Source organism: Cibotium barometz, chromosome 25 (assembly GCF_041138505.1).
Source record: "Cibotium barometz isolate CiBa-2024 chromosome 25, ASM4113850v1, whole genome shotgun sequence".
In the NCBI taxonomy this organism is placed as follows: Eukaryota; Viridiplantae; Streptophyta; class Polypodiopsida; order Cyatheales; family Cibotiaceae; genus Cibotium; species Cibotium barometz.
In genome coordinates, this window is record NC_141070.1 from 53,757,269 (window position 1) to 53,901,447 (window position 144,179).

Here is a 144,179-nt window from a genome sequence, read left to right on the forward strand (position 1 = left end):
GGAAATGCTGGCTGAGGAGGCAAGCTTTTTAGATCCGGAAGTGACTATGTTTCTTCCTTGGATGCCCTGCTGGGATGACTATTACAGCAGATACTACTTTTACAACACAGAGACCTTTGAGACCACATGGGAGCCTCCCACGGGCTTTGAGAGTTATGTCTATGTATCTGCAGTGGAAAACAGCACAGCTCTGCAGGAAGGTGCAGAATATGATAGCCATGACAATTTGAATGATGGGCAAAATCTAGTTTCAAATACCATTGTAGTTAAAGAGACTATAGATGGTGGAGAATCTGTAGATGATGATTGCAAATTGGAAAGTTTAGTACATGTGCCATCAGGTTTAGATGTTGTGCCAGGTTCAATCAATGTAAAGGAACCTTTAGGCAATGGAGAACTTCTAGATTGTTCACAAGGTAAGCTTGATGATGGAGCTGCAGTTGAAGATGAGGATGTATCTCCAGTCTGTGAAGAATCAATGCACAGGAAAAATGAGAGCATTGATGGTGATGTTTATGTAAAGTTTGCAACTTGCAAGGATCGATTCCCTAATAGACGTACAAGGAAAGCTTCTAGTTTGCTGTTCAGGTTAGATTGTCAGCATACGAATATTGCTGCAGCTATGATGGACCACAATCCCAGTGTCTTAAAGTACTGGATTCAACGTTTCCATCTTTTTTCCAAGTTCAATGCAGGGGTGAAGCTTGATGAAGAAGGCTGGTTTTCAGTCACACCTGAAGCAATTGCAAAGCATCAAGCAGCACGCTGTAACTGTGGTGTAATCGTTGATGGGTTCACAGGTGTGGGTGGCAATGCCATTCAGTTTGCTCTTGCAGGCCATTATGTTGTTGCTATCGATAATGACCCAAAGAAGATTGAATATGCGCACCACAATGCAATGGTATATGGGGTTGCAGATCTTATTGATTTCATTGTAGGGGATTTCTTTGCTGTTTCCTCCTCTCTGCAGGCAGACGTCGTCTTCCTTTCGCCTCCATGGGGTGGACCAGAGTACCTGGATGTTAAAGTGTACGATATTCAGACCATGCTGCAGCCCAAGGATGGGATTTCCTTATTTAAGGTGGCTCAAGCAGTAGCACCCAACATCGTTTTCTTCTTGCCGCGCAATGTAAACATGAATCAACTTGCAGAACTCTCAAAAATGTCAAAACCACCTTGTTCCTGTGAAGTTGAAAGAAACTTCTTGAATGGGAAGCTGAAAGCAGTAACTGCCTACTTCGGCGAATTTGCATGTGTGAAGGCTACAATTTGGCAGCCTAGTTCAGAAAACTAGGAGACACTTTCCAGATGTAAAACCATGCAGCGAGAGTTGCATCTGATGAATGTGCCTCCTCACTTTTTATGTTCTTTTTTAAGGGAGTGATCACATTTCTCTTTTTAATATAGAGGAGAAGAAAGGAAACAGTGCAAAGATATGCATGGCATGTGTACCTGCATCAGGCAGTAGGCAAGCCAATGTGTCTGCTGAGATGAGTTATGTTAATTGATTAGGCATGTCTCATCGCTTTTCAGGCCCAGTCTTTTGTCTTATTTCAACCTAGGCGATGGAGGAGCTTGGGTTCACTATGGTGGGTGGTTTCTTAACTTAGTTACAGTGTTACAGAAGCACTTACTAGTCATATTGGTTGCTCAGAATTTCACAAAACTTAGTTGCAAGGGGCTGTGATGATATTGTTTAACTTGGTGTTTATCTAGTCAAATACCCCCAGCCAAGGGTGTTGAAATTAGGGTGAGAGCAGCCTTGATAAGCAAAGAGTGAGTAAATGCTAATCAAAACATAGTTAAGAATAAACACATAATTAGGGGCTAATCAAGGATGTTTTTTATTGAGCATTTGAGCTCTTAAATAGGCATTGATATATGAATTGAGCTGAGGACTCGTGTGCTTGAATCAAGGATAGCACTCCTATGATGTAGCCTAGACTTTCTCTCCATAAAGTCTATAATCTCTCTACCTATCCATAGATCAAGGATGGTGACTTTTACCCTCCTACCAACTAGTGACACGCATAAGTCACCTTTGAACCTTAGTCCCATATAACCCCTAAGGTACTAGATATGGAGATGTGATGATATTCCGATACCTCCCCTCAACAGATATCCATGGCAATGATGATGATATGATGTCTATGCTAGTCATTAGGTTGATCTAGTTATTGTTTACAATGATGGTGTCCATTTATGATGATAAATGCTAGTGCCCATGTAGGATCTAGTTAAGATTACAATGCATTCATTTGTGCTTAGGAATGAGAGCTGATAAACAGGAGGGGCTGGTTTCTAGATGGTCTAGAATGCTAATTCATTGGCAACATAGTTGGCCTCACAAGTGACCTCTTCTTCTTTATTTGAATCTTCTCTTGCAAGATAGGCCTTTTGAGCCTTGTTCTTGTAAAAACGATCTTTCTTTGTATGATTTGTTTTTCCACGGAAATCACATGATTTCTTTTGAAACTCCTTGGTGGTTCCTTTGAAAGAACCATTCTTCTTGAATGAACCACTTTTGTTGAAGTAGGCCTCCTTTTTGAAGTAGTGTCCTTGTCTTTGCTTAATCTTCTTTTCTTTTTCAAGCAGAGAAGCCTTCACATCCACTAGTGTTGGAGAAGGTACGTTGGAGAGTGTGGTAATTATGTTACCATACTGCAAGATTTTAAGAAGCACTGCAATAGCTTATCTTCTTCAAATGTCTTCTTGATCCTTGCAAGTTGGGTTGAGATGCTCTTCATGTAGTTTAAGTGAGTGGATAAAGAGTCTTCCACATTCATTTTGAGCTCAAAGAATTTTATGAGAAGATAAATTTTTGAGTTCTTAGCTTGTGCTCAAAACAAAATATCAAGTGTTTTCCAAGCCTCATTCGAAGTGTCATTCCCATCTATGTGATGAATAAGATTATCACTTAAACCAAATGCAATAATTGCAAGTGCCTTTTCATCCTTTTCTACCCATGTGGCCTCACCATCCCTTGTACTAGGTTTATTCTCCTTTCCATTAGTAACATTCCATAAACCCTTTCTCATCAGATTGAACTTGATTTTAGAAGTTATGACCTTCCAACTAAGCAAGCTTCATTGAGGTAGCCATGAGGGAAGGTCTTGCTTCTCAGATTTTTTAGAGTAAGCAGTGTCTAGTCTCTTTACAAATGACTTTGATTTGCTTTGAAACAACTTCAATTGATGCTAATGATCTTAATTAGTGCAAATCTCTCCTTAATAACTATTCAAAAAATAGCTTGAATTGGAGGATGCATTTGATGCATCAAATGAAGGGGGTTTTGGGAAATAATGTGATAGCATGCAGTTTCAAAATCCCAAAGATAAACTTGAATAGTCAAAGCTTTAGATTAACTCATAGGATTAGAGTTAATCATTAGATTAGTGATTGTGAGCAGAAAATTAAAAAAAACTTGGATCTCACTAACCATTGATCAATTCTCTTCCGAAATTGGTGTGTGTACTCCACATAAGATTGGTCAACATCCCCTCCAAGCAATGCAAACATAGATGCTTCTAGGCACCGATTTCATTGGTGTGTGTACTCCACATAAGATTGGTCAACCTCCCCTCTAAGCAATGCAAACATAGATGCTTCTAGGCATCAGTTGCTATAGTTGTTTGTTTTCTTCCAAATTTGGTGAGCACCTTGCTTATGCACCCAATTAGGGAACCCTAAGAGGGTTTTTCTTTAGCTAAAGTAGAAACACCCATTTTACATTTTTTGTGCTTGTGGGCTGTGCCTCTTGCAGAGCAAAATTGAGCAAGATGTTAGATTTATAGGGCAAGCCCTTTTAGCTCCTAAGGGGGTCCTAAAGACTATGTTTTGATTTAAAAGGTTTTGGATTTGATGAAGTATGGAGGGAGAATCAAAGACTCCTATGGTTGTTGGTTTTTCTGAGAAAAACTCCTTATGGCTGTGCTGATTAGGAGTACTAGTTGCTACACTAATCAACAACGAAACCCTAGGAGACCTAACCTAAGCTTTGATACCATGTTGAAATTAGGGTGAGATTGATGGTTAAGCATTAAGATGAGCATAAGCAAAGAGTGAGTAAATGTTAATCAAAATATAGCTAAGAATAAACACATAATGAGGGGCTAATCAACAACGTTTTTCATTAAGCATTTTGAGCCTCTTAAATAGGCATTGATACATGAATTGAGATGAGGACCCGTGTGCTTGAATCAAGGATAGCACTCATATGATGTAGCCTAGACCTTCTCTCCATAAAGCATATAGTCTCTCTACCTCTTCACAGATTAAGGATGGTGACTTTTACCCCTCTACCAACTAGTCACATGCATAAGTGACCTTTGAACCTTAGCCCCATACAACCCGTAAGGTACGAGATATGGATATGTGGTGATATTCCAATAAAGGGTCCCAAGGGTCATCCTTGGTCTCTCTTCTTCTCTTTAATTAACCTGCCCTCTCTTGGCATGCCTTGCATTTATTCGCAATCCCTACGTGTGGCACCTCACATTCGAAATACTCTCCCCCACTTGGTTTCTTTTACATGGTATCGCATAGCCTACTCTTGATTTTCAGCAACACACATGCCACACAGGTTATTATATCTCCTATCATGATCTTTACATCCTTATGCGTCCACATGTCATGATCTTGACCTTTTTCTTTTTGGTTCTAGTTTTCTAAGAAACTAGAATGCTTTGGCAGTTGTGCCTATGATTTCTCACGTGTATTTAAAATGCATAGTATGAGGTATAACTTGCTGATCGATCAAGCTCTTTGTTTTGCTCTAGCTCTTCTCAAGGGAAGGGTCACCTTGTTGAATGGTGGCATTGATGCAAACCTAAATAGGGGGAGCATTGATTCGTCAATTATTTATTGTTAACATTGCTATGTAGATATAAGCATGAGTTATAGAAATGACATAGCATTGAACCTAGCTTGTGATCTTTGAAGAAACAAAGCTGATGCTCTAGCTTGCTTAAAGGTGGCATTGATGTGGGCCTAAGTATACAGATCAATAATTGGTCAATCCCTCTATCTATGGCAACGGAATCACATTGAGGGTAGAGCGACTCACTTGGGGCCTCATATCACAATGTCCTCACTTGGGTAGTTGTTTCAGCTTGATTAGAACAATTCTTAAGTAGGAAAGGTGAATGATTCCACCAGGTGTATTTCCTTCATAATTCTCATAAGTAGGTCACATTGAGCATCGCCTCCGAGCTCAACAGTATGTCTTGACTCTATTGAAATGTACAATGTAAAATAAATGGGTTATTTGGTTGAGTATGTGAATGCACCCTAGAGGTGCAAGATATTGTGGTAAGATAAGAATGCCACATGTGATATTGTATGGTGTGTGAGTGTTGACCAAAAGAGTGAAAAAGGGAGTGTCACATGGATGATGATGTGTAAAGTGGGATAAGGCTAGAAGGCCTATATCATTGTATGGTTCATTGTGAATGCAATAGAGATCTTATGTTGAGTGTGCAATCTCTTTCTCTCTCTCTACCCATGGAGTTTTTAGTGTGGTATAACCCACCTTAATCTTATGCTTAATCTTGTGTCTATCACCACGATCAATCCCATATTAGGATTGTTAACATGGTATCAGAGCCTAACTCATGCTAAGAGCTGAGTGGCAAGCAAGAGAAGCACAGGAAGCGGTACGAGGGTAAGAGCTTCATCTACTCTTCTTCCTTTGTATTGGCTACTACACCCTTATCGAGAGCTCTTCAGGAGGTACCGGCAACAAACGAATTCCGAGTAAGGAGCTTTCTTCATGGGATAAGAACTTAAGGGAAACTATATAATCTATTGGACCCAATTTTTTGGGCCGAAAACACGTTTCGGGCACGTTTAGACCTCCGTTTTTCAATTCACAGGTATTCACGACGACAGGCACTGCGACTAAGTTTTGATTCTTTACAGAATTCTATTTTTGGTATTACAGGAAGGGCGATTGGTTGTGCAGACACTGTGTATACTGCAAAGAGGTCTTACAATTCCCATTGGGTGTATGTATGTGAATTGAATTCACTACTTATGACAGTTTGGATGCCTCACTTGGGGGCCAATTTTGCTTTGCATGGACGTAAAACTCTATGGATGGGCTTATGCAACCAACAACCATGGAAAAGCTTATTGAAGCTTTGAAAAGCCTCTAGAATGAAGAAAGAGGTTTTGAAAAGCCTCATGAAAAAGTGCAACTTGCAGTGGAAGGGAAGGTTTTTGAAGCCTTCTAGCAACTCAACGAAGGAGTTGCTAGCAACTCAGGGAAGGAGTTGCTATCCTCAAATGGAAGAGCTTAGAAAGATCTAAAGTTAGCCAACATGCATTGAGAGCACACAATACACAATGGGAGTGCAATGACAACAAATAACAAATGGCACTAGGACAGTGATATTGAGGCAATCTCAGGTGGAAGTTGAAGCAAGAGGAAGTAGAAAATGGCGAAGAAGATGAAAAGGCATCATCCTATTGGATTGCAGAGAAGGAGAGGGAGGCTACTACAGTCTAAGACGACCAAAGAAAAGGTAATAAGAGTCAGTCAAGGTGCAGTAGATGGTAGCATTGAAGGTAGAGCCCGTGGCATTTCTACTAGCCACACGCCCACTGGGAAGTCCGCAAACTCACAGAAAGCACTGTGCCACACAGAGGCAATTAGCTCATGGTTGACAAAGAAACAATGGAGATGGCCAAGTAGAATACTTCTGCAACAATGCTTATGTAACAGGTTGTATATAGAGAAGAAAAGCTCTTGTATGAAGGGAAGCGCCCTGAAAATCACAAGCTTTTTCGAAGCAAAAAGGAAAGCTTTAAAAAAAAAGTGGTTCAAGTTGAGGCTGTTTGTGTGCAGAAGGAGCTTACTGCTGAATTTGATGGTGTAACCTCAAGTAGCGAGCAAGCTACCGCGATGGAAGGAGAAACCAGCTGGTTTCGCGCAAGCAGAAAGGAAGTGATAATGTTCTTTTGTTTTTTTTTTTTTTAATTGTGGTGGTTGTTTAAACCCTAAGAGATAAGGGTATGTAATTTGTAATGTGAAGGGACCCAAGCTAAGCCCCTGTTCACATGGACCTTGTGGAAGTTTCTATGTGGCAAGTCACATTGGTATGAAGACACTCAACGAGAGAGAAACGGAATGGCTGGGCAAGCTAGAAATGTTTCCATGCAAGACACACGAATTGTAATTTTTTATTCTCTTCATAGTCCTAAAAAATCAGGCAAATATTCACCTCACGAACCCATGGCATTTTTTAACATATTGGATGGGTGCCCTACACTTGCATTGATGCCTAAAAAGGATTGTATTTTTTTCTCTTACCCAAATTTTATGAGGGTCCCCTGCCCGAGCCTGTGGGTGCTCGAAAAGGATGTAATTATGGTGTGCGTTGAGTTGTGCACGCATAGACGTCGCACTTCATGGGTTGGTTTCCACCCGAACATTTATGTTCAAATTAGACTCAATGGTTCGGATGTGAGCAAGTACGCTCAAAATGGACTTCATGTCTAGGATGGTAGACACATGCACACACACTTGTTGAAGACTCCAATTTGCATTGAGGGGGAGTGTTGAGATTGGCAATGCCAAATTGATGGGGCTGAGAGGTGAGTTGGTCAAATCGAGAGATTGTATGCACACACCCAAGTTTACATTGAGGAGGGGTGTTGAAATGTGCAATGTAAAATGAATGGGTTATTTGGTTGAGTATGCGAACGCACCCTAGAGGTGCAAGATATTGTGGTAAGATAAGAATGCCACATGTGCTATTGTATGGTATGTGTGTTTACCAAAAGAGTGGAAAAGGGAGTGCCACATGGATGATGATGTGTAAAGTGGGATAAGGCTAGAAGGCCTATATCATTGTATGGTTCAGGCCTATATCATTGTATGGTTCATTTGTGAATGCTAGAGATCTTGTGTTGAGTGTGTAATCTCTCTCTCTCTCTCTCTCTACCCATGGAGTTTTTAGTGTGGTATAACCCACCTTAATCTTATGCTTAATCTTGTGTCTATCACTATAATCACCTTAATCTTGGGATGACACTGCTCATCCAATTGCCCATGTTGGAGATGTGCCATTATCTATGCAGGATGGTAAGGTGAAGTACCTTACAGATATACTTCATGTTTCGAACATTACAAAGAATCTAGTTTCTGTTGGCCAAATGATTGAGCAGGGTTTGCAGATCCGGTGTTTAACTCTGATAGTTGTTATGTAGAAGACTTTAAAGATAAGTGCAGGTTGGTTGCAAAAGGCAACAGAGTTGGAAGAATGTTTACACTGAATGTAAATATGCCTGAAGTGAGCGCTGCAATGTTTGTAAATGGTTTAGGAGTTGTTGCAAATACAAACATTTGGCATAAAAGAATTGGGCATGTAAATGTGCAAAGAATGAAGTCTATGTAGACTAAAGAAATTATGACAGGGCTGCCTAAGTTTAAGGCTGATGGTATGCAGAAAGTATGTGAAAGCATGTCAATTTAGAAAGCAAACAAAGCATGTATTTCCACATGATAGAAATGTGAGTAGGAATGTATTAGATGTTGTGCATTCAGATGTATGGAGTCCTGCAAAAACTACGTCCATGGGTGGCTACTACAGGTATTATGTAACATTCATTTTTGACCACACGAGAGAAGTGTGGGTGTATTTCATGAAGGAGAAGTGAAGTTTTCACTCATTTTCAAAATTTTAGAGTGATGGCTGAAAAGAAAATAGGGAAGCATGTGAAGTGCCTAAGGTCAAATGGAGGGGGAAAGTACTTCTCCAATGAGTTCTTTGATTTCTTGCGAAAGAATGGCATTCAGAGAATCTACATGTAGATACACTCTGCAACAAAATGGAGTTGCTGAACAGAAAAGCAAGCACATTCCTGATATTGCACAAGCATTGATCATGGTAGAGAAGAATATGCCGCATAGCTATTGGGCTGAGGTTGTGTCTACAGCAGTTTATATCATGAATAGGACTCCTACTGCAACCATACATGATGTAACACCAGAGGAGAAGTTTACTGGCAAGAAACCTGATTCGCCTCGCTTGAAAGTTTTTTGATATATTACATATATTCTTATTCGTGATTCTTTAATTAAGCTATTCATCCCGGGTTTATCTCATTCTAATAACACAATTTTTATTTTGTTTTGGAAAGTTCTCGGTGACTATGGAGGCTTGTCCATGGAAACCTCTTTACCATCACCATTGTGTAGAGGGAACCACAAATTTCTGATGCACCCTTACTCAGCAAGTCTTATTATCCAACTAGTGATCCAACTACATATGCAGATGAGGATGATCACACGTAGATTTTAAGAATGACCAAAGAAATGAGGAGTGTTTGGGTAGGGGGAGTCTTCCCATCAAACCTAGAGCATAGAACTTTGAGGCCAAGAGAGTCGAGGCCTTCACTTGAGGAAATCACGTTGAGACTAGGAAGCTCTATGGTGAGGAGGAGAATTCTCATTCTACTCCGCCAATGACACTACCCCAAGAATCAAAGCCAAAGTCTGGATTTCCCTCACATTAGACCTTGTAAGGGATGAATATTTATGGTTTGAGAATCGTTGGTGATAAATTTCATCTTTAGAAAGAACCAGGAAATTCCAGTCGAACTAGTACCAATTCATTTAGGACACGAAACTGTGAGAGTTGAGAGCCAATAATATAGATCCATAAGTGTACAAATAACTTTTGGAATACCAGTATTATGTGGATACCCAATGATGCCACATTCATTTTTTGTACCTCTTGAGAAACCCACAAAAATATCTTTTGAGGCACTAGCCTATGGCCCTATCCTCAAGTATCTCCTAGAGTTGAAACCATGCACATGGCCACACCAATGGCAATAGCAAATTCAATCAAAACAAGGCTAGAACTCGTAAAGCCCATGAAATGAGAAAAATTACAAATGTCACTCAGCGGTAGTTAGACCCATAAGGGGGGCGAGAGAGAAAGTAGAGTATAGACATCCCAAGATAAGATCCTCTCTCATAGCCAAGCTAATTTTCAAGTTCGATGGAATGGGAGATCCCTAAAGCCTTTTTGGTTGGTTTTAAGCAAATCTGTAAAGTAGAAAGGGTGACGATCCACAAACTAACATAGATGCTTTCGTCTTCCGTTGAAAAGAAACGCTTTGCTCTAGTTTTAAATTCTAAAAGATTCCTAGTGAGAAATTGTGGATGATCTCGAACTAGCGTTTACAACGGGGTTCTCTAAAACATGTATCACGCAACACAATTATATCAATTTATGCAGTTTGAACACAAAACTGAGAGAGATTGCATCAATCATCTCAAAGAACTTGAACAACATGTGCCCTATTGAGGAAAAATAGAGCCAAACTAGGCTAATTATATTGTTCTTGGAAGGATATATGATGTGTTATATAACCATAGATTTGATGGTAACTTTACGGGCATATTGTCCTCTTGATATAGATCCTCTCAATACATGATGAAGCAACTTGTATACCAGTTGATGGTATGGTATTAGAGAGTGTCCTAGACCTAAGACAATCGTATTCCAGGGTTAACTAAAGACTGCATGCATTCTCAAGAATATATCCAATAAGGTTAAACTCATTAATGATTTACACTAACACGTCAGGGAACTTCAAAAACTAAGTAGTGCTTTGACAATTTCCATGTGGTCATGCATTATAGCTCATGCAATTAATCGAACAGTAAAAATTAAAGAGAGTGGGCATGGAAGAATTACACCTGAAATTGGAGATCTCCTTGATTTGATGAGACAGCTTGCAATTTGATGTAGATATATTTTGATGAACGTTGCGGCAGTCTCAGGACTTGGAAGCGAACCCACCTAAAACTTTTCAATCTGTACAATCAATTAACAAGCACTATACCTCGAGAAGCGTATCAGTGTGAAAAAGTAAAGACTCGTTTAAGGACTCCAAACTAGAAACAACTTGAAAACATTAACCTACCTAAACTACCAGTCACCACACTACTATTGAGGATATGGTAAGAGGATGTTGTAGAGTCCTGGCTCTAGCCCTAAGGCTATGCTTCTATCCGCATCATCCAAATAAATGAAGTCAGCCTCAGTAGTGCCATGTGTTTCATCCGTCCATTCATCGTCGTCAGATATATCGTTTTCGTTTTCCTATCCACATAAACTCATCAAGAATGTAACCATGCGAGGATAGTCATCTTGTGGAAAAGGAAAGTCTTGGGCTATCGGGGATATGTCCTCTATGGAGTAGGGGTCAGTCATGGTCAATAGGCGTATTAGCCTTTCTAATTCCTCAACATTTTCCTCTCTGGCTAGTACATCTGTATGATCCAATTCGGTTTTAATTACAGGATAGCACATGTGAAATATCTGAGAAAGGTACAGATGATACCTCTCACCAAAGCTAGGAGTGGATGAAGTGTGCGATGATCGTGCATCTGCCATATCTGTAAACACAGATATAGCATCAGTAGGTTTATGACAGGTCAATCTAGTTCCTGATTGTATACGGATATTTCTCCTCTTAATGTGCTCTTGCTCTTTTTACTATTTTTTATTTTTCTTTTCTTTTCTTTTTTATGTATGAAGCTATATATATACAACCCCTTGAATTTGGCAATTACATGGTCAGGGGAGAAGGTTAGGGAGGAAGCATTAGAATGTCGAGCGTGAGTATATGCTCCCACAAGGTTTTACAGGTGATGTAGAGGGATTTAGCTTATGCTTAGGGACCCAAATCTGGTCATTCCCTTCGTAGTACCCTTGGGCTACTAATAATTTTTTAAGAATCCATCGTGATATTACATTGCCCTTTCTCGGGTGGGTAGCTGCTTTTCTTCTACAAGGCTTCTTGTCTGAACGAGATTGAGCAGGGAAAGTAGCTGTTAACAAAGCTTTTGGGACCCATTTGTATGTACTCTTTGGCATAGTAAGCGGAGCCTTGGAGACCACACTGCATGTTTCCACTTTTGGCGTTGAAGCGTTAGAGGGGTGGCAAACAATCAAAGATGGTTTTGCCACTTGACTTTGTGATTTTTTGTTATCTAGCATTTTGTCCAGAGTTGATGACTTAGGTGCCGAATTTTGAGCGGTCAGTTCTTGCGTTGTAACTCGCCTGGTTGCCCAATCAATATTGCACTTGGTGGCTAACATCCATTTGCGCCCTAAGTTTACAGTCCCCTCCATTATACCAGCAGGCATAACCAAAAAGCTTTGAATTACGGTCCCCTTATCATAGGCAACCGGAGTGTAGAATTCCTGAGATAGGGGTTTTCTTCTTGTTGTTGATTCCTTTAACTTGGATAGCACTCTTGGTGAATAAAGGTGGTTTTCCAAGTTGACACCACATGCCATATGATAGCAAATTGTGTTGAGCTCCTGTATCCAATAATGCATTATATAGCACCTCCCCGTAAGGACTCTGTAACTCAATTGGGTATCTTAGAGGCGGGTCAGATTCTAGTGAATCCTCCTCTGCCTCCTCAAAAAATGCTTGCGTAATCTCCAAGTTGGCTTCTTGTTGTCGCCTAGCACGCTGTTGACGTTCTTTGGCTTCAATTCTTGCTTGTATCTTCTTAAGCTCAGCTTGTTCTTTAGCTGCCTTCTTCTGATGGATTGCATGTAACTCCTCTTGGCTCAGGGGGTCATAGTATCTTTTGAATTTACTCCCATTGAGAAATCCAATAGTTTCAACTCCGTTGAGAGTCTCCACTCGAATGGTACCTTGCGGGGTAATTTCACATACTCTATACGGTCCCTTACCAGCACATTTGAGCTTCTTCTTTTCGTTATGCACTCCATACATTAGGACTTTATCCCCAACCTTGATGTCCTTGTCTTTCAGGTGGCGATCAAACCATTTTTTCCTTCTATCCTTCTCCACAAGGGCATTATACACAGCCAATTATCTTTCTTCGTTTAGCTGCTTAAGGATATACAGACGCTCTATTAAGGGATTACCATCCCAACCCTCTTGAGTAGCAACACGAAGACTAGGAATGACGAATTTCCACGGCATGACTGCTTCTTGGCCGTATACCATCTTGAATGGTTACAGTTAATAGCCACTTTGTACGCAGTACGATAGGCCCATAAAGCTGCCGTAAGCTTTAGATCCCAATCCGTGCGATGAGCTTCAACTATTTTTGTCAAAACAGAGATTAAGGTCTTATTGGTACTCTCGGCTTGGCCATTTGCTTGCGGATAATAAGGGGTAGATTTATGATGGAATATCATGAAATTTGTTGTGAGCTCTTTAATCACTTCATTTATAAAATGCGTAGCATTATCGCTCACAAGTTCAAAAGGACAACCGAAGCGTGTGATTATATTTTCAAAGAGGAACTTGGTTGTTGTCCTCGCATCTGCCTTACGTGTCGCTTTTGCTTCAGCCCATTTGGTCATATAGTCAGTGGCCACAATAATATAGCGAGATTGTGTGTTGCGGCGGCCGCTGGGCTAATTGGACCTACAAAGTCTAAACCCCACTTTTCAAATGGTTGGTTTACTTTGATTGGATGTAGGGGCATCTGATCTTTCCGCTGGGGTTTCTTGTATCGTTGGCATTCATCATAACCCTTCACAAAAAGTGATGCATCTTGAAACATAGTGGGCCACCAATACCCTGATTGTAAGATCTTTCGCGCAGTTAAGTCTCCTGAGAAGTGACCACCGGCTACGCCCATATGTGCCTCTTGCAAAATGTATGGTAGATACTCATCCTCTCGGTCACAACGCCTAAGAACGTCATCCTTTTCTCTTTTATAAAGAGTCCCGGCTATCAGGCAATAGGGTTCGCATTTCTTGATCAGCTTTCGAGCTAGATCTTTACGAAGCTCCTTGGGTGGAAAGCCATTAACCAAAAAGTTAACAATCTTCTCACTCCATTCAGGCATTGTCTCCACCATGAACAAGGAAGTATAAGGTAAGTCATGATCAACTCTCGTAGGAGCCTCACCATTAGTAGGTATGCGAGACAAATGATCAGCCATGACATGTTTTTTGCCAGGTCTCACAACAACAGTGAAATCAAACTCAAGAAGAATCAATAGCCATCGTGTGATTCTTCTTGTGGAGCATGGTTTGTTTACCAGATACAACAATTCTTGATGATCCACATAGAAAACAAACTTAGTGGCAAGGACGTAATAACGAAATTTCCTTACTGCATATATCATTGCCAACCCTTCTTGCTCCATAGTGGTGTAGTTCATCTCAGCATCGTTCAACTGGCGACTGGCAAAGCTAATGGGGTAGTCTAGTTTGTGTTCTCCAGGTTGAGTTAACACAAACCCAATAGCAAAGTTTGATGCATCAATATTCACATGGAAGATTAAATCCCAGTTAGGCATTCGTAAGATTGGAGCACTCGCCAAGGCCTTCTTTAGTAGCTCATATGCACGGTCACAATCTTTGGTCCAATTAAACTCGATGAGAAGCTTATACAATGGTCGAGCTACCTCGGCGAAGAATAGAATAAACCTTCGATAATAACCAACATGGCCCATAAAGCGTTGGACTCCCTTATAGTTGGTGGTTGGGGGAAATTCCAGAATGACCTTGATTTTACTCTCGTCAGTGGAAATCCCATTTTTGGATACTATATGCCCTAAGATAACTCCGTGTTTAACCCAAAATTGGCATTTGAAAGGATTCAAAAAGATGCGATATAATCTACACCTTTCAAATATTTTTCGTAAACACATCAACAAGTGCTCGTCTCCCAAGAGGAATGAACACAAAGATCATCTAAGAAAGCTTCACAAAAGTCCCTTAGATATTCCTTAAAGGCTGTGTTTATCAATCGTTGGAATATTGCAGGTGCATTGGTCAAGCCAAAAGCCATGACGCGAAAGGCAAACACTCCAAACTCCGTGAGATAAATGCTGTTTTAGCTTGGTCCTCTACTGCAACTGCAATTGTGATCTGATTGTAACCCAAGTACCCATCTAAAAAGTTATATGCCTCCTTGCCTGCAACTCTTTCAAGCACATGTTCAGAATACGGCAAGGGGTAATGATCCCTTATGGTGGTTGCATTAACCTTTTTGAGATCAACGCACACTCTGAGTTTCCCATTCTTCTTTGGTATACGATGACTATCGGAGAAACCCATTCTGAGTGCTCAATAGGGTATATGAATCCACATTTTACAAGCTTTTCAATTTCCTCTTGTACAATCTTTGCGTACTTAGGATTCATTGGGTAGGGACGTTGCTGGACTGGTTTAGCAGTGCTAATCATTGGAATCGTGTGTTGCACCACCGAGGGTGGAACACCCTTCATATCATGATATGTCCAAGAAAATATGTCTTTGAATTCCTTAAGAAGCTTCTTGAGTGTAGCTTCCTCCGTCTGGGTGAGGTCGTGAGCAATAAAAACTGGGTTAGACTCCTCACCTGGATTTGGTAGTTCTATCTCCTTAGGTCATCGTAGACACTGCTACTCCCATTGGTAGGCGTTCGTTGGGCTTTTGTATAGATGACTTTACGTTCCCCTGTGGTAAATGATTTGAAATGCTCGAGTGCGGGGTGTAAGTCTACCGGTTCCTGTTGTGCCAGGTTTCGGATGAACTGCAGGAGGTCACCGTCCTAGGCCTTGAGTACCTTGCTTCCACACTTGGGTGAATATTTGATTCATCCCTTCCATCAGGCTCAGAGTCAGTTTCTTCTTGAGATTCAGACGACTCAGAGTTGCATTGGTCAGAGTCTTTGCTACTGTCAGTGTCAAGGGAGTTTCGCCACTTTCTCGCCATCAGGAGTCAAGTGCATAATACCTATCATGTTTATTGGTACTAACAGTGGCATATCTTTCCCCTCAGGTGTTACCCAACTTGTGCCTCTATTTCTCCATGTGTCTATGGTTGCCGCTAGGTGTACCCAATCCACGTTATCTGACTCAGTCATACCCGGTAGGACATCCATATAAGGAGAATCTTTCCCATCATCAGTCTCTTTTTTACATGTATAGCAATACCTTAATGGGGCGGAGTGAATAGTGGTATCCGATTGATTATCGATGATAACCTTGCTTCCTAAAGGATGTGCCCGACCATTCTCAAGATCAACTCGAATGACAGAGTTCTGGAATTGTAGGTAGACATGGTTTTTTGGCTAGTCATGCACCATTTGTGCTTCCCTCATGAAAGGACGTCCTAACATCATTTGATATGACATAGGATGCTTGGTGAGATCCATTACAATGAAGGTATGTCTTAACTTGTACCCCAAAACCTTGATCTTAAGGTCCCTTAACATTCCAATAGGTTTAGCTATGGTTCCGTTTGCCATCTTAACCACTATGTTTGTGACTTCGAGGTGAGGTCTTCCCATAGTCACAATGCTCACTCCAGCACCACCATCAAGGATTCCCTTTAGAGTTAATCCCTTGGTAGTAATGGGGAGGGTTGCATTAGATTCGTCACCTTCAAAGTACTGTCCCAACTTGTTAACAAGTATTTCCACGACCGAGTCTTCATCTAGGTTGGGTTGTAGATCCCAATGTTCCCCTTCATCTTGAAGCGTGTCAGGTCTATCCATATTTGCAAATTGTGGTAACCCCGCCTTTAGTTCTCCATTGAGAAATGCCCGAAGAGCTAAGAATAGCTCAGGATCTCCGTATAACTTGGATATGATCGTGTTTCTAATTTCAGAGGACATGAAATCCATTAGCTTGGACACATTCAATGGTACTTTTCGAGATATCGGCCCCTGGTGAAGATGGAATCACTTCCTCTTCGATGGGGTCAGGCATTCCCTCACTAAACATTCTTTCAAGCAAGAAGGGTGGTTGCCCACTTCCTGATGTCCTATCCTCACTTTCTTCCCGAATGATACTAGGTATAGCTAATGGTCTATGGCTCCTGTGAGGCTGAACTTGTGTAGGAAACACTGTGTCTGGAATTTTGATTCTTCTAGGGTCTGGCTCCAGTTCTCTTTGTGTTTCTTCCACCAAACCCCTTAAGTGTTGCACTTGTTCAATCTCCTCAACTGGGTTTGGGTAAGTTCTAATCTTTTTCTTGAGGGTTTTTGGCCCACATGGCTTGTCTTGGGGAGTCTCAGTCAGTTTGGGTGGCCGAGAGGGCATTAGCTGACTTGGTTGTGGGCCGAGGAAGTTTCCTTTTGTTTCCCCTGATTTATGTATTCGCTTGATTTCCCTTCGTTGAGCTCCCGAGTGGGGTACTCCCTTAAGGTAGTGGCTTTGGTCCCCATGGTTTCTATTGAATCAGAATCATCTTCAGGATCATTCATATACACGGGGTCGTCTCCTGTTCCTATGTTAGTCTTTGAACTAGGCTTGGAGCTCGTGGCATTAAGCGATCTCTTCCTCCTCGTGCCTGGTTGGTGACCTCAACCAAATTCAATGGCGTAATCTTGGGTGCACTAGGATTATGTGGACATTGAGCAATCAAATGATCTATGCCACAATGATTACATGTATGTACCGGCATTCTCGATGTGCTACCTTGATTTGGTTGCATTTGAGTAGCGATCTTCTGTAGCCTATTAGGGCACTCCGCTACATGATGCGGTCCACCACAATCGTAGCATTGAAGAGATGGTCTCCTCGCAGAAGTATTAAGGTTTTGCCCTCTTGTTGTGGCGAGAGCAGTCGCTTGATATACAGGATTGACTTGCCTGAAATGATCCTCCATATAGTACTAGGGAGTCAAACGTATCAATCCCATATGAAGCAGTGGGGTCTATCTCCTCTTCATAATCCCCACATGCACTATGTGACTCACAACCTATCTGGTTTATAGGGGTAATCCTTGGATGTGGAGGTTGTGGTCCTAGCACTGGCGGTGGTAACGGCACAGACTGGACTATATTCGGGTTCCTTGGAACTATATGCTGTGAGACGGTTGCTCGACAGGTGGTGCAGGCATCAACGCGGGTACTTGAGGTGTGTTTGACCAGGCTAGTGGTGCTTGATTTGCCAACATACGCTTAAGTACTAGGCAATCCTTAGATTGATGGCCATACTTACCACATGCATTGCAATTCCCATTGAATTTGACTTTGAATGTGGGACATTCACTCGTGCTATGTGGTCCTAAGCAAACCGAACACCATTGTTGCTCTCTTCTTGGGTACATATGGCTATTTTGAGGAGCTCGATTACCCCTAAAGTATTCTTGGTGGAGAGCCTTAGTAAGGTCGGTCACAAACATTTCGGATATCTTGGGCTCCTTGGCAATAGGTTTTACCGTCATTGGCTCGTGCCCAGATACTTGCGAACTAACAGATTTTGTCTCCGAAGACACCTTTTTACCTGCAATCATCAAGTTGTCTTCTAACTGGATTGCATTGGCAGTGACTACTTCCCACGTTGTAAGACCTCTAATGACTAGCCATTGTATATGTCCTCGTGGCACAATCCTCGGATGAATCTATCGAGCAGTTGGTTGTTATTGAAGCGCTCATTGGGAGTGCAGCGAGAATTTAGATGCTTTAATCGACTAATAAAGTCTCTCACTGACTCCCCTTCCTCGCGTTCAGCTTTTTGGAGTTGAGATGATACTCCCCAAAGCACACCCTCACGTATGTATTCTTTCAAGAACAATCTCTTAAGAGTGGGATAGTGAGTACGCTCTTCAACCCTTAAAGTTCGATACCAATCTCTGGCTTTTCCACTCAAGGTTAAGCTAAGGCTTTACACTTATGTAGCTCATTGTGCTCTTCCAAGGAATCACACACGTGTTCAAAAACTTCAATGTGCTTCCTAACATCTTCGTTCCATTGAAGTTCTGAGTGAGCTTGGCCACTTGTACCGCCTTGCTTCTAGGTTCTCTCTCAGGCATGCCCCGCATGTTTTCCGCAATAGATCGTCCGATTGTCTGAGCAAACGCTGCAAGATCACCTAGGTGAGCAGGCATAGCTGGTGGAGGCATAGCCTAGTTGATAGGAGTTGGCGTTTGTCTAGGTATGTATGCAGCTGGCGTAGAATATGATATGTGACTAGGCCTAGCTCCTCTTGGATAAGGGTTGTGATAAGGCGATCGTGGAGCATACGCCATTGGCATACTAAGAGGCATAGGAGCTACATGAGCATGAGTAGCGATAGGTACATATGGTCGATAGGCACTGGCACGCACTGTTGTAGGTACTGTGTAGCAGTGTCGTACTAACTACAGTGGTAACAGGTGCGCTTTCTGTCATGCTCATCATCGGAGTAGGCATTGTGGATTCCCTAATGGAAAGTTGAGCCAAGGTTGGAAAGCTAAAGTTACTGCTAGTGGGCTCAACCTGCATTGAGACTCCAAGCGAAACAACATACGAAAGGTCTATGGAACTCACCGAGGGAGTCTCCAATTGTGACAGGGTTGGTTGTTTGGCTTGTCCGTATCCAAAAATTTCATAAGGCCAGTGGAAACTAGGCTCACTCCCCTATTTTGCCTCTCAAATTAGATAATTCTATGAATAACCTCACATATCATTTGTTGTTGCTTCTCTAGATTAGTGGCACTAGATGTAGATCGTATGACTTCTAACCAACCTACATGGTATGTGTAACCCGTGTATAGGTCAGTCAGAGTCTCCGTGTGTAGATCATATTTTCAATTTTCATTGAGAAATATCCCATCTAGACTTGGAGTGCCATGGTATGTGTAACCCGTGTATAGGTCAGTCAGAGTCTCCGTGTGTAGATCATATTTTCAATTTTCATTGAGAAATATCCCATCTAGACGGTTCTCTTGAAGTGGACGCAATGTCACTTCTTATGGATTGACTTCTAGGGACCTCTACTTTAGGAAGCACATCAGAAGGTGGTAGCTCCGTAGGGCCTTCATTAAACGAAGTGGGTAGAATATCCACATGGACACTCTTTGGGAAGGTAGGGTCTACATGAGATGTGAATGGCGAATCTACTACCCCTCCTTCTTCGTTTACTTCGCTTGTCGCATGTTCAGAGCGTGTAGCTCTACTAAAGGTCTCTATTAGATGACTAAACATACTAGATCCGGGTTGTGGAGCCCAAACTAGCATGTTTTGGCTTGCCTCCTCAGGGTTCTTGGTAGGGTGCCCTTCCATGGCTTTTGAGTCAGAGGACGAGTCACTATCCGCCATTCGTGGATCTTGGGTTGCACTTCCTGGGGTTCCAACTGAAGGCCAAGATGCTAACATGGAGGGATGGTGTGAGGGGTGGTTGCAAGATCAGGGTGCCCAGTTTTGTGCACTCAGGCACCCTGTAAACAGTAAAAAAACAGGCATTTGTTTACCTTTAGTGGCTAATCTCTCCTAGTAAATGAAGGAATTTCGTTTCAAGTTCTTTTATTGGAACATCATATTCAAAGTTGGAAATATAGCTGCATAATTTGATTAAGCATTAGATTGTCAAAAGTCCTCATTTTCTTAGGTACAAAGTCAATGTATACACCCTGTCCCAAATTTGAACTGATTTCATAAAATGCTAATATCTTTTACATATAAACTCATATGAGATTCCCACTTTGTACCTTATATCTTCGCATAATATGGAGCTTAACTTGATTTTTTGAGAAAATTTTCAGATATTTGTCTATTTTCTTTAAATATTTCAAGGTCTTTAAAGTGTTATAATATACGCCACTTTTTGTACCCACAATAGCTACCACTTAAAATCCTCAATCTTGTAGATCAAAAGAGTGGGTAGGTATTGAGACATTAGTAGAATGTGGTGGTTAGTAAAAATTGCAAATCCAATGGTTGGATTTTTAATGATCTCTTTTTCAAAATTCTTCCAGACTATCAGAAGGCCTGCAAATATTAATAATCTAATTAGTAAAATTACATTTTTGATGTGAATCATATAAAACCTATAGGGACTAGTGTGCTTGTAATGGTGCATCTATGGAAAAATAAATTGGATCACTCTAAGTATGGAAAGATCATTTTTTATCATTTCATCATATTTTTGATTAATTTTGATTAATTAGACTAATTTATATTAATTTAAGTTATATTGGGTTAGTTTAAGGGCAATCGTATTTTCTATTATTTGCTTGATCTTATTTTAAGTACCTTGCCTCCCAAAACTTGCTCTCCAAGCATTGTCCCAGTCCAGCATAAACTGGATAAAACTGGACACCCTGATCTTGCAACAACCCTGAGCCTGCATAAACTGAAACGCTTTCTAGTGGCTTAGACTCTCGCACCCGACCAGAGCGTAGATGCATGTGACCTGGGTATCCTACAGGCGTTGGTAACTACCCTTGAAGCCCACCCAAGTGGTTTCTCGGGTGTTTCGCACCCCGTTTTTACTTGTTTTTGTATTGTTTTCAACCTGTTTTTTACCCCCTTACTTATGGTCGAACCTGGACTAGGACGTGTGATAGCTCGAGATGAGCGTATCGTTTAAAGATTCCTAATGTGCTTTACAGCACAGTGTTCGCCTATCCGGAGCTCCTGTGGTCCTCAAAACAGTCTATTTGCTTGTGGGAGAAGGGTGAAGGCTTTATCCCACATGCTCACTCCACTCCTTGGGGGGTGGGCTACATATAGAGCTCCACTTCCCTTAAGCTCTCACTTGAAAGAAAGCTATGGAGGTTCACTCTCCTATATATATATATCAAAAGACCGGGGCCGGGGTCGAGCTCAATTGGGGGTTTTTTCTTTTCAAATTTTTTTTCTCCAAATTAAAAATATCTTTCCTCACCACGTTTCATTTTTCGTTTTTTTTTTCTTCATTTTTTTTTAATTTCAAATTTAATTTTACCTTTTCTTTTTTGTTTTTTGTTTTTTGTTTTTTGTTTTTTATTTTTATTTTTTATTTTTTTATTTTTCCAAAAAAAGTTTTCTAGGGTTTATTTTCTAAGGTTTGGACTTGGCCGTGGTGCGGCTCGCACACAGCGCAGACCTACGGATTCACAAATCCCCCTCATCCGCAAAAAACCAAAAAATAGAGCGCGGAACAAGAAAATGACCAGGGAAACCAGAATTACAGAAACAAATTACAGAACACGAAAACATCAACAACATACACACAGTCGCCTTTCCTATAGTATAAATTTCACTTCACGCAGAAGCCCGAGCTGCAAACTGGAGCTTGGTGCAAAAAAGCTAAGAAAGGCATTCAATTATGGATGGGTGAGTACTTGTCTGGTTTTACCAATTCTAGTGGTTGGGCGCGGTGGCTAACCCATTGGCTAGATGGGGTGGAATCAGTAGAGTTTTAATAATAAAATTGATTAATAGGATTACGTTTAGAACTCGAATAGTTAAATAAAAGCCTGAAGACTTCTCTAATGAATAGATCAACGACTATGCCTGATTCAATTAGGAAAAAAGTGTTGATCCCTTCAAGTTAAGTCTGTAATAGTTTCCCTTCTATCTGGTTTATTCAAATGAAGGTTAGTTCAGTATCTTGACTTCGTTAGAAAAATTCGTTAAGAAAATAAAAATGGTAGAATCGTCCCTGTTTTTCGGGCATGGAAAATTTTCCCGGTTTCGGTTTTCGGAATGACCACCAGCTTAGTCTCATGCCTAGACATTCGAGGGGCGAGGCGCCAAGTGGGAAACCCTACCCCGCGCATGAGGAAGCTGCTTCCGCTACCAGCTACCGGGAATCCGGTGTGCAGAGGGGACAGTGGGATCCCACAATTGGTATCACAGCGCTGTTGTAAATTTACGTAACAATAACAAAAATTGCTTAAAATTTTAAAGTAAATATGGGAAATAATATTTTTGCTTGTTAATATTATGTTGAATTAACTTCAAAAATTGAAAACTCATAAATTGAATTGAAAATTTATAGATGGATACCCTGAATCTATCTGGCATTCCTAAACTCTCCTAGAGTCAGGATATGATAGCCTTTGCATTCGAGCACCTCATCAACTCTGCTACGACCCGAGTAAGCAGAGTGAGACTTGCATGTCATTTTGAGAGTCTTTACTTTCCTGATCCTGTAGAGCGACGTCGGTATATGTGGTTCTTTGGAGGACGATGTATTAATATCAGTTCCAATCAGCGTCAGAGGCTCAGGCAAAATATTTTCTTAGCCATGATTTTGATAAGGCTAGGGTTTGTTGTTCAGCATGTACAACTCTTTAATCATTCACCCAAGAACTTCAGAATTTTAAAATATTTCCTTAGCCATGGTTCTGATAAGGCTAGGGTTTATTCAGCATGTACAACTCTTTAATCATTCACCCAGGAACTTCAGAATTTCATGCCGAGTTTTTAGGCTTCTTAGCCACTTTATCCCTGATGCAGTCAATTTGCAAAGATATAAAAGCTGGCCAGGATAGACAGAAATAGTATGCAGATAAGAAGAGGACAAACAGAAAATTCGAAGAAGTAGATATGGTCTTCATTCGAGTATGCCCCAAAAGAAGTTCTCTATTTGTTGGGAAGTACAAGAAGTTATCCCCCAAATATTGTGGGCCACATCTGATTACAAAGAAAGTAGGTGACTTAGCCTACGAGCTTCTTCTGCCTCCTCATCTCAAAGTACATAATGTATTTCATGTCAACCTTCTTAAAAAGTATGTACCAAGCCCGAGTCATGTGCTTGATGATGATGAAATCTTAACTTCTTCAACCCAAGGGCAGATGGAACTCCAACCTAAAGAAACCCTTGATGTTCGAGAGAAGGTTCTCATGAATAGAATTCTGAGAGAATTATTTGGTTAAATGGAAGTTCTATCCTTTTGAAGATGCCACCTGGGAGAAAGAAGCCGAACTGTTGCGGGATTACACCCAGTTTGCGAGATGAGGACATCTCGCGTTTTTCAAGTGGGAGAGAATGTAAGATTCTTCCCAGCCTCTCAAGAAGTCCAGTATCTTCCCCTGTAATCAAATCCCTCTTCAGAAATATAAAAGACCTTGTTTCTACCTATTTTGGCCTAGAGAGAGAAAATCTTCTAGAGAGAGATGATTTAGTTTTTAAATATTTTTGGATGGAAAAATATCTCATCTTATTAAAATAAATTCCCCCAAAACAAAAGTTCAAAAAGAATTTCAGAAGGTGCATTAGAAACAAATTATAATCTGTTCAAAAGGCCTTATCCTAAGGGTCCAGATTTTTTGAAAATTTTAAATTAAGGTTCCTATGGACCAATAAGATTAATCCAAATGTAGGGAGGAATGTAGGGAGGAGATAAATTGGAAAATAAAAGAAACCCCCCCCCCCCCCAAAAGTGAGTAAATACTCACATAAGATGAAGAGTGGACTAAGGACTAAAGGAAATACTTTAAAAAATGAATTTTTGACACCTCAGAGTGGGGAATTAAACTTTTCATATTGTTTCTCTTTAAAAAGTGGAATTTGATTAGTTTAGAATGCTTTAAACCATTTGGGATAATTTCTAAGTAACTTGAGAATGAAAAAATTTAAAAAATTGTCAGCCATACAAAGGAGGTAATGGTAAAATTTTCTTAAATTTTGTGAAATAAGTTTTATCTTTTATTATTCAAAAAAGTAATTCCCACTATTTGTGTATTCTAAAAGTGTTATTTTCATTCTAAGCATAGAAAAATGCATATTAGAAATATTTCTATTATAAAAGTGTTATTTCCATTAGAATTAATTTCTATGCATAGAAAGATGCATATTGGAGAATTTTTTTTATTCTAAAAGTGTTACTTTCATCAAAATTTATTTTTATGCATAAATAGATGCATAAAAGAATTTTTTATTTATAAAAGTCTTACTTTCATCAAAATTGATTTTAATGTATAAATAGATGCATATAAGAATTTTTTTATTATAAAAGTGTTACTTTCATCAAAATTAATTCTTTTATGCATAATAGATGCATAAAGATTTTTTTTAATTCTAAAAGTGTTACTTTCATCAAAATTGATTTTTATGCATAGATAGATGCATTAAAAAAATTATTATAAAAGCATCCGATGTTACCCATGTTGATCCTCGCCTTCCCCAAGTATCCATGGTGGCCATCATTTGAATCCAATTTAAATCCTCACCTTCATCTATAACCTTTGATATTTGGATGGTCCTTGGCTTATATCAGTGTCCTTCTTACATGTGAAGCAATATTGTAATGGAACGGAATCGATGGTGGTATCTAATTAATTGCCGAAAAGTCCACCACTTTCCATAGGATGTACATGACTAGTCACAAGGTCTACTCTAAGGATTGAATCATCGAACTACAAGTAGACATGGTTCCTTGCCCAATCATGGACCATTTTAGCTTCATGCATAAATGGTCTTCCTAGGATCATCTCATAAGAGTTGGGTTGTTTGGATAAATCCATCACAATGAAGGTATGCTTCACCCGATGTTTAAAAAACTTGATTCTAAGTTCTCATAACATCCTAATTGGTTTGGCAATTGTTCAATTTCTTGACAACAATGTCAGACACTTCAAGACAAGGTTTACCCATATTTTTCCAACACTTCTTGGTGACTAAACTCACTCCTCCCACACCACCATCTAGGACTCCCATTACTATGATTCCCTTGGTAGTGGACGGAGATGGTTGCATTAGTCTCATCACTCTCAAAGTATTGTCCCAGTTTGTTCAATGGTATTTTGACCACAGACTTGGTGTTGTCCTCATCCATTTGAGGCTCTAGTGTAGTCTCATAGAAAGGATGTCATTTATGCATGTCTATAATTAAGGTCCCCATTAAGAAGAGCTTTCAATGTAGCAAAGAGTTCAGGGTCTCCAAACAGATATGTAGTGATTGTGGTCTCAAATTTTGAAGCCATGAAATCCATCAACTTAGGGATATTCAATAGAGTAACCATCACCTCTCTACCATATGAGGGTGCTCGTCTCGTGAGATTGGAACCTCCACCTCTTGAATGGGTTCAAGGTTCTCATACTCAAATATTCTCCTAAAAGAGTTTAGAATCCATGCTTAGGATAGGTGAGTTCTCATTGACCTCAAGGATGACACTAGCCATATCTAATGGTTTGTGGGTTGTGCAATAGGCTTTAGGTTGTTTGGATGAACAGTGTGAGAGATGTTTACTTGTTTTAGTCTTGCTTCAAACTCCTCTTGAGTATGTGTGACCATATTCCTAAGCTTATGAAGTTGTTCCAATTCTCTTATAGGGTCACCAAATTTCTCTTTGTTTGGTTTCTTATTGGCTTGCATACTTTCCTTTTTAGTCCCCTTGGTTTTTATTTGAGTGTCTTTTGTTTGCTTAGAACCATCCTATGTGTCCACTGAATTGGAATCCTCATCAATATCATTCATGTAGACTAGTTTTCCAGGTGTTCCCAAGTTCACCCGTTTCGTTTTCCAAGTTTTACCCCCTTTTATAGATTTCTTTCTTCTATGGCCTCTCTTCTTTTTGGAGATCCTGCTACTAAAGTAGCCTAGTTTTCTATTTTGTTTTCAATAATAGGTGTGTTTTGAGCCATGAGTCTCATTATTGTATTCACAGATGGGTTAAGGTTTCTCAAAATTAATCTCTAAATTTGATCACCCACTCTAATCATATTGAGAGGTGTGATAATAAGACCATTCTGCTGATTTGCAACTACAACTTTCATTGATAAATTTTTGATCCAATGATCTATGCCACAATAGTTAATAAAGTTCTACAAGTTGGTTCCCCTCTACCTAGCTTCATGTTTTTTTTAGTGATAAGAGAATACATTCTAGCCAATGCTTTCAACAAAAAGATTGAAGAATCCAAATCTATGATCACAATAAGGACCCAAGATCTTTTCTTTGATTAATTAATTAAATCGCTAGAGGAAAATTTATAAAACATTTTAAGTGTTGTGGCTTTTGAATTATCAATTTTTTGGAATCTTGTGACCTTCGAAGTGAGAGTTTTAGAAATATGTGTACGTGCCGGCTCTTTCCTCATGTTAACCACATATGGTTAACACATTCCTATGACAACTATGTCCATACATTTATGTAATGGGCACCCGCACTATATTAGAAATCCCATAATTTGATGAAAGAAACACCCTAAAGATGCTCCCAAGTCTTAAGCTTCAAAGGACAGACAAGAGGATCTCGGTCAGTTGGCCAAACCATTAAAAAAAGCCTTGTAACTATGTTTTGAACGCCTAAGGTCATTTACTCTCGAGCGGCCTAGTGGAGAAAAGGCTTGGAACTATAAAAGCCAATTTCTCTTGTTTGTAACTTATTCTCCCATTTATGCAATAGAAGTGGAGTGTTCTCTCTCCCTCTCTCTTGCAACTCTAATCTAGCATATATGGTGTGCTTAGGGTTAGGATTTGGGTGTAATTAATACTGATTTCTCGTTCCCTCTTGCTTCTTCTCTCCCTCTTGCCTGAGTGATTTGGGTGTAATTAATACTGATTTCTCGTTCCCTCTTGCTTCTTCTCTCCCTCTTGCTTGAGTGATTAGGCTATCATTGTGATCGTCTTCCGTGAAGATCCCACATGATCTTCATGGAGAGGTTGCACCATTCTAGGATTAGCAAATGCCTCAGTGTAACAATAAGTGCAAGAGGATCGTGTGGAGATGAGTGGCTATGGTGGAGCTCTTGAGCATAGCTCGAGCTTGGCGGATCGATAAATTCCACTTAACATCTTTGGCACCGCTGCAGGGAGCGCCGATCCTCTTCTTATCGAAGCCTTCCTTGATTCGAAGCCAACGGAGTCTCCATTGCCCGGTGTCAAGTAAGTAACTATGGCATTCAGTTTTTAGTTTGTTTGATTTGTTTTATTGAACTTTTTTTTGTTTTTATTTTGATTTTATGTATAGCTTATGGTTAGGAGTAGGATTAGCAAGAGTTTAAGCAAAAAAAACTAGAGATTAAAGTGATTAGAGAGCTCAAAACAAGAGGGGTTTTGCTTAAACCTAGAGTATTTTTTTGCTAATTTTTAGCTTTCAATCATATTTTTTGTTAGATTTGTGTACATAGGTAGCTTAGGAATGCAAGAGAGAACCCTAATCAACCAAAAAACACAAACAATCCCTTAATTTTTAACTAATCTACTGGTTAGTCTGATTAGTGAGCTTAAAGAGAGCTAAAAACCAAAACATTGAGCCTAATTGCTTGCAATTGGACTAATTGGAGTGGCATCAGTGTTCTAAACACTTGCCTTGACCTAAATCCATGCCTAGACCACTCCCATTACTTCATAATTAGTGAGAATTAGTACTAATTAGGTCTCATTTATATATTTTTTTTCTCTTTTGAGTGGATTAATTAGAGACTTAATTAGAAAGATTAATAGGGGACAATAACATCGTTAGGTTAGCCTAAACATTGCTAATCCACCTATCAAATATCCATCTCAAAACTCCTCACCACCATGAGAGAGTAATTAGAGAGCAAAGAAGAGGATGAAAGGGTGATTAGCAATGAGATTAGGAAAGATTAATTTTTAGCTAAGTTAGAGTATCTCTAGATTAGTTGAAAACCACTAATCTAGAGTTAACCTCTAACTTTAGCATCTTCCCACCTACTTGTCATGAAAGAGGGAATCTTAGTTGTCCCTCACCAATTCAAATCTCCACTCAACCGAAATTCAAAATCACGTGGCATGTGGACGTAGCCGAAAAATGAAAAAAATTTTACCCACAACCTAAGCTATGTCCGGTTACACCTAAGCCATGGCCGTTCACTCTCCCCAAAAAAAAACTTTTAAAAAAAAACTTAGCCATGGCCATTCACACCTAAACCACGATCGTTCACTCCTAAGTCCATGACCGTTTACTCCTAAACATTGTTGAGAAATGTGGTGCCAAAGAGCACAAGAAAGAGGACGGGAGTGAGTTAAGTAAGCCAAGAAAGTGCAAAGCCTAGCATAAAGCCACATGAGCAAAGGGATTTATCCCACATCGATGTACAAGCCCAAGGGTCTACCTCCTCATATAAAATGGGGCCATTTCAAGCAATGAATCATATGACTTGCACATATCTCAAGCCTCTTTATGAGTACAAGTCTTAATCTTGCAACCTTATTATGCTTGAGTCTATTACACATACTCATCATCATGAGTTCACTTAGGTATCATCCACCTTAGATGAGTCATGTTAATTGTGTTGTCATTAGTATTAGATTAGTTAATGATTAGATCAATGTCTTGATATTTGGAGAGCTTAATCCATAGTTTTAACATGGTATCAAAGCCTAGGTCTAACTCTCAAGTTTAGTTCACTTTGTTTAAAAATTGATTTGTAATATTAAGAGGTAATTAGGAAACTCATTAGCTTTTTCAAAAATTGGGGTTTTCTTCTCTCCTCCTTCTTTTCCACATTAAGGCTGCCCGTTTTCATATCATTATAGCTTAGAGAGATTCAACAATAGAAGAAGAGATACAAGGGTGCAACAAGATTGCAAAGGGTGATTAGTAACCTAAGAGAAAGAGAGAGAGGCTCAAATAAAGCTAATCCATGCCAGGCTCGTAAGCCCAGAGCACAAAGAGCTTGTTGATCTGCAGGAATAGCATTATCATAGCAACGAAGCAAAGCTTGTGTCGGGTTACAACCACCAAACAGCAGCATATCGCATATAGCAACAATAGCCACGAACATCGCAGCAAGAAACAGTCGCACCTGCAGCTATGCCATTATGTTAGAAAAAAAACCACAGGCGTCGTTGTACGTAACCTATACGAGGAGAATCCTCGAAGCAAAGCAAAGCAGCACGTCTTGGGCGAGCAGAGCACACATAGTCAATGGCAACACAATAGCCTTTAGTCAAATCACCAGAAGCAAGGAGAAGAGTCTACAATAAACAATCAAGAAGCACCATCACCGTTGCGAAGCGATAAGGTTGAAAAACCTTTCAAAATGATAAGATTTATTTATTTTTTAATCCAATGGCAAAGTTACAAAACCTTATCTTCTTAAAATCTTCCTTCTAAAAGGTTTTTCACATGAAAAAGAAATCCTTCATGCTAATCATGTTGACACCAAGCAACATGTGTACATTAATGGCATCGTTTGCAAAAAGTTTTTACAAAGACATCATTAACAAGTCGTTTTTGCAAAAATTTATAAGCTTTATAAAAGTGACCAAATGAGCACGCTAATGCATGTACATGTGAAAAAAGATGAATACAGCCCTTGTAAAAACACTGCAAGCAAATGAGTATGCAAGCATAGGTGTGCACAAGAAAAGACCAAAGAGTCAACAAGAAGAAGAAGGCATCATCGACAACAAGAAGAATAAGAAGTGGAGTCAAGGTCATAGCAACCAAAAGGCTACCATGACATCGACATCAACAAGAAGCAAGCTCCAAAAATATCACCTAAAACATTGTATGTCCTACCCTCTGGTACCGATGATGTAGCCAAGGTAGAAATAGCCAAAATTTGTAACCCTACTCTCACAAGAGACTTCTAGACCTCAAATATAGGTCAAGTCTCTATCAAAGGTGGGACCTCACTCTTAAAAATGACCTCAAGGTCTCAAAGATAGGTCACCATCAAGGAGGGTGAAAATATGCTGTAAAAACCTTGTATTCGACCACCTTGAGTAGCCCAAAGATTTGGCACCAAGGGGCTGTTAATCCAATTCTAGGACTAACAAGAGCTACCGCCATTATCTTACATCAAGGAGTCATAGTAGATACACCAAAGGGTCATACATTCATTGTATGAAGCAATAGTGTCCAAAGCTACAACTTGGATGGGCGCCCGTAATGGTGTAATGGAGTATTTATGGCAATTTCCGCTTCAAGAGCGTGCGGTAGCAAAATAGGATGAAGTCCTAAGTGATGTACTTCATGGATATATTATGAGAGTAGTCATTGTAATAGCATTAGGCCTCTTACGAGCCTAAAGTGCCCGCCCAGCCACAGTTTAAGTGAGTGTGAGCACTTATGGCCATATATACGACACTTTGTCTTGTTAACCATCTTGTTTGGGCACCCGCAATAAAAAATAATCCCACGTGAAGTCCGGTTCACGCATGAAGAGTGTTTCACAGCGTGAAACAAAGTTCACGCGGCATAAAAAAATAAATAAATAAATTTCCACATGAAGTCCAGTATACGCGTGAAAAGTTTTTCACAGCGTGAAACAAAAGTTCACATGGCAAAAAAAAAAATTTGAAATTTAATTTCCATAGAAAGTCCGGTTCACACGTGAAAAGTTTCCATAGAAAGTCCGGTTCACACGTGAAAAGTTTTTCACGACGTGGAATAGAAGTTCACGCGACCAAAAGAAAATCAAAATTTAATTTCCACGTGAAGTCCGGTTCAAGCGTGAAAAGTTTTTTACGACGTGAAAGAGTTTACGTAGCACAAAAAAAAAGACTCTAGAAACCACCCATGTTTGGAGGCCCGTATCTCCTAAATCGTATATCCGATGAAGGCGCTCTAGGGCTCATCCGAAAGCTGATATCGAGCTCTTCGACTTTGGACAGGTCGTCCGAAGTCAAAATCGATCATTTTGGCCTCCAACCAGCAGCCTCAAAATTCAACCCGAAAATCGAGGTTTAAAAAAATAGTCCAAAAACCACGAAAAAATTGCAAAAAAACAATGCGAAAACAATCATGAGCCATATTCGGGCTACTTTTTGAGGGTCTAAACAACAAAATCATAAACAAATCACGGAAACAAAGTTGTGGTACTCCAAAAATGCTACAGTTCCCTCATACTACAGAGTTTTTCAAAATTCCTTTTGGATCACCCTAAAAAATGTACTGCGAAACAGGGGAAAAAATTCTCAGAAAAATTTTTCATCTCTTGAGACAGTGATGGAAAATAGGTTTTAGGACCTCCTTTTCCATCAAGGTAGTTCTTCCTATATGCTTTTTTCAGAAAAGTATCTCAGCTCATTCGTGCGTATAGCGCCTAAGCTAATTAGGATAAATGAACACCCGTTTGATCCAACGAAGGGTACACCAAGCCTCTTGAGACTGTAATGGACTGTGGGAAAGTATAAAAAGCCAAAAAAAAAACTATGATTGCTCATTAAGGAGCATTTAGGCACTCTGACATGGCCATAATAAAGGAATTGCCTACAATTACACAAGGACTGAACCCAATGGCTGACATCTTCGAGCCATTGAGATCTATGGTGCCAATTCACCTCCCAATTCCATTGACCATGCCTATAACAAACGTCACTTCGATTCCACCAGGCTTTGGCCCCTTGCCTAACATTCCTGCAAATTCTATAAGTACCAACCCTTTCCTAGATGCCCACACCTTGGACATACTGACTAGTCTAGGAAGGGGGGTGGCCCAAGGACTCAGTCAGTCTCTTCTTCCAATAAGAGCACTCACATACTACCTCAATGACTTACAAAAATACGGCCATAAGAATTTCTAAAATTATGGGTAAATATGATGGAACAACAGACCCTATTCATTCAAAAGTTTGAATAGAGATGTGAAGCCTTTGGAAATCCCAACTACCCAACTAAGGTACATGTGTTGAACTTATGCTTAGAGGAAAAAGCTAGTCGATGGTTCATCGCATTGATGCCGGCGATCAAGAGCAACTTCAAAACTTTGAAATCAGCCTTTATACATGGCTTTTTCATACAAGGTGATCGGTGGAGTGCAACAACAGAACTCTATTAAATTGAATGCCAACCAAATGAATCCATTAGAGATTTTATCCTTCGAATAAAACTCTTGGACTCACGTTGTGTCATGCGAAAAATTAAATGATGTTCAATTGAGGAGATGTTTCATGATGGGCTTAAACAATAACAGCTTACATAACTTGATCATTGTATCCAATCCGAAAACATTCGATCAATGTTGCAAAGAAGCAATACGTTTAGATGACAACATGCTAGAAGATGATCATGCTACGAGATGTTACTCATCTAAACCAAATGAAGCAATGGCAAAAGAAAGATCGATCTCGAAATTGACATTTGTAGAATTTTATGCAACCTTGCTTAAAACCTTACAGCCAACATCTCAAAGAGAGGATGAAAACCTTCGAAACCAGGTATCCTTAATGCCTATAAAAGGGATGCCTTGTGTTAAATTCAATCACTATGACCATCCCAATCCTCATTGTGCATACAAGGCACCTGTTTTTCTATACTGCATCTATTGTAAAACTTTTGACCATAATACTAAAAAGTGTCCTGCTTCATCCACGATGGACTCAAAACCTCCTGTGCACAAAACAGAAATAGTCCAAAGGGTAGAAACTACTCATGAGGCAGTTAATCGAACACTTCAGTGTTTTTATTATTGTGGACCTCACAAGGCAACAGACTACATTATTTGGAATACTTCCATGCCCATAGTCACTGACACCTTGCGACCAATTTGTGAACAGTGTGGCATTGATCACATGTTCCAAGATTTCCCAAGACGAGTGCTTCAATGCAACTTGTCTCACAAAATACAACTCTTAACATCTTAAGTATGCAAAACGGGCAATTGTCCACAGTGTCCTTGAATGTGCTTACATGCTTACAAGCCAAGGCATGACAAACAATCAAGAAGAATGTAAAAGATAATACCTCAACATGGGTAGAAGAACATGCTTCAAAATAGAACCCAAAAGAGAAAACAAGACCTTCTAAACCCAAGAAAAATAAAGAACAACAAACTGTCAAAACCAAGGTCGAATTAAAAGATAGGGAAAATGATTCTGTGCGGACAGAAACCCAAAACGGGACATAAACACATGATAGAGCCAAAAGCTATACATGATGCAGAAGCATCCACATCAAATACTACCACACAAACTTCACTCAAAAGCTAAGGAAGAACAAGAATACTCCACAACACCATCCACAAAAGCCTATGCGAGTTCCTCAAAGAACTCCACCAATGCAACAAGTGTGGGTAGAAGGAAGCCTCAACACGAAGCACATCGGCCACCAAATTACAGTGTTCATCAAAGATGCGTACCTGTGCCTGTGCTTCAACAACAAGGATACTATGATGGTAATTCCATCATATGGTTGCCAAATCAAAAAATGTGAAGAAAACCTCACCTCCAACTTCAACCTCAATAACTTCACCTAAAGCTTGATAATAATAGAAGCCCAAGCAAAAGGAAGCAAACAAAACTACTCTCATGCATTTAGCACCAACACAAGAGCTTGTTTGTTCAAGCAGACAATCAATAGTCTTCCCTACTGCCTCGACATCATTTCAGCAAAAAATTCAAAATCAAATACGGGGACTTAAGAGCACATCAAGAACAAAATAACAATGCTATTGTCACCCCTTTGGAAATGATAAATGATCCATCCTAAGCATGTTCACGTCATGACTTTCACGTCTGCAGTTTCACATATGCACTTTCACGTCTTGGATCTTCACGTCATGACTTTCACGTTTGCTCTTTCATGTCTTGGACTTTCACGACTACTCTTTCATGTCATATGTTTCACGTCTTAGTCCCACGTCTGATAATTCATGTCTACACTTTCACGTCTTGGATCTTCACGTCATGACTTTCATGTCTACAGTTTCACGTCTGCTGTTTCACGTCTTGGACTTCACGACTGCTCTTTCACGTCTCACTGTTTCACATCTTAGCAGTTCACGTATAAAAATAAAAAATAAAAAATAAATGAGGTCAAAATTTACAAAATCAAGGAGTTCCATCTCATGGCTTAAGCACCTACACTTTCACGATTTAAGTCTTATAATAGATTAAGTCATATCACACAATAGCCACTATATAATTGTTAAGCTTATTGCTTCCTATTATTTTGACTAAATTAATGTAGTAGCTACTTCATGAGTACATATACATACTCATGCACTGGAGAACATTTGCACCAAAGCCTCACCATCGACAACTTCCAAGTACATTCTGGATAGGGGGGGCATGGTAGGCGAAAGCCTGGCTAATGGTACAATCCATCGCCTAGAATTTTCCTTCAAATTACACACCTCTCTAAACGATAACACCATCTTCACAAATCAATGATCTTCAATCCTTAGTGAAGATATCTATATTAGCCTCGCAAGTCAACATAATTCTTTCAATCCTCACCATCAACAAGTCGCTACTTCAACACAGATAAGAGTCTATATGACTCCATTCTTGTACTTCATGTAAATCAGCTTCACAAGAGCACTTAAATATGTATAAAAACATAAAAAACACATGGGCAGAAGAAGATAGGATCAGGTCCTACTCAACAACATTTGACAAGAATCCTGCCACACAAAGGGACATCATCACAAGCCAAATACTTCAAATGATGAATTTCGCTTCGATGAATCAAATGAGGAACTGAGAATCACCATCTCATTTTGATGATAAAGTCTATATTCCTCCGGATCCTTCTCTCTTCTCTCCCATTATTAACATCTCTTAGTATCCCCACTAACAAAAACCACATGTAACCTTGCCGATGATTGTTGCCAAAAACAAAGTGAGCCAAAAAAAAATTACGCTCACACAAATATAAAAATGTAATCACACAAATATAAAAAGACGCTCACACAAATATAAAAATGTAATCAGTCGCAAAAATCTCCCACCCCCTTAGGAATTCCCAATACACCACTAATCTCTTCATTCATTAACTAGCTTTTCTTATTCCTTCCGGAGGAACACAGGCCATTGAACATCATTCAACATCAAAGCCATCAACAAAGCTTGTTCATTCTCCTTCAACATGATCATGAAGACGCGATCGTCATTAGGAAGGAGGGAATGTTAATCCAATTCTAGGATTAACAAGAGCTACCGCCATTATCATACATCAAGGAGTCATAGTAGATACACCAAAGGGTCGTACATTCATGATATGAAGCAATAGTGTCCAAAGCTACAACTTGGACGGGCGCCCGTAATGGTGTGACGAAGTATTTATGGCAATTCCCGCTTCAAAAATAGGATGAAGTCCTAAGTGATGTACTTCATATTATGAGAGTAGAAATTGTAATAGCATTAGGCCTCTTATGAGCCTAAAGTGCCTGGTCGGCCATAATTTAAGTGAGTGCGAACACTTATGGCCATGTATATAAGTGAATTTCTCTCATAATACAACATACTCTTCCATTGTGCAATTGAGTCTTGCTCTTGCTAATCTCTCTCCCTAATGCATGCTAGTGAGTGTGTGTGAGTGAAGTGAGGTGAGAGGAGGGACAAGGACCCGTAGTGCAACGCGGCGGTGTGACAACACTCACCGGGAGACGCGGTGGAATTGCTTGTCAAGGAGTTGTAGAGCTTGGAGACCTCGAGGGTTACGAGCTCGGTCATTGGAAAGATCCTCCACGACAGTTGTGGTTCACCAGGTAATCTCTTTTTGGATGTGTTTCAAGGAGGGTTAAGGTGAGCCTTAACAGGGGGGATGTTAAGAAATGTGGTGCCAAAGAGCACAAGGAAGAGCAAGGGAGTGAGTTGAGTAAGCCAAGAAAGTGCAAAGCTTAGCATAAATCCACATGAGCAAAGGGATTTATCCCACATTGATGTACAATCCCAAGGGTGTACCTCCTCATATAAAGGGGGGCCATTTTAGCAATGAATCATATGACTTGCACACATCTCAAGCCTCTTTATGAGTACAAATCTTAATCTTGTAACCTAATTGTACTTGAGTCTATTACACATACTCATCCATCATGAGTTCAGTTAGGTATCATCTACCTTAGATTAGTCATGTTAATTGTGTTATCACTAGTATAAAATTAGTTAATGATTAGGTCAATGTCTTGATATTTGGACAGCTTGATCCATAGTTTTAACGAGTGTATGGGCGTACGCTCCCGAAAAAAAAACAAAAAAAACTTAGCCATGGCCGTTCACACCTAAGCCATGGTCGTTCACTTCTAAGCTACGGTTGTTCATTCCTTAGCATTCGGGCGTACGCTCCGAAAAAACAAATCTTAAAAAAAACACCACAGCCGTTCACACCTAAGCCATGGTCGTTCATTCCTAAGCCAAAGATGTTCACTCTTAAACCTACGACCGTTTTATAAGCGCATGGGCGTAGGGGTGCGTTCAGGTGCAAGGAAAAAGAGAGCCAAATCTTTTATTTCGGATCCATGCACACACTGTTGAGGTTTTTTTAAGCCTCAATGCACACCATGGACACCTTTCGGACATGGTTGCATGCCCCAAGTGCCCTCGCTCCATTGGATGGCACCTTGGCCATGGTACATTCACGTGTGGTTACAATGCTAAATGGGTTGTTGCAAGATCAGGGTGTCCAGTTTTGTCCAGTTTATGCTGAACTCGGACAATGCTTGGTGATAAAATTTGAGAGGGCAAGGTACTTCAAATGAGATCAAGCAACTAATAGAAAATACACATGCACTCAAAATAACCCAATATAACTTAAATTAATACAAATTAGTCTAATGAATCAAAATTATGATGAAATGATCAAAATTTCCATACTTAGAGTGATCCAATGTTTTTTCCATAAATGCACCATTACAAGTACACTAGTCCCTATAGGTTTTCGATGATTTACATCAAAAATGTAATTTTACTAATTAGATTATTGATATTTGCAGGCCTTCTGATAGCCTGGAAGAATTTTAAAAAAGAGATCATTAAAAATCTAACCATTGGATTTGTAATTTTGACTAACCATCACATTCTACTAATATCTCACTATCTACCACTCTTTTGATCTACAAGATTGACCATTCTAAGTGGTAGTTATTGTGGGTGCAAAAAGTGACATATATTATAACACTTTAAAGACCTTGAAGTATTTAAATAAAATAGATAAATAGCTTAAAATTTTCTCGAAAAATCAAATTAAGCTCTATATTATGTGAAGATGAGAGGTCCAAAGTGGGAATCTCATATGAGTTTATATGTAAAAGATATTAGCATTTTATGGAATTAGTTCAAATTTGGGACAAGGTGTATACATTGACTTTGTACCTAAGGAAATGAGGACTTTTGGCTATCTAATGCTTAATTAGATTATGCAACTGTATTCCCAACTTTGCATGTGATGTTTCATAAACAGAACTTGAAAGGAAACTCCTTCGTTAGAGCTAGGGGAGATTGGCTACTAAAGGTAAACAAGTGCCTGTTTTTTTATTGTTTACAAGATGCCTGAGTGGACAAAACTGGGTACCCTGTTCTTGCAACCACCCAAACACGTTTAGCCGCCGTGAGGACAAAACAATTTATGATGAGCCTTCATCTAGTGGTGCACCTCCGTACATGCAACTCGACGTGAATAGACACCCCGAGCACATACACATGCCTCCCTCTATAACCATGGGCCTATTCCCACCCACATACGACCTCGCCTTGATCCCCAAAGTGACATTGCAAGCTTAGCACAAGCTATAAGAAGGGGAGTGGCACAACAATTACACCCACAAACATCACATACATAACCAATGTGGATGAAAATCTTTAAAATTATGCTAAAATTCCACGGAGTTAGAGACTTCGTACCCCACCAACAGGTCTTTAACCAAATATGTCAAGCCTTTGAAATTTTCGATAATGCAACAAAGTTCCATCTCTTTAGACTCATCCTTGAAGGCAAGGCGGTGTAATGGTTGCAATCCTCAGATCCTCAACACAAAGGCACTTTCAAAGTAGTGAGAGAGGCCTTCACTCTTAGATTTGCACCCTACAGGTCCAATCGAGCCCTGTTATCCAATTGTTCCAACTAGAACAAAAACTAAAGGAAACCTTACACGACTACATAGCACACATTAAGTACCTCGATTCGCGTTGCGAAGAAAGGGAAAAAGTAAGTGACAACCATTTTCTCTTAGATTTGCACAATCCAAAGCTTCATAACCATATGTTAGTGAAGGACCCCTCAACCTTTGATCAAGCCTGCAACAAATGGGCGATCTTTCTCGATGACGACATGCGAGAAAGCCATTCCACACAATTGGCCACCGAGCCAATGATAGCCCAAAGCTCATTTGTCACATTACCCTCATCTTCTCTCAGGCACCACGCATTAAGAATGGCACCACCCCCAACCAACCACTCACACATAACGCCACCACGATCTTCTATAGTGCCCATATTTCCATTCCAACCATTGCCTCTCAAGGCAAACCCCATTGATCATGGAAAGATCCAAACATGGTCCATTGCTAAGCCCATGGAGCCTATACGATTCGGCACCCTTGAGGCACCCATAACACATCATCTTTCTTTGCATGTGCCCATCTTTCCATTCCACCTGTTTCCTCTCAAGGTAAACCCCATTGATCATGAAAAGATCCAAATATAGTCCATTGCCAAGCCCATGTGCTCCGGTATCCCGGACGCACCCATAACACATCATCTTCCTTTGCCTATGCCTCACATGGACCCTAAACCAATTGTGCACACCATTGGTGCACCTGCAAAAGGAAACCACCCCTTAAGTGTTTCCTCTACTAGGGACCCCATAGAGTGGATGAATGCCCTCAGAAGAAAAGCCTACCATTGACTCCACAATGTCATGAGTGTGGAATCAGCCCCATCAGCCATTACTTCAAGGAATTCCCTTTGCAATTAGTTTCTCACTCCATAGTCAAAGGCATGCCATCCCTTAATGTGTTGGGCATTTAACATGGGAAGATATCCACTGTCCCATTGAATGTCATCACACGATTGTGGGCCAAACTCAAGAAGGCCAATAAACCAAAGGAGTCCAACACCTTAACTACCGAATGTGCAATATCCAAAAAGAAACAACCCTCTAAGCACATTGGCAAAGGCAAAGATCAGGTTGCCATGAGAAGTGACTCAACAAAGACCACATCCTCCTCCTTCGGCAGTGATGATAGTGCCACAATGTTCCTCTCCCAAAAGCAGCCCCCACTGAATTGAGCTAAATTACTAAAGAAACTGGCCATGTGTCCAAACCCCATCATGGAGAAGCAACGTCTTCAATAGGCCCAATCATTGGTATGAGACTGCCAAGCTCAAGTAGAAGACCACCAATACACATGTCCTATCCATCGATACCTGAGGACACAATAATAATCCCCCATCAATCTATTTACTTGATGTCCGGGAGAAGAACCTGAGCTTCTGCACAGCAGGAACAGAAGGAGCCCAAGCTTATGCTCAAGGCTGAGGAAGATCCGTTTACTAACATGATGTTAACAAACAAAGATCTTTCCCCACCTGTGCGTGCTAACCCTCCATTGTCTATTCCACAGGTTGCCAAGACCAAATCCCACATTCACATCGAAGAAATTGATGTCCACAGTGACACAATGTCCATTGTTGACGGAGACTCACAAGGTGCCCATACAAAATTTGTTGAGGTATTTTACCCTCATATGGCATCCAAGTCTCGACCTCAACACCTATCAAATAAGGACCAAATTGAACTTCCATATACCATTGCTAATCCAACCTATGAACTAGATCCTGAACATGAGGATGCTCCTCATCAACATGACCTTGTTGGCTTATCAGCCTTTCTTTCCTCCCAAATCCAAATGCCCATTAGAACCTTGTTAAAAGGGAATCCGAATTTATGGAAATGGTTGGGACCACAAATTGCATTCCGAGTTTGCGACCTAGGAGTGCATCAAGGATAGCTAGGATTTTCATCCAGTCGTCGTTGGTCAGCTTTGTTGTCATTGATAAAAGCGACTATGGATGGCTTCGGCATGCCATCAAGGATTTGATGACAAGCTTCACAAACAAGGAGATCGTTAGTCATGGCTGTGATCATAGAATCTTTGGTGAAGGGAGCTCTCATCATGGGATGTGTCTTTCATGTATGTAAATTCACTTTAAGCGTTTGATCCCCTTTGTATGTGTCTTTCATGTATGTAAATTCACTTTAAGCGTTTGATCCCCTTTGTGGAGGTAGACATGATTAGTGTCCCCGTCTCATGGACCAGTCGTGTCAGTCTTATGAAGGGCCTTCCCAAGATGCTGTCATAACTATCATGACGAAAGCCCATGACTACAAATGTGTGTCTGAAGGTCATGTCATTGACTTTAATCTTGAGGTCCTTCACGAGGCCAAGGGGTTGTGTAGATGCCTCGTCTGCAAGTCTTATAATGAATTTGGTGGGATTAAGGGGTGGTTGTCCCCAATTTTTCAAGTAGGTCCTTGTGAGGATGCTCACACCAGCACCCCCATCCATGATGGCTCTGATCACATGTCCATCATAGGAAATGGGTAGGGTTGTGTTTGTGTCATCACTTTCAAAGTAGTGACCCAGCATATTTACTCGAATTGTCGGTGCGCCTTTAGGTTGTGGGTTTTCCTCATGGAGTATTTTAGGATGATGAGGCTCAAATTCATCCGAGGAATCTGAGTTATCCCTCTCCTCTGTGGAAGCCTGTAGTTTTTCGTTCCATTCAATCCCTGGGTCCATAACGCCCCATGTACAATCAACTCAACTAACAACACAACTACCCTCAAGCTTCCCAAGGGCAAGGTAACGATGATCCTCTGGGACGGGGATTGCACCGTCTCTAATCCTCTGAAACCACCAACTGCTTCCACAGAGGGTACTCTTTCACTGACAAGAACTGGTAAGTCTTCCACCACCCCCCTGAACTACTACTAGAACTAAACCCACCAAGAATATGAATTTGACTCCCAATTGAGAATGTTCTACAACAATGGCAAGCCCACATATATCCTATGGTCCACACTAATCTCATATTCTTGGAGGCATGGAAAATTCTTGGAAAACCCACACTTACACCTCAAAATACTTACATTCAAATTTCACATGAAATGCATCTAAGGAGTGTCAGGTATTTCATTCCTAAAATATCTATCGAAAATAACCAGTTGGAGCGAAGATTTCATGTCATATATGGAGGAGCACTCCAAGGCCGGATTATAATTGGAAAAGAGTGGAGTGATGCCACTCACTACCAAATCAATTGGCGAGAAGAAACGGCACCATGAAAGTCAACGGCAAAAAAGCCACAGTACTCTTGTGTCCACAAGAGGAAATCATACACATAGCCTCTCCCTCGACTGCCCTCCATATTCAAGTCCCAGCCTCATCACCAATAGTCTCCCCTGTTACCACACCCCGTGCCTCACCAAAGCTAAACGCAATCCAACACCAACAATTAAGCCTTGTCATCATCGACAATCACCCTTAACTCAACATCCTCGATCATCCACACTGTAAGCGCCCTGACCTCTTACCATGATCATGACAATCACTAGTGCATGCCCAAGAATCTTCTTGCAGCTCAAGGATTCTACGATGGCTACACGTAACTCTGGATCCCAAAATGGCCATCTCAGAAATCCAAGAGCAAAAAGAAGACCAAGCGGCAAACAACCCCCCCAAGCCAAACCTTCAACGTTAGCTAGTCCCCGAGCGCATGCTTAGAGCACAAGGCTACTATGACGGCAACGCTTGCCTCTGGCTACCCAAGAGCAAAAAGAAAACCAAGTGGCAAACAACCCCCCCTAAGCCAAACCTTCAACGTTAGCTAGTCCCCGAGCGCGTTAGAGCACAAGGCTACTATGACGACAACACTTGCCTCTGGCTACCCAAGAATGCAACTTGTGCTCATCCACCACCATAACAAATTCCCAAGGAGCGATGACAAACAGCCCAACGGTTAAAGGTTAGGCAACCCCAAGCATAGCAAAGCCAACAACGATGGGTGCCTACCAACGTGCTCAAAGCTCAAGGCTTCCATGAAGGCAACACACAACACCTAAGGCTCCTAAAGCCACAATCAAAAGCTTGTCCTCAACATTGATGGCCTACTCGTAGCTCAAAGCCCCATTGACAAAAAACCAAGAAGCCTCATCAACCACAAGCCCTCGTCACTCGACAACGATGGGTACCCAAACAATTCTTAGAAGCCCAAGGCTTCAGTGATGGAAACTCTATCATTTGGGTCCCTTAAAATAACCCTTTAAAGTTGGCCCATACCACACAAACCAAGATAGTCCCTATCCAATTGACGTAGATGGTTTGGTGAACAACGAGGAAGCAAGTCTCCTTTTCATCAACTCAATCCTACGGACTTGCCCACACACAAACCATACGCACTCAAAAGCTTAATTCGCCCAATCCTTTCAACGATGACAAGAGCCTCATCCACAAAGCTCCAACCCACCTCTCAACTTCATCACCAAACCAAGGGGTAGTGCCACAAATGTTAGAGCTTATACAGCCACTCAAAGACAACCTCAAGCGAATGCTCACAAATCTAGCCAAATGGGCTAATCAATACAAAACCCTCTTTTGGGGTGCTGACCAATAAACACACGTGAGTCCTCACCCACAAGGAGGACCCCAAAAAAAGAAAAAAGAAAAAAGGAGTCTCTGGGTGATTAGGAATATCTAGGTGATTAGGACCACGAGCACACCTTTTGCCCTCATCCATGCATAACACCTGCCATTCTTACTAAGCTCTGTCAGATGCGCACACAAAGCTTCACATTGACAGCCATCAGGGTACATCTCTAGATGGGGGGGACCACGAAGAGCGCAAGCCTAGTCAATGGTACAACCCATCACTTGGATCTTCTTAATAACCTCTGCTTTGCCCATATAACTGTGCTTCATGCCTCATTAATCCTACCCACCACGACTTCTTCTCATGCTCGACACCTATGGATCCTTGCCAGCAACTACCACTCTTATCAAAATAGGATCCTTGTCCCATGCGCTACAATAACATAAGAAGACAAACCACTAAAAAACAAAGAGAGAAAACCGACCCCCAATAACTCAACACCAACGGGAGCCAAGATGCCCATTAAGGTGTCTTTGATGAAGATGCTATAGCTATTATACATCTCCATCAAAATACAAGATATCGAAGCGCAACAAGTATCCATGTGAGTTAGACAAACCACTAAAAAACAAAGAGAGAAAACCGACCCCCAATAAATCAACACCCACGGGAGCCAAGATGCCCATTAAGGTGTCTTGATGAAGATGCTATAGCTATTATACATTGCCATCAAAATACAACATCTTAGAGTGTAAGCAGTATCCATGCAAGTACCTCCTTGTCCCTCTAGAATTCCCCCCCTCACCACTTGCTTAATAACACCATTATTTTACTAACCCCTCATTAACACCACCACCTACCACTTGGATATTGGTCATTAAGTATTCTATGCTAGTCTACTCATTCAAGTACTCTGACTCCTCTCATGAGGTCGTAACACCGCAAAAGGCGACAAAAAAGTAAAACAACAAATACAAAATAAAGAGTACTACTAGGTTCATACAAGAAAGCAAATTCATAAGAGCCCATATGACTAGATGGATACTTAATCACCAACCTCTTTCCATCTCACTAACTCCCCTATCCCCTCTCATTTTCGAAGAGACTAGATGGATACTTAATCACCAACCTCTTTCCATCTCACTAACTCCCCGATCCCCTCACCAACCTCTTTCCATCTCACTAACTCCCCTATCCCCTCTCATTTTCGAAGAGACTAGATGGATACTTAATCACCAACCTCTTTCCATCTCACTAACTCCCCGATCCCCTCTCATTTTCGAAGAGACTAGAGGACCAACCAAGTGCGACACTTCCTAGTGTGCCTCGACAACTTCTTACCAATCATGAGGATGCGATCAAGTTTAGGAAGGGGAGTATGTTAACCACATACGGTTAACACATTCCTATGACAACTATGTCCACACACTTATGTAATGGACACTCGCACTATATTGGAAAACCCATCATTCGATGAGGGAAATGCCCTAAAGACGCTCCCAAGTCTTAAACTTCAAAGGACACACAAGGGTATCTCAGTCAGTCAGCCAAACCACCATAAAGAAAAGCCTTGTAACTATGTTTTGGACACCTCGAGTCACTAACTCTCATGCAGCCTCCTGGAAAAAGGCTTGGAACTATAAAAGCCAATTTCTCATTTATGTAATAGAAGTCTCTCTCTCTCTCTTGCAACTCTAATATAGCATGTGTGGTGTGCTTAGAGTTAGGGTTTAGTCGTTCGTTCCCTCTTGCTTCTTCTCTTCATCTTGCTTGAGTGATTAGGCTATCACTTCGATCATCTTTCGCCCACATGATCTTTGCGAGAGAGGTTGCACCACCCACAGGATTAGCAACCGCCTCGGTGTGACGAGTGTGGGAGGATCATGGCGAGGAGTGGCTATGATGGAGCTCTCGAGCATAGCTCCAGCTCGACAACTTCCCAATGACATGTTAGGGTGAGCTTAACACCTCTGGATTTGGTGGCTGTGCCTGCCAAGTGTGTGCTTTGTTTTGCATGTGCTTAGCCATTTTTTTGCATGTTGTGGCCTTGCTGATCGACACTCTCCGATTCCCATGGCCAACTTCCAGGCCAGTGTTTACCTTTATGACGGCAGCAGACATGGATTTGACACGGTGTCATGTGGCATGGGTCGATAGCGTCATCTTATGTGCATTATCTATGGCAACCTTCTAGTGTATGGCATGCGGCCTTTTGTACCCTCCCTTTTGCATGTGGCAGCCTTGCTGGCCGTCACTTTGTGATTCCCATGGCAAATTTCTCGCCCATGGGATCCTGCTCTTCGGATTTGCTGACCTTCCAGGGTATGGCATGTTGATGATTTATGGTAGCCTTTTGGTTCTGGTGTTTTGTGCTCTTTCATGGCCATCGGGACCTTATGGCCAATTCCACGAGCGACTTCTCTATATCATTGCGTTTACACCGATCTTGATGTTATTGTGCATGGACCACCATCCTTGTACGGGATGGACATCACGTGCTCGCATCAGCCACATAGGTCCATGCCTCTTATTTCTTATTCGAGTTGGTCCCTCTAGGGGATTATTTATAAAGATCGTCCTCTCCTATTTTTCCATTTGCTTGTAAGCATGCCACCGAAAAGGCTCCCTCTCCGTGATGTCACTAATTTTGCGCCTAGTCCTCTATCACCTTGTCTTCTTTGTCATGAAGCAAAGCTAACTTAGTCTACTATTCAAAGAAATGCAGCTCGAAATTTGTCAATCTGTAAGGATACTCATCCCCCATGAAGGTCCCAACTGCATTCATAATATATTCTTTGTGGGGTGAAAAAGAAAAGCAAGATCACTAGGTTTGTTTCTTGTAACCTTTAATGAGGATAGTATTTTTTATCTATTACATTTGCTATACGCTTCTCTATTTGCAACAAACACAACTGTAGGATCTTTTGACACTCCTGATACAAAAGGCAGTATCGGATCCTTCTATCAACAAACTACCCGAAATTCTATGCTCCAAAGAAGACGAAGCTTTTTGAAGCCTCCATGATAGTGGGGGATTAGAAATGGTGATATAGACATATCTAACTGGGAACTTCTTGAAGAGTTTGTTCATATGGAGTGTCTCAAAGGAAATGTTTGCATTAGAGAAGGGTGGAACACTAAACCATCTTAATTTCCAAATGGTGGTTTCTCTCATGGCACCCTCTCTAATAAGTATTGGGAAACTGGAAAAAAGGTACATGCAATGGGACTTCTTCAAACCTCAAGGAAGATTGGTCATGTGTAGAGGATTGCGTTAAATCCCCATGCACACTTTTGAAGGTATGTTTGCTTACTGCATGAAGGATATTCACAAAAGCCATTTCAAGCTCTTCTACCACAACATTTCATGTGAAGAAATAACTTGTGTGGCCGGCACCTATATGCTCTTTATGGTCAAGGAGATCTAAAGAACAAGGTATGTCTATCAGAGGGGCCAATTTGTTCGAGTGCGCATACATCTTCATGGAGAATTACGTACCGAATAAATTCGGTGCAATACTTGAAAACACTCTCCTTCAAATGATACGCACTGGGAAGTATCACCCTACTACATCCTGGATAATACCTAAAATAGGGAATGGTATGGTAGAAAGTGAGCTTCGTCTCAAAATCCCACACTTGACACAATGCACTAACATCGAAAGCATTTTCTACACGGACATACCAGCAACAAGATATTTCTTTGGAAGCAATACAAAAGAAGAAAACCATGGAAGTGATCATGACAATGATGAACACGATGAGCCAAGTAATCGTCAAAATCCAATTGTGGTTGATGCTGAGGGGCATCTTGGAGAAGAAGACTACAGCAACACTTTCACTTGTCTGTTTCGAAAAAAATAGAGATGCTTGCTTTCTTTAGATTGGTTTTTTGGTAAGCAGTATGATGTGATTTCGTTGTTTGTTGATTGTTTTTATCTACAATGCTTCATCGCTTGCTTTATATATAGAGTCTTTACTTTTGGGCTCGTTTCAAGTACTATAATGTGCAAATCAATATATATACTCCTTACAGAACTGGATTTGCATCTTGTTTTTATGGGAATTTGTAGATTGAAAAAGAAAGCACGTATCTCATGATGTCACTTTTCAATTTTTGTATCGTGACCTTTCTACTGTAAGTTTAGGATGTTTTGTCACATGAGTGCACATTGATAAATACTAGTTGGGAACCCATGCTTCGCACATCTTTTGAGGCTTCCAAAATCAAATTCTACCCAAACCTCCTCCTCCCCTTCCCGAACCTCCAAATTCTTGTCACGTGGTAGCTTTGTGAAACTTTTCCTTAAGATAATATAGAGATGCACACCAGAAAAGAGTGTATGAGTTTTGGGTGATGATTTCAAAAAAAAAAGGAAGAACCCGGCAAGATGATTAGAGCGAAAACCCACATCTGTGTGATCACGGGACCAAAAAACTAGACTTGGCTGCTGCCCATGGGAAGGCGCTTGTAGAGTGCCTCTGGCCATTTTGGTGTGAAATCTGCTGGGTTTTACGCTCCATTTGTTTGCTTCGTATTACATGTAAGTAGACTTCCCCAGAACTGCTGGTACTAGTTAGTCTGTCATGGCTGCGGGTAGGCATCGTATCTGCAAGGCGGTGCTGCTGGGGCGAGCGGCTCTGTGCAGAGGTACCCTAGAGAGCAAGGAGCTAGCGAAGGGGATTAGGGCGTTCTCCAGCGGCGGAGGCGGCGGCAGCGGTAGCAGAGACAAGGGCGATGCCGAATTCGAGTCTCTATTCGGAGAACCACCACCATCGCCACCGCCACCAGGAGTGGCTTCATCGCCATCGTCGTGGGATTTTATCAAGGACCTCAACATCGCTTCTACGCGTCCCAGAAGCTCGTCGGCTCAGAGCTCCTCCTCCCGTCCCTCCTTTCGCAAGCTGGGAGACAGTGCCTCCGGTTTGGACTTTATGTCACAGGCGCTAGACAGTCCCGTCAGTGACAGTCCGAGGGAGCCTTCGGAGCAGGAACCTGGAGAGGAGAGCATCTTGCACTCTGCCTCCTGGAAGCTGCTCAGAGACAGCTTCCAAAAGGTCTCCATGCAGTCCCATCGGGAGACCATAGGCATCAGGTCCCTTGATGACGCATTAGGGTTAGACTCTGGTACACTTTTCAGCTCCCAGGAGCCATGGTCCAAGTCCGTTGATTCCCGCACCCTTGCTGAAGTAGGAGGGAATTTTTATTCCACCTCGGATCACACCCCAGCGGAGGATATCAAGACCTACACGTATGAAGAACTTGGTGAGAAGCTTCAGCAAATGCGTCCGCCCAAGGAGCAGCTACTCTTCAGTGCAACAGGATTGTCATTTGGGGAGCTGCGCGTCCGCCTTCAGAAGATCGAGCAAATGGAAAGTGAGGCTCATGAGGAGAAAGATGCATTGAGTGACTATAAAGAACTGAAAGAGGGCTTGAATCACCTCAGGCCTCTCAATTCTCCCAAGTCATTTGCTGCAAGGAAACAACTATCATGTAAGCTTGCAAACATTTGTTCAATTTGTCCCTTTCTAGTGCGGATTAATTCCTTATTGTTCAAAGCAATTCAGGAGAGGTAAAAAAATGATCTGGTGGAGCCTTAGTTAGCATTGGCTTCTTTCTTTGCATTCTAACATGCACTTCTTTCTTTGCATAGATTTTACTTGGAATTTGGTAGTAGTTGTTTGCCATAACTTTTTTCAATGGTAGGATTGAATTCACGTCTGCAGCTTTGAAGATCCTTTTCCCAATCTGTAGGGCATGATCCTTTCAGGTCTGTACTTATAGAGTGTTGCCCTATCTCTAGGTATATATTGTTTTCTGTTTCTTGGAATATGACCGGCTCTTTCATGATTAGTCCAAGCTCAGAGCACTATTCCTTGGCAAAGGGGTAGAGAAAAGAACTTAGAACTCATAGTGGAAGAAAGATTATGCCTAAGAACAAAAGAATTCATAGCTGGATTCAAAGCGTGTGCACCTTGGTCAAGGTATGGGAAGTTGGCTGCCATGGGAGTTCTCGTAATAGAAAGATTAAAGAAGCGTGAAGGCCGATGAAGTGTTGTGTGGGTGGTTTAAGGACCACACACATGCGCAAATGTGCAGAGCACACATATCACGTCAATTGGGCTAGAAACCTCATGAAGGCCCACATCTAGGACACTACTTCACTAGTGAACCTAGCACAAGTATTGCACCTCTTACAAGAGACACCAATCATCTCAAGCCAAGACAAGAGCCTGGGAGGGCAAAAGGACGAAAGGACCAAATGTACGAGAGATCAGAGCAAAACAGCACAACAACGGAGTTGAAGCATGGTCGATGACGAAGGCTCGCGTCGATGTGAGGCAAAGCAGCTCAAAAGGTAGTCGGTGTCGAAGGCTCGCGTCGGTGGATGCAGAGGCACTCCGAGGTGGTAGTGGAAGCGGAAGATGAGGTGATGCAGGCTTTGGTGACAAGGGTGCTGCTGTACTTGAGGTGGTAGATGAAGAGGAGAGAGGGCTGCTGTCCTGAGTTGTGGTGGTGGTGCAAGCTCTGATACCATGTGACGTGAAAAGGACGAAAGGACCAAATATATGAGAGATCAGAGCAAATCAGCACAATATGCAATGAGTGATTGTATATATGATAAAATCCAGTACAAGAGCTTAGTGTGAGACTCCGAAGGAACAGAGAGGGCTGCTATCCCGTGATAATGCAGAGGGTGGAGAAGGCCACAATCCAAGGTAGATGGTAGGCTTCTGTCCTGAAGAAATGAACAGAGGGCTGCCGTCCCGATGTCGAGGTCAAGGAGCAGAGAGGGCTGCTGTCCTGGTGATGATGAATGAGGGCGGAGAGGGCCGCGATCCCGAGGTAGTGGATGCTGAAGTAAACCTGTTGGAAAGCTCTATTGTAGCAGAGAGGGCTGCTGTCCCATGTGCTGTAGATAAAACGCTGATGTATTGTAGGTGAGAAGCTACTGCAGATCTGCTCCTGAGGAATGCTTAAGTGCAATAGACGAGGGCTGCTGTAGAACAGTAGCTGAAGGAAAAAACGCTGATGATATGCTGATGTAGGCACTGATGTAAACACAGATGTAAACTCTGATGTACACGCTGATGTAAGCGATGATGATAATCGGCCTGTAGCAGTTGCAGGAGAGGATGGGCAGCCAGAAGATGAAGGAGCACCGGCTGCAGCAAGACTCCGATATGTGTACTTGTTGCTCTGGTGACAAGGGTGCTGTGTACTTGAGGGGTGGGAGCAGAGATGGCTGCTGTCCCAAGTGGTACAAGCTCTGGTGACAGGTGCTGCGTACTTGAAGTGGTGTCGATGGTGAAGATAAGCAGAGAGTGGGCTGCCGTCCCGATGGTATGATGTAGCAAAGAGGGGGATGTTGTCCCGATGGTGAGAGCTGAGGGAAAACGCTGATGATAAGCTGATGTAAATGCTGATGATGTGCTGATGTAAGCGCTGGTGAATGCTGATGTAAAATGCTGATGATGTGCTGATGAATGCTGATGTAAACGCTGATGTAGGCACTAAATGTAGCAGAGAGGGCTGCTGTCCCATGGTGTGGCCTGTAGCAGAGAGTGGGCTGCTGTCCCGTGATGTGGCCAGATGAGAAAACGGTGAGGTATTGTCCTTCAAGCGGGGATGATGAAGCTATGTGATGTGGAGCCCGACTACAACCAGTTGGCCTTTGATGTGCTGAAGTGTTATGTCCACGATCAGCAAGGTAAGTGGGAATCTTATTTGCGTTTAGTTCAAGTTGTTTTGAATGTTTCTTTTTCTTCAGCTATTGGCAGGACTCCATATGAGGCAGCATTTGGAAGACCTTTCCAGTCATTATTGACTAGGACCTCGTCTTCAGTACTTGAAGCGAACACAGTAACAGAGTCTTACCAAGAGATGTTAGAGTCAGTAAAAGACAGATTGGCTAAAGCGCAAGAGGCCTACACTCGACAGGCCAATATAAAGACCGAAGGGATATGAAGTTTTCGGAAGGGGATTGGGTTTATCTTCAGATTATGAAGCAAAGGTTGAAACAGGTGGGCAAGCGATGCCCAAAGTTGTCTTTCAGGAGCTTCGGACCTTTTCCTATCAGGAAGAAGATTAATGAGGTGTCTATGCAATTAAAGTTACCTCCGAGTTGGACTATGCACGATGTGTTTCACGTTAGTTGGTTAAAGCCATATGCAGGTCCAATCCCTGCAAAAGTCAAAGACGAAGCAGAACCAGATATTGTTGATGAAGTAGAAGTTATGGTTCGAGAACAGATCCTTCTACAGCGTTTCAAGCATGGCTCAAGCCGAAGACGAAGACGAAGACAGTTCCTCATGAAGTTTCAGGACCGAGGGACCCACGAAACGGTATGGCTTGACAAAGAGTATTTTGAAGACTATCCGGCGTTATTGACGGATTATTTGGAGGCTATGCAGCTTCCGTCAAGTTAAGCAGAAGGGGATGTCACGTGCATCCCGCACTTGGATGCCACGTAGACATATCTGTACAGAAGGTGCAGGACCTAGGATGGTAAACTGGTCCCATGTGAGCCCAGTCCGGGACGAGTCAGCCAGGGATCCATCTTAGTCGTCCGAGGTCAGGTGTGCATTGTCCTGCACAGGAGTCCAAGGTCAGGTGTGCACTGTCCTGCACATGAAACAGTGCCAGTCCGCACTGTGAGTCTCCCTCTGGAATGATGTCGTGTATCTGGTATGGTACCGGATGCCAAATCATTGAGTAGGTAGTTAGGGTTTGCTTTTAGGAAAAGGGGCCAGTCCATAGGACTACCCCAAGTCCTTGTGTGGGCATGGGGACAGGGTAAACCACCCCCATGAGGGCCAGGAAGGCCTTGGCTGTACCCACCAGCCATGGGAGGGCCATAGGAGTGCTTTAGGATAGTCCCAGGGTTTTCAAGGATAACCAACTGGTTATCCAGCCCTAGGGGACTGTAGGGCAAGTATGGAGGCAGCCCAGCCTTCAAAACAGTGGGCAGTCACTGCCCTAGCCCTTTGTGCTCATGCGCCTAATGCCCAGCCAGATATGAAAGCATGCGCAGCATTTATTGGCATTATATGCTGATTTTTTCAGTCATGGACTGATTTATGACAGCCGACTGCAGTGTAGCTGGCTGACTGGTCATCCTGGAGTAGTATAAATAGGAGAGCCACAATTCATTTGTGTTATCTCATAATTCACCAAGTGCTCAAGCAAACAAGGACCAGGCTAGCCAAGAAGTTGCTAACGCAAAGGGGTGAAGGATTGCAGGTCAAGGGCAAAGATTTCTCAGCCAAGAAAGGTCAAGATTTCTGTATTTTCTTTTCAGATTTACATCATTTTAATAAAAATACACCATCCGTGGTGGGGTCTCTATAGAGGGTATTTGGGACCCAATACTGTGTATAACTTTTGTACTTCTATATTATATGGATGTGACACATATGTAAGTGTTGACTTGCATTTTGTGGCTACCACACATTTGGTGTTTTGGCCTACCACGGGTAGCAGGGTACCAGTGGGAATCAGTGTATAGACAAGAGATGCGACAGGGCACTTCCAGAGGCTCAGGTGGGATCGCTATACTATTCAGATGAGCACTACACTAGCGTATCAGGGTGGGGTCGAGAGACCTAGAGGCACGCTAAATGTGGATTAGCCTACAGCTCTTAGAGGTGAGAACAGTTTACTTGGCAATATGCTACTTCCCGCCGAAGGGGTCGAGAACCTTCCACACTTCCCAACTTGTAGCCTTATGGTGAATACTATATTAATAATACAATTAAAATCCATGTGAGCATGAAGGCCCACTTTTATTTTCCACATCACTAGCCTATCTACCATACCAAAGTATTTATCAAGCATACTTGTGGCATTTACAATGTGTGCACCCTAAATCAAGTAAAACCATTAAATTTGAAGATAGAATGCTGTTATCAGGGTAGCCGCCAAGCCGCTGCATCACCACGCTGTTATTCCATTGTGGGCGCCGAAATCTTCTTGGACAAGCTTTCACCTTATTACCATTGAGAAACCATTAAAATATGTACAAAATAAAAAATGAAAGATATCAATTTTTCATGTCACATCTTTTCCTCCCTCCCCAGCAGATCCTTTATGCTTGTCTTGGGGGTCTGCTAGCCATGGTGCTCGAGGGTAAAATATCTTTAGTCGGTACTCATTGGCACGTCCAGGAACCTCCTGGCCACTTGTATTCTGCAGAAGATAGGTGTTATTTTTGAACTTTTGCTTTATCGTGAAGGGGTCCTCCCAGCGTCGAAGAAGCTTCTTATCTAGCGGTTTCTCCACACGGCCATTATATCTCGTGACTAAGCTTCCTTTCTTGAGTTCAGGCTTCTTCTTCTTCTTCATGAGAGTGTCATGCCTTGTCTTGTGTCATTGTTGTGCAACCTCCAGATTTTGAAGTGCCTGAAGTCGTCTCTCATTCAAGGTCTCCAGTTGTACTAGGCGTTGGACATGTATTTCTTCTTCATTATTCAAGCGTGTAAAAGATGTGCGAAGGCTTGTGATTTCTAATTCTATTGGCAAAATAGCCTCCATTCCATGAACTAACTGAAAAGGTGTGAAACCAAGAGAGAGTTTGTGAGTTGTCCTATAGGCCATAGGACCTCTGGCAAATGCACATCCCACTTTCTCTTCATAGTATCCACTAGCTTAGACAAAGATCCACAAAGTAGTCCATTAGTTTTTTCTACTAAACCGTTACATTGGGATAATAGGGAGTTGACATAGCATGCTTTATTTTTAATTTCTGTACCAAAAGCTTCAATCAAGTCATTCCTGAAAGACCTCTCCCCATCCGTAAGGATTTCTAATGGGCACCCAAATCGGGCACATGTATTCCCTGAGAAAGGATGCCACAGCCACTGCTTTATTATTGACCATGGCCTTTCTTTCAGCCCACCTTGTTGCATAATCTGTGGCGACCAATATGTAATACTTTCCATGTGAGGAACGAGGAAGTGGGCCCACAAAATCTAATCCCCATCTTTTAAATGGACCATATTTTGGGATAGGGTTTAAGGGTCCGGGAACCAATTGCTTATGCCTATATGCATGGCATACTTCACAGCTTCTGCACCACTCATAGGCATCCTTGCTGAGTTGAGGCCAATAATAACCTGTGTTCAGGATCCTCCGAGTTGTGCTGGTTGAGACAAAGTGACTTGAACTTTCATGACATAATTCCATAATCCTTTTAGATTCTTCCAGGCTCACTACTCTCCTAAGAATCTTATCCTTACCTTGCTTGTAAAGAACATCTCCTAGAATTGTGTAAGGATGAGCTTTCCTTGTAAGCCTTTGCTTCTGTTGAGGATTCAATCCAGGAGGGAAGTATCCTGTATCTAAATAGTGTTAAATATCTTGGAGCTCAGGCCAACCTGTATCCATTAATGCAAGAATAGCTACTTTGAAAGAAGTCAAAGTTTTAGTAGCCAATTCATTAGCCTTTTGATTATTCTTCTTGTTAACATGCACAAATTTACAAAACTCAAAAGCTTCTTTTAACTCCATTGCCTTTTTATACAATTCTTGGAGATTAGGACTCCTTGCCTTATATTCTCCTTTCATTTGTCGGATGATCAATTGCGAATCTCCTTTAATCTCTACCTCTTTAATTCCATCTTTTATGCAATCTTCTAATCCTCAAATTAATGCATTGTACTCAGCCACATTATTTGATATAGCCTTTGGAAATTCCCTATCCTTGGCCCATACCTCTTTTCCTTCTGGATCATATAAAACTATCCCCCCAGCCCCACATTGCCTGGAAGAGCTAAAGGCTCCGTCAAAATGCATAGTGAAAGCAGTTGGTGGTGTCTCCAAATCTTCAACAGTCCCAAACAGCCTATATCTCAACCTTAGATTTGTAGCCTTCCTACATTCCATTGGGAAGAGTGCATAGGCTTGAGATCGGTCATCATTGGTGCTTCTACAGCCGTTGACAGATCAGCCCGACTCTTGGTCTTTCAGAGATCTTGCATTTGGCTTATCTACAGTCCAAAGTCATTCCCTTCAAAGATAATAAAGCAAATACTCCTAGCAATAAGAGGGGGCCCTTCAGTGGGTAATTTGGGTCCCAATTTGGTGTACAGTTCTATCTCTCTCTTTCTCTAATCTCTTAAAGTTTGAAGTGGTAAAAGTGGATTGCTAAAGACTCATGAAACACAGGATAAAGAAGGCGGTGTGAGACTTGTGTGACAGGATCCTTAATTACGCATAATTCTCCTGCATGTTACATTTGTAAACCTTAGTTCTTTAAAAAATTTTAAAACCTCTAATTGTGGAATACCTGGAATTTTATGCAGATGAAGAGTTGGCATTCATGAATACTGTAGGTACGAGAACAGGTTCTCGTGTTAAGATTGAGTATACACCTCCTCAAGATGAACTCTTGACTAAGGTACCAATTATGACCCTTGCTTTAATTACCTTCTTCTCTTGTTTAGCCTACTTAAAGGATAGGAGGTGCGTAGGCAAATGTTGCATTCATGGTTTCTGTAATGAAGTTTATGATTTCTAGTTTAACTGATATTACAATCAATTGTTTTGATCTTTACTCCTATATGTGTGATGAAAATTATGGCTTTCGATGATTATTCATGATTTACAGATACATGGTGGGGAATTTTAGGTTGAGCCATTCTTTATGGTGGCCCTTGCATGAGTGGCTATCGTGCTAGGTTTCTCTTTAGAGTTGGGAGCTCGAACCCTGCCAACTAACATTTATCACGCTAGGTTTCACTTCTGCAGGCTTACTGAGGATGTATTTATCCAGTATCCGGGCTACCTGAGTGTACACATGTCCTATGCCATGCTGATTGTGATTGGCAAGATAGGGGTTTCATCCCACCGCCTCAGAGTGGAGATACGAAGAGCTGAGCGCATCTTCAGAGTAGGGGAGCTCATACGGAGACCCAAGAAGGAGAGGACTTACCGATTATGTTGGAGAGGAGCATTACGTATGTCGCTGCCTAGTATACTATGAGATTTGCAGGAGGTTTCACTGTTTGTTCCATGAGGAATTCAGCCCACACTCCAGCGGACCAGCGTTGCCTAGGGCTCTTCTTGCTCGACCTCCGGAGACTTGAGGGACACTTTCTTGAGAGAGCTTCGCTCCCAACCACCCCAACCCTCCATAGCTCCAGTTAATGGCCCAAACCTCTCTCTGCATAGGCAGTGGAATCTCCCCCTGATCTCATTATACATCAGGCACTGACAAATATAACGCTTCTCAAACTCTACTCCTCCATGGCACAATCTACAAAGTTTGCTCTCTCTAGGGATCCCTATTGCTCTACCAACCTCAATCTTGAGCCTATGGGATGACACCCTGAGCTGACCCAAGTGCTATCTTCATGGCATGTGACATGAAATCATCGAGGTACGGTACCCTGGTCTCTGTATGGATCCATCATCTGTAACCCTCAAAAAATGGTCACTGTAGTACTGCATCTTGGGTGGTAGGGGCTCCCTTGGGGTAATCCATGTATCTCGTATGTGTAACTGTAGCAAGTCATATCGAATTGCTTGTTTCCTATCCACATGTGTGAGCTTGTTGCAGGGGGAGTTTGGGTCATACTGAAATGGAGGTAGTCGGCTCATCTGTAGTCCATGTGTGGTGAACCATGTGAGGACAGAAGCATAGCAAGATGGATGCACTTCTCTCTCCACTATCACCCGAGAATGGTAACCATGATGAATCCATGGCTAGTATCCTCTGAATGTATGTAAGTTTGGAATAAGGCCTCTACCAGCATAGGTGCTTTAGCAAACTTTGCTCCAATGATTTGGTGAGGGACAGATGGTTTGCTACGTATCAATGTGGACAGCATGAAGCTCTATGGACGCTCTCTGCACTGCATGGTTCCCAGAATGAGGATGCATACACATCATCGCTGGAGTCACTAGTGTGTCAAAAACCCAGCCTTTTGTCCTAGGCTCTGTAACTCGCCTGGGAAGCGCGGGAGTGGGCGTGCATCACTTGACCATGAGCATAATTAAACATTTCGGCATTTAATCACAGCCATTAAACAATCCAGAACGCTGAAAATAGAAGTTTCATATATAACACCGCATAGATGCCGGAATGGGCTGACCCCCCCCCCCCCCCCCTTGGAGTATTTCATTATCCAAGGAGAAATATAACATGTAAAAGCTTTGAGGGCCTTACTCTCCCCATGGGAGATGTCGGATTATCCATATACAATCAGAAACCATGGCTATCCAACATGTCCTTCCATAGGTGCACAAACATGTATAACAGCCCACATGGCTCTTCCATACATGCATAAACTTGTATTACAGCCCATACGGCTCTTCCACAAGCACATAAACCTGTAAACCAGCCCATGTGGCTCATCCATGAACTCATAAACTTGTATAACAACGTGTATGTCTCATCCATGAGTGCCAAAACCTATAAACCAGCCCATGTGGCTCATCTATGAGCGCATAAACTAGTATAACAGTGTGTATATCGCATAGAACCAGAAATTTCAGCAAGCTTTAGGACTGTCATGCTGAAAAACAGCCATCCAGGGTGTGTAAGAGGGTGTAGAGTAGTGAAAATCATCTTCCCCAAGCTGGATATGGCTATGGTGGGCTTAGAAATGAAGAGAAATGGAGAAAAATCAGAGTTTTCAACCTCCAAAAACCTGCTTGAAGCTCAAACTCGCCCAAGAGATAACTCTCTCATGTTCAAATAAGCCATGTGTAGAGCTGAATTGACAAGTGTGAGGACACTTGTCTCACTTTTATCCTTATCTGCCACATGTCCCAAATCTGAAGGCGAAAAATTCTACAATCTTCAGCCAAGATGATAGCTTATTTCACAATGGCGCTTTGGCAATACTCGATCTTTGTCGAATTCCAGAGGTAATGACGCGAACGGAAATTCCATCGGAGATTGCTAAAAATAGCAACTTTTCCTAAAATTTAGGAGATATCTCTTTGTGTTCTACCACATGAGAAATACATGTAAGCACAACGTAGAAACCTATTTTATTGCTCGATGTCTCCCAAATCCTCAAGAGTTCGCTATATACATACTTTCTACTTGACACTTGAGCTCCAAAGCCCATTTCTGTGTCCAAGAAACCGTCTCGAGTGCCTGGACCATGCTACGAACACTTGGTCCTTTATACTGGATAATCCTCGATTCCCGAAGCTTGTACATTATTGATCTTTTGGGCATCCAAAGCCCATGCACACACATGAATTCTGGAGATGCTTAAAATGGTGACATTCCTCCTGGCTTCCTAAAAGTTGTCCTCAACTTTAAAGCTTCAAACCATATATCAAGAACCATGTCCCATCAAGTGGGCAAGAATTCCATGGAAGATATGCTAGACACAATCACAAGAGCTAACTGTGTCTCAATAACCAATATCAATGAGATAATCATATGTCAATGAAAATCGCCAACCAGGTTGTAAGACACTCAAATAAGTGCCATGCACAAGAAACTAGTGCCTCGCACAGAAACATGTGCTATGTACACAAAGTGGTGCCATTCAAGAGTACAAACCACGGTGACAGAAAAGCTGGTTCTCCATAGTTCTGGCAATCCCTTCTCTCAATTCCAACGGCCCCCATGTTCTCCCATATAATCCCAACTCTGATCAACGAGCTTGGTGTGGAAACAATGGAACACTCACTCCACAATCCCAACACAAATCCACGTGTATGGTGGAGTGTTCATTGAATTGCCCTCTCATAATCCCAACACGAATCCGTATGCATGATGAGATGAACAATGAACCTCTTGGCCTCCGTAAGGGGAGATAGTGATTCCAATATGGCTAAAAAAATCCATGTCCGAAATAAATGGGCGAGACAAAACAGTCCAATAAGTCTAGATATCATAATCATGTCCCAAGTAAATGGGCGAGACAAATGAGTCCATAAGTCCAGATATCTTAATCATGTCTCTCTGTCCATACTCCAAGTCGAATCCAACTCCAAGAAGCAGTTACTCGTTCCCCAATCCCCAGTGTCACATCAAACGCAGGGTACTCTCCACTTGTTGGGGATTAGGGTTTCAGAGAAACAAAGACACACACACACACACACACACAAAGATGGTACCCAACATCAAGCTCTCAAGAGAAAGAAAGAAAGAAAGTTATATTAACGTCCACGGGAGGCCGAATCCGACCTATGGGACAGATCAGGTACATCCATTTACATTCCACTCTGGGTATCAATGCCAAAGAGAGAGAGAGATAGGGATTGCTACTCAAAGTAGATAGATACAAAATGTGTGGAGCAAGGGAGTTGACTCCACAATATCATAATATAATAAAATAAGTGTGGTGTCCTTTCACACCTAATAAAAACCGAAAGGGAGAAAAGTGTCCTTGGTTAGTCCATGTTCATATGTGGCACTACTCATAGCATATGTGCTAATAAACCCCCTTGTAGTGGCAATGTGAACCTGTACAAGGTCGATAGCAGATCACTCTCGATAGGAGAGAAAGCCTAAAGCTTTGCGGAAAGCTTCAAACTTCTCTGGAGACAACGCCTTCGTGAACAGATCTGCAATATTGTCCTGTGTAGAGCAGTAAGATGATGTGATCTCCCTTGCATGAATCCTCTCTTTGACATTGTGATAATGAATCTCTATGTGCTTAGTGCGTGCATGAAACACTGGGTTTTGTGCCACGGCTATAGCACTTTGACTGTCAGTGAGTATGGTGGTGGGTGTCTGTTGACGCTCACGAAGATCGGTCATTAATCTCCTTAGCCATATACAATCTACTGTGGCATGTAGATGTGGCAACAATGGGCTGCTTTTTACTCAGCCATGATATGCATGAATGCCTCAAAAAGAAACAATTCCCACTAGTGGACCGCCCTGTATCATAGTCACCAGCCCAGTAATCACTGTAAGCATGTAACTGCAAGCTGCCCCCCTTGGGATATACCAACGCAAGATCCAGGGAGCCTTGAAGATAGCGGAAGATCCACTTCACTGCTTGCCAATGCTTTGTACCTGGGCTGTGCATAAATTTGCTACACTGGAAAACCCCAAACTGAATATCTAGGCGTGTGCCTCATAAATATATGAGGCAGCCCATTGCTTGGCTGTAAACACTCATATCAAAAGGCTCTCCAACATCATACATGCTCAATTTCTTGGCCTCATTCTTTGCTTGATACATGGTTTCAAGTACATCCCAAGCTCGCCGTGAGGTCCTGCAAGACCGAATATGGAGTATGATTGATCGCTTTACTAACAAAGCAATCAAAGCCATCACTTGGGCATCTCGAGTATCCCATCTTTTCTGCTCCTGTGAGGGACTTTGGCCACAAGAAGGTTTCAGACCATGAAACTCCAGAGGGAGTAATTACTGCCATCCAATTTGTTCTCTTCGGACAAAACCCCAAATATGTCGGTCGTATTTCAAGCCATTTGCTCAAATCTCTTCATCAAGAGATATGCAAACACGTGCAACCAAATATGTTGTAAAAAGCACCTGCAAGAAAAATCCAAAATGCACCGGAGTGCAATGCCAAGAAACCACAATGTTGAATGTATAAATTTTTTGCCCCAAATTTTAGGTTGCTATGCTGAAAATCCCCTAATTTTTGAGCACCAATGGGCTAATTTATGTGTCAATTGCACATAATTGACAAAAGCCCCATAAATCTGTGTACCAATGAGCTTCAATTTTGCGATTAAGCAATGATTTTACGAAAGTCCCAATTTTCTCTATGTCATGTAAATGCAATCGTGCAATTTTTGAAAAATTTCCAAATTTTGAAAAATCCCTAATTTTTTCATGAATCCTGCACCCTAATGCTGCCCTGCACTGTTGCCTGCACTTGAATCTTGCAATGAAGCAATAAATTCACAAAGTCCCTTGATTTGAACAAAAAAAAAACAGTTACCTGATTTTGAGAGGTTGCTGCAGGCAAGATGGTGTAGCTGGTTGTTGACGTGACGGGAGTAGCGTTGAAGGGCAGCAGATGGCGAGCTCCTCAGGCTAGCTGTAGAAAGTATGTGCAAACGATAGGTACCTCAGGCGGGAGCTTTTGTGTGCAGACAGACTGTTCTGTGGATTGCAGCAAGTAGGAGCTTCTATACACAGAAGCTTGAGCTGGTTCGCCTGTCTAAAGACAAAAGCAGCAAGCGGACGGGATGGCCCATGGTGCTAGAGGGGACAATGACGGGACTTGTTATGACCCTGTGTTTTTCCCTCTGGATAACAAGCAGGGGGCACGGGCACGGGCACGGGATGGACACGTGTGAACAAGCATCAAGTTTGAATGTGAAAAGGAAACCTATAAGTGTGGCCAGCCCAAGTGTGAAAGGGGACAAAAAGGATTTTTAAAGTTACAAGGTTTTTAAACCTTTGATTGCTAAAAATATTATTATTATATTTTGAAAAGCATGCGTTTATTCCAACCTTTGCTTTCTGGCATTTTTTTTTGAAAAACGCATCGTTTCTTTAAAGAGGGCGAAGGGTGGCGAGCCGTGTGGTGATCACCGTGTGGGAAGGTGGTCGGATGGTACGCAGGCACATCCCCTGGAGCGCTGCTGCGCATGAGTTGCTGCTGCCACTACCATCTGCTGCTGCTGTCGCCTGATGTGCTGCTACCGCCGCTAGGTACAGCTACCACCGCCGCTACTGCTGTTGATGCTGTTGCCGCTGCTGCAACCACCACTGGGTGGTGTTACTACTGCTGCCACTGGTTTTGCTGCTGGGCGCTGTCAGGCAGGCTGTGAGTAGCTCTAGGCACCAGATGGGTTGTTGCGAGCAACTGGACACCAAACAGGCTGCCAGCAACCATCAACCAGACAGGTGGGCAGCCAGGCAAACGTCAGCCAGTCGGACAGTGAGTTGGACGCCAGGTGTGGGAAAGCGGTGCAGAGGATGGGAACAGAGTAGTGAATTTGGCCAGGTACTGGTGGACGTGAAGCAGGTTACTTGTATGTGACAGCCAGGCGGGTTTTCTTGCGTCATGGAGCAGACGCTGAGGCATCTCCACAGCCAGACTGGATAGGTTTAGACTAGCATGATAGAAGTAGGTCTATGGGTTTATGGCATCGTTATTGGATGGTGCATATATGTGGATTTATTTGTCATGGAAACAGGACATTGGTCTTTCGAGAAGAAACAGGACTTTGGTATCGAGGAAACAGGCCTATGGTTTATGGGATATAGGTCTTTGGTTTATCGGATACGGTTTCGTGTGGAAAGCATGTCTCTGGATTCATGTGAACAGGTTCTAGTTTTCTTGAGGTTACATGCAAGCTATGACTCTAAGAAGGACATATGGTTTGGTACAACCCTATTGCTATTTGGGAAAGGGTTGTGGGATCCATGATTGAGATGGAGAAGACCTTTTCAAGTAGGGAGGTGTTGTACAGGTGTGCCTTCTCTATGGAATGCTTTACTGTAGTAACGAGAGATTTTATTTGGAAAGTCCTGGGTGAAAAGCTAAAAGGGATCCTATTGGTAAAGGATTCGACAAGTTGTACTATGTACTCATATTTGATCAAGTAAAGAAATACCGCAAGGGGCGCCGTTGCGTTTTGCGGCCAATCGGTGTCCTTGTACTATTTGCAGGAGCATTCTAGCTCCCTTGTTTGTTTTACTTTTCCAGGTTCCCATGGGTGATGAAGTGTTTTGTGTGCGAGTGTTTGTTTCACTGCCCGTCAAGTTTTTGAAGGCCGGTTTCAAGACTTGCTGTTGGAGGCGACCAAGACGTAGGTGTAGGCGACGGGAGCGAGACTGGCGCACAGGAAAGCGCTGGACGGAGCCGCGATAGGCGGTGATGGCCACATCATGGACCAAGCGATGATGGCCACGGATGGACGGGCGACAGAAAACCGACCTATTTTTGGGCAAAAACCGAGCTTTGCCACGTAAGCCCAAAAGCGGGCTGAGCTACACATTGGGCCGCCTCACGAGCTTTGAGCGCCGTCGACGGGCGGGGCAGTGTTGGAGCCCTCGTCACTAGCTCCGCCCTCTGTAGAAGCTGAAAAGGGCGGTAGACGCCAATGAGGCAGAGGTCGGGCAGTAGGGCCGCGGAGCAAGGCGCCGGATGGAAGGGCGTGATCGTCGGGCAGACTGCGTAGGTGACGGAAAAATGCACGAACTTTGACGGAACCCGGGCGCCAAAAATTGCATAGCAAGAGGGGAGCAGCCCAGCTCTGATACCATTGTTGGGGATTAGGGTTTCAGAGAAACAAAGACACACACATACACACAAAGATGGTACACAGGAGCAAGCTCTCAAGAGAGTGAGAGAGATAGTGATTGCTACTCAAAGTAGATAGATACAAGATGTGTGGAGCAAGGGAGTACTCCACAATATCATAATACAATAAAATAAGTGTGGTGTCCTTTCACACCTAATATCCAAGGGGAAAAACCCAAAGGGAGAAAAGTGCCCTTGGTTAGCCCATGTTCATATGTGGCACTACTCATAGCATATGTGCTAATACCACTGGCTTCCATGCTTACACATGCAAAGACTAGGCCAAGAAATAGAAGACCGATTGACTGTGCACGCGGATGTTGAACGTCAACTGGATCTGAGCGCAGATGTCAAGTCCCCAGCATACCAAATTCTAGTCTACTAACACTTGGCGTAGACATAGTCCCCTGCCAACAAGGTGTCAATCCACATGACCCTTGACATAGACATAAGTCCCTTGCCAAGCAGGTGTCAGTCCACATGACCCTTGACGTAGACATAAGTCCCCTAGGCGTCATGTCCACTCTACCACTTGCACTCCATGTTGGTACTCTGACCACACCTTCGAGGAGAGGTGGGCTCAAGTGTGTAACATAAAATAAGAATCACTCACAGGCATAGACGTGATTCCTGGTGCTCCATAAACATTTCGGCTACACATAGTTTATAGGCATTTAGGCCACCAATAGTTTTACAGGCATTTCGGTCGCCAATAGAAATCGTTGATCCGTGAGATAACCATGAGTTTCATAAGTCCAATGCATCCCAAATAAAGGGAGCCAAAAGCATAATCCATCCCAATAAAGGGAGCCATGAAAAGAATTCATTCCATTAAAGGGAGCCATAAGTCCATAAAGCCATCAAACTGAAGAATGCAAAAGATGACCATATATATAAATAACCATGTCATATATTGCAATCATCGAGCATCGTACTCACAACAGAGATGATCTCTAGATTCTAGGCTTCTCAGCCGTGAAAAGCATTTTTCTTGAAACACGTTCAAGAAAAACATACAACACTTCTCCTTGCATTTACACACGAGGGTTAGGTGTTTAAAACATGAAGAATCAAAAAGTAATAGCTTTGTAACCTCAAAGAATACTTAGCTCTTCTTCTTTGTCGAAAACATCATGAAGCTATGAGACAAATAGAACTCCATTATCGCTTGCTTTGAGCTTGAGAAGCAACTTCCATAATACAAAGATAGAAGATAGACGCATCTCCACAGACTCCAAGAAACCATAATGTTCACTTCCAATTATGCCTGGTACTGCTATGTATAATCCTACCAATGGCTGTAGTATGCACCTTAATAAGATCGTTCTCACATAAGAATGAGAGAGAGCCTTATGCTATGATACCAATGTAACTAACCGGGAAGCGTGGGAGGGGCCGTGCATTACTTGACCATGAGCATAATTAAACATTTTGGCATTTAATCACAGCCATTAAACAATCCACAAAGCTGAAAATAGAAGTTGCACATATAACACCGCATAGAGGCCGGAATGGGCCCACTCTGTCCCCCTCCCCCCCCCCCCCTTGGAGTATTTCATTATCCAAGGAGAAATATAACATGTACAAGCTTTGAGGGCCTTACTCTCCCAATGGGAGATGCCGGATTATCCATATACAATCATAAACCATGGCTATCCAGCATGTCCTTCCATAGGTGCACAAACATGTATAACAGCCCACATGGCTCTTCCATATGTGCATAAACTTGTATGACAGCCCATATGGCTCTTCCACAAGCACTTAAACCTGTAAACCAGCCCATGTGGCTCCTCCATGAACTCATAAACTTGTATAACAGCCTGTATGTCGCATCCATGAGCGCCAAAACTTGTAAGCCAGCCCATGTGGCTCATCCATGAGCACATAAACTAGTATAACAGCGTGTATATCGCATAAAACTAGAAATTTCAGCAAGCTTTAGGACTGTTCTGCTGAAAAACAGTTGGGGTGTGTAAGAGGGTGTAGAGTACTGAAAATCATCTTCCCCAAGTTGGATATGGCTATGGTGGGCTTAGAAATAAAGAGAAATGGAGAAAATTCAGAGTTTTCAGTCTCCAAAAACCTGCTTGAAGCTCAAACTCGCCCAAGAGATAACTCTCTCATGGTCAAATAAGCAAGAAAATGCTACAATGCCATGTGTAGAGCTGAATTGACAAGTGTGAGGACACTCGTCTCACTTTTATTCTCTTATCTGCCACATGTTCCAAATGTGAAGGCCAAAAATTCCGCAATCTTCAGCCCAGATGATAGCTTATTTCACAATGGCGCTTTGGCAATACTCGATCTTTGTCGAATTCAAGAGGTAATGATGTGAACGGAAATTCCACCAGAGATAATCCCCCATTTCTGAAGCTTTTGTTCCTCTCCCATCGCATGGAGATTCATCCTCTTAGACATAAGTTCTTTTTTGGGCACTTGTCGGGATTCCAAGACATGTGGGATGGTTGTCTTTTCTGCATAGGCACCCTCGGTACGAGCCAAGTATGCACGTGCTGCATCCCTCGGTTGCATGTGCAACTCTTGAGCAATCATTGCCATTGCATGATCCATATAAGATTCTTTCTTGGCGTTCAAACGGTCATGTATAAATGGATCCTCGCGGCGATAGAGATTCAATTCTTCTTGTTGTGCATGGAGGAGAGCCTGCATACGAGTAAGTTCAGCCCTCAAGACTATGGACTCTTCTTCTTGCATCTTCTCTTTGCCGCGGGACGGCTGTCCCACATATTCATGTTCCCTATTGTGCACCACATGAGTTTGCTCATCTTGTAAAGCATTGGAGGCATGCATTTCATTGTCCCTGCTTCTTGTATTAGCATCTCCAACATTCATTGTATGGTTGCCCATAATGTTCTAAGTGTAGAGATAGCTAGTGTTCACGGTGATCGTCTCTCACGATAGAAGTGAAAGAGAACCGTATGCTCTGATACCAATGTAACTTGGTTGAACACAATGCTAATCAATACACTTAAATACACTAAGATTTGAAGGACACTTGCTCAAATACAAGAAGTAAATTGCTGAATTTACAAGAGGCACACAATGAGACGGAACGGCCGACCCCTCCCTTGAGTAAATTGTATTACTATTGGAGAAAGTACTCATCCAAAATGTCATCAACAAACAAGTACTCATCCAAAATGTCATCATTGACCATGTTCTCTCACAACCTCATGGTTCAACTTGAGAAAGGAAGGCTGAAATTAGGGTTTTCAGCAAAAAGACCAGAAATTACAGCAAAAATGAGAGCTGTTTTGCTGAATTTCAGTCATTGGGAGTGAGTAGGAGAGTGATTAGCACTTGGAAACACTCTTGGAAGCTTGGAAAACACCCTAGCAAGTTGGGTATGGCTATGGAGAGCTTGGAAATGGAGAGAAATGGTGGAAAAACAGAGTTTTCAGCCTCCAAAAATCCTCATGAAGAGAAAACACGAATTTCTCTTAATAAGTAAGTGAATTGGGGTCCAATCAGGTGAAGGGACATGGGGAGATGCCCATTTATGAGTAAAAAGAGAGGATCAGGTCCTGGACATTGAGTCTTGTCCGCCTCGGGACTTCAGTGAGTGTGAACTTGGAAGCGGTCATAATTTATAAGTGACTTTTGGGCGCCCAAACTTTAATGAAGTGGGAACGCACTCACTTATAAATATTGGCCAAGTCCTAAGGGCTATTTGAGCCTAGATTGGGTATACTTACCACCTGTTCACATGCCACACAACCATGTCAGCAGACAATTTCACACGCACGGTTCACGGGCGGGCGTCCCCTTACCCGGAACTACACATTGGTCAAGCAAGCATGAAAACAGCACGCAATTTCAATTGCAAGCAAGCACATAAAGATGCTATGCAATGCAGCATTGGCATGAGCAATTTCCGTTCATGAAACCGTATAAGACCAGGCGTTTCTAGGCAAGTATATGCGATACTAGACCCAGTGGAAAGCCAATCCTCCAGGCGTTTCCGGGCATGTACACAAAGGCACAAGTCCCAGCGGAAAGCCAAGTCCTCTAGATATTCCGGACATGATAACATCAAGTCCCAGCAGAATATCATATCCAACTGTACAGCATGACACATGTCAATCACATGCATAGGCACATTCCATAAGCTATGGACACCAATCCAATATGTACATAGTGTGAAAGCAAGAGTGAACCATTCGGATGGCCAAATGGTGACAATATCTGGTACAAAATATAGTGTGGGGGAAAAGAGGCAATATATACTGGTTGGGGTTGCTAGTCGACCACTGTAAAATAAGCCGTTAGTCCCATGGAAAGGACCCACGACTAGGTATGTCTAGTCGGCCAGCAATAACCACCTTGGTCAGCTAGCAAAGACTGGTCGGCTAGCACATAGGTAGCCTCTCTTGGTCGGCCAGCCTGGCCTAGGTGGCCAGCCCAAGTCGGCCACCTCTTGGCTAGCCACAAACTACAGCTGACAACATAAAAACTACAACACCGTCACGTGGAGTAAAATTGGGACAATTTGGACAATGAGGAAAAATGGAGAAAACTCTCATACGGGTGGGTAGACCCATAACAATGATCCTAACTCCCTACTGAGTAATATGGTACAGACAGGAGATGACTGCTAACACCCCCTCTTAGCTCTTGGATGTGGAACTAATCCCAGGGCCCACCTCTTGCATGAGAGTGGGCATGAGGTGAGGTTTTGCATGAATGTCACGCCCGAGAAGAGACGGGAACTTCTTGACAAGCTTAGCGTCTACGAGGCGGTCGAAGCGACAAGAAGGACACCATGAGTGGCCGTGGATCCCGCGACGATGGGGAGAGGAACTCAAGCCTCTACAATGGAGTCATGTGGTGGATCGGGATCATGCACACCATCACCTTCACCATCAAGTCGGAATGTTACTCCATCCACGACGCCGGCACCCTCCATCTCCACGGCCTCTCAACCATTAGGTGGCCCACGACGACAATCTACACTTAGGGAGAATTGGAACCCCAAGTTGAAGGAGGAGGTGGATATGACGGTGGCCCGCTTCTTCTTCCATGACCACATTGCCTCTCAAGCGGCTAGGTAAGTGCAATCGATCATTGCCAATTCATCATTCATGTTTTCATCATCCTAGTCCCCTTCTCATTAGTAAATTACTTTCTTGAATAGATCGGAATACTTCAAGGTCATGGTTAAGAAGATTGGGGAGTATGGCTCAACCTATACGCCCCCCTCATCCGAGAGCTTGTGCACTACATTGCTCGAGAAGAAGAAGCGCATTGTAGAGCAAGCGGCCGACAACACAAAGCGGCAATGGGAGAGGAACGGAGTCTCCCTCATTGTGGATGGATGGAGTGACACCCGCAAGAGGAGTATTCATGGCGTGGTTGCATATTCCCGCAGAGAGATGTACTTCATCTCATCTCATGATGCATCCGGCACTGGGAAGAGCGCGGATGTGCTTGCGGCAGAGTAGGCTACCACCATGGAGATCGTTGGCCCTGAGCATGTAGTGGGCTTTGTTGTGGATGGGGAGCCTTCCAATAGGGCGGCAGGAGCTATTCTCCAAGGTATGTATGGACATGTCACGGTGTCCTTTTGTATGGCTCATTGCCTAAACAACCTCCTCAAGGACATCGAGGCATAACCATGGATCAGCCCGCTCATTGAGGAGGCCAACACCATGGTCTCAGACTTCGGCATGAGTTCAACAATAGGTTCTGTGTCTCTCTCCTCAAATATTCCGACACCTGGTTTGCCCACAACTTTCTCATGTTGGGCCGGTTGAAGGATTGTAGCGGTGCTTTGAGGGGGCTTTTCCTTAGCGACGAGTTTGTCGCCATGCAAGAGTCCCGTACAAACACTGGCCAAGAGTGTAGGCTACGGGCGGATGACACCTCTTGGTGGGAGCGTGTGAAGACCACAGATGCTATGGTGAGGCCCATAGTCCACCTATTGAGGATTGTAGACGCTAGGCAACCATGCATAGGCAAGGCCTACGAGGCCATGGATCGCATGATAGAGAAGTTGAAAGACTTCGTGCCTGACGAAGACAGATACGAGGAGATCCATGCCTTGTGTCTAGGAAGGTGGAATTCCTACTACTCTCCATTGCATGCAACAGCTTATGTGGTGGACCCAGAATTCCAAGGCAACAAGCAGGAGAGCGACCGAGAGGTGAGCGCTGGATGGAGGATCATCTTGGATCGTCTTGTGCCTGATGCATCGGTTAGGCGCAAGATCAAGGATCAGCTTTCGATGTACAGGTCATTTCATGGCTCCTATGGCTATCATGATGCACAGGTTGACCGCTCCAAAGTTGGTGCTGCTCTATGGTGGGAGGACTTTGTTTTGGATGGACCGGAGCTGTAGCAGCTTGCCATCCGTATACTTAGCCAGGCCGTCAGCTCCTCTTGCTTGGAGCAACTTTGGAGTACCTACAGCAACATTGCCTCTAGGAAGAGGAACCTACTCGGGGTAGAGCGTGCCAATGACCTTGTGTCATGTGCACAGTGTGTATCTACCGTGTGCGACACGCACGCAAGACTAGTTTCGAGGCTTGGGGAAGCTTGGAACTAGGCAGGCTGATTGACGAGCTGAGTTAGGGATAAACTAACGGGCGGGCACCCAAGTATGGACGGACGGGCACCCAAGTGTGGGCGCCCGATGACCGGCCAAGAGCCTATTAAAGGGTGGCCAAGGTTAGTTATTAGGATATAGAGAGTCTCGCGAGTTTGTGAGAGCTCTATGGTCTTGGAGCCTGGATCTAGTGCAGACGTGCATCTGCTTTACGTAGCCGAGGCCGGCAGCAGTCTCGAGGCCCGCGAGGGCAGCTTCGTGGCGGTATGGGACGTCGCGAGGAGGAGATTGGTCGGTACGTCATCCTAGTTAGCTCAGCTCGTGGCTCGGTGGGGACAGCCAAGATTGTGGGCTCGCCCACGGTTGTCATGGTTGGGAGGTGAGTCAGGCCTGCACCCCGTTGTTGTTTGTTTGTTCGCTTGTTTGCAGGATTCGAGTTTCGAACCAAGATCGATCACGAGGAGATCCGTGGGGAGTTGAGAGTGGTATCAGAGCATACCTCGTGAACGAGCAAGTCGGTAGGTAGAGAAGATGAGGTCGAAGAAAGGTATGTGTTAAAAAGCTTGCTGTTTTTTCTGTGCATACTGCTGTTTTCAGATTTAGTATGTGTTTTTCTTCATCAAAGACACCCATGTTGATGGGAGATGGTAGTTTAGAAGGGTCGTTGCTTTGCAAGGAAGAGGAGAGTCGTTCGTGCAGTCATACGCATGAGCAAGTCGGGTGAGAAGCAGAAGACAGAAAAAGCACGATGCTTTTCTGGTTCGATTGAGAGAGAGAGAGAGCGTTTGTGAGGAGGCGGCGTTGACGGCTTTGTGCGTTGGCAAGTTTTGCAGGCGGTGGCTACCGGCGGCTGAAGGCGCTTAAGGCTAGCCAAGCAGCCAGGCCAGGCGGCCGCCCAGGCCACGTGGCCTTGTGGCCAGGCTTGCGCTGTCATGTGCATCACAGATGCCATGGACATTTCTAGGGCTAGATCCAGAAGAGGCAAGCAGATAAAGACTAGGAACCAGATAGAGTCAGACTGTGGAGCACAAGATGCAGTAGTGGACAGGTTGGACTTGGAGAAGCACCAAGGAGCTGTCGGCTGAACCAGGAAGCAAGGCGCATGAAGGCCAGACAAGAATAACCAGTCGGCTGATGTAAATGGCATTTAATTCATTTATAACTGGCCGACCAGCAGTCGGCCAGTTTCCAGCAGTCCTAGAAGTCCAAGAGCAAGTATAAAAGGCCAAGGGTGCTCCTCATTTTAGTCATTCCACCCACTAGGGGTGTGAGTCAATAGGAGGTCCCATAGGGGACAGAATTTAGGGTTAGGAACCTTTTTATGAAGGCAGCCCATGGCTGCAAAGATCTGTACCTTTTTTGTACATAGTATATACTGAAATTCCAGCACTTCTCACTCTCTCTCTCTACTCTCTCTCTACCTGCGTTTTTGCATCATGGTGCGTTTTTGCATCAGGAGGTCTTCAAGAGTGTTTAGGGCTGAAAGAAGACTACCCAGAGCTTCCGCGTGTTACATTGGTATCAGAGCATCAGGCTCAGCAAAGCTAAACACTGATTCAGTCCCATATGATGGTGTACAGGTCCAAGGTACAGGAAAGTACACGGATTCGAAGCCCAAGGCGGGAACACAGATCGGGAAGAACTCCCAGGAGGTTTGTTGGTGGTGTTCCACAGTGCCAGATGGGGATGGCAGTTCCGTGAGCCAGATGGGTTCTAAGGGAACGGTCCCAAGGGAGGTTGATCCTCCAAGGGTGATGTGAGAGTGCCAGACTCAGTTCCGGGAACGATAAACCAAGACGGTGTTTAGAGCCAGGGCAGGAATGGATTGTGGACTAGAGGAAGACCAGATGCATAGATCTTCATCAGAGACAGAGTGGTTTGGAGAACAGATCGGATTTTCAGAGAAAAAGGTTTGCCAGGGATGGATGATGACAGAGGGACTTCGGAACAGGATTGGGATGATGACAGTCATCCAAGAGCAGGTTGGATTCCCGTCATCAAGTTTAGCAGAGGGGGATGTCATGTGCATCACAGATGCCATGGACATTTCTAGGGCTAGATCCAGAAGAGGCAAGCAGATAAAGACTAGGAACCAGATAGAGTCAGACTGTGGAGCACAAGATGCAGTAGTGGACAGGTTGGACTTGGAGAAGCACCAAGGAGCTGTCGGCTGAACCAGGAAGCAAGGCGCATGAAGGCCAGACAAGAATAACCAGTCGGCTGATGTAAATGGCATTTAATTCATTTATAACTGGCCGACCAGCAGTCGGCCAGTTTCCAGCAGTCCTAGAAGTCCAAGAGCAAGTATAAAAGGCCAAGGGTGCTCCTCATTTTAGTCATTCCACCCACTAGGGGTGTGAGTCAATAGGAGGTCCCATAGGGGACAGAATTTAGGGTTAGGAACCTTTTTATGAAGGCAGCCCATGGCTGCAAAGATCTGTACCTTTTTTGTACATAGTATATACTGAAATTCCAGCACTTCTCACTCTCTCTCTCTCTACTCTCTCTCTACCTGCGTTTTTGCATCATGGTGCGTTTTTGCATCAGGAGGTCTTCAAGAGTGTTTAGGGCTGAAAGAAGACTACCTTGAGCTTCCGAGGCAATGGAATCGGAGTTGGACCGCCAACTCCAAGAATTGTTGCAAGCTGGCTTCATCCGCCCCAGCGTGTCGCCGTTTGCAGCACCGATCTTATTTGTCAAGAAGAAAGATGGGTCTTCTCGGTTGTGTGTCGATTATCGTGCACTCAACAAGCTAACTATCAAGAGCAGATTCCCGATGCCTCGAATTGACTATATTCTCGAGAGGCTGAATGGAGCTAAGGTGTTCTCTAAATTGGATTTAAAGAGTGGGTACCACCAGGTTCGGATTGTTGAGGGGGACATCCCCAAGACAGCTTTCCGTACAGAACGGGCCCACTATGAATTTGTGGTCATGCCATTTGGATTGACGAACGCCCAGCTACATTTAACCGCATGATGATGCGTATTTTCAGGGAGTTGATTGGAGTGTGTGTGTTCATATTTCTGGACGACATACTCATACAGCTACAGTTGAGCAGCATGACATTGATGTGGAGAAAGTCCTTAAGTTGCTGGAAAGCAACGAGCTCTATATCAATGAAAAGAAGTCAGAATTTTATCTGTTCCAGGTACATTACTTGGGATATATAATTAGTGCCGAAGGCATTCGACTTGATCCGGCTAAAGTGGCCGAGATTGTTAACTGGGAAGTACCTCAGACTGCTTATGACATTAGATCATTTGTGGGTATATGCCAGGCATATTCCACCCACATTGACAAGTTTTCTGATCTCTCGGCAGACCTCACCGATCTGCTAAAGGGAGTGAAAACAAGGAGGCAAAAGATTCGAATGACTCCACGAGCGTTGGAGGCATTCCAGAACCTCAAGGTGGCTTTGTCAGAAGCGCCTTGTTTAGCCCTTGCCTCGTGGGACGAACCATTTCAGGTGATCACCGATGCGAGTAACATCGCAATTGGAGGTGTATTGCAACAGAATGGTCATCCAGTAGCTTACATGTCTCGTAAGTTACTGCCCGCCGAAAAGAATTACTCAGTCTACGATCGTGAACTCCTAGCAGTCATTCAGGCCTTGAAACATTGGAAACATTTCCTGTATGGCCGTGACTTCGAGGTTCGCACTGACCATCAGGCATTGCGCTGGATTCAGACGATGCCAAGTGCACAGTGGAGTGATCGACAACACCGCTGGAGTCAGATATTCCAGCAGTTCGGTGGCATGATTGAGTACCTTCCAGGAAAGGCCAATCCAGTGGCCGATGCTTTGAGCAGGAAGGGACAGGTATCTACGATTCAGACCACTAGACTAGACCTTGTTGGTACAGGACTAGAAGACATGAAGCACACGTACGCGGATTCCGAGGAATTCGGTACACAGTGGGAACAGGCATTGGATGCCACAGGACCATGCCATTTTCTGATACGCGATGGTTGGCTTTACTACAAAGGCCGACTGTGTGTCATGAAATCATTCTGGGCAGCTCTTCTCCATGATGCCCATGACGCCATTACAGGTGGTCATAGGGGCATGAATTCGACTCTGGAGAAATTAGAACGGCAATACTATTGGCCAAAGATGAGGCGTGATGTGTTTACATATGTACAACGCTGTGACATTTGTCAAAAGGTGAAAGCTCCTCGTGGAAAGAAGATAGGGTTGTTACAGCCTTTGCCAATTCCTGAGGGTCCTTTCCAAGACATTTCGATGGACTTTGTCACAAATCTGCCTCCCAGTCCGAGTAAGCGTAATACACAGTGTTTGACTATTGTTGACAGGTTCAGCAAATTTGTGATGCTTATTCCTTGTAGGGCCAATGTGACCGCCGAGGATGTTGCCCAGCTATTTATTCGGCATTGGTACCCGATTGGTGGAATTCCTAGGACCATCGTGTCAGACCGAGATGCCAAGTTTACCAGTCATTTTTGGAGGGCATTGTTTGATAATTTTGGTACTAAGTTGAATTTTTCCAGTGCATTCCACCCACAGACAGATGGCCAGACAGAGATATACAACCAGTTGGCCTTTGATGTGCTGAAGTGTTATGTCCACGATCAGCAAGGTAAGTGGGAATCATTTTTGCCTTTAGTTCAAGCTGTTTTGAATGACTCTTTTTCTTCAGCTATTGGCAGGACTCCATATGAGGCAGCGTTTGGAAGGCCTTTCCAATCGTTGTTAACCAGGACGTCGTCTTCAGTACCGGAGGCGAACAGAGTGACGGAGTCTTACCAGGAGATCGTAGAGTCCGTTAAAGACAGATTGGCTAAAGCGCAAGAGGCCTACACTCGACAGGCCAATAAAGACCGAAGGGACATGAAGTTTTCGGAAGGAGATTGGGTATATCTTCGGATTATGAAGCAAAGATTAAAGCAGGTGGGCAAGCGATGCCCAAAGTTGTCTTTCAGGAGCTTCGGACCATTCCCCATCCGGAAAAAGATTAATGAGGTGTCTATGCAATTAAAGCTACCTCCGAGTTGGACTATGCACGATGTATTTCATGTCAGTTGGTTGAAGCCATATGCAGGTCCACCCCCTTCAGAGGTCAAAGACGAAGCGGAACCAGACATTATAGATGAAGCAGAGGTAATGGTTCCAGAACAGATCCTTCTGCACCGTTTCAAGCATGGCTCAGGCCGAAGACTACGACAGTTTCTCACGAAGTTTCAAGAGCGAGGAACTCATGAAGCGGTATGGCTCGACAAGGACTTTTTCGAGGACTATCCGGCTTTATTGACGGATTATTTGGAGGCTATGCAGCTTCCGTCAAGTTAAGCAGAAGGGGATGTCACGTGCATCCCGCACTTGGATGCCACGTAGACATTTCTGTACAGAAGGTGCAGGACCTGGGATGGTGAACTGGTCCCATGTGAGCCCAGTCCGGGACGAGTCAGCCAGGGATCCATCTCAGTCGTCCGAGGTCAGGTGTGCATTGTCCTGCACATGAGTCCAAGGTCAGGTGTGCATTGCCCTGCACATGAAGCAGTGCCAGTCCGCGCTGTGAGTCTCCCTCTGGAATGATGTCAGATGTGCTGAGTATCTGGTTTGCAACTGGATGCCAGGCCTCTGTAGGCATGTAGGTTGCATGTAGAGATGGGGCCAGCCCATAGGGCTACCCCAGTGTAAGGATTTGCATTGTGCATACTTAGTATGGGCATGGGGGAGGTATAGAACCACCCCCAAGGGGCCAGGAGGGCCCAAGGTATTGCCCACCAGCCAAGGCAAGGGCTGGAGGGGTTGTCGGCCAGCTCCAGAGCTCCTGGACAGGCAGCCGACAGAGACTAAAACCCTAACAGCAGGCGGCCAGGTGTGGGGGGGCAGTCCCACACCCATGCGCAGCATGCCCAGCAGCCAGGGTGCTGCCCAGAACATGTGCGCAGGCTGGACAGCCATCAAACAAGTGTGAAAACACTTTATTGAGTGTGAAAGCATTTAATGATGAAATTCAGTCGTGGGCTGTCCTGAAGCCAGCCGACTGCATGAAGGGAGGGGTATAAATACCCCAGCCCATAATCCCATTATTCATCTCATAATTCACCAAGAGCCTCAAGCATTCAAGGGCCAGGACAGCCAAGGGTTTGCTAAAGCTAAGGGGTGAAGGACTGAAGGTCAAGGGCAGGTTTTCCAGCCAAGAAAAGGTCAAGTACTTTGTATTTGTTTTAGATTTACATCATTCTAATAAAGCAAATACACCATCCGTGGTGGGGGCCCTACAGAGGGTAATTGGGACCCAATACTGTGTCCTTCTCCATCTCCCCCTTCTCTCTCTATTTTCTGCACATCGTCTTTCAGTTTTGTGCGTTAATTCCGTCGCGAAAAGAGTGCTGTTTTCTGAGTTTTGAAGTACCGATCCTTCTCCGAAGCTTCCGCATATTACATGCGCAGCGAGCCCAGGCGGCGCTAGGCCAGGCCGGCAGGCGCCCAGGGCTACGCTGCCGTGCTACCCAGGCCCACGCAGGCTGGTGCGAAGGTACTGGCGACAGCAGCAGTGACGGTCGAAAAGCAAGGTTGACGGCAGCACTCGACGCCTGCAGACAGCACGCCGGCAGCGCTAATCCTGGAGGAAAAAAAAAGCAAGGAAAGTACGTTTTTTTAAAAAAAAAAAGTGTAAATTTTTTTTAAGTTTTAAAAGATCCCTCCTCCAAGGTATCAAAGTGTTTATTTTTTTAAAGAGTATAGAATATATATATCCATATATATATATATATATATATATATATATAGATATATATATATATATATATAGATATATATATATATATATATATAGATATATATATATATCTATATAGATATATATATATATCTATATATATATATATATATATCTATATATATATATATATATATATATATATATTTATTCGAGAAAAAAAAAACACAAAAGCAAAGCAAAAGCTAAGCCTAGCTTTTGGAGATTTCTAGCTTTTGGGGCTATCTTTATAAACCCCCTCAAGTGGGCTTCTTGCCACACATCTCTTAAGTTTTCAAGCTCTCAAGCTCTCAAGTTCCCTTGCAGTTTTCTTGTGCAAAGATCGAATTTTCTCTCCACTTACCCTCTTCACGATGTCGACCCAAGAATCGGAGTTGGAGCCCCTTGTGGAACGCAAAGGCTTGCCCGCTATACGGAAGGTATCGATGCCGATCTTTTTGACAATTTTGTGTCAAAATCAGATTTCCAAGAGTTCAAAGTAGCTATCGGGACTGCTTTATTTCAAGATGGTAGACCGGTTGCTTTTGAAAGTAAAAAGCTAGACGACACTGAATCTCGTTGGCCAACCGTTGAGAAGGAGCTTTATGCTGTGATTCATGCTCTCAAGGTTTGGAGATATTATTTATATGGCTCCAAGTTTGTGGTATTGACTGATCATCAGTTAATCAAGTATGTGTGTGATGCGGATGATTTGAGAGACAGGAAAGCTCGTTGGGCAGAGTTAATGCAAGATTTTGATTTTGAGATCCGTTATCGAAAAGGGTCCATGAATAGTATTGCAGATGCACTTAGTCCGATTAGAGAGGTGAATACTTTGTCGTTCACCGAGATTTCTACTAACTTATTTCAGTCATTGAGAGGGCTTTGCAGGACTGATAGTTATTTTGGTCCATTTTGGCAGAAGATCCAGGATGGGAGCTCATTGATTGACCAAGACTCGATGACTGAGCAGTCTACTATTCAGGCTGCAGGAGGCCAGTGGATGATTCGGAATGGTTTACTATTCCGTAATGACAAAATTTGTGTACCACAGATCCCGGACATGAGGTCCAAGATTCTTAAGGAGTGTCACGACGCCCCTTCTGCTGGACACCCTGGGGTACACAGGACGTTATCGTTAGTGAAACACACTTTTTATTGACCAAAGATGAAAGGGTATATAGAAGATTATGTTCTCAAGTGTCAAATTTGTCAGGCAAATAAAGCTGAACGCTTTAGACAGGCTGGGTTGTTGCATCCTTTGCAAATCTCAGGTAATAAATAGGAAAGTATTTCCATGGATTTTATTACCGGATTGCCAAGAACACATCAAGGCCACGATTCTATTTGGGTTGTGGTAGATCGCTTGACAAAAATGGCTAGATTTTTACCGACCCGGAAGACTATTACAGCTACGCAATTAGCACGGCAGTTTATCGAGCAATTGTTTAGACTGTACGGGTTACCGCAGGACATAGTCAGTGATAGGGACTCTAAGTTTACGAGTGATTTTTGGAAACTTGTTTTTGAGAAGTTGGAAACAACTTTGAATTTGAGTTTCTCAGATCATTCTCAATCTGATGGCCAGACTGAAAGAGTGAATCAGATTTTGGAGGATATGCTTCGAGCATATGTATCCAAAAGACAGAGTTCATGGGAGGATTATCTTCCTATGTTAGAATTTGCATATAACAGTACTAAGCATACGAGTACAGGTTTTAGTCATTTCATGCTTATGTATGGTTTTTAACCTGTTATATACACTATAACCGGTACAAAATATGGTGTGGGGGGCAAGAGGCAATATATACTGGCTGGGGCTACTGGTTGGCCTCTGTAAAACAGGCCGACAGCCCCATGGAAAAGACCCACAACTAGGTATGCCTAGTCGGCCAGCAGCAACCACCCTGGTCGTCCAGCAAAGGCTGGTCGGCCAGCACACAGGTGGCCTCTCCTGGTCATAACTTGTGGAGAGCCATCTTGGGAGATTAACTTTGTGAAGAGCAAGAGCATCATCATCAATCTCTCCCCCACAACACTGCCCTGCTGTGCCGTCGTGCCGGTTGCTCCACCTGAAGACCGTTGCTGCTCCGCCGTCAGCCGCCCCTACAGTGTCCAGTTCCGTCATTGCTCCACTGTGTGCTGCCCCTGCAGCGCCCAGTACCGCCGTTGCTCCGCCATGCACCACCCCTGCAGCGCCCTGTCTGCCGGTTTACAGCACCCCACCCCTGGCAGCGCCGCTTTGTCCGCCCTGTCCGCCTGCTTGCGCTGAGTGTGTGCTTGCTCCGCCAGCTTAGCCACCGCGGCCATATATAGCGCCACTTGTAGCACCGCCTCCGCCTTGCAGCGCCCAACTCTACCACTTTGCAGCGCCTGCGCCGCCATAGTTGTGCCCGTGCCTCCTTGTGAACAATGCCTTGAGCTGTCAGCTGCTCCCAGTTCCTCCTAAAACCTCAGCAAAGAGAAACTACTATTCAGGGCCTCATATCTTTCACCTCGGACTTTACTTTTCCGAGGTTATTTTTCCAGATTGGGCATTGATGTTCCCTAGGATATCTGTGAGGTTCAAAGATTTGATTCAGACCTTGGACATTGGTAGTACCCGGTGTAAGACTCCTGTGGGTCTTCCTAGTGGCGTACTCAGGCATCAGAGATCTTGTGTCTCGACATCGACACCAGCCCGACCTTGTCATTGACCTATTTGTTTGATATTGTATTCATTTGCTTGTATTGGTCTTGTCTTGGAAAAGCCCGTGGATTGCTCCGGAAATAAATTGTTGAAAAGGGGATGGGGCATGTTCCCTGCTCAGTGTGGTGTACTGTGTAAAACCCCTATACCCTTCTCTCTCTATCTATGTCTCTCGGACACGTGGTCGATTTTGTCTCTGCATGCTCCATTGGGTTTATAGTTAATCCTTAACTAGTAACATGCTAGCTCACCTCCCAACCTTAGGATCAATACTTCGATCCACCCTCGAGGCAGGGCTAGGGCTCCAGCACAATTCCATAGGCCTGTGGCTAACTCCGGTGTCCCATACCATTGAAGCCCACAAGTAGGCCTTCGACATACCAACCTACGTACTCACCATCTGCACGGCATGCGCATGTCTGCTCTCCTAGTCCAAGCTAGACCGTTAGTGTCACCATTTGGCTTGTTACCCACCTTCGATGAGTGTTTTGGGGGAAGCCCACACACCTAATGAAACCAAGGTGAGAATGGGGGTTTTCCACGGAAGAAGGGAGATGCTAAAGAATAAAAGCATTTCTCTGAAGGTGTAAGGTGTTCACACCGATATTTGAGGGTTGGGCACTTAACAAGGGATTTTTGGGGCTTGAGTTAACACAAAAAGGGTTCATGGGCATCATGCATGGACATGTGAGCAAGCTTTTGGGGGCTACAAGAACAATAAAAGCTGGGTGCCCACTTTTGAGAGATTTATTATTTTTATAGCATGGATACTAAAAATCGCCGAGTTTTATCACTTATAGCATCTTTTGCTAAAGAAAGCAAAAGTTTGAATATTTTTAGCAAGCAAAGCCACTTTTGGAAGGAAAAAGCATGGGTCATTTTTGGAGCTGGGCTGAGGCGTTGAAAAGAGGAGGGGCTGCTCTCTTGTTTTGGCACGCGCAGGGGATCCAGGCCGACAGCAGCAAGATTTTCTCTCTCCTTCTCTCTCCTTTGAGTAGACCATACATCATTTCTTCTTCTTCTTCTTCTTCTACAAGGATACAGATAGAACATAGGAAAACATGCATGCCGAGAGTCCTACAGGCCCGGAAAGAGGGCAAGAGAGCATTCTATCGCGATGGCCGTGTCAACATCGATGGCAAGGCCACCGATTAGAGCCAGGCGGCCTATAGGACATCGGCTATGGAGGATCAAGATTCACAGATACACAGCAGTTTGGAACTGCAATGGAGCACTTTGGACACATCCTGGGAGGATGGAGGAGGTTATGGAGGGACGGGACATCATACTACTTACAGAGACGCACCAGAGCCCAGAGAGGGGGCTACCCAAAGTAGAGGGCTATCAGTGGGAGTACTATAGCGGTACTCTTCAAGCGAGAGCTACAAGAGCGCCTACAGGTGGTAGCACGTGACCAAGAGGCTAGATACATGTGGATTAGACTGCAGCTCTCAGCAAACAGGGTGTTATACATTGCTCTATGCTACTTCTCTCCTAGAGGATCGAGATATGCCATGACAACAAAGGAGGAGAGTAGAGGGGAGGAGGAGGACACAGGGCCATTGGGAGAGTCACCATACGCAGCCCTTTCAAATGAGATCAGACACTACTCCAACCTGGGGGAAGTCCTCCTTATGGGGGACTTCAATGCACGGACACAGAGCCGACAGTGCGACATTTATGATTTCGAGCACCCCAAGGTGATGCACACACTAGAGGTGGAGGACACGGGAGCTTACAGGGTGTCAGAGGACATGGGGCCGGATAACACCAGATATGGTCATCACTTACTTGAGGTGGGAGCGCGACACCATCTCGTTATTTATAACAGGATGAGACAGTGGCAGGATTGAGGAGCACTGACATGCTTTCTAGATCGGGGGGGTAGCACAGTGGACTACATCACGGGGTCCATGGAGACCACACATGCAGTGACATCTTTCACCATCCCCCCGTGTCCTATTGGTGCGGATCACACGTTCCTCTTACTGTCACTGGCGAGCTCCACACCAGCACCCACACAGCCCACATAGGCATCGCATACAACTTTCTACTTCACCCATGACTTGGCAGACATATATGAGCGTCATGTTTATGACGGGCTATTGCAGATGGATCCCCTGTCACCTCTAGACACACTCACCACTCAGCTGTCATCTCTACTACATACGGCCGCCACCCGTTGCTTCCCCCCATCACACACACATTGCACACACAGATAGATTTGGGAGTATGCCCTAGAATTGGTGGTATGATGATGAGTGCAGAGAGGTATATAGACACCTCCGTGCCCAGAGAGCACTAGGGACCATTACACAGACACAGGTGAGCCGACAGATGAGGATCCTCACACGCCGTAAGAGGTGTGCATATGAGGAGGCACAATACTAGGATATATACCACCTACTCATGAGCAGAGATGCAGCCACTGCATGGCGCAAGATGAGAGAGCCTCGCCCTCGTACCTCGATTGAGGATCCACACACATGGCGCACACATGCAAAGAGCCTCTACCATATCCCTCAGCAGCCGCCCATACCACAGCCACAAGAATCCTGGCCTACCACCTCTACTTTCTTTACCGCCTCGATGGTAGAGAGAGCTATCCGCCAGTTACAGCATGGGAGATCGGCTGACCACACAGGTATACAGAGTGAGCATCTTATTTATGCAGCTGACACACTGGGACCCTTTGTTGCTCACCTCTTTAAAAGGGCACTAGTGGAGGGCCTACCAAGTGAGTGGACTATGCACACCATCGTGCCTCTCCTCAAAGCGGGAGACATGCTAGACCCCAGTAACTACAGGACTATCATGATTGGTCATACATTGGCCAAACTTTATGGTGCATTGCTCTAGGCAGAGTTGAGCTCATATGCAGAAAAGGAGGGACTGCGAGCACCAGGGCAGGCTGGATTCCGACGAGCTTTCTCCACTATTGACCATATATTCACTTTGAGATGTCTGATTGACTAGGCTAGGGCGCGGGAGAAGAGATTATACTGGTGCTTTGTGGATTTCCGTAAAGCATTTGACACGGTGCCACGAGAGAGACTCTTCCAGCGCTTACAGTCATTGGGGATCCCATCAGAGATGGTTTGGGGCATCTATGCTTTATATGAGCAGGTCCTCGGGTGCATACGATGCCCCGGGGGGCTATCTGATGTTATTGCTAGCACCATAGGTGTGAAGCAAGGATGCCCACTCTCTCCTACACTATTTGGCTATACATTGATGAAGTGGTTGACTTCATTGGTCACGGTGGTGAGACGGGGTAGACATCTCAGGTACCACAGTTCACATTATGCTATATGCAGATGATATTATTCTGGTCTCTGAGTCGCGGGTGGGACTACAGCACCATCTCCATGCACTCGATGACTTGTGCACACAGAGGGGGCTTACAGTGAACCTTGGGAAAACCAAGGCCATGATTTTTCACACCTCAGGGCCGGTTCGACGACAGGCCATCTTCACACTAGCAAGAGGACAGGTAGAGGTGGTAGACTCATATGTGTACTTGGGGATTACATTTACACTCTGCCAGGAAGATTTACTATGGCACAGGCAGCCAGGGATAGACTCACACGAGGGTATGCAGCTCTGGCCATGCTAGAGAGACAGTGTCACCAGGCACACTTCTAGGAGCCCCGCACGAAGGGGTGGTTGTTTGACACACTAGTCATCCCTGCTTTGATGTATGCTGCAGCAGTATGGGCACCTGGGCTCGCCACCTCCACATGGTCTCAGATAGAGAGGCCTTAGATTCTCATGCTCTCACGGATGATCCGCAACAAACCCTCCGTCCCACATGACATTGTACGGACGGAGTTTGCTGCACCTCCTATGCTAATAGAGGCCCTCTTCCAGACGATCTGTGTCATGGCCCTGTGAAAATGGAGCAGGACAAGTGTGGGCATGGTGGTTGCAGAGTCAGAATATTTTATGATTCACATGGGGGGGTGCCCGGACAGTGTTTAAGATGTGTGGACATCCCTAGGTGTGAAGGGGGAACATTAAAACATTAACTTTTAATGTTTATTGAAGTTTTGCCCCTAGGCCTTAGTGGCCCTAGGAACTTATTAAGTTGGGGCCCTAGGGATTAACTTGGAAAGGAGTTTTCTCTCTCTTCACTCTCTCTCCTCCCTTTTTGGGGAGTCGTGTAGCAAAAGTGGAGAAAGCCCTCATGCGCTTGTATCCTATCGTGGAAGAGCTCAAGGAGGAGGAGGCGGCTGCTGAAGATCAGCTTTGTTGCTGTTTTTCTGAGAGAACCAGCCGTACAGCACTGTACGGCCAGTACTGGACACTCTCTCTCTTTCTCCTCTGTTGCTGGCGGCACACAGGACAGCTGCTGGTGGCTGCGCAGAAGACCAGTACAGGCTGTACAGCCTGTTTTCCAGCCCAAACTCTACTGTACGACTGCCGTACAGTGTACGGGCAGTCGGGTACAGCAAGTACAGGTGCAGGCGGCGCTTTTCTGGGTGCTGGACAGACCTGTGTATGCTGATTCAAGCTGGTACAGAAGTGGACAGCAGGCTGTTTATGCTAGTACAACGCCTGGCACGAATCCCGAGGCGGTACAGACGGGTACTGTGCTGATTTTCAGATCTGTACTTTACAAGGACAGCATAGGAGTGAGCATCAGGAGGAAGATACAGGCAAGTGCAAGCACATGTGTGAAGCAGGATTGTGGGTTCAAGTGCCTGCAGGCACAGATTGGTGCTGTTGCTTCCTCCAGTGTTGTTTCACGAGCTGAACTTGGTAAGCCTTGACTCTGTTCATCTATCTCTCTTTCTATTGCTTGATGTCTGCTACAGGTATGTGTTATCTGGCTCCTTGTGAGAGGAGGAGTATGGCAGATTGACAAGGGATTAAGACAGGGATTGAACAGCACATGTATGTTGAGCTGAGAAAATGTATCAAGCTCTTGAGTTATGCCAGATGTATGCCCATGGCTGGCCTGCTTTGTGAACTTGGCTGATCAGAGGGAGGCACAGTGTGTTGCTTGAGGACACAGATCTGTGTGCATAGATCCTCTGTGCTGAGAAGGATTTGTGGGCAGTCAGATTGGACTACAGGTGTAAACTCTTGGCTGGTTTTTTTGTGTTGTACTCAGCCATACATATTATTTTAATGGAATAAAGAAATACCGCAAGGGGCGCCAAGCTTTGGGGCCAACAGGTGTCGTTGTGTTTTCAGATTTGGGCACTCTAGCTCCAATCTGTGTTTTGTTTCTCATCTAGACTACAAGTGGACGGGTGGTTGCTCCTACCGCACTCTGGTTTTCTATCAGAGGCCGGTTTCATATTTTGATGCATCACCAGAATGCAATCGAGGACGCTTGCCATCTTTCAAGAGGGGGGTATGTCATGGCCCTGTGAAAATGGAGCAGGACAAGTGTGGGCATGGTGGTTGCAGAGTCAGAATATTTTATGATTCACATGGGGGGGTGCCCGGACAGTGTTTAAGATGTGTGGACATCCCTAGGTGTGAAGGGGGAACATTAAAACATTAACTTTTAATGTTTATTGAAGTTTTGCCCCTAGGCCTTAGTGGCCCTAGGAACTTATTAAGTTGGGGCCCTAGGGATTAACTTGGAAAGGAGTTTTCTCTCTCTTCACTCTCTCTCCTCCCTTTTTGGGGAGTCGTGTAGCAAAAGTGGAGAAAGCCCTCATGCGCTTGTATCCTATCGTGGAAGAGCTCAAGGAGGAGGAGGCGGCTGCTGAAGATCAGCTTTGTTGCTGTTTTTCTGAGAGAACCAGCCGTACAGCACTGTACGGCCAGTACTGGACACTCTCTCTCTTTCTCCTCTGTTGCTGGCGGCACACAGGACAGCTGCTGGTGGCTGCGCAGAAGACCAGTACAGGCTGTACAGCCTGTTTTCCAGCCCAAACTCTACTGTACGACTGCCGTACAGTGTACGGGCAGTCGGGTACAGCAAGTACAGGTGCAGGCGGCGCTTTTCTGGGTGCTGGACAGACCTGTGTATGCTGATTCAAGCTGGTACAGAAGTGGACAGCAGGCTGTTTATGCTAGTACAACGCCTGGCACGAATCCCGAGGCGGTACAGACGGGTACTGTGCTGATTTTCAGATCTGTACTTTACAAGGACAGCATAGGAGTGAGCATCAGGAGGAAGATACAGGCAAGTGCAAGCACATGTGTGAAGCAGGATTGTGGGTTCAAGTGCCTGCAGGCACAGATTGGTGCTGTTGCTTCCTCCAGTGTTGTTTCACGAGCTGAACTTGGTAAGCCTTGACTCTGTTCATCTATCTCTCTTTCTATTGCTTGATGTCTGCTACAGGTATGTGTTATCTGGCTCCTTGTGAGAGGAGGAGTATGGCAGATTGACAAGGGATTAAGACAGGGATTGAACAGCACATGTATGTTGAGCTGAGAAAATGTATCAAGCTCTTGAGTTATGCCAGATGTATGCCCATGGCTGGCCTGCTTTGTGAACTTGGCTGATCAGAGGGAGGCACAGTGTGTTGCTTGAGGACACAGATCTGTGTGCATAGATCCTCTGTGCTGAGAAGGATTTGTGGGCAGTCAGATTGGACTACAGGTGTAAACTCTTGGCTGGTTTTTTTGTGTTGTACTCAGCCATACATATTATTTTAATGGAATAAAGAAATACCGCAAGGGGCGCCAAGCTTTGGGGCCAACAGGTGTCGTTGTGTTTTCAGATTTGGGCACTCTAGCTCCAATCTGTGTTTTGTTTCTCATCTAGACTACAAGTGGACGGGTGGTTGCTCCTACCGCACTCTGGTTTTCTATCAGAGGCCGGTTTCAATCTGCTTCATACAGGGGATCAGAGATATGCCATCAGATCGACTCTCACATAGAGCTTTTGAGGCATCCAGGGAGCTCGCAGAGAGTGGAGATAGGAGATCATGGTATTCACAGATGATACAGTGGCTCACTCAGCATGGTCTTGACATTGCCACCTTTCCAGTATGTTATACATGCATACCACATCTAGCTCTCTCACAGTGAGAGGAACAGAGTCCTTCAACAGGATTTATGGCAGCGATCAAGAGACTTGGATTACAGCCAGTCAGCCTCTACTGCCAAAGATGCTATACTACAGAGATCAGTTTATGCGTATCTCAGCGGATGGATTCATACAGAGACCTGGATACATGGATGTGTACATGCCTCACAGTGCCCGAGTGGTGATTGGCCAGCTCAGAGCGTTATCACACCCGCTTGAGATTGAGGCAGGTAGGGCAGCACGGATCCCCAGAGCAGAGAGGATATGCAGACTATGCTAGGAGGAGGTTGAGAGTGAGGAACATTATGTATGCAGATGCAGAGCATATAGTGTCATTACAGAGAGATACACCACCATCTTCAGTGGACATCCCTCACTCCGCCAGATCATGGAGTCCGCAGACCAGCGCAGATTTGGCTAGTTCTTGCTAGAGACATTGCGCCAAAGAGAGACACTGCTACAGACTCATACCACAGGGAGAGGAGGGCGACAGCTCCAGTCCAGAGATCTATCCCAGTGCCTACCCTGACACAGGAGGGGGTTACACTTCAGCGCGCTGCGGACCTCCGAGCCAAACGGAGACCGAGAGCACCAGGCTACCAGACTCCCAGACTACATCAGGAGGGAGATCACAGAGATACGGCTCGACATCAGCATCATATCCAGGAGCGGCTAGCTCACTTACACTCACACCCGGAGATCATGCTCCGAGGTATTTTTGCCTCGCCATCGCCTATGTATCACATATTACACCCCCATTATGGTACTGGTTGGAGCTAGACAGATCTGCATTGCATTCTTGTATACCTTGCGCATATAGGTTGCATACTGAATCTCTAGCAGTGGTGCTCCATCCATCACACCCCCCCACTAGCTCAGTACTTTCATAGTTTATTTCATGTTCATTTTGTCCTTTTTTTTCCTGGACATCCAGAAGACACTGACAGTTGTACATTGATTTGTCTCATAGGTCTAGCTCGGCCTCTAGTAGACATTAATACAACTTTCTTTCTTCTTTCTTTCTCTCTCTCTCTCTCCCTCTTGTTTGTACACCACCATTGAGTCCCCTATGGTCGTGTTGTCATACTTGTACATTTTATTCTCACTCCACATTTTCCTCTTGATGACTGGAGGAACATCATTGTACTACTTGTTTGTCTCATAGGCCAATTTTGGCCTTTTGCAAACGTTAATCTCTCTCTCTCTCTCTCTCTCTCTCTCTCTCTCTCTCTCTCTCTCCAAGAACAGACTGTACAGCAGGCTGTGTTTTCTCTCCCTTGTGCCCTCAAAGCAGGTCGTTCAGCAGTGCTGCTTTATCCCTTTCTTGCACCCTTGCACAGACCGTACAGCAGCAGTGCTGTTTTCTCTCAAGACTGGCAGTACAGCAGAGTTCTTCTTTATCCTAGGCCAGACTTGCAAAAGCTTCTGTTTCCCTCGCTCGTCTACAAAGTTGGCTGTACAATAGTGGATTGATGTGGGGCTGTTTGGAGCTGTTTCATGGACTGCTTTATGGAGCAGATTCATCTCCCCAAACATGTGGAAAATCTGGTGCTGAATGCACCCTCACCTTGGAATTCTTGTAAAAGCTTCTAAGTAATAAAGAATTTTCTGCAGGGCCGCCCCGGGGGGGGGGGGGGGGGGGGGGTGTTGGCAGGGGCAGCTGTTCCGGCTCAGTGTGTTGTCCACCTATTTTGTGGCTTTTTGTTGTTATACTCTGTTTGCACTTGAAGTGTTTTCTAGTCCGGGTGTTTTGGTTATAGTTAGTGGTGCATCTGCACAACTATGTCTCATAACAACCCAAGCTCACGTATATAGTGATAACTATGCCATAAATAGCTGACTCATTATAGAAGGCCATTAAGCTTGTTTTTTTAATCCAAGAATCCTAGCCAAGTATTGTGTGCTAATCCCTAATCTTGGGTCCTGGAACCCCGTTGGATTAGTTCCCTAATCCATAGATTAGTATCTAGGTACATAAGAGAGGGCGTGGCGTTGGGCTGGGTTGTGTACAGGCAATGGAGAAGGAGAGATAGGTGTGGTCGGCTCCAAGAGGGCATGTGGGGATGGTGAACTCGGAGATGCGTGAAGCAAGCTCAGGGGGGGATCTAGAATATAATCCACCGTGCTTGATCCTCCACTATGTAGAAAGCTTGTGAGTCCGCCGGATAGGGGTATTGTGCCATCCCGTTATAAATAATGAGACCATGGCGAGATCCCAACTATAGGAGGTGACTCCCATATCTATGCCAACCTAAGCAGGAGGGAATTATTGGATATCACAAGAGATCACACATTGAGCTATGGAGGATGAAATATCATCATCATGGTGGAGAATACCCAACAAACCTCCCTTCAGAGTGATGGTGGAATAGTCCCATACTCCAACACAAGCAAAGACTAGACATGGACCCTGCTTCAGACTCAGAGGCTAGTAAGCATGGCTCAGAGGCCGGTGAGCATGGCTAAAAAGGCTCAGGGGCTCAACAAGTATGGCTCAGAGGTTTAACAAGCATGATCTTCGCGAAAGACCGAGAGGTCAAGTTGTGGCTGGGGCACAAAGACAACCTACAATGGCATACCAAAACAAACCCCACAAACACCCCCCCCCCCCCCCCCCAAAAAAAAAAAACGGCGCCCCGTGCAGCAGCGGCAAAAAAGGGAATGATGGAGAGGTGCCTTGGTCTACATTGTCCTTGCATTTAGCAATCCTTAGTCAACCACCATCAATAAGTTTTTTGCATTGTAAAGAAGTTCTCCAAATCAATAAAGCAAATACTCTTGCTTGTGGGAGGGGGCCCTTACGAGATTGGGACCCAACGTGGTGCTGACTCTACATCCTCTCTCTACAGCTCTATCTATCTCTTGTGAATAAAGGTTAAAGTGGATTGCTTTATGCTTACTAACATAATGATATAAAGGTGGCCTTTCTCTGTGTTATACGATCATACCGTTTGCATGCTTCACTTAATTTGACTATGTTATCTTTAGTGACGTGCCAGTTCCATTGATGCACACTATTTCTCATAAGTTGATTGAATCATGTCTGGTTAAATTCTTGAGGCCATTGTTTTAGACAAAAATGGAAAACCATTAGAGAGTTTTGGAGGGCATTGTTTGATAACTTTACAATGATTCTGTAGTTTTCTAGTGCCTTTTAGGTTTGGATATCTGTCCATGGAGGGATTCCCTTCAGAATCGGGTTTGCTAACATTTTTTAAAGAGGAAAGAAGTGTTTCAAGGAGAAGAGCTGCAGGGTTGTTCTCTTCTGTTATTGAGTTCTAGACACTTGCAATTATTATATAGCCAGTTTTCATGTAATTATACTGTTTTGGTGGTTTTTGCAATAGTACTATTCAGAAGAACAGCTGTCCTCGAAACAGCGACTGAAATTGGAAATTCAGAAATTGAGGACAGAGTTTCAAACACATGAAACTGATTCTGGATCACCACAAGTGCAAAGTATGTTCCAGTTTTGGTACTAGCTTTTGTAAGATTACGAGTGTTATTTTATGCCTTGCTTCTCTTCTTGTTTTTCATTGAATAGAATGCAATATATGGGCTGCCGGAATGTTGACTATTCCTGATTTACGGTGGTCTTCAGCTCACAATGGTCTGCTGCCGTTGCTACTGATAACATGTCATTTTGCAGTTGCCATACTTACAGCAAGGATCAATAACTTGAATCGCCATCTGCGGGAAGGCCCCAACTATAAGAGGGTTTGTGCTACATGCTTTCCTTCATACACTTTTGGCTTTATCAGTACCATGAGTGTACATCCTGTCTATTTTAAAGGGAACCTTGCATGGTTGATTGTGTTGATGACTGGATAGTTGTGTTTCAGGATAAGCATTCGAGGAAAGGTTTGAATGATATGGTTCAGTATCGGAAGCGTTTGCTCCGCTACCTACGCCGCCGGGATTGGCCTGTCTACTGCAATGTTCTTACCAAGCTGAAGTTGGATGATATTATACTTGAGAGACGAAGATAAGCTTCTAGAGCTCTGCTGAAGGGAATAAAGCAGTGTCAGACGACCTCTTTTGAATCTTCCTTAAAGCAGTGTTTTTCCTCCTCCATTTAATATGCATGAAATGAAGACTATTTTCATTTGAAGGCAGGCCAAATGAAGCTGATGAACACCTCTGGTTTTGTTAGGTTCAGGAATAAACTTGAACTTTATATAGGTATATTTTTCTGCCCCGTGCAACTTTGCTCAAGTTGTAGCTCGCTGGTTTATTCTAAGTTGTTTACGTAGTCCTATGCATTTGCTGTGTGGAGCTACCCTCATATGTGCATGCATGTGCACGTGTTTATTGCAACTTGAGCACATTAAATGTGTCTCCATGCTGGCCTTGATGATGACTGAGTTTGCCCTCAACGTTTGGAAAAGTTACTGAAACTTTGCATGCTGGCTTATCCGTGAAGATTTCTCCACTTGAGTAGTTATAAATCTGTACACATAAACCTAAGCAGGAGCTCCCTGCTCGTGTGAGCAGCCCAGCCACACCCACACCTTCTCCTCCTTCCCTGCAGGCCTTCCCCACACCAACCCCCTTGCACCTTCACCTGCTTTCCTTCCAGTTTGATTGACCCCCTTCTGCCCTTTGCTGCTTCTTCCCCCATGTTACTGCCTGTGTGGCTGTGGCTTGTGGTTCGATTTGTGACTTCCTGCAAGCCACCCTCATTGGTGAGGAGGGGTGCCTCTTCGTAATCCAGTTCATTGGCAATGAATACATCCTAATTGAGTTCGACTCTGCCTCCCTCATGGAAAAGACAATGCCATTGAGACCCTTTACAGTTCGGGGTACCCATGTGTACTTTTTTTTTTCCGGGAAAAAGATCCTTCTATTAGTTAACGAAAAGCCAGCCTCGAGGGGCTATAAATACAACCACGAAGGGTTAGATACAAACTCGCCTCCATGCACGGGGTGGGGATCAAAGAATCAAAAGGTGGAGAAAGATTTACTTCTCCTCTGGCTGGCCGTCCTATGAGAAGGCATCTCATACAGGGGAAGAGGTAGGGAATAACCGCACAGGTGGTCTACAATGCCAAGTGGGATCACCACCTCCGTCTGTGTGAGAAAAGGGCCAAGCCACCAAAGCCTCAAGCAAGCTTCCCGCCTCTTCTGCATGAGGTTAGTATGAGTAGATGGGGTTGGGATTGGTACTGTTCAAATGCAAAGGTGATAGACGTGAAGGGCGAGCTCCCCACCTTCCTCATAAAAGCCATGATAGCTTGGGCCACAAATAACCGCACAGGTGGTCTACAATGCCAAGTGGGATCACCACCTCCGTCTGTGTGAGAAAAGGGCCAAGCTACCAAAGCGTCAAGCAAGCTTCCCGCCTCTTTTGCATGAGGTCAGTATGAGTAGATGGGGCTGGGATTGGTACTGTTCAAATGCAAAGGTGATAGACGTGAAGGGCGAGCTCCCCACCTTCCTCATAAAAGCCATGATAGCTTGAGCCTTTGTGGCCCAAGCGTTAGTGCCCCATGAAATGATACGGGTCAAGGTCCAATCGATCATGAAAATGCGGAGAATCTATTGCCAAGTTTGCTGAGCCTTCGAACAATCCCAAAGACAAGTTGCTAAGACTCGTGAGGGTGGCTGCACCTCGAGAAAGTTGCTGGTCGATTGCCAATGGCCAACCACGTGCCAACCACCAAACTCCTGTGTGTCAGTAGCCAAAGAAAGAGGGAGGCCGAAAAATCAATATGCTCATGAGAACAATGATTAGTTCGAGGGTATCAAGGATAAGAAGGTGGTGTTTACAAAGTTCAAAGGGGGGAACACCACCAACACCAGCAATGAGGAGTTTGAAGAATGGGCATATGAACTTGACTTGTACTTTGAGCTCAGTACTAGAAGTGAGTGTACTATGGTGTACTTTGCTACTTTGCAATTGGAAGGATATGCACACATGGTGGTGGCATGTACACGAAGATGGCTATGTCGTCACCACTTGGTTGGAATTCATCAAGGATAAAATGAGGGATGCATTTGTTTCCAAATTGCATGGTGCTCACAAGATTAGCGAGTGGGATGATTTAACACAAACAAGAAGTGTCAAATGGAAGTGTGAGATTATAATCACAAGTTTCTCAATCTCATGCTCTATATCAAGGGCCTTATTGATGATTTCAAGGCGTTCAAATATATCAAAGGTCTTGTAAAGGACATAAGGGTTGATGCCAATGCTCAAAGGAGAAGTGGCACAAGACTATTCAAAGACATGCAAGGATAGGAATGCTACTTAATGTCATACTCATAGAGATGGATGGAAAAGAGTATGTCATAGAAACGGATGAGTTTGAATCAATGGGAGAAGAACAGGATCATGAACTTGATGGGGATTTTCCTTTTGGTCTCGAAAAGATTTGGATAATGGAGATGATGGATTTATAATGTACTTTGGATGAGCCATGCAAGGATGCCACTTTGTCTACATTATCTAATGATGCCTACACGGGGTGCAAAAAATGCTCGAACTTTGAGGCTTCATGCCTACATCAAGGATAGAGTGACATATCCTTGTGGATAGTGGGAGTAGGAATAGTTTCAAATTATTGCCTACATCTTTGGACTCTTTACACATGGTTCAAGTGGCCAATGAGACAAAGATGCAATGCACAATGGCATGTCAGAATGCGGGGTTGATGTTTTGATAAGGATTATGCATGCAAAGCATAGTGAAAATCTTGTTACATTGAGGGATTCATGTGGGTCAAAGTTGGTAATGATAAATGCCATGCAATTGAAGACAAGAAGATGTTACATAAGGATATAGCAAAACTTTTGGAAGAATAAAAAGATATATTCAACATGCCAAAGTGCATACCACCTGTAACATGCCCATCTTCATTAATAAAGAAATGTCCTTGTAATAGATGAATCTATGAGTTTTTATGGTGTAAAAATGAATGATTTTATTAAATGAGCCATTTCTACTTAGAATCTTAAAATTTCGAGTCCAACTTTGGAATTTGTGCATGGTTTTACTCTATTATAGGATTTTACAGCTTCCAAAACGGACACAAGTTCAACCTTAGACCTTAATAAATGCACGGTTTGCACCCCAACGACCAAGGAAACATCTCGGATATTTTTCGTTGGAATTTTTTTTCGCTCCCTGGAGCGCTCTGGCATGCAAATTGAGGCCAGTGTGCCAAATTTAAGGAGCCCGTCCCAAAAAGGACCGTACACACTCACCAAGGTGTCCATACAATTGCCACGTAAGGACCAAAGGCTGACCACCCATTGTATGGTCCACATGTACAGCCATGAGGACATCCATGTTGCCTCTGACAAAAAGGATACATGTGTACCACACCTTTGCATGTGCACCACCACTGTACCTTTCCCCAGGTCCATACAGACCACTGACCAATACACTTTGACGGTACATCATCCTTTCAAACAATCGTACTTTGCTCAGTAACCGCACTCGCACCTTGCAGTTACATAAACCCCCGGGTACTCCATGGCTAGCATCCCTTTCCGTAGAGTACACCTTGCACAAGGTCATACTGCTAGTTCGTACCACGCTTCTGTGCCTGCATACTGTACTTGTACTTGCAGCCTTCTAATCAGCAACTCTCAGATAAGCCCATTTTCAGTCAACCCACCCTTGTGAGCAGAGGGTGTCCTTAACGCTTCCCCCCCGCTTCTTCCCCCCCCCCCCCCCCCCCGGCGGGTGTGAAGACTTACAGCAGCCCTCACCCCTTCAGCAAAACGTTTTTGTCTTTAGGAATCTCACAATCCTCTCTTCCTATTTGCGTAGACTTTAGCAAGAGGTTTTTGAGCTTAGAAAAGGTTCACACACTGTAGTTTTTTGCTCATAGAGTGAGCAAACGATCTCGGAATCGAGATTCGATTGAAGCATTGCGATCGCAGCGTCGAGCACTATGAGGTGGTGATCAAGATAGTCCCATCCCGGAAACGCCAGAATGTCACCTCAGAAAAAGTACACAACAATGAAATTAGAGAAGATACTCCTAATACGGCTCCAACCCTCCCGTTGCAAGCTCCACAAGGGAACGGTGGCTAGGTTAGCTTAGTTATCATTTAAAAAGAGTTTTAAATTATTCTTTAATACTAGTGTCAATAAATCAAGAAGATGCATATTTTTTCATTGAAAAATGTTAGAAATTCTATGAAGCTATTAATTGAAGTGATGTATTTTGTAATCAATGGTTTGTATTGAAATTGCTATCTTTTTAAGAGAAAGAGTACATCTATTTTTTTTTTCTCCAGGCTTTGACTTTAACTTCGTTTTCGTGCTTGTTTAGTTGGGTGTGGCATCGTTAGTAAAGCCCGGGATTGGCCCATGGTATCTCTCATACCATTGGGAGAATGAGGTTCGCCGGTCGATTGAGGCGAGTTATTGTGGTGTTGTCTAGTTTTGAAGGCCCAGGCTATAGTGCGGTGAATAAGCCCACCTACCGCGTAGACATCTCTCTGAGGAGCGGGAGGATTGAGCGACGGAGCTTGAGGGGGCAACAGGCTGGCTTGAGTCCTCACCAATAGCCGACGATGAGGTGTATGGTCCTGTAGGATTTTGCCCAGCATGTAGAGACTGGAAGGTCGAATTCTAGATCATCGGCATGAGGAAAAGAATAAGAGAGCCGGTTTGGCTTATATGGAATTGATTCTTGTATAAACTTTGTTTCTATAAATCTTGTCTTTGGCATTATTATATTGTGGAAAGAGGTTGTTTTAACAAACCTTGTAAAAGGATCTTAATTAAGAAACATATTTATTTATGTCAAACAGTATGGTAGGATTAATTAGAAAATAAATTGACACGTGATGAGTAGGGTGGAAAGTGGGAGGATGAAATGTCTCGACGGCACTATCCTATGGACGGGTGGACCCGATTGGTCGGGTAGCTTTTCAACACATTAAGTGAAAGCCCTACGCTAGGTAAATAAGTTCTCGGGCAACTCTATTCTAGAAGACTAGGCGAGCGGCTGTGCCTTGCATGGATGAAGAAAAACCTTGTCTCTAGGAATCATGATTAGTAGTTGCCAAAATTATGATCAATTATCCTATGGGTGATTTGATTTTTAAAAAACCACGCTCCCCTTGCGAGATAAGACTAGGTCTTACTTACAAATCGTATCCTTTAATCTTTGCATAATCAAGGTGTTGACGAGTAGGAAATTTTCTCCAAGTTAAGACTTAGTAGATTATCTAAAGTGTTTTTCCTATTTTGGAACGGGGGAACCTTACAATTGTTATCAGAGCCGATCTTAGGTCCTAGGACTTGTCATTTAAGAGCTGTTTTGCAATGTATGTTTTACCTAACATAATGCTAATTAATAAAAACACCTTACTAAGAACAATTTGAAATGATGTTTGAATGATTGTAGGAAGATGGAGAGGCCTACTCGAAATTTCTAGTTTTCCAGTGCATTTTCGAGACCGCTTGTCACTCCTCAAATTTCGAGTTTCGTGACATCATGGTGCAGATACTAGAGAAGATGTCCCTCTCCTATTTCTCTCGTATCGAAAGAGAATGGGACAGAGATTTCTAGAGTTGTGGGTCGAGATATTTTTTCATCCGAGCAGATCGAGTTTGTTGGGAACCTTACCACCGACCTAAAGCGAATTCGTTGGATTGAAAAGTTGAAGATGGTCCGTTATTTTGGTTTGTGGGTACTCCCAGGCCCAACACCTCTGACTATAGACGGGATTCACATACCGCAGGATCATTGGGTATATGACCAAGTGATGCAAATCTTACCTGTCGCGGCGATAGAGTAGGTGTGTTGGGACCTAGTCCAATCTAGAGTCTTCCATCCTTACCATCACTTTTTCGAGTCTTGGAAACTACAGCGGAACCCCTATACTTCACCTATGTGGACCGCTCTACCCTTATATCATAGTAGAGCTTAAGAATTTCCTTTAATGACGAATAAGACTAATTATATTAGTCTCAAATATTTGTAATAAAACTTGTCTTTGTAAATATTTGGAAAATAAAATGATTTCAATGTTTTTAAAAAAGCTTAAGCGTTGTGCAAAGTATGAATCTTGTAATCTAAAGAATTTAATCTTACAATGATGGACATGACGATCAACTTCCAATTTCCAATTTGCTGTATACCGATATCCAAGAGAATAAGCTCTTGCTCAAGCGAATGCAACCTCCCTCCTTTAAAGGAGAAGGTTCAAAGATTGAGAAGGATGGTGAAGTCTGGATTGAAGCGATGGACAATTATTTCTCTGTTTGGGGCAGCAAATCAATCTATGCTTGCACGATTCTGCCTCACCCCGGAGATGCTCAACTCTGGTGGAAACAATGGTGCCATGTGACAAGGGAGTCGTCGAGCATTCTCAAACGTGGGAAGCCATCAAGCAAGCCGTCAAGGAAAGATATCTTCCCCTATCCCATGAATCCATAAACATGAATGAGTTTTTTAGGGAGTGCAGCTTAACTCTTGAAGAATACTATTCCAAATTTATCACTATTCGGAAGTATGTCCCAGCTATGACTACTTCCTAGCAAGTTGCTCGTTTTTGCCAAGGTTTAAATGAACTTTTAGATTCCTGCCTCGAAGCAATGAGGCCAAGCTTGTTTTACAAGATGCTCTCATATGAACAAAGCCTCTTGTGAAAGAACTGAGAACCGTCAAAGCTAAGCCTCAAAAGAGGTCTTACCTTGAGGCAAACCATAAAGATCAGCCCTGCAAGAAACCCCAATAGAACTTTTCCTACTACAACCGAGGGCGGCAAAGCAATTCTTATGTTCCCCGCTCGTATGCTGCTTCTTCTAGAGAAGGCCCTTTGTGTTTTGAATGCAATGAGCCGGGACACCTTAGGGCCAACTATCCCAAGCTGGCAACATCGTTTTCCCAAGGTGCAGAGGAAATCAAGGCCGTGGAACCTCTATCCACCAAGGTGCAAGAGGCAGTGGACGTGGCAGAGGCCGTGGGGGAGCAGTTGTTAGAATCGCTTGCACTATAAGTGAAAAACCAACCTTGAAAATGGCTTAAAAAGAACGTGCCACTGTCCGTGCGCAGCGGTAGAACATCAAGGTCCGAACCAACAATTTGGTGTAATCCAAACCCCAGCCACTCATCCCGACGGTAAGACATTATAGCTTTTGATTGATTGTGGCAGTACCCATTCATTTCTTTCTCCTAGGTGTTTGCAAAAATTAAACTTGGGTCAAAAAACAGCTAGAAGAATGATTGTAGAGTTAGCTAGTGGAAAAGAAGTAGTATCTCGCCACTCTGTAGGAAACCTTGATTTTGAGCTGGGTAATGAACAAACTCATGGCCACTTTAGAGTCTGCCATTAGGAATTTATGATGGAATCCCTGGGATGGACTTGCTAATTGCAAAGAAAGCTAATATTCATTATAACCAAGGGAGTATCACTTTTGAAAATGAGCATGGCCAAGTAGTATTCGTTCAAGGGAAAACAGGTAAACCTAAATCTAGGGTAGTCAAGGTAAAACACCTTCTCAAGGGAGCATGTAAAGGACAAGAAGTTTTCCTAATCAAGCTCAACAAAATTGTCGAACCTAGTAAGGAGACAAAACCCTCTTGGCTCCAAGAATTCTCTGATATCTTTCCTAACAAGCTTACAGGGCTACCGCCTCCTCGAAAAGTCGATCATGAAATCGAGGTGTTCCTTGGAGCTCAACCCATCTCAAAAATTCCCTATAAAATGTCCCTCCCTAAACCCATTGAACTTAAGGAGCAACTTTCTCAACTCATTGAGCAAGGGTTTGTACGCCCCAGTAGCTCTCCTTTGGGAGCACCTGTTCTTTTTCAAAAGAAGGACGGCACTCTTCGCCTCTGCATAGATTATCGAGGGATAAATCAAGTCACTGTCAAGAATAAGTATCCTATCCCTCGCATCGACGAGCTTCTTGACAGGCTTCATGGAGAGAGTTTTTTCAAAAATAGATTTGAGGTCTGGTTACTATCGGATTAGAGTCAAGGAAGCAGATATACCCAAGACAGCCTTCAATACCTGTTATGGCCACTATGAGTTTACTGTAATGTCATTCGAGTTAACCAATGCTCCTGCAACCTTCAACCGCCTAATGCAAGATATATTCCGTCCTTGGATGAATTTGTGCTTGTCTTTTTTGATGACATATTAGTCTACTCCAGGTCAATGGAAGAGCATGAGGAGCATGTGCGTAGGGTTCTGCAATTGCTGCGCAGACATAAACTCTATGCTAAGAAGAGCAAATATACCTTCTTTACTCATCGAATTGAGTATCTTGGATTCATCGTCTCCGAAGATGGTATCTCAGTAGATCCTGACAAGGTCAAAGATATATTGGAGTGGCCAACCCCTAAATCAATTTGTGAAATTCATGGGTTTTTGGGGATCATAGGATGGTACAAGATTTTTATCAAAGATTATGCCTTGGTAGCTGCACCCTTGATGGATCTTCTTAAGAAGGATTGCAAAATAGTGTGGCTACCAATCCACCAAAACAGTTTTGATCATGTCAAGGCTATTATTACTTATGCCCCAGTCCTGAAACTTTTTGATTTCACCAAGGAATTTGAAGTGGTTATTATTATTGATGCCAGTAGTCTAGCACTTGGTGGTGTCTTAGGCTAAGAAGGAAGACCAATCGCTTATACTTCCCGCGCAAGCTGAAGCAAATTATGCCACCCATGATTTTTCAGCTCTTAGTAGTTGTTCATTGCCCTCAAATTATGGAGACATTATCTCTTGGGGGGCAAATTCCAGCTTGTAAAACTGACCACAAAAGTTTGAAGTGGATCTTCATCCAGCCTAACCTTAACATGCGGCAAAGGAGATGGATTGAAATTCTATAAGAATATGACTTCGACATCAAATTCCGCCCTGGGAAAGATAATGTGGTAGCAGATGCACTTAGCCGGTTATGGATACGAGAAAGAAGAAACTAATGATAGTGGCCTCTGGCTACTAAGATGTTTCAGTTCGCCGGGTTGTCTCTTGTCTGCCCATGAATTCAGCGCAAATCTTTCTTAAGTGCAATTTTGATGCCGAATGATCCCATACTGGTCAAGGTGAAAGAAGTCTCATCTCATGATCCAGATTATCAGAGGATGGTGAAGTTAGTAGAAGAAGGGGGAAATTCAGAGAAGGAGAAGAATCTAATCAATGGATACTCCACTAATGAAGGAAGCCTCTACTTCAATCACAGGCTATGTATCCCTAAGGATCCTGCTTTAAAGAAACTAATCCTCCACCATGAAGCTCATGATAGTCCCGCTGCTGCTGCAGGGCACCCAAGCTATGCAAAAACATTAAATGCCGTAAGGAGGAACTTTCATAGGGCAGGTCTAAAAAATGATGTCCTTTGGTACTTGAAGCAATGTCTCTCATTCCAAAGGATCAAAACTGAAAGGGTCAAGATGCCTGGGAAACTTCAACCCTTGGATATTCCCCAAATGAAGTGGGAGTGCATTAGTATGGATTTTGTCACAATTCTCCCCTTTATACAAGGAGGATATGATTCCATTTTGGTAGTAGTGGACTTGCTTACCAAAGTAGCTCATCTTATACCAGCAAAGAAGACCTTCAAAGCTTCTAATGTTGCTCGATTATTCATCAAGGAAGTCTTCAAACTTCATGGTCTCCCAACGAGAATATGTTGAAATGTCAAGCTCGTATACAGCTGGAGGATAGCACATGGGTGCTGACAGAGTGACAGTATGGTAGATAGATATCATGTGGTGTGTTTATGACCGCGTCCAACTGGTCATGTGTGGTGTGGACATTACATTAGGTTTACTTTGTAGTGTGGACATAACACTATGTTGTGTTCTCCTTTGTGTGTGTGAGAGAGATGGTGACTATGGCTTCTCTCCTTCTTTATGATTGATGGATATGGATTAGGGTTTGCTTCTCTTGTGTGTGCTCTCTCCTGCTTCTGTTTTTTATCATGGTATCAGAGCCTAGAGCTCATTAGCTGTGTTGTGAGAGTGAGTGAGAGAAGAGGGAAGAAGAGAAAAAAGCTGTGAAGGAAGCCATTAGAGCTTGGAGCAAAGGAGAAGCTGTGGAGCACACATCGGCATCAGATCTGAGAGCTAAGGACCATTGTTAAGTGTAGCAAGACCCCCTCTGCGGATTGCAGGTATCAAGAGCAAGTGTAAGAGAAGATTAAAGGTGCAAAAGCAAGCAGAAAATTTCTGTTTTGAAGCTTTCATGGAAAGCTTATGAAGGAGTGTGTCTTGGCAAATGTATTGGATCAAATGCAAAGCAAACACTGAGGCTCTCATGTATTGTGAATGAACACATGTATTAGCAACTTTGGGGCAAGTCATTGCATGGAAAATTGATGCATTACAGGCAATTTGTGAAGAAAAAAATTCTAGTTTTTTGGACTCTACAAAAACAGAGAACATATGCCCGGTGGAGGATCGAATGCGGAAGATTGAAGCAAAATTGAGTCAAACCCTTCATACCCATGATAGATTAGGTCATTGCTAAGAGACCTATCAACTCATTGGTGATTTCCCCTCTCTCCTAGAGCTCCAGGAGCAGGCGGCGCTTTCTGGAAGAGTTTCTTGGACAGGTTGCAAGAGCATAATCTTTGACTGGTTACTGGCGAGGAAAAAACCAGAAAATCCAACTTTATCCCTTTTCAATTTTGATGATACAAATGAAGTTCTTATGCAACATGAAGTCATTTGTGGTGTGAATGCATATGTATAGCACATATTGAGCTTGGTTCATAGTCATTTGGAGCTTTGAAAAGCATCGGGAAGAGTGTTACATCAGGGTACATCACATGTATTCAAAATGGGAGATGGTCCAGTACAAATTGTTGGAGAGAAGCTTGACAGAACCAACTTCCAAGTGTGGAAGTTTCGAATGAAGAGTTTTTTGAAAGGCAAAGGATTGTGGAGCCTTGTATCGGAAGACCCGGAGCCATTCCTACCTCCTCAACCAAATAATGCTCAGTTGGCTGGCTCACAAGCAATGGGTAGAGCGGTCTTCGAAAGTGTTGCATTATTTTTCAATATGTGTAACAGATGCCTTGCTTATTCACATCCAAGATGCAGATACACCGAAAGAAGCATGGGGTATATTGTGCCGAATGTATGAGACAGACACTGGTGCAAGGAAGATTCAACTAAAGCAACAGATTCACAGTGTAACACGAAGGAATAGGAGTATACATGAGTATGTTCAAGAAATCAAGGGTTATGCAGATTCCTTGTCATCAATCCATGCCCCAATGGATGATGATGATTTGGTTGCTCTCACATTGCGTGGTTTAGGCAAAGAATACAAATCTTTTGACACTTCCATCTCAGTAAGGTTGGGAGGAATGCCAGACTTTAATGAGCTTGTGTCATTGCTCATTGTGGAAGAATTGAAGCTTGGCCTTGGTGGTATGAGTGTTACAGGTGGTGCATCCTCGTCAAGCAATGATGAGCATGCAAGGAATCAGGCTTTTTACTCATCTAGAGGCTTTAGAGGCAGGGGGAGATTTACCCCTCGAGGCCGTGTGGAGGACGTGGTTAGAATAACAGGTCTACTCAACCGCAATCAAATCAGAATTTTCAGAATTCCCAGTCATCATTTGGATCACGTGGAGGTCGTGGATTTCAATCCCATAGGGGGAGATTTGGAACAGGTGCTCGTGGTAGAGGACGATGGCAAGGTCCTCAACAAAATTTGAATGGGATTGAATGTCACTATTGTGGCAAACTTGGACATATGGCAAAAGATTGTTACAAAAAGCAGAATGATGTGAGGAATGGAAGACCACAACATGGAAATTATGCATCTACCAGTAACAATGATGGGAGTTCAAATCATCTTTTTGCAATGAAGCACATTATGGGGACAATGGACTCTCAGAATGCTGGAGATGAGTCATGGTATATGGATTCAGGTGCCTCAAATCACATGACATGTCATGGTGAGTGGTTTGAGAAGATGCAACCATTGGATACAAATGGTTATATGGTCACAGGAGATGATACTCAGCATCTTATAACACATGTTGGCAGTGTGCCTTTGAGGATGCATGATGGAAATGTGAAAAATATGTTAGAGGTACTATATGTACCATCCATTACAAAGAATTTGGCATCAGTAGGCCAAATGGTTGAGCAGGGATTACAAGTAAGATTCAATGAGAATGGCTGTTTTGTGGAAGACTTTAAGCATGGCTGTAGATTGATTGCCAAGGGCAAGAAGGAAGGAAGGTTGTTCAAATTGGATGCAGGTATACCAGAATTGAGCTCAGCCATGTTTTCAAAGAGCAATGGGATTGCGCAGGACATTGACATGTGGCACAAGAGGATTGGACATGTCAATATACAGAGATTAAAGAACATGCAAACAAGAGGCATTGTCAGTGGATTGCCTAGATTCAAATATGATGGACATATGCATGTTTGTGAAGCCTGTCAGTTTGGAAAGCAGGCAAGGTTGAGGTTTCCTAGAGAAGGAAATATGAGTAACAGGCCACTTGAGATAGTACACAGTGATGTATGGGGCCCTGCACAAAATCCATCTATCAAAGGAAGTCTATACTATGTGACATTTATAGATGACTTCAGCAAGATGACATGGATATATTTTTTGAAACAGAAGAGTGAAGTGCTGGAAAAGTTCATGGATTTCAAAGCTCTTGTAGAAAAGCAATATGGCTGTTGGATTAAATGTTTGAGAACAGATGGAGGTGGTGAATACACCTCAAAAGCTTTTGAGCATTTCTTGCGGAAGCATGGGATAAGAAGACAGTTGACATGCAGGTATACACCTCAGCAGAATCGAGTCATATGTGAAGTGGCAAGGGCAATGCTCAATGAAAAGAGCATGCCAGATTACTATTGGGCAGAAGCATGTGCTATTGCAGTGTATATCCTGAACAAAACACCTACAGCAGCCATTCATAGAAGCACGCCAGAGATGCGGCTTACAGGTTACAGGCCAGACATTGGACATCTCAAAGTCTTTGGATGTGTAGCTTATGTCCATGTGCCTGATGAAAGAAGACGGAAGTTGGATCCTAAGGCAGAGAAATGTGTATTTGTTGGATATGCACAGGATCGAAAGGCCTACAAATGTTATAACCCTCAAACTAGACAAGTAGTCATCTCACGTGATGTGGTATTTGATGAGCTTGCTAGTTGGTACAAAGCAAAAGATGAGGGAGTCATTGACTCACTTGAGGCTAATGTGCCTGTGAACTTGCCATCACAAGCAAGTTCTAGTTCTACTACTATGTCTGGGCCAGCAGAAGCTGAGAGTAGCAGTGTACGTCCATGGTCAGGACGTTTGAGGCATGAGAGTGTGAGCACTGGGAGTAGTGCTATGGATAAAGGCAAGAAGAAAGTCGAAGGAATTGGAATCACAGGTTATGAGTCATCTAGTTCTGAGAGTCTGGATGAGGAGCTCGGCATACCTGTTTTACGCACACCTGGTGCTAGGCAGGACAGATATGTGCCCCCACATGCTAGAGTTACAAGTGTACAGAGTGACCCGCATGCATTGCGAAGATCCCAGAGAGTCAGATATCCAGTTGAAAGATTGACATATAGAGATTTTGCTATGCACTATGCATACATGACATCTATGGTAAAGCATGTGGAACCTACATGCTATACAGAGGCTATTAGAGAGCATGTATGGGAGAAAGCCATGGATGAAGAGATGGATGCTTTGGACAAAAATGATACATGGGAATTGGCTGAGTTACCTCAAGGAAAGAATGCAATTGGTTGCAAATGGGTGTATAAGGTAAAGTGCAAGTCAGATGGCAGCCTAGAGAGACATAAGGCAAGGCTGGTCGCTAAAGGATATGCACAAACTTATGGTCTTGATTATGATGAAACTTTCAGTGGCTAAGATGGCTACAGTGAGGTCTATCATTGCACTAGCAGCACAAAAAGGTTGGGCTTTACATCAAATGGATGTAAAAAATGCTTTCTTGAATGGTGAACTACAAGAAGAGGTGTACATGGAACAGCAAGAAGGATATGTACATCCAAAATATCCTACTTTTGTTTGCAGGTTAAAGAAAGCAATCTATGGTTTGAAGCAAGCACCTCATGCTTGGAGTGACAAGATCAACAAATATCTTGTCAGTATTGGATTTGTGGTTGGAAATGCAGACTCTTCACTTTATGTGAAGAAGACACATGATGGTATCGTGATGATAGTCATTTATGTTGATGATTTGATTATCACAGGTGATTGTGGGAAAGGCATTGTTGAGGTTAAGGCCTCTTTATGCAAAGAGTTTGATATGAAAGACCTTGGTGATTTAAGGTTCTTTCTTGGCATTGAGGTGATAAGAACAAGCAAAGGTATATGGCTGGTGCAAAGGTAATATGCACTTGACATGCTGGCAAAGTATGGTATGACAGCATGCAAACCAATGTTGACACCATTAGAGCAAAACATGAAGCTTAGGGCTGATTTGGGTGATGAGCTTGATGATATCACCATGTACAGGAAAATGGTTGGTAGCCTTATCTACATGACCATTACGAGGCCAGATCTCAGTTATGCAGTTGGTTTGGTGAGTCAGTTTATGCAGAGTCCTCGTAAACCTCACTTGGATGCTGTGAGACGTATTCTGAGATACGTCAAAACTACCATGCATTATGGTCTTTTCTATGAGGCAGGAAAAGACATGCATGTCTATGGATATACAGATGCAGATTGGGCCGGTAGTGCATATGACAGGAGGTCTACCAGTGGCTATGTTTTCAGCCTTGGTAGCGGAGCTGTGAGTTGGAGCAGTAAAAAGCAACCTACAGTTGCTTTATCTACCACAGAGGCAGAGTATCGTGGAGCAGCCATAGCTGCATGTGAGGCTATGTGGTTGAAGAAGTTGCTAGATGATGTCAGGTTACAGAGTGATATGAGAGTTGTCATTCATTGTGACAACATGAGTAGTATTCAGCTTGCTAGCAACCCAGTTTATCATGCCAGGACCAAACATATTGAGGTCCACTATCACTTCATCAGAGAGAAAGTGCTAGATGGGCATGTTGATTTGACATATGTGCAGACAGATGAGCAGGTTGCAGATATCTTTACCAAAGCACTTGGTAAGGATAAGTTCGAGTATTTCCGTACTAGATTGGGAGTCCTAGAGATGGACATGTCGAGCTTGAGGGGGAGTGTTGAAATGTCAAGCTCGGGGATAGCACATGGGTGCTGACAGAGTGACAGTATGGTAGATAGATATCATGTGGTGTGTTTATGACCGCGTCCAGCTGGTCATGTGTGGTGTGGACATTACATTAGGTTTACTTTGTAGTGTGGACATAACACTATGTTGTGTTCTCCTTTGTGTGTGTGAGAGAGATGGTGACTATGGCTTCTCTCCTTCTTTATGATTGATGGATATGGATTAGGGTTTGCTTCTCTTGTGTGTGCTCTCTCCTGCTTCTGTTTTTTATCAGAATAGTAAGTGACTGGGATTTTGACTTTACTTCAAAGTTTTGGCAGTCCTTAGTTCAAGCCTTGGGTACTCAACTTTGCTTTAGCATAGCTTATCATCCAGAGAGTGATGGCCAGACTGAGAGAGTCAATCAGGTAATTGAAGACATTCTCAGAGCATATTGTGAACGGGAACCAAGAAGATGGATTCAATACCTTCCTCTGGTAGAATTTGTCTACAATACATCTTATCATCAGAGCATAGGAATGTCACCATTCATCAAAGCACTCTATGGGCAAGAATGCTTCTCCTCTAAATTTCTCTCATCCGACCATAAGAGTTGAGGCATCCAGGAAAATGCTCGAAGAGATGGAGGAACAGACCAAGGCAATCCAAAGGGATATTAAAGTTGCTCAAGATCAGCAAAAGCATTATGCTGACACCAAGAGGTCTGAAAGGATCTTCAAGGAAGGAGACAAAATTCTTCTACGAGTGCGACCTAAACATAGTTCTCTGTCGCTTGGGAAATACAAAGGTATTGTGGTCCCTATACAATTATCAAGTGTCAAGGTAAAACTGCCTATAAACTATAGCTCTCAGCCCATATCAAAATCCACAATGTATTTATGTAAGTTTGTTAAAGCCTTATGTACCCAGTCTCGATCATATTCTTGATGATGACCAAGTTGTAATCCCTACTCAAGGAGGCCTTGAATTATAGCCTAGTAGGATCATAGATTCTAAAGAAAGGCAACTTCATAATAGAACTCTTATAGAACATCTAGTACCCTGAAGAGGATGTAACTTCATAATAGAATTCTTATAGAACATCTAGTACAGTGGAAAGACTACCCTGAAGAGGATGCAACTTGGGAAGATGAAGCTACACTCTTAAAGGATTACCCCCAATTCATGACGAGATGAGGACATCTCGATTTCTTTAAGGGGGGAAGGATGTAACATGCCCATCTTCATTAATAAAGAAATGTCCTTGTAAATAGATAAATTTATGAGTTTTTATGGTTTAAAAATCAGTGATTTTATTAAACGAGCCATTTCTACTTAGAATCTTCAAATTTCAAGTCCAAATTTGAAAACTGCGCGTGATTTTACCCTATTATAGGATTTTATAGCATCCAAAACGAACACTGGATCAAGCTTATACATGAATTTTAGTCTAAAAAATGACAACCTTAAAGCTTAATAAGTGCATGACTGGGCATCCGATTGACGGACGGTCTGCACCCCAACGACCAGGGAAACATCCCGTACATTTCTGCTGAAATTTTTCCTCCTCCCCTGCGCAGGCGTTCCGGCACGCAAATCGAGGCTGGCGTTCCAAATTTGGGGACCTCATCCCAAAAAGGATCGTACACACTCACTAGGTTGCCCGTACAATGGGCACGTAAGGACCAAAGGACGACCACCCATTGTATGGTCCACATGTACCGCCACGTGGACATCCATGCTGCCTATGACCAAAAGGGTACATGCGTACCCTTTTTGCTTGTGCACCACTACCGTACCTTTTTGCAAAGGTATGGTACATGCGTACAATACCTTTGCTTGTGCACCACCACCGTACCTTTCCCCAGGCCCATGCAGACCACTGATTGGTACACTTTGATGGCACACCGTCCTTTCAAATGTACTTTGCTCAGTACCCGACAGCTACATAAACCCTCGGGTACTCCATCACTAGCATCCCTTTGTGTAGAGTACACCCTGCACAAGGCCGTACCGCCAGTCCATACCGCCCTTCTGTGCTTGCATATTGTACTTGCTGTACTTGCAATCGTCCTTTCTTACAGCCTTCCTCCCAGCACCCCCTAATCAGTCACCCCACCCTTATGAGGAGTGGGTGTCCTTAACTCTTCTCTCCCCCCCTCCCCGGTGGGTGTGAAGAGACTTACTGCAGCCCTCACCCCTTCAGCAAAACATTTTTGCCTTTAGGACATCTCATAATCCCCCCCTCCCATTTGCGTAGACTTTAGCAAGATGTTTTTGAGCTTAGAGAAGGTTCACACGCTGCAGTTTTTTGCTCATAGAGTGAGCAAACGATCTCGTAATCGAACGAGGTGGTGATCAAGATGACCCCATCTCAAAAACGCCAAATGTCACCTCGGGAGAAGCACGCAACAAAATGAAATTAGAGAAGATGCTCCTAATGCGGCTCCAACCCTCTCGTTGTTTGCAAGCTCCACAAGGAAACGGTGGCCAGGTTAGCTTGGTTATCATATAAAAAGAGTTTTAAATGATTCTTTAATATTAGTGTCAATAAATCACACGTATTTTTTCATTGAAAAATGTTAGAAATTCTATGAAGCTATTAATTGAAGTGATGTTGTATTTTGTAATCAATGGTTTGTATTGAAATTGCTATCTTTAAAAGAAAGAGTACAGCTATTTTTTTTCTCCTGGCTTCGCGCTAACTCCGTTTCCGTGTTTGTGTAGCTGAGTGGCATCGTTAGTAAAGCTCGACCCATGGTATCCCTCATATCATTGGGAGAATGAGGTTCGCCGATTGAGGTGAGTGATTGTGATGCTGTCTAGTTCTGAGAGCCCTGGCTAGTGCGGTGAATAAGTCCACCCTAGCGCGTAGATATCCCTCTGAGGAGCGGGAGGATCAAGCAACGGAGCCTGAGGGGAGACAGGCCGGCTTGATTCCTCGCCAGCGGCAACCGACGATGAGATGTATGGTCCGGTAGGGTTTGGCCCAGCATGTAGAGGTTGGAAGGTCGAATTCTAGATCATCGACAATATAAAGGAAAAGAATAAGAGAGCCGGTTTGGCTTGTATGGAATTGATTCTTGTATAAACTTTAATATAAATCTTGTCTTTTGCATTATTATATTGTGGAAAGAGGTGAAAGGACCTTAATTAAGGAACATGTTTATTTACGTGAAATAGTGTGGTAGGATTAACTAAAAAATAAATTGACACGTGAGTAGGGTAGAAAGTGGGAGGATGGAATGCCCCGACGGCACCATCCTACTCTACAAACGGGTGGACCGGATTAGTCAGGTAGCTTTCCAATAGATTAAGTGAAAGCCCTATGCTAGATAAATAGGTTCTCGAGCAACTCTATTCTAGAAGACTAGGCTAGCGGCTATGCGTTGCGTGGATGAGGAAAAAAGCGTTGTCTCTAGGAATCAAGATTACTGAGTTGCTCAAATTATGATCAATTACCTTATGGGTGATTTGATTTTTAAAAGACCACGCTCCCCCCTGTGAGATAGGACTAGGTCTTACCTACAAATCGTATCCTTGAATCTTTGCATGGTCAAGGTGTCGACGAGTAGGAAATTTTCTCCAAGTTAAGACTTGTTTTCCAGACGAAGGAGATTGACATGGCTAAATGAGTTCAAGCATTGATTGATATGGGTTGGGTCAAGTTGAGCCACTCACCATTTGCTTCACTCATTGTACTTGTGAAGGATGGCACCTTTCTTCTAACTTCTTTTCTTCTTTACAATCATAAACTAAAGAGATAAGAGTACATACTATAAGAGAAAATTTTCTCCTACTATAACATACAATAGTCAGGTAGAGTGAACATTAGAATATGAGTTGGCATTATAACTATGCCATACTCTAGTAATCCAAATATGGTTGTCACATAGCCTGTCATCCACTACTAGCGGCATATCAATCATAATCTCACCAAGTGTGCTAGTGGCATGAGTATGGAAGCTATAACCTAGGCGGATCATCAATGTTCATAGCATGAGTTGAGCTCAATATCTCAACACTCTCCTTCGAGCTTAACTCCTGTAAGGTTCCTCCCTTCTAAAATGGGAGAAACACTTAAGATAGTCCACTAAGTCTTATCTTGGAAAAAATTTCCTATTCATCGACACCTTGACCTTGTAGAGATTCAAGGATATGATTTATAGGTATGACCTAGCTCTATCCCGCAGGGGGAGCGTGATTTTCTAAGCATCAAATCACCCATAGGGCAATTGATCATAAATTGGGCAACTACTAGACTTGATTTCTAGAGACAACGCTTTTTTTCCTCATCTTATGCAAGGCACAGCCGCTGGCCTAGTCTTCTAGAATAGAGTTGTCCAAGAACCTAATTATCTAGCGTAGGGCTTTCACTTAATCTGTTGGAAAGCTACCCGACTAATCGGGTCCACCCGTCCGTAGGATGGTGCCGTCGGAGCATTCCATCCTCCCACTTTCCACCCTACTCACGCATCAATTTGTTTTCTAATTAGTCCTACCACACTGTTTGACATAAATAAACATATTCCTTCATTAAGTCCCTTTTTCACAAGGTTCGTTAAAACAGCCTTTTTACACAATGCAATCATACCAAAGACAAGATATATTTATATAAAAAGTTTATACATGAACCAATTCCATACAAGCCAAACCGGCTCTCTTATTCTTATATTGCCGATGATCTAGAATTCGGCCTTCCAGCCTCTACATGCTGGGCAAAACCCTACGGGACCATACACCTCATCGTCGGGGCGAGGACTCAAGTCGGCCTATCGCCCTCTCAGGCTCCATCGCTTGATCCTCCCGCCCCTCAGAGGGATGTCTGCACACTAGGGTGGGCTTATTTACCGCACTAGCCTGGGCCCTCAGAACTAGGCAGCCTCATAATCTCTCGCCTCAATCGGCGATCCTTATTCTCCCAATGGTATGAGGGATACCTTGGGCCATTCCCGAGCTTTGCTAACGACGACGCCCAGCTACACAAGCACGGAACGGAGTTAGCGTTGAAGCCAAAAAAATCTTGAATTCTAAAGATAACAACTTCAAAGCAATTTATTTAAATAGAGCATTCACAATTCGTGAAGATAACAATTTCAACGCAATTTATCGAATACAGCATCACATAATTCGCAACTTCATACAATTTTTATGTCGTCATTTTAAAAGGAAAAGATACCATTCATTAACACTAATTTAAGGAAAATCCCTTCTTTAAAAAAATTAACCAAGCTAACTTGGCCACCATTTCCTTGAGAAGCTTGAAAAGGGAGGGCTGGAGCCGCGTTAGGAGCATCTTCCCCCATCTCGTTGTTACGTGCTCCTCTTGAGGCAATATTTTGACGTCTTCGAGAAGAGTCCATCTTAGGCATCGCCTTGTAGAGCTTGCTGTTGCGATCGAAACGCTTCAGTTGGATCTGAATTCTGAGCTTGTTTGCTCACCGTATGAGCAAAAGAGTATGACGCCCTTGCTTAAGGCAAAAAACCCTTATTAAAGTCTACGCAAATGGGGGGGGATTGTGAGATGTCCTCAAGGCTAAAAACGTGGAGAGGGCTGTGAGGGGCTGCTGTAAGTCTCTTCACACGGGCGGTCGGGGGGGGGGGGGGGGGGGGAGAAGAGACAAGGACACTGGCTCCTAGCAAGAGGGGGATGGAGGAAAATTGGCCTATCTGAAAAGAGGAAAATGAGGGGGTGTGAGAGAGGCAGCTGCAAGGGCGGCTGTACTGTAGCAAGTACGCTACACAGGGATGGACGGCGGTACAGATGGCGGCATACGCTACACAGAAATGCGTGCCGTCTGTGGAGTACCCCGGGTGTTATATAGCTGAGGGGTGAGGGTACGAGCGCTACGCAAAGCAAGGATGAAAGGACGGTGTACCTTCAAAGGCTACGAATCAGTGGCCTGCATGGGTCTAGGGAAAAGGTACGGTGTCGGTTGTCTGGGAAAGGAGTGGTACGCATGTACCTTATCTGGTCTGGGGCAGCATGGGTGTCCACGTAAGGGTACGTGTGGACCACACAGTGGACGGCCGTCCTTTGGTTCTTGGGCGGTCATTGTACGGGCACCCTAGTTAGTGTGTACGGCCCAAATTTTGGGGCGAGGTACCCAAATTTGGGACGTTTGCCTCGATTTGTGTGCCGGACCGCCCCGAGGGGCAAAATTTTTTTTTTTGTCTGGGAGGTTCTCCTGGTCATTGGGGTTCAGACCGTTCGTCAATCGGACGCCCGGTCGTGCATTTATTAAGGTTTAAAGGTCGTTGATTTTTAACTAAAATGATTGTAATTTACGTATAGGCTTGATCCGGTGTCCGTTTTGGATGCTGTAAAATCCTATATTAGGATAAAGTCGCACGTAAATTCCAAATTTGGACTCAGAATTTAAAGATTCTAAGTAAAAATAAAATTATTGATTTTTATACCATAAAAACTCATAATTACATGGACATTTCTTTATTAGTGAAGATGGGTATGTTACATCCTTCCCCCCTTAAAGAAATCGAGATGTCCTCATCTCGTCATGAATTGGGGATAATCCTTTAAGAGTGTAGCTTTATCTTCCCAAGTTGCATCCTCTTCAGGGTAATCTTTCCGCTGTACTAGTTGTTCTACAAGAGTTCTATTTCGGAGTTGCCTTTCCCTAGAATCTATGATGCTACTGGGCTGTAATTCAAGGACTCCTTGAGTAGGGATTACAACTTGTTCATCATCAAGAATATGATCGAGACTGGGGACATATGGTTTTAACAAACTTACATGAAATACATTATGGACTTTGATATGGGCTGGGAGTTGGATTTTATAGGCACTTTTACCTAGACACTTGATAACTGTATAGGGACCACAATACCTAGGGCTGAGCTTCTTATATTTCCCAAGTGATAGAGAACTTTGTTTGGGTCGCACTCGTAGAAGAACTCTGTCTCCTTCCTTGAAGATCCTTTCAGGCCTCTTGTTGTCAGCATAATGCTTTTGTTGATCTTGGGCAGCTTTAATATCCTTTTGGATTGCCTTGGTTTGTTCCTCCATCTCTTCGAGCATTTTCCTGGATGCCTCAACTCTTATGGTTGGATCAGAGAAATTTAGAGGAGACAAGCATTCTTGTCCATAGAGTGCTTTGAACGGTGACATTCCTATGCTTTGATGATAAGATGTATTGTAGGCAAATTCTACCAGAGGAAGGTATTGAATCCACCTTCTTGGTTCCCGTCCACAGTATGCTCTGAGAATGTCTTCAATTAGTTGATTAACTCTCTCAGTCTGGCCATCGGTCTCTGGATGATAAGCTGTGCTAAAGCAAAGTTGAGTTCCCAGGGCTTGAAATAAAGACTGCCAAAATTTTGAAGTGAAGTCAGAATCCCGATCACTTACTATCCTTTTTGGGAGACCATGAAGTTTGAGGACTTCCTTGATGAATACTCGAGCAACATCAGAAGCTTTGAAGCTCTTCTTCGCAGGAATAAGGTGAGCTACTTTGGTAAGTAAGTCCACTACTACCAGAATGGAGTCATATCCTCCTTGAACAGTGGGAAGACTTGTGACAAAATCCATACTAATGCACTCCCACTTCATTTGGGAAATATCTAAGGGTTGAAGTTTTCCAGGCATCTTGACTCTTTCAGCTTTGATCCTTTGGCATGAGAGACATTGCTTCAAGTACCGAAGCACATCATTTTTCAAGCCTGCCCAATGAAAGCTCCTTCTTACAGCATTTAATGTTTTTGCATAGCCTGGGTGTCCTGCAGAGCAGGGCTATCATGAGCTTCATGGAGGATTAGACATCTGCTACCACATTATCTTTCCCAGGGCAAAATTTGATGTCGAAGTCATATTCTTGTAGAATTTCAATCCATCTCCTTTGTCGCATGTTGAGGTTAGGCTGGGTGAAGATCCACTTTAGACTTTTGTGGTCAGTTACAAGCTGGAATTTGTCCCCTAAGAGATAATGTCTCCATAATTTGAGGCACAACTGCTAAAAGTTCCAAATCATGGGTGGCATAATTGGCTTCATATTGCTTCAGTTTGCGGGAAGTATAAGCGACTGGTCTTCCTTCTTGGCCTAAGACACCACCAAGTGCTAGACTACTAGCATCAATAACCACTTCAAATTCCTTGGCGAAATCAGGAAGTTTCAGGACTGGGGCAGAAGTGATAATGACCTTGAGCTGATCAAAACTGCTTTGATGGATTGACAGCCACACTATTTTGCAATCCTTCTTAAGAAGATCCGTCAAAGGTGCAGCTACCAAGGCATAATCTTTGATAAAAATCCTATACCATCCCGTGATTTCCAAAAACCCACAAACTTCACGAACTGATTTAGGGGGTGGCCATTCTAGAATATCCTTGACCTTGGCGGGGTCTACTGAGATGACATCTTTGGAGATGATGAATCCAAGATACTCAATTTGATGAGTAATAAAGGTACATTTGCTTTTCTTGGCATAGAGTTTGTGTCTGCGCAGCAATTGCAGAACTCTACGCACATGCTCCTCATGCTCTTTCATTGATTTGGAGTAGATTAAGATGTCATCAAAGAAAACAAGCACAAATTCATCCAAGTAAGGACAGAATATATCTTGCATTAGGCGATTGAAGATTGCAGGAGCATTGGTTAACCCGAATGACATTACAGTAAACTCATAGTGGCCATAACGGGTATTGAAGGCTGTTTTGGGTATATCTGCTTCCTTGACTTTGATCTGATAGTAACCAGATCTCAAATCTATTTTTGAGAAGACTTTGGTCCCATGAAGCCTGTCAAGAAGTTCATCAATGCGAGGGATAGGATATTTATTCTTGACAGTGACTTGATTTAGCCCTCGATAATCTATGCAAAGGCGGAGAGTCCCGTCCTCCTTTTTTTGGAAAAGAACAGGTGCTCCCCAAGGAGAGCTACTGGGGCTTACAAATCCTTGTTCAATGAGTTAGGAAAGTTGCGCTTTAAGTTCGATGGCTTCAGGAAGAGACATTTTATAGGGAGTTTTTGAGACGGGTTGAGCTCTAGGAATCACCTCGATTTCATGATCGACTTCTCGAGGAGGTGGTAACCCTATAAGCTCGTCAGGGAAGATGTCAGAGAATTCTTGGAGCCAAGAGGGTTCTGTCTCCATACTAGGTTCAATGACTTTGTTGAGTTTGACTAAGAAAACTTGCTGACCCTTACATGTTCCCTTGAGAAGATGTTTTGCCTTGACTACCCTAGATTTAGGTTTTCTTGTGATCCCCTGAACAGATATTACTTGGCCATGCTCATTTTCAAAAGTGATACTCCCCTGGTTACAATGAATGCTAGCTTTGTTTGCAACTAACCAATCCATCCCAAGGATTCCATCATAAATTTCTAGTGGCAAGACTCTAAAATGGCCATGAGTTTGCTCATTACCCAGCTCAAAATCAAGGTTTCATACAGAGTGGCGAGATACTACTTCTTTCCCACCACTGGCTAACTCTACAATCATTCTTCTAGCTGTTTTTTGACTCAAGTTTAATTTTCGCAAGCACCTAGGAGAAAGGAATGAATGGGTACTGCCACAATCAATCAAAAGCTGAAATGGCTTACCGTGATGAGTGGCGGGGGTTTGGATTACACCAAATTGTTTATTCGTACCTTGGTGTTCTACTGCCGCATGGACGGTGGCACGCTCTTCTTCAGCCGTTTCCAAGGTCGGTTCTTCACTTATAACACAGGCAGTCCTAGCAACTGCTCCTCCGCGGCCTCTGCCACCACGGCCACTGCCTCTTGCACCTTGGTGGATAGGGGTTCCACGGCCTTGATTCCCTCTGCTACCTTGGGGAAATGATGTTGCCATCTTGGGACAGTTGGCTCTAAAGTGTCCCGGCTCATTGCACTCAAAACACAGAGGGCCTTCTCTGGAAGAAGCAACATACGAGCGGGGGACAAAAGAGTTGCCTTGTCGCCCTCTGTTGTAGTAGGGGAAATTCTGTTGAGGTTTCTTGTAGGGTTGATCTTTAAGATTTGCCTCAGGGTAAGATCTCTTTTGATTCTTTGGTTTGTTAGCCTTCATTTCTTTCACAAGGGGCTTTGCTCGTATGAGAGCATCCTGTAATGTGCTTGCCCTCATTGCTTCAAGGCGGGAATCTAGGGGTTCATTTAGCCCTTGGCAGAAACGAGCCACTTTCTGGGAAGTAGTCATAGCTGGGGCATACTTCCGAAGGGTGATAAATTTGGAATAGTAGTCCTCAAGAGTTAAGCTGCACTGTCTAAGACTAAAAAACTCATTCATCTTTATGGATTCATGGGATGGAGGAAGATATCTTTCCTTCACTGCCTGCTTGATGTCTTCCCACATTTGAGAATGCGGTGACTTCCTTGTCATGGCACCACTGTTTCCACCAGAGTTTAGCATCTCCGATGAGGCGAAACTGTGCGAGCATAGACTGATTTGCTACTCCAGTACCGGCAGTAGAGAAATAATCATCCATCGTCTCAATCCAGACTTCAGCATCCTTCTCAACCTTTGAACCTTCTCCTTTAAAGGAGGGAGGTTACATTTGCTTGAGCAGGAGCTTCTTCTCCTGGGTATCGGTGTAAAGCACATTGGGAAGTGGAGGGTGGTCATCCTGGCCATCATTGTAAAAACAATTTTAAGATTACAAGATTCATATTTGCACAACGCTTATTTTTGGAGAGTAAAACATTGAAATTATTTTATTTCCAAATATTTACAAGGACAAGTTTTATTACAAAGATCTGAGACTAATATAATTAGTCTTATTTGCTATGAAGGGAAATTCCTAGGCTTGACTATGACATAAGGGTAGAGCGGTCCACATAGGTGAAATATGGGGTTCCGCTGTAGTTTCTAAGACTCTAAAAACTGATGGTAAGGGTGGTAGACTTTGGATTGGGGTAGATCCCAACACCGCTACTCTATCAGAGCAGGTAAGACCTGCATCACTTTGTCATACACCCAACGATCTTGAGGTATGCGAACCCCATCTATAGTCATAAAGGTGTCGGCCCTGGGGGTACCGACGACGAACCAAAATAAGCGGATCATCTTCAGCTTCTCAATCCAACGAATCCGCTTAAGGTCGATGGTGAGGTTCCCAATTTGATATGCTCGGATGAAGAAGTACCTCGGCTCACGACTCCAGAAATCTCTACCCCATCCTCTTTGAATACGAGAGAAATGAGGGAGGGATATCTTCTCTAATATCTGCACCATGGTGTCGCGGAACTCGAAATTCGAGGAGTGACTAGTAGTCTCGAGATGCATTGGAAAACTAGAAACTTGGAGTAGGCATCTTCCTCTTCCTACAATCATTCAAACATCAATTCAACTTATTTGTTTTAGTAGGATGTCTTTACTAATTAGCATTATGTTAAGTAAAACATTCATTGCAAAACAATCCTTAAATGACAATTCCTAGGAGCTAAGATCGGCTCTGATACCAATTGTAAGGTTCCTCCCTTCTAAAATAGGAGAAACACTTAAGATAGTCCACTAAGTCTTATCTTGGGAAAAATTTCCTATTCATCGACACCTTGACCTTGTAGAGATTCAAGGATACGATTTATAGGTATGACCTAGCTCTATCCCGCAAGGGGAGCGTGATTTTCTAAGCATCAAATCACCCATAGGGCAATTGATCATAAATTGGGCAACTACTAGACTTGATTTCTAGAGACAACGCTTTTTTTCCTCATCTTATGCAAGGCACAGCCGGCCCCCGCTGGCCTAGTCTTCTAGAATAGAGTTGCCCAAGAACCTAATTATCTAGCGTAGGGCTTTCACTTAATCTGTTGGAAAGCTACCCGACTAATCGGGTCCACCCGTCCGTAGGATGGTGCCATCGGGGCATTCCATCCTCCCACTTTCCACCCTACTCACGCATCAATTTGTTTTCTAATTAGTCCTACCACACTGTTTGACATAAATAAACATATTCCTTAATTAAGCCCCTTTTTCACAAGGTTCGTTAAAACCGCCTTTTTACACAATGCAATCATACCAAAGACAAGATATATTTATATAAAAACTTTATACATGAACCAATTCCATACAAGCCAAACCGGCTCTCTTATTCTTATACTACCGATGATCTAGAATTTGGCCTTCCAGTCTCTACATGCTGGGCAAAACCCTACGGGACTATACACCTCATCGTCGGCCGCCCGCTGGCGAGGACTCAAGCCGGCCTGTCGCCCTCTCAGGCTCCATCGCTTGATCCTCCCGCCCCTCAGAGGGATGTCTGCACACTAGGGTGGGCTTATTTACCGCACTAGCCTGGGCCCTTAGAACTAGGCAGCCTCATAATCTCTCGCCTCAATCGGTGATCCTTATTCTCCCAATGGTATGAGGGATACCTTGGGCCATTCCCGGGCTTTGCTAACGACGTCGCCCGGCTACACAAGCACGGAACGGAGTTAGCATTGAAGCCAAAAAAAATCTTGAATTCTAAAGATAACAACTTCAAAGCTATTTATTTAAATAGAGCATTCACAATTCGTGAAGATAACAATTTCAACGCAATTCATTGAATACAGCATCACATAATTCGCAACTTCATACAATTTTTATGTCATCATTTTAAAAGAAAAAGATACCATTCATTAACACTAATTTAAGGAAAATCCCTTCTTTAAAAAAATTAACCAAGCTAACCTGGCCACCATTTCCTTGAGGAGCTTGAAAAGGGAGGGCTGGGTGGAGCCGCATTGGGAGCATCTTCCCCCATCTCGTTGTTGTTACGTGCTCCTCTTGAGGCAATATTTTGACGTCTCTGAGAAGAGGCCATCTTAGGCGTCGCCTTGTAGAGCTCGCTGCTGCGATCGAAACGCTTCAGTTGGATCTGAATTTTGAGCTCGTTTGCTCACCGTATGAGTAAAAGAGTATGACGCACGAACCCTTGCTTAAGGTAAAAAACCCTTATTAAAGTCTACGCAAATGGGGGGGATTGTGAGATGTCCTTAAGGCTAAAAACGTGGAGAGGGCTGTGAGGGGCTGCTGGAAACTATGAGGGGCTGCTGTAAGTCTCTTCACACGAGGGGGTGGGGGAGAAGAGTTAAGAACACTGGCTCCTAGCAAGAGGGGGATGGAGGAAAATTGGCCTATCTGAAAAGAGGCAAATGAGGGGGTGTGAGAGAGGCGGCTACAAGGGCGGCTGTACTGCAGCAAGTACGCTACACAGGGATGGACGGCGGTACGAACAGGGCATACGCTACACAGAAATGTGTGTCGTCTGTGGAGCACCCCGGGTGTTTATATAGCTGAGGGGTGAGGGTACGGGCGCTACGCAAAGCAAGGATGAAAGGATGGTGTACCTTCAAAGGCTACGGATCAGTGGCCTGCATGGGTCTAGGGGAAAGGTACGATGTCGGTTGTCTGGGAAAGGAGTGGTACGCATGTACCTTATCTGGTCTGGGGCAGTATGGGTGTCCACGTAAGGGTACGTGTGGACCACACAGTGGACGGCCGTCCTTTGGTTCTTGGGCGGTCATTGTACGGGCACCCTAGTTAGTGTGTACGGCTCAAATTTTGGGGCGCGGTATCCAAATTTGGGACATCCGCCTCGATTTGTGTGCCGGATCGCCCCGGGGGGCGAATTTTTTTTTTTGTCCGGGAGGTTCTCCTGGTCGTTGGGGTTCAGATCATTCGTCAATCGGACGCCCGGTCGTGCATTTATTAAGGTTTAAAGGTCGCTGATTTTTAACTAAAATGATTGAAATTTGCATATAGGCTTGATCCGGTGTCCGTTTTGGATGCTGTAAAATCCTATATTAGGGTGAAATCGCACGCAGATTCCAAATTTGGGCTCAAAATTTGAAGATTCTAAGTAGAAATGACTCAAATAATAAAATTATTAATTTTTATACCATAAAAACTCATAATTACATGGACATTTCTATGTTACAACTCCACACACTGGACTCTAAGTAAGCTCCTAAATCTGTGGAGCCTTCGTGAAGATGTCAACCACATGATCCTCTGTAGTACTGATATATATACATATATCGGATCTACATCAGCTATTAGAACCCTCTCTCTCATAAAGTAATAATGAACTTCAATGTGCTTTGTCCTGATATATATACATATATCGGATCTACATTACCTATTAGAACCCTCTCTCTCTGTAGTACTGATATATATACATATATCGGATCTACATCACCTATTAGAACCCTCTCTCTCATAAAGTAATAATGAACTTCAATGTGCTTTGTCCTAGCAGTATGATAGACTAGGTTACTAGTGGCTAGTTGTATGTTACTCATGTTGTCATAGTAAATGACTATGGCCCTATCAATGGCTCACATAAGTGATAATGCATCTCAATGTGCTTCATCCTAGCATAATAGACTTGATTACTAGTGGCCAACTGTATGTTACTCATGTTGTCATAATAAATAACAACGATCCTATCTACACTATGAGCTCACCCATATCACCGAGTAGATTTTGAAACCAAGCTATCTCACAAGTATCTATGTATTGTCTCTATACTTGACAAGATAATTGTTAGCTATTTCTTGCTAGTCCAACTCACTACAACACTCCCAAAAGAAAACATGGTAGATCTCATATCTGTAACACTACCATCCTAATCAGCATTTATGTGTCCATGTAAGTGTATCTTTGTGCCAGCCTCATAGAAAAGTCTATAATCAATTGTGGACTTTATGTACTTGAGAATCTTTCTAGCCACATCTAACTTCTTGGAGATCTACATAAAACTAAATCACAAGTCTAATAACATAGATCAAGTGAGGATTTTGAGCTTTAATGATTACTATTCTCATCATCATTTCATTATCAAGTTAGTTAAAGTAAATAACTATTGTGTATCCCACCATCTATATATGAGTGTCTTATGCCAAAAAAGTGAGTGTGATGTAACCACATTAACTCTAATAAATCAACTTATGTGTACAAGTAACCTTACATCAACGATCAACCTTACTAAAAAAAGAACAGGTCCTCTCTATAGAGTACATACTAAAGGTATTTAACTTATGACAATCTTGGAACTATTCGTGCTTCATGTATATCTCAAAATCTATCTAGGGCCTAGTAATGCTCATGTAGATAAAGCTACCCTCTATGCGTATGTGCATAGTGGGATCGTCCACCAAAAGCTCACTTATATCTATAGAAAGCTTTGCATTCATCTCCAATGGTACTAAAATAGGCTAACGACCTATTATACCAAGTCATCTACATAAATGACTAATAGGATGATCCCTCTATCTATCTTTTTCACATAAAGTGAAAAATTTGTGTTGGATATCTGAAATCCAATGGTGACAAGATACTCCCTGATCTTGTTTGACCATACTATGGATACCTACTTCAATCCATACAAGGCTTTGTGTAACCTACACACAAAATGTAGGTGTGCAGCACTCTCATAACCTAGCCGGGTTGCATCATGTATACTTCTTCTTATAAATCACCATGCAAGAAAGCATTATTTACATCCATCTGATGTAAAGATAATCCTTTGATGTAGTAGCCATAGCCATGATAGCTCTGATTGTTGTCATTCTCGCAACTGGGCTGAATGTCTCCTCATAGTCAATGCCATAGGTCTCTATATAAACTAATCTTGCCTTATACCTACTCACTTATTCATCCAAGCTATGCTTAACTTTATACAACCAATTAGTTTTTTTTCCTTAGGCAAAGGCGCTAACTCCCATGTTGCATTTACATTCGATGCCACCATCTCCTCATCCCCATGGCACCTTCCAAGTTTTTATTTACGAGTGCCTGTTTAAAACAAGTGGACTTCGATTCTTATATTACTTTAACCATGTAACCATAATTATGGGCTGTATATCCATCATATCTCAATTTATCAACAAGATATCTAACTCTCGCAAACCTACATACATATGGATCATTGCAAAGTATCATTAAAACTGCCTTGATTCTCCTTGCTCCAGGAATAACCATTGACGGAATGCTAAGCTCCTCATCAAGGCTCTGCTGGAAGCCACAACCTTGATCATTTTGTGGTATCCTCAAAATGAAAAGATGCAGGGGAGAAGAGAGCTTGAGCTCTTGCAAGCACACACACACTCACACAAACCCTAGAAGAGAGCACACAAGGTGAGAGGCTGAAAATTCTTCTTCTTCTTCACACAACAAAAGAGGTCTACAAAGAAGATAAAGTGACTAACACACATAATAGAGTATATACAAGTGGTCCATAATGTGAACACGCTAAGAGGAGTGTGGGTAGATGTGGACTAGTCAGTGTAGTCTAGCTGTAAAATCTTTGGTGAAGATGTCGGTGTCAGCTACCAAACCCGCCAGTGATATAAATGTCGAGCGACGAGCAGTCATGGAGGCGCCTTGTGAGTCTCAACTCATGTTGAGCTTGACATCTCAACACTCCCCCTCAAGTTCAACTCCAGCTCATGAACTCCAAGCACATCCCAAAATCTGTGGAGCTTCTCAACTCCGAAGGCCTTCGTGAAGATGTTAGCAAACTGATCATGTGTGCTGACATAGGCTAAGTCGTGTCGCCTGCCAAGACTCTCTCCCTAATGAAGTGGTAATGCACCTCAATGTGTTTCGTCCACGCATGGAAAACTGGGTTCCTGGCCAACTGTATACTGCTCATATTGTCACAATATATGACAACCTTTCTCTCCACATGCAACCCCAAATTAGCAAGTAGCTTGCCTAGCCAAGCTACCTCAAATGATGCCACTGTAGCTCCTCTGTATTCTACCTTTGTACTCGACAAGACAACTATGGGTTTCTTTTTGCTACTTCATGTCACAGCAGCACTCCCCAATGAAAACATAAATCCACTAGTAGATCTCCTGTCTGAGATGCTACCTGCCCAATCTGCATCTGTGTACCCATATAGCTCCAATGGTACACTTGCTGCATAAAACAATGTATAATCAACAGTGGCTCTCAAATACCGAAGTGCGCGTCGCACACTGTCAAGATGTGGTTTGTGCGGAACCTGCATAAACTGGCTCTCTAAGCCAACAGTGTAGCTCAAATTTGACATGTTGATCGTGACATAGATCAAACCACAATCTTCTTGTATATAGTGGGATCCTCCAACACATACCCTACATCTGCACTAAGCTTGCCATTTTGATTTAATGACTCTGAGATTGGCTTACAATCAGCCATCCCATACTTGGACAACATGTCTAATGCATATTGTCTCTGTGATCGCCAAATACCCTCAGGTGTGCGAATGACCTCAATTCCCAAAAAATAGCGCAGATTTCCCAAATCCTTCATCTTCTCAAACTTCCTTTTGAGAAGACTTTTCACATGTTGAATCTCTTCCAAGTTGTCACCCCCAACAATAAGATCATCTACATAAATGGTGATGATCACAATACCCTTATCACTCTTGCGCACATACAAAAGAGTGATCTGCATCTGCCATATGAAACCCAATAATGACAAGATACTCAGCAATCTTGTCATGCCATGCTCATGGAGCTTGCTTCAGCCCATACAAGGCCTTACGAAGCTTACACACATACTCTGGGTGACCTATATCTCCTCAAAACTTGATGGTTGATCCATATACACCTCTTCTTGCAAGTCACCATGCAAGAACACATTTTTGACATCCATCTGATGTAAAAACTAGCCTTTAGTTATAGCCATCTGATGTAAAAACGCAAGAATGCATTTTTGACATCCATTTGATATAAAAACCAACCTCCTTTAGATGCAGCCACCGCAATCACAACTCTCATAGTCGCCATCTTTGCAACTGGGAAAAAGGTCTCCTCATAATCAATCCCATGTGTCTGCGCATATCCTTTGGCTACCAATCTAGCCTTGTACCTTCTTATGCTACCACTGTTATGTTTCACCTTATACACCCACTTACAACCAATAACTTTCTTGCCTTCAGGCAATGGCACCAAATCCCAACTCTCATTTCCATACAATGTATCCATCTCCTCATCTATAGCTTTCTCCCAACACACATTTTCAAGAGCCTCATCAAAACATGTGGATTCTACAACTTACACAACTTTTGCTATATATGCATAGTGATGTGCCACATAACCATCATAAGTCAACCTCTCTAGATCTTCGTAACTTTGCATTCATGGCTTCCATAGCCTTCTTCATAGCAGGTGTCCTCATTACCGGAATCCCAAGCTCCTCATCAAGACTCATCTCCGAGCCACTAGAATCTCCATCAACAAGAGAATGTCTTGCAAAAATGTCAAGCTTACCAAGGGACTTAACCACTTTCTCTTTGCCTTTATGTGATGTACCAACTACATTTTCAGGAAGGATTGGTATTATGATGCAGCCTACCACTCCATGGTCTATCAACAGAACCACTTGATGAGGACTCTCCTGGTCCACTTGATGACTGTGATTGCTGACTTGCATTCTGTGCAACCACATTTCCACTTACATCAGCCCCAACAACATCCTTTTCAATAGCATACCAGCTACTCATCTCATCAAATACATCCTTGCTTACCCTTAATTCACGTATAGCATACCATCTACTCATCTCATCAAATACATCCCTGCTTACCCTTAATTCACGTATAGCAGGATTATAACATCTATATCCCTTTTGCTCAAGGGAATACCCAATAAACACACATTTTTCTACTTTTTGATCCAGCTTGGTACACGTAACTCACCTGACACATGCACACATGCACATATGCAATATATCAAAAAACTTTCAAGTGAGACAAATCAAGTTTCTTACCAGAGTAAACTTCTCCTCTAACAGATGTAACGCTAGTAGGAGTCTTGTTCATAATATAAATTGCTGTAGACATAGCCTCAACCCAATAGCTATGTGGCATATTCTTCTCAGCCATCAATGCTCGTGTTATCTCTATAATGTGTCTATTTTTTTGCTCAGCAACTTCATTTTGCTACAGAGAGTGTCTACATGTAAATTGTCCCTGAATGCCATTCTTTTGCAAGAATTCAGAGAATTCATTGGACAAGTATGCTCCTCCTCCATCTGACCTTAGGCACTTCACATGCTTTCCTGTTTGTTTTTCCATAACTCTAAAATTCTAAAAATGAGTGAACACTTCACTCTTCTCCTTCATGAAGTACACTCACACTTTCCTTGTGTAGTCATCAATGAATGTTACGTAGTACCTATAGCCACCCATAGACATAGTCTTCACAGGACCCCATACATCTGAATGCATAACATCTAGTACATTCTTGCTTACATTTCTGTCATGTGGAAATACATGTTTTGTTTGCTTTCCAAATTGATATACTTCACAAACTTTCTGTATACCTTCAACTTTAAACTTAGGCAGCCCTGTCACATTTAGTCTGCATAGATTTCATTCTTTGCACATTGACATGCCCAATTCTCTTATGCCAAATGTCTATATCTATAACAACTTTTGAACCATTTGCAAACATTGTAGCACTTACTTCAGGCATATTCACATTCAATGTAAACATTTTGCCCACTCTGTTGCCTTTTGCAACCAGCCTCCTGCACTTATCTTTGAAGTCTTCTATATAATAGCCATTAGAGTCAAACGGAACCTGCAAACCCTGCTCAATCATCTGGCCATCCAATAGAAACCATATTCTTTGTAATATTTGGAATATGAAGTATATCAACAAGGTACTTCACTTTACCATCCTACATAGACAATGGCACATCTTCAACATGGGCAATCGGATGAGCAGTGTCATCCCCTGTTTCAAAAAAACCTAGTCTTTCAAGAGTCTTCATTTCCTTGAACCACTCACCATGACTTGTCATGTGGTTTGAAGCACCTGAATCAACATACCATACATCATCCTTATATGTTGCTACATCATTTCCAGACACAGTATTAACCACATGTTGCATAACAAACAACCTCTCATTATCCTCATTATTTCTGCTAGAGGATGCATAGTTGTTTTGCTACACTTTTCTATTTTGCATGTCACTTTGCTTCTTATAACAATCTCCCTACACATGCCTAGGTTTACCATAGTAAAAACAGCCTCGTGTATCATTATGCTGCCTTTGCCGATTACCACGACCTCTTTGGCTCTCCCTACCTCTAAATTGGCCTCTTCCACCTGTATGTTGTTGTTGTGAATCCTAGGACTGTTTGCTGCTGTTGATACCATAATTCTGATTACTTGTTTGGCCACCACCTTGGCCGCATCCACGACCTCTACCTCATCCTCTACCTGCACTTGTGTGGAAGGTCTGCTGCTCTGAACTGTTTGTGTTTTGTGAAGACTGACTTTGTGAAGACTGTTGATCTTCACCCAATTTCTTCTCTTCCAATGATCAGCATTGACACCAAATATGTGAAGTTGGAAATGTTCTCCCGAGTTTGAATAGACGTCTTGAATGCCTTGTATTGTGGCCCGAGACCACACAGACACACTTCCACCTTATCATCATCATCAATAAAAACACCAATTGATGCAAGGGATTCCACAATGCTCTTGATCTTCAAAGCATAATCATTCATAGACATATTCTTCTTTTCCACAGTATGAAGCTCATTCTTCAATTGAATTTTTTGTGTCTTGGTGTTGGTTTCATATAGCTTCACCAAGGTGTCCCATGCCTCCTTAGGTGACTTGGCATCCTGTATATGCCCAATCATAGTGTCCTGTATGCTGATAGAAAGCCAATACATGACTTTCTTTGCCTCTTGATTCCAATCTTTAAACTCTTTTATATCTGCAGGCAGTTGGATTAATCTCCGCCGATGCCTCCTCATGTTCACCTTTCATGTAGTCTCTTGATTCCAATCCTTAAACTCTTTTATATCTACAGGCAGTTGGATTAATCTCCGATGCCTCCTCATGTTCACCTTTAATGTAGTCCCAGTAACCTTTTCCCATCAGGAAATTTGTCAATCTAAACCTCCAAGCATGGAAGTTGTTCTTGTCAAACTTCTCTGCAACAATCTGGTTTATTCCATCATTTGATATCTTTTTTGCAACACAAATTTACCAACAACACTCTTGCTTGATCTGCACAAACTGCTATATTCTCTACAGCGGTACTATACTACACCCAAATTGTCACAACCAGTGACCTTCCTTTGCCTACATACACCAATGGCAACTTTAAGACCTCTTTGTAACACACACAGTGTCTGCACAACCAATTGCCCTTCCTGGAGTTCCAAAAAAAGAGTTCTACAAAGAATCGGAACTTACCCGCAGTGCTGGGTGAACGCTTTTGCGAACTGAAAAACAGAGGTCCAGGTGCGCCCGAAACACAATTTTGGCCTGAAAAATGTTGTCTAACGGACGCTATAGTTGCCCTGTAGCATCAATCGTAAACTTTGACAATATTTTAAGCTTGCATAGACTTCAGTCATTGTATAATTGTATGACCAATGCACTTGTTCTATATGTTGATATTCATAAACCTCAGGCATGTTAATGTTCAAAGTAAATATCATGCTATTTCTATAATCCTTTTTGCAACCAAGCAACATTGATTTTTGAAGTCTTTCACAAAACAACCTTGATAATTAAACCTCGCTTGTAGACTCTACTCAACCATCTATCCAATAGAAACCAAGTTCTTTTGTAATATTTTGAACATAAAGTAAATTTTCCAAGTACTTCATTTTACCATCTTGCATAGACACAATGACACTTAAACAACATGCGGAATGGAATGCTCAATATCATCACATGTTTCCACATAACCTAGGTTTTTCATTTTTTGTATATCTCTAGATCACTCACTATAATTGGTCATATGATTAGAGATGCCAAAATCCACATACCAAACACCTCCAAATCCTAGCACATCTGCTGTCATGAGATTGAGCATATGTTGCATCACAAACAGTTGCTCACTTCTGCCATCACTCTATTTACTTTGATAATGCATAGTTGCCTTGCTGCTTTCCACTTATTCTACTTTTTATAGTAGTTCTTTGCCTCTATGCTATTTGCATTTTTATTTCTTTGGCAACCTCCTTGGTGTCCCTCCTCTTGTTCCCCCTGACTTTAAAGTGGCCTCTTCTTGTTGTATGAGATTAATTGCTATGGTGGTGGTTTTGATTTCCAAACCAACCACCACCTCGTTCTCCTCTAGATGACAACCTACCTCTACCTCTATCTATATCTAAGTAGAAGATGTGTGCATTTGTATTTCCAAAGGATGAGCCTCCCCCAATATTCATCTCGCCACAATTGACCCTTAAGTCCTCCATGCGACCTATACATGAGAGGGATAGAGAAAGTCTTGGTACTCATATGGATAGCTCATTTGACCCACATGGGCTTCAAAGGGACCACCTCCCCCCTACCAATTTAGTCTCGACTCTTCTTGTTTGGATCTTCCCAAGCAAGAGATCAAACATCTTATCCATCTCGACTTGACATAGCTTCACACAAGCCGCACATGGATATCAGCTTCCTAGAAAGATCCATATCTAAAAAGAGCACTTTGTGCAAGTTTTTGAGGATGGATTCATTGTGGGTTGTGGATACCTTCACAAGCACGTCACATAATATGCGAGTAGTCATTGGCCAACTAAGAGTATCATCAAATTGCCTACGCAATGAGTCTGGTAAAGAAAAAGGACATTCCTCAAGAGGTGCAACGTATCCACAAGGAACATTATACATTCAGATGCCCACCCTACCCTACTATGAGATTCACAAGATATTTCCACTGCCTTGTTCGAGAGGAAATCAGCCTTATACAATATGAGGATGAGAAATGTGTGGGTTTGTATCGAAACTTTATATTGGCCACATTGCTACCTTTCCATCCATAGTGTATGTGGCGCTTAAATAATTGGGAATTCCAATCTCGTCCACCTACTTATCATAGTTCCTAAACAACCCCCCTCCCCCCTTTAAATAATTAGCTACATAAATGTGACTTGAAATTCCTTTCTTAGCATTTTGCAATCTAAATAGTGATATGCTGCCGAAAACAATTGCTTTGAAAACACATGGATATGAACATCAAGTGGCCAAGCCTTGAATATATATTGTTATGTTAATGGTGATGGCATGCAAGGGGGAGTGGGTGGGAGGGGGTGGGTGGGAGGGCTTGAAGTTATGTAAGGTAGCATAATGACTTTTCTTCTTTTACAAACAAAATATAGGGGTTCTCTTTTGTTGTAAAGCACACCCACTTCCATGCAACATGATGCAATAGCCACTTGGGCAAGCATCACCCATGATTATATAAGGATTTTACTTCCTAAGGAATTTAAAAAACCACAATTATTAGAGTAAATATTTATTTTGCTCTCAAATTTACCAAAGTAGTGTAATAGCATTTCAAAATCAATAAAAAGTATTTCAAAATACACAAAAAGGATATAATGCTTTCCCCAAAGAGGATATTGATGGTTTGCAAAAAGACTTGAAGTTTCTAACACATCCCTTGCCAACAGGCAAAGCGAAACAACTTCATTTATTAGACTCATCAACCTTCCAATATGGCCTTTAAAAAACCAACTATTGTCCACACCATGGTAAGAGTGTTCTATATGGAAGTCAATCCTTTTCTAGTCAAAAAGTGAATGCATCTAGTGATTGAATATGATCACATTCAAACACCTTAATTATAAGAAGTTTATATACGTCGTCAAGATCAAGGTAGATTTTTATTGATCCTAGCAGACCCAAATTGAATATGTCAACAGAGGCGTATCAACATTCACATTGCTTTAGTTGATGAGAATCAATGTGATATTATGAAAGATTAAGAAGTTACAATGGGTACAACCCAACAATTAGCACATCAAGAAGGCTAAGACTACCACATGAAGAAAAAGACACTCGACTGTCTAAATTGGTGGTCAAACCCATTCCTAATGGCACCTCTTATACCTTCATGTTGAAGTGCCTTAGCTTTTGCAATCCAAAGCAACAACTTGGTGTATGGATAAGTACCGTGAAAAGTAGTGCTAACAAGATAGTGATGCAAACGTATGCAAACTTCTCATCAAGAAAATGGCATCCCATCTACAAACACATTCAAAGAGAAGTGCAAAGTAAGATGGACCCTCTCCAGGAGAGAGGAACATGTTAAAGATGTTGAGATATCAAGCTCAACTAGTGCTATGGCAAACATTGATGACCCGCCTGGGTGATAGCTTTCGCACTTATGTCACTGGCACGGTTGGTGCGACTATGATTGATATTCCGCTAGTGGATGTCACACTGGGTGACAACCACTTTGGAGTACTAGAGTTATGGCATAGTTATAGTGCTAGCTCATAGTCGGGTTCACGACCACTTTGTATGTTGCTGTAAGAGAGTACTTTCCCTTTATGTATATACTCTTATCTTTTAGTTATATGGTTGTAGAGAAGAGAAGAAGTTAGAAGAAAATTTAGCCATTGATCGCTCTTGTGTCTCGCACTCTCTTGTATGTGTGTGTATTTGCTTGCTCTCCCCCACACTCTTTATGGTATGAGAGCTCCAGTTATGCGAGAGATAAGGAGACAAGCGAGAGACAAGAACAAGCAAGAAAGGAAGTAGAGCATCACCATCTCTTTCCCTTTCTTGGTTTAGGTACAACACCCCTCGATAGCTCTGGGAGTTGCACATCTCCGATTGAGAGCTATCTTCGTAGGCTTCGAGGTGTCTGTGTGACATGCATTACTTTGTATTGAAATTTTCCTACTTTGTATTGAAAGTTTTTGATCAAATTCGCATTGCGGCTGTGTCTTAGGCTCCATTCTGTCACTACAAGGTATTTTCAACACTTTCAAAAAAGTTTTGGTTGAGAACTATCGACAATCTGGTTATTGTAGTGCAACAATGCATTTTGGAAGTGCAGATAGTGTTTGCACATGTATTGTTGACATTGGGTGTATGTACATGTACTTTTGTCAGATGTGGTGACCTATAGGTTGTATTGAAGTACCGCTGCAATAGTCACAGAAGATACTGCTGTGTTATAGGTTGCATTTAGAAATTATCTTCTATTGTAGTTTTTTTATTGTTGTAAGAAAACATGTCTGGTGATGGAGAATCAATCAGATTGTCAGTGATGAGAAGCTGGACAAGAATAAATTCCATACCTAGAAGTTTAGAATGACTAATTTCCTTATGGGGATAAAGGATTTTCGGACCATGTCAAAGAATACAATGAGGAGCTTCCTGAGTTGTCTAAAGAGAATGCCACTCCAGCAGATATAAAGGCATTCAAAGATTGGAACAAGGGTGCAAGGAAAGTCATGTTTTGGTGTCATAGACATGATGATAAGACATATATAGGATGCCAACACTCCAACAATTACGTGGCAGAACTTGGTGCAGACATTCCAGACCAACACAAAGGTAAGAAAATTAAGCTAAAACAAGAGCTATATACTGTTGAAAAGAAAAGCATGTCAATCAATGAGTATGCTTTAAAGATCAAGGGCATTATTGAAGGAGAAAAGTGAGGTGTTTTCTCACTTTCGGAGATTTAAAGCCTTGGTCAAGAAGGAAAATGGCATGCAAATAAAATGCTTGAGATCGTGGGAGAGAATATTTCTCCAATGAGTTCAATGATTTCCTGAGGAAGCAAAGAATCAAGAGAGTTTACCTCTAGTTTCTCTTAAACTTTTGTTAATCCTACTCCCAACCACAAGCTATGCATAAAATCAAAAAAAAATCAAATCAAACCAAAAACCAAAAACCAAATGCCATAGTTACTTACTCGGCACTAGGCAATGGTGACTCTCTTGGATTAGAATCAAGGAAGACTTCGACAAGAAGAAAATTGGCACTTCCCAATAGTGGCGCCAAAGATGTTAAGCTCACCCCAACGTGTCGTTGTTGGAAGTTGCTGATCTGTTGAGATTGACCTGTGCTCAAGAGCTCCATCGTAGCCCCTCATTCGCCGGTGATCCTCAAGCATTTGTCATATTGAGGCGGTTGCTAATCCTACGAGTGGTGCAACCTTTCTCACGAAGATCGTGTGGGATCTCTGTGGAAGATAATTGCAGTGATAGCCTAATCACTCAAGCAAGAGGGAGAGAATAAGCAAGAGGGAATGAACGATTAGCACTAATCATACCCAAATCCTAACCCTAACACCACACATCTAGATTAGAGTTACAAGAGAGAGGGAGAAAGAACACTCCACTTCTATTGCATAAATAGGGGAAGAAGTTACAAACAAGAGAAATTGGCTTTTATAGTTCCAAGCCTTTTCCCACTAGGCCGCTCGGGGAGTAAGTGACCTAAGGCACGCAAAACATAGTTACAAGGCTTTTCTTTATGGTTTGGCCAATTGACTGAGATCCTCCTGTTTGTCCTTTGAAGCTCAAGACTTGGGAGCATCTTTAGGGCGTTTCCCTCATCAAAGAACATGATTTCCAATATAGTGTAGGCACCCATTACATAAATCTGTGGACATAGTTGCGTCATAGGAATGTGTTGACCATATGTGGTTAACAGGAGGAAAGAGCCTACATGTACACATATTTCTAAAAATCTTAATTTGAAGGTCACAAGATTTCCCCAAAAAAAATTCCTCTAGCAATTTAATTAATTAATGAAAGAAAAGATCTTTACGTGATCATAGATTTGGATTCTTGAATCTTTTTGTTGGAAGCATCATCACTTTCAAAAAAAATTGAAGCTAGGTAAAGGGGAACCAACTTGTAGAACTTTATTTTGCCTCAATAGAGAATTTTAATGTGTAATCAAGAAAAAGTTAATCTTTATTTTGCCTCAATAGAGAATCTTAATGTGTAATCAAGAAAAAGTTAATCTTCATGCTTATTTAGAATGCTTTCTTATGTATATCTCTCTCTCAAAAAGAATAGTCATTTCTATGACTAATAGAATGCTTCTCTTTGATAATTTCTTATTCCAATTTGGAGGTGTTAAAAATGCATCATTACTTCTAAATATCTCTCCTTTTTAACTATTAGCCTTGTCCTTAGTTAACTCTTCATCTTATGTGAGTATTTACTCATTTTTGGGAGATTTTTCTTTTATTTCTTCATTTATCTCTTCCTTACATTTGGATGAACCTTATTGGTCCATGGGAACCTTAATTTAAATTTTCGAAAAAATCTTCACCCTTAGGATAATGCCTCTTGAATAGATTATACTTAATTTCTAATGCACCTTCTGAAAATCTTTTCTAATTTTCGTTCCAGGGAAACTTATTTTAATAAGATGAGATATTTTTCTATAAAAAATATTAAAAATCTGAATATTCTCTCTCTAGAATATTTTCTCTCTCTAAGTTAAAAAAGTTAGAAACAAGATCTTTTATATTTCTGAAGAGGGATTTAATTACACGGGAAGATGCTAGACATCTTGAGAGGCTGGGGATGAATCTTACACCTAGCAACCGACAAGGGGGTATATGGCTTTAGCTTGTTTGGAGCAATAATGCTTCTAGGATCACTTTCAAGGGCCTAGCATTGAGTGGGTGTATATTTGGCACACTTGTGACACTTCTTGTGATGTATGGGGAATCCTCTTGGTGACCAAACTTCAAGGAGGATAGAGAGATCGGTCATGATGCTCTCTCGGTGGATGATTTGGATTAAGCTCTTAGTTCCCCCCCATTATTCCTACAAAGTTTTCACTAGCCATCTTGGTACTTAAAGCCCTTTTTCAAACATAAACGTTCATATATTGCATCTACACCACCTTGGGGGATAGAGATGACTAGATAAGGATAGAGAGATTACATGTTATAATGCTCTCTCGATGGATTATTTGGAGTAAGCACACCACCCCATTTGGAGTAAGCCCTTGGTGCCCCACCCCATTTGGAATAAGACCTCCTACAAAGTTTGGACTAGCCCTCTTTGTGAGAACCCCCGCCCCCTCCGAGGGCGCAGGCGGCAGAAGTAGCATCAGCCTCTCGCATAGGGCAGGGATCCACACTCGAGGCCTCGCCTCCATAGATATCCGGACAAGAGACTAGCCCAGTGGTTCCTCCGAAACCAGACCCAGAAAAACTTCCCTCGCCTGGAAGGCACGGGCGATTCCACCAGGAAAATCATCTAACGTGAGAATTGATCTAACGAGTCAAAGTCTTAACTAACCAAATTGATCCGACCGAACCCGAAAGTCACATGGTCAGATCAAGGAAGAGACTTGCACTTGGTCCATAGAATTATGGCTTTTTTCCTCCTTTAGTACGAGGCACAGTCGTCTCGCTGATTCCCTCCCACAGAACAAGGGACTTGATCTAGCTAACGTAACTTAATCGTAACTTAATCTAGCTAACGTAACTTAATCGTAACTATTTGTATCGCAAGAATCCCCTGATCTAGCCTAACCCTAGCTGGCTCATGGGTTAGCCAACCGCCCAACCACTATATTGGTGGGATTCCTTTATAAACATTTGGTTCTGTTTTTCTCGGGTACCGAGGAAAAGAGTTCCTAGGCCCCGACGTTTCAAGCAAAATTCAAGGTAGTCATACCACTTACACACCCAATATGAAATTGCCATTTTAACATATTGGGTTGTCTTTAAAACAATCTTTCAATGAAATCATAGTATTACTGATCATAATCCTCCAAATTATTGAGTCCATTGTTTTACAAAATATATCATCCAGACTCTTCGTTGAATACACAGCTGGTCAACCAACGAGATCCAATATCAAAATTCAGTTCACAAAAATAATTCCTTTTAGTTCATCTGTATCTATCTCGACGTACACATGGGTGCCCTAGCAACCGCGCGAGCCCGTGCATCACTTGGTCAAAACCCTTTAGGATCCTACTTAGGTGTCCTAGCACTTTACTTAGGGACCGCTTCGTCGGTCCTCGCCCATCGTACCGAAAGCACACCATTTTAACCATACCTAGGTTGGTCAAGACCTCGGCAGACTTTGTCTCGCGAGCGACGCCCCTCGATGACTCCCCGTCAGCTATTGCAACAACGAGTCTCTCCTTAGTTAAACACATACCAAATGCTTCCTCTAGCATTCTGGCGGTGTAAAACAGTCCTTTAAAAAGAAAACAAAGGTTCTATACAAGTAGAATTCCTAGTTCGAGATTGGTTCCACAAAACCCTTTTTCCTTAATCCAAATTTTCTTAATGAGAATCATTGATCTCTCATCAGGGTAATCTACCCATCATTTGACTAAATTTCCAACTAGATTCTTGGTGATTTCGGTTAAGGAAAAATTATGATAATTCAAAGGTAGTGTATTCTTTGTGTCAAGAATTGGAATTGGTCATCACGAGTTTTTTGCTTGATTCAGATTCGAGAGATGGGCAAGTAGTTTATCGGTCGCCCCTCTCGCAGTCCTGGTTTAACCAAAATTATTTGGTTTACTTCTAACTTTGATTCCCAAGGATTTTCTTTAGATAAAAATCTACTAAACTTCTAACCGTAAGTAAATTCAACCAGGTGCAAATGGCTTAACCACTTCTTGGGTTCCCTGCCCACACAACATGACCAAATGATATCTTCTATTAACTGATTTACTCTTTTAGTTTGGCCATCTGTTTTGGGGTGATAGGTTGTATTGAGATCCAAGAAAGTAACTACTGCTTCTTCGAAGAATGATATCTTCTATTACCTGATTCACTCTTTCAGTTTGGCCATCTGTTTCGGGGTGATAGGTTATACTGAGATCCAAGAAAGTAACTACTGCTTCGAAGAATGCAATCTAGAATTTTGATGATATCCAATATGCCAAAAATTTCTCTTTTTGTATTTAAATGATTGAATTCCAAATGTCATGGGAATTTCTCTTTTATCATAAAATAAATTTATCTAAAATTCTTTTTTTAAATAAAAATATCCATTATTTTAAATATACCAAAAATTCCTCTTTTTGTATTTAAATGATTGAATTCCAAATGTCTTGGGAATTCCTCTTCTTTCATTTAAAAATTTCTTATGCATAAAATAAATTTATCATAAATTTCTCTTTTCTTTTAATTAAATATTTATGCATAAATACTAAAAATTTATTTCCCATGAATATGATGAAAATCATTCTTTTTTGCATAGGATGTCCAATCCTAGAATATGGTAGGAAGTCCTCTTTTAGCATTATTTATAAAAATAAGATATGTATTAATTTCTAAAATTTTTACCATAGCTTCGCTGCTATTACTGATAATTTTTATTTTTTTCTTAAAAGAAAAAAAATTGTAATTAAAATATAATAGAAGATCTATTTTTAAGCTTAAATCTAAACTATGGATTTAAATCATAATTTTAATCATAATCATAAACTTAATTATGATTATCCCACTAGATTAAGCTAATTCCATTATTTCTCTTTTCCCAAAATTGATAAGATAATCTATTTCTCATTTAGAATCAATCAAAGTAGTTTTTAACTACTTATAAATAATCTAAAAGAAGTAACCATTATTTTGTTAACACAAAATCATAAAAATACCATTTTCTTATTCTCTAGCTTAACAAGCCTAGAGTTTGGTTTTGGAATAAGACGTTATCAAAGAGAAGCATTCTTTTGCTAAATAATTAGTCATAGAAATGACTATTCTTTTTGAGAGAGAGATATACATAAGAAAGCATTCTAAATAAGCAGAAAGATTAACTTTTTCTTGATTACACATTAAGATTCTTAGAGAAATCTTGATTTGAATTTAAAACAACTAATTAGAAAACTTCTCAAGCTTGAGAGGGGTTGAGAAGAGAAGTCATTTGAGAAAATTAACAAAAAACCATAAAATTCATTCTTACCTCAAGGATTATCTTGCTTCTTTTTCTAGAAGTGAAGCTCCCAACCAATCAATTGGTTTAGGAAGTGGAGACGAGAGCTCCAAGAGTTGTTGAAGAGAGAGAGAAGCTCCAAGCTCCCTAAAAAGTAGAGGAAATTTAAGGGATAAGCTCCCTACCAACAATCAATTGGTTTAGGAAGTGGAGAGACGAGAGCTCCAAGAGTTGTTGAAGAGAGAGAGAAGCTCCAAGCTCCCTAAAAGTAGAGAAAATTTAAGGGATAATAGAAAATATGATTATTTTAATGTAATACTGGCATGGTATAGCTCACAGCAGATGAGAATACAAAAGAATGAGGGTCTATTTATAGAGGTGAGGGAGGTCACTAACTCAGTCCAATTGGGTTCTAGAATTTTCTAGCTTCAATTTGACTCAATTTGGACAAGATTTGGACCAGTTTGGGTCCCCTTTTGATCCAGTTTGATCTAGGAGAGAGGAGAGATAAAAATATGACTTTTTTTTTAATTAAAAACCCTTCCACACATGCGAAGGAGGCGCCTACCTCAAAGGTCTCCCTCTCCTTACCAAGGTGCCAAAAATTCATCGTTTTTCTAAAATATCTCATTTCTTTAGTAATATCTCTTAATTTTTAACTAATAAACCTTGTACTCAATCAACTCCATCTTATGTGAGCATTTACTCATTTTTGGATATTTTCTTTTATTCTTTAGATTTATCTCATCCCAACACTTGGATTAATCCTATTGGCCCATAGGAACCTTATTGGACCATAATCCAAAGATTTCTGAAAATCTAGACCCTTAGGCTAAGGTCCCTTATATCATTTTTAATTGATTCCTAATGCACATTGGAGAATTTATTTTGAACTTCGATTTCAGGAAAATATATTTTAGATATTAGGAGAATTTTTATATCTAAAAATATCTCAAGATTGAATTACCTCTCTCTAGAATTATTCTTCTCTCTAGGCAAAAACAAGGAAAAATAATATTTTCTTGCATTCTGAAATAGGGAATGATTACAGGGGATTGAGGTAAAAGATTTTTCATTATTCAGGCTGAGGAGGAATCTTACATCCTCTCCCACTTAAAAAATGTGAGGTGCCCTCATCTTGCAAAGTGGGGGTAATCTTTTACCATCTCTTCTTCTTTCTCCCAGGTGGCATCTTCTAGAGGGAAGAACTTCCACTTGACTAAAAACTCTCTGAGGACTCTGCTCTTGAGAAACGTCAAGGATTTCTTTAGTTTGGAGTACCATCTGGCCTTGAGTTGGAGAAATCAATTGTTTGTCATCAAGTATGTGACTCGGGTTGGGTACATATTTCTTAAGCAAACTGACATGGAATACATTATGTACCTTGAGATGGGGAGGCACAAGAAGTTTATAAGCTAGATCACCTACTTTCTTTATAACAGCATACGGTCCACAGTATCTGGGAGAGAGCTTCTTATACTTCCCTAAAGATAAGGAACTTCTTTTTGGTCGTACTCAAATGAAGACCATATCTGATTCTTCAAACTCTCTCTTTGATCTCTTTTTATCTTCATACTGCTTTTGCCTATCTCGGGCTGCCTTAATATCTTTATGGATTGATTGCATTTGCTGGTCAATGTCATCAAGCATTTGTCTGGACATCTCAACTTTGATCAATGGGTCGGACCAAGTCGATGGTGTAAGGCAATCTTGTCCATTGTGCGCTTTTGTCGCACAGATCGTAGCTGGGGACTTGCCAGACACCGTATGCGAGCCACGAATGGCTACAAGCATACAACCAGGGAAGGAAGCTCAAACAGAATGCCAAAGGGTGTGTCACTCACCGCTCAACCGCCGCCTTGAAGGATTCCCGCGTCGCAGCTGTGAAGGAGGAGCCGCCGTCGCCGCTCTACCGCCTCGCCGTCGTCTCGCCGTGCCGCTACACAGTGCGCTCGATCGCTCTCTCACTCTCTCTCTCTCTCTCACACACACACGCAGGAGAAGGAAACCAAGGAGATAAGGCAAGAGCACTCTTGTATTCACAACACATGAGAATGAGGATTTTAGGGTTACATTTGACTCATATAGGTGACTTGGCCGTTCACACTTGGGCGCCCATACATGGCCGGCCGACCCTAACCCTTATCCTACTGATATCCAAGGTGCGCCTCTCATCGGCGATCACCCAATCCCTTCATCCTTAACATATGGTGCCGACAAGCCCGGCCCATGACTCAGAATATTTAAATTAATGACGTAAAATATAGTACGTCGCCATGTCCGCCCATGGGTTAACATGCCCCCCTTCCTGATGTAGATTCCGTCCTTGGAAGCTATAGTATGGTAAGCTCGAGAGGGTTGTTGTGGTAGACCGTCTGCAAAACAGGGAAGTAGAGTGAAGGTATGCTGGAATTCAAAAGATATAAAGTGTATAAATTCAAGCATGTGAGACCACAATGGATGTTGCTATGAGAACTTAGTTTAAGGGTCACATGAGTGAGCTAGTGTAGCAAATTAATAGGAGTTTAAAATTATTGAAAGGAATTCAAGAGTTAGCAAGGTGTCAAAGGTTAATCAAGGTTTATAACTGACCTAAGTCAAGGAAAATAACCAAGCTTAATAAATAAACAGATGACCACACTGTGTCTACTCTAAGAACAAGTTAATACCACAAGCCTAGGGACACAAGAAACATCGGAGTTACAGGAGCTTTTTGCCTCTCTTTTTTTTTAAATTAATGCACGTGACAATTTTTACACACAATGGCGACCTTCCTAAGGCAAAACTAACATCGATCCTGGTACCATGTTTAACACAAGGCATTATCCAAGAATCTATTAGCTTACTTTAGGCAAGGCTACCCCCTACCAACCAAGGCATCGGTCTGGAGTAGAATACTCCTCACCTACCAAGTATCAATAAGGCGATAGGCCAACATTAAAGCACATCATAGACTTGTATTTCCATTTATTGTCGGCTTTTTTAAAAAAAAATCTATTTCTTTTTTATTTTTGCTCCTGAACTATAATTTGTCTTGCAAAGGGGTAATAGCTATGTCCTAGAGGTCAACACACACATGGCCAGGTGTCAAACATTAAGATGGTTTGACCCTAGACCTAAGACAATCGTATTCCAAGGTTAACTAGAGACGTCATGCTGCCTAGGAATATTTTCAATAAAGTTAAGCTCATTAATGATTTACACTAGCATGCAAGCAACTTCAAAAACTAAGTAGTACATTGACAATTTCCATGTGGTCATGCATTATAGTTTATGCAATTGATTGAATAGTAAAAACGAAAGAGAGTGGGTATGGAAGAATTACACCTGTAATTGGAGATCTCCTTGATTCGACGAGACAGCTTGCAATTTGATGTAGATATATTTTGATGAACGTTGCAACAGTCTCAGGACTTGAAAGCAAACCCACCTCAAACTTTTCAACCTGTACAATCAACTAACAAGCACTATACCTCGAGCGGCACATCAGTGTGAAAATTTCAAGACTTGTTTAAGGAATCTAAACTAGAAAGAACTTGCAAACACTAACCTACCTACCAGTCACCACACTACTACTGAGGATACGGTAAGAGGATGTTGTAGAGTCCTGGCTCTAGCCCTAAGGCTAAGCCTCTATCCGCATCATCCAAACAAATAAAGTCAACCTCAGTAGTGGCATGAGTTTCATCCGTCCATTCATCACTGTCAGATATTTCCTTTTCATTTTCCCATCCACATAAACTCATCAAAAATGTAACCATGCGAGGATAGTCATCTTGTGGAAAAGGAAAGCATTGGGCTATCGGGGATATGTCCTCTACGGAGTAGGGGTCAGTCATGGTCAATGGGCGAATTAGCCATTCTAATTCTTCAACATTTTCTTCTCTGGCTAGTACATCTATATTATCCCATTCAGTTTCAATAACAGGATAGCACATGTGAAATATCTGAGAAAGGTATAGATGATACCTCTCACCAAAGGTAGGAGTGGATGAAGTGTATGATGATCGGGCATCTGCCATATCTGCAAACACAGATATAGCATCAGTAGGTTTATGACAGGTTAATCTAGTTCTTGATTGTATACGGATATTTCTCTTGTTTTTGTGCTCTTGCTCTTTTTACTATTTTTTGTTTTTTTTTTCTTTGTTTTTTTTTAAAAAAATGTATGAAGCTATATATATACATCCCCTTGAATTTGGCAATTACATGGTCAGGGGAGAAGGTTATAAGGAGGAAGCATTAGAATGTCGAGCGTGAGTACATGCTCCCCCTTTCCTTGGGTAGATCATATTATTTGCAATGATGTTGCAGCCTCTTGGAACCAATTTGTCCAGCGGGTCATAGGTTGTGATGTGGGCAGATAGCTTTTTATGACCCTTGTGGCCACATCCAATTGCAAAGATGGTAGTGTACGCTCCCATTGACGAATGGAGGAAATGGTTTCCGACGATACTATTACAAGGGGAGACGTAGACTCATCTTCGGTTTTTTGTTAGGTATTGACAAGAGTAGGTGTAGAGCATGTAGAAACTTCTATATCAGCGTGTGCTTGGCATGAGGAGCTAGAAGCTTCATGTGGCTCCCCCCTTCCTGAGCTAGGTGGTAATGATCGATATCGTTTGGGAATCCAAACGAACTCTGGAAGAAGTGGTGTGGAGCACTCTGTTACCTTTCCCTTACCACGATCTTGAATTATCGTTGGGGTGGCAACAATTGGTTTGCAAGGTTTTACAGGTGATGTAGAGGGATTCAGCTTATGTTTAGGGACCCAAATCCGGTCATTTCCCTCGTAGTACCCTTGGGCTACTAATAATTTTTTAGGGATCCATCGTGATGTTACCTTGCCCTTTTTCGGGTGGGTAGCTGCTTTCCTTTTACGAGGCTTCTTGGTGGCTGAACGAGATTGAGCAGGGGAAGTAGCTGTTAACGAAGCTTTGGGAACCCATTTGTATGTACTCTTTGGCATAGTAAGCGAAGCTTTAGAGACCACCTTGCCTATTTCCAGTCTTGGCGTTGAAGCGTTAGAGGGGTGGCAAACAATCAAAGATGGTTTTGCCACTGGACTTGGTGATTTTTCGTTATCCATCATTTTGTCCAGAGTCGATGGCTTAGGAGCGAGATTTTGAGCGGTCAGACCTAGTGTTGGTTCTTGCGTCGTGACTCGTCTGGTTGCCCAATCGATATTGCATTTGGTGGCCATCATCCATTTGCACCCTAAGTTTACGGTCCCTTCCATGGTACCAGCAGGCATAACCAAAAAGCTTTGAATTATGGTTCCCTTGTCATAAGCAACCGGAGTGTGCAGAATTCCTGAGACAGGGGTTTTCTTCTTGTTGATTCCTTGAACTTGGATAGAGCTCTTGGATAAAGGTGGTTTTCCCAGTTGACACCACACGCCATATGATAGCAAATTGTGTTGAGCTTCTGTATCCAATAATGCATTATACAGCACCTCCCCGTAAGGACTCTGTAACTCAATTGGGTATCTTAGAGGTGGGTCAGATTCCAGTGCATCCTCTTCTGCTTCCTCGAAAAATACTTGCGTAATTCCCAAGTTGGCTTCTCGTTGTCTCCTAGCACGCTGTTGACGTTCTTTGGCTTCAACTCTTGCTTGTATCTTTTTAAGCTCAGCCTGTTCTTTAGCTGCCTTCTTTTGATGGATTGCATGTAACTCCTCTTGGCTCAGGGGGTCATAGTATCTTTTGAATTTACTCCCATTAAGGAATCCAATGGTTTTCAACTCCGTCGAGAGTTTCCACTCTGATGGTACCTTGCGGGGTAATTTCACATACTCTATATGGTCCCTTACCAGCATATTTGAGCTTCTTCTTTTCGTTTCGCATTCCATACATCAGGACTTTATCCCCAACCTTGATGTCCTTGTCCTTTAGATGGCGATCAAACCATTTTTTCCTTCTATCCTTCTCCACAAGGGCATTGTATACAGCCAATTGTCTTTCTTCATTTAGCCGCTCAAGGATATATAGACGCTCTACTAAGGGATTACCATCCCAACCCTCTTGAGTAGCAACACGAAGACTAGGAATGACAAATTCCCACGGCATGACTGCTTCTTGGCCATATACCATTTTGAATGGTGTGCAATTAATAGCCACTTTGTACGCAATACGATAGGCCCATAAAGCTGTCGTAAGCTTTAGATCCCAATCCGTGCGATGAGCTTCAACTGTCTTTGTTAAAACAGAGATTAAAGTCTTGTTGGTACTCTCGGCTTGGCCATTCGCTTGCGGATAGTAAGGAGTAGACTTATGATGGGATATCATGAAATTTGTTGTGAGCTCCTTAATTACTTCATTTATAAAACGCGTACCATTGTCGCTCACAAGTTCAAAAGGACAACCAAATCGTGTGATTATATTTTCAAAGAGGAACTTGGCTGTTGTCCTCGCATCTGCCTTACGTGTCGCTTTCGGCTTCAGCCCATTTGGTCATATAGTCAGTGGGCCACAATAATATAGCGAGATTGTGTGTTTCGGGCCGCTGGACTAATTGGACCTACAAAGTCTAAACCCCACTTTTCAAATGGTTGGTTTACTTTGATCGGATGTAGGGGCATCTGATCTTTCCTCTGGGGTTTCTTATATCGTTGGCATTCATCGCAACCCTTCACAAAGAGTGATGCGTCTTGGAACATAGTGGGCCACCAATACCCTGATTGTAAGATCTTTCGAGCAGTTAAGTCTCCTGAGAAGTGACCACCGGCTACGCCCATATGTGCCTCTTGCAAAATGTATAGATACTCATCCTCTCGGGCACAATGCCTTAGAACATCATCCTTTCCTCTTTTATAAAGAGTCCCTGCTATCAGGCAATAGGGTTCGCATTCTTTGATTAGCTTTCGAGCTAGATCTTTACGAAGCTCCTTGGGTGGAAAGCCATTAACCAAAAAGTTAACAATCTTCTCACTCCATTCAGGCATTGTCTCCACCATGAACAGGGAAGTGTCCGGTAAGTCATCATCAACCCCCGTAGGAGCCTCACCATTAGGTATGCGAGACAAATGATCAGCCATAACATGTTTTTTACCAGGTCTCACAACAACAGTGAAATCAAACTCAAGAAGAATCAATAGCCATCGTGTGATTCTTCCTGTGGAGCATGGTTTGTTTACCAGATACAACAATGCTTGATGATCCACATAGAAAACAAACTTGGTGGCAAGGAGGTAATAACGAAATTTCCTTACTGCATATATCATTGCCAACCCTTCTCGCTCCGTAGTGGTGTAGTTCATCTCAGCATCGTTCAACTGGCGACTGGCAAAGCTAATGGGGTAGTCTAGCTTGTGTTCTCCAGGTTGAGTCAACACACACCCAATAGCAAAGTTTGATGCATCAATATGCACATGGAAGAGTAAATCCCAGTTAGGCATTCTCAAGATTGGAGCACTCGCCAAGGCCTTCTTTAATAGCTCATAGGCACGGTCGCATTCTTCGGTCCAAATAAACTCGATGAGAAGCTTATATAATGGTCGAGCTATCTTGGCGAAGAAGAGAATAAACCTTCGATAATAACCAACGTGGCCCATAAAGCATTGGACTCCCTTGTAGTTGGTGGGTGGGGGTAATTCCAGAATGACCTTGATTTTACTCTCGTCAGTGGAAATCCCATTTTTGGACACTATATGCCCTAAGATAACTCCGTGTTTAACCCAGAATTGGCATTTGAAAGGATTCAAGGAGATGTGATATAATCTACACCTTTCAAATATTTTTCGTAAACACATCAAGTGCTCATCCCAAGAGGAATGAACACAAAGATCGTCTAAGAAAGCTTCACAGAAGTCCCTTAGATATTCCTTAAAGGCCGTGTTTATCAATCGTTGGAATGTTGCAGGTGCATTGGTCAAGCCAAAAGCCATGACGCGAAAGGCAAACACTCCAAACTCCGTGATAAATGCTGTTTTAGCTTGGTCCTCGACTGCAATTGTGATCTGATTGTAACCCGAGTACCCATCTAAAAAGCTATATGCCTCCTTGCCTGCCACTCTTTCAAGCACATGTTCAGAATATGGCAAGGGGTAATGATCCCTTCTGGTGGCTGCATTAACCTTTTTGAGATCAACGCACACTCTGAGTTTCCCATTCTTCTTTGGCACGATGACTATCGGCGGAGAAACCCATTCTGAGTGCTCAATTGGGTATATGAATCCACATTTTACAAGCTTTTCAATTTCCTCTTGTACAATCTTTGCGTACTTAGGATTCATTGGGTAGGGACTTTGCTGGACTGGTTTAGCAGTGCTAATCATTGGAATTGTGTGTTGCACCACCGAGGGTGGAACACCCTTCATATCATGATATGTCCAAGCAAATATGTCCTTGAATTCTTTAAGAAGCTTCGTAAGTGCAGCTT

The 144,179-nt window shown here is 42.8% G+C and overlaps 2 protein-coding genes across 2 annotated transcripts in view; both read left to right on the top strand.

Annotated features, from left to right (window-relative positions):
* Positions 1-1,402, top strand: part of LOC147624732 (uncharacterized) — a 3,040-nt gene extending 1,638 nt beyond the window's left edge. Inside the window, exon 1 of the mRNA XM_086819764.1 lies at positions 1-1,402. This exon is cut by the window's left edge and continues 1,638 nt beyond it. Within this exon, the coding sequence (XP_086675890.1) occupies positions 1-1,294 (1,294 nt within the window). The 3' untranslated portion in view covers positions 1,295-1,402.
* Positions 1,403-47,445: 46,043 nt separating this feature from the next.
* On the top strand, positions 47,446-90,375 carry LOC147624733 (uncharacterized). The gene is made up of 5 exons (XM_086819765.1): positions 47,446-48,428; positions 55,238-55,332; positions 89,462-89,573; positions 89,764-89,831; positions 89,957-90,375. Exons 1-5 carry the CDS (start codon positions 47,522-47,524, stop codon positions 90,101-90,103), a joined length of 1,329 nt encoding a protein of 442 aa, XP_086675891.1. The 5' UTR covers positions 47,446-47,521; the 3' UTR covers positions 90,104-90,375.
* The last annotated feature ends 53,804 nt before the right edge of the window (positions 90,376-144,179 follow it).

Excerpts from the sequence above, each read along its gene's own strand:
- LOC147624733 (XM_086819765.1), top strand. The coding sequence starts at position 47,522 with ATGGCTGCGGGTAGGCATCGTATCTGCAAGGCGGTGCTGCTGGGGCGA. Across the intron at positions 48,429-55,237 it reads TGCAAGGAAACAACTATCAT|ATGAAGAGTTGGCATTCATG; the intron begins GTAAGCTTGCAA and ends AATTTTATGCAG. Across the intron at positions 55,333-89,461 it reads AAGATGAACTCTTGACTAAG|TACTATTCAGAAGAACAGCT; the intron begins GTACCAATTATG and ends TTTTTGCAATAG.